The sequence below is a fragment of the Lampetra planeri genome, chromosome 5, assembly GCF_965212315.1.
Source record: "Lampetra planeri chromosome 5, kcLamPlan1.2.h2, whole genome shotgun sequence".
NCBI lineage: Eukaryota > Metazoa > Chordata > Hyperoartia > Petromyzontiformes > Petromyzontidae > Lampetra > Lampetra planeri.
In genome coordinates, this window is record NC_136111.1 from 5,686,051 (window position 1) to 5,830,229 (window position 144,179).

Sequence of the window (144,179 nt, forward strand, 5' to 3'; positions counted from 1 at the left end):
TCCATCCCAGCTTAAATAGACGCTCCAAGCCTGGGGTGTGTCATTCAGACTCTGTCTTCTCGACAGACCTGTTCTCCACCAGAGGACGGCTGCTTGCGTTGTGGCCGAAACGTCGTGAGAATTATTTTATTATGTTTTATTTTATTATTTCCATTCTACGTGACTTTACCGAAAGAACCAAGATGTTTACGTGACCAACCATTTCTCATATCCCGCCTATAGCGCGGCACTCTGCAAGTTTGATGTGCGATTGTGCGACACCACCGGGGTGTACAATGCATGACACCAACACACCACAGCATAGACAGTAAAGATAAACTGCAATTTATTCAAGATTAATGCAAGCAAAAACTATAAAACACTGGGTATTTTTGTTTTCATATTTACATTGATCGTGTTTTTTATGTTGTGTAAATGGCAGTGGGAGGGTATTAGGACCTTAAAAACTTTACGGGTAAAGCTTAAAGTTGTCCTATGATAGAAAAAAAACTGACGAAAATAAGACCGACTTAATATTATAGGATTTTGACTAGTGACGAGATATTTTGGACTTGGCCGAGGGTGTGTGCTGAAAATTGAGATTTGGAGTAAGGGTGTTTCAATCTCGTACGGGAACTATCGTACGTTTCGGGTGGACACGAGACTAGAATTAACTTGACATTAAGATTGCATAACTGCACAATTGAATCTTGATTTGAAGCTTTCGTGACTGCAGGAATCCATACTCTTTGGTTCTTTCGGTAAAGTCACGAAGATAGAAAAAATAATAGAACACGACGTTTCGATCGTAACGCAAGCAACCGTCATCAGGCGATCGAAACGTCGTCATCTATTATTTTTTCTACCTTCGTGACTTTACCGAAAGAACCAGAGTATACACAATAGAAGATTGGGCCCGAACAGGTGTGGGATTCAGTCTTAAATTGTGGTTCCTGTGTGCGTGACAGTTAGTGTTGGGATGTATCATACTTGGGATTTGAGGACATTTGACTTCCCTGTATTTTAAATCAAGCATTGGGGGACGCGTCTTATAATCTTGTAGGTACGCGCTCGCGTTTAACCAGATTTACATAACTTTATTGACACTAGAAATGAGTTTTAGATGCACTGTGAAGTCCCTTTCCAAAAAAACGGTTTTGTCATCAACTCAAATATTTGCACATATCATTCGTGAACGTTTCGTACATGTTACTTTCATGAATGGTATGCAGTGTGCAATGAATTAACACAGCTACATCTAACATATGACTAATGTCTTGGAACTCATCCCCATGAATGATCCTGAGTCAGTGGTTGCAATTCCACATTCCGATGGTGGAGACCGGCGAGTTCATTAAACACAAATGACCAAAAAGGTGGTGCGCACATTTTAAAGATCCGGCGTGGTGGCGATGATCTGGGTCAATGCTAGCAATAACCAAACAAGTAGTTTACTGTTCTAAATATTTACAGGTTATGAGCAAAGGGAGGAGTAATTTTCTTAAAATGTCAATGTCCCAATTGTGCTGCAATTCATGCGACGAAGCAAATAAACGATCCTTAAAGAACCCCCGTAGTCAGCAAAACCCACAATAGTGTTGGAAAACATGAGGTACACGATTTCAGACAAGCAGACTGCAGACCAAGGTAGCGTCATTCTAATACAACTCCTTGGTCAAAAACAAACGTCACTCGCCACTTGTTTGTGTGCAGCATTAATTCTTGCGACATGGGAGAAAAGACTGGCCTCTTGTGTTGGGAGAATAGTGTCCTGTGTTGTACTATGCCAATGAGCAAAAGGGCGTGTGTGTGGAGGTGAGCGCGCAGAGTAGATTCGCCAAGTGCTCAGAACCTGCCCCCCCTCTCAGCAGCCTTGGCTTGTGCCAGTGAGCGTACAGGCAAAGCCGTCTGATCATACAAGCAGGCCGCACGTCATATTTATAAAAGTGAAAACGTATATGATGGCTTGCTGGCTCTTTAAAGTTTTGCAACTAGTATATAGACCAGGGAGATGGTTAGTGGCTGCGCCGTGTCCTGAAGGGTAACTGGAAAACCCGTATCGCACTTTCAACGTTTCACCGTCATAAAGCACGGCTTAACGGTGGCAAGGTGTATTTTTCTCAGGCAGCAACTGGTAGCAGGCTATTTATTGGAAGAACGGGTAGGTTGGTTAACCATATTGGCAGATTGTGGAAAATATACAAACGAGGGGTTATTTAATTGCCAATGAAGTGAAATCAACTTTAGGATCGCAGGACTGATGATATCCATCAGGATTTTTTTTCACGCAGTCAACTAGACAAGTTTTGACTTTTTGTGTCTCATCAGCATGGAATGGCCTCTTAAATTGATAAAATTGCTCTTGTAAAAGGTAAAGGCAACTCAGCAACATTGGGGTATTCAGGGCAGTATAGCAAAACTGTACATTATATGCTAAGGTGGGTTGTATTTCAGTAACAAGTTAGCGTAAAATGTATACACCCATCACAACAAAATAACATCAGATCCATCATCCAAACATATTTCTGGATCCATCTGTTTCTGCAGCAGCTGCATCAATATCAACTGTGTGTCATTAGCAAATAAAAATCGACATTTGTAGTTATTTTTTTGCGAACAAGAGCTGCTGGGGAAACAGTGGCCCAAGAGGCCTTTGGAAGATGGTCATGAATTTTACTTTTTACAGTTTGGGCAGCTGGATATCAGGTAACAGGGTTGCTTGCTGAGAAATATAAGTCTTGGGTACGATGCAGCTTTATAACCGAATATCTGCCTGTTAAGATAAATGGGTCGCTGGATGTTTTGGTGATTGAAAAGCTGTTAAACTGGATAGTTGGATGTTTGAGCGACAGGATGAGACATTCGAGTAAGCGGAAAGCTGCGCGATTGATACAACTGATTGATTGGCTAAATTGGTGGCTGGAGTTTTGGATAAATGTAGACATGATTGGGTCGTGGTGTAGCTGGGCTTTTGATAAAACGAGGCAGAGCTGGGCAACAAACATTGTTAAGTTTGGGTTAACTAGACAGTTGGGCAGCAAGAGGCATAACTGAATATTTTATTATAAGTGGGTGCCCATGCAGATGGGCAGCCCCTCCTGAGCAGTTAAATAACAAAGAAACCACTTCCTCTGAAACAAGGGCCATGCTTCCTGTTGTCCAAATGTACAGATGAGCGAGGCGGGGGTGTGGCACAGTACAAGCACGACAGTGTTCATCGCCGTCTCGATAACAGGAATCATTCAGAAAAGGGAAGTGGTTGAAAGAGCATTACGTGTGTGTGGTGAGTGAAAGCAAATTGTCGACAACGGAACACAAGTTGGGGAAAGGGAAGGTAAAGAGAAACAATGCAGGGTAGCTGTGGGTAAAATTAACAAAGGAAAAACTATTTCAGGCAAAATAGGGTAAATCCTATGTCTTCGGGGGGGAGGGGGGGTCAATGAAGGGCTACTGATGTTTGGGACAGCATGTGCAGTGGAAGATGCCCGCTGCTCAGTGGATTCGCGTGAGCTCCTCCACAGTCTTGATCAGGTCGTCCACCGTCGCTTCCCTCTTCATGCCGCTCCCGTCGTCAATCTGACAACGCACGGAAAATGAAAATAGCTCGCCAACTCGCTCTCTCACACTCCCCCCCCCCCACCAACTACTAAGATTCCCGCATCTGAAACACAAACGCCGAAACATCGCGCACACCACTCGCGGTTCCTTACGCCAACTCGCTCACCAACCTAACACTTTTCTCTCACTTGTGCTTACGAATTAAAATATCATCATCGGTGGTCGCGGTATTTCTGGCTCTGGCCCAACACAGGCTCTAAATACATCTGCAGTGCCACCGGCCCTCTCCTCTCACCTGCAGCCCGGCCACCACTTCTTGCATCTTGGGGCGGCTAAGGTCCAGGAAACTCTCGATGAGGTCCCCATCCACGAAACCCGTCGCTGCTTCTGTCTTTCGCTCATTGTGGAACGATCTCCAGGTGCAGGGCCGGCATTAAGGACGAGAACAAATCCGAGGCAACCGGCATTCAGGCGTCTTCCCGAGCCTCGGAATGTTAGACTTCGCAGTGCCAATGACGCAACTCCCTCCCCCTTCTCTTGGTGCAGTGGTTCTTAACCTTTTTGGAGGTACTGAACCCCACCTGTTTCATATGCGCATTCACCGAACCCTTCTTAATTGGAAAAATTAAATATGATTTTTTCAAATTCAAAACATAGGTATATGTTTTACTGGTGCACAATCATGAGTCGGGTGTGTGTCTTATCCTCCGCCGAACCCCTGAGACTGACTCACCGAACCCCTGGGGTTCGATCGAACCCAGGTTAAGAACCACTGTATGTTGTTAATTGTACATTATTAAGTTGATAATAGCCATGACAGTTTCAAAATTAGTTGGTTGGCTTTTTTTGCCTAAGAATGTCATAATATAAAAAAATGTCTTGCAATGCATGCCTGACTTCTCATGGAGTTCTCCAGTATCTGTCAGCCGGCTTCTTTAAACACTTATGGTAACAATCCATGTCCACTACCTGACCAGGTCAATGTAATATTGATACAAGGAAAAAAAAAGATAAAAACTGAAAAGCCACATGGACTTTACATATTTGTAAAGTCCATGTGGCTCTGGTTTGCATCTACACGTTCTGGACAACCCTTTGATCAACTTAGTCAGTTTTCAATCGGGTAAGTCTACATTAGCAACAGAAAGTTATACCAAAGTTAAATTTATATTGGATCATCGTTACAAGAGTTATCTTGTGACCCCTCGCTACAGACAGCCAGACAGAGAGAGGTAATGCATTCAACCTTTTTTGGAAAGTGATAAAAAAAAAACTTCCAAGTTGTATAGTAAAGTGCACAGCGGCTGCGAATACGTCAACCTCTCAAGGATATAAGGAGTGCTCGATTTTGCCCACGCTCTTGATGACCTTGGTGAGGCGGCCCTGCATGTCCTGCAGCAACGTGAACAAGCCCTCCGACAGTGACGTCACCAGCCCTGTGCAAACAAGTGCAGGTTGGCAAACATTTCCACAACTTGCTACACACACAGCATTTAAACAAACAGCCACCAGCCACGCAGGCAGACATGCACACACACACACAAGCGTGCCTGTTCGCTCACTCGGGTGTTCCACATGACACTGCACTTGAAATTTAGAGTATGCCCAGACGTTTCTTATGGCAGAGGTTTTGAGCAGAGTTAGGAAATTCGTTTAAGGGCAACACCAATATACTGGAAAGTGCTTGGAAAAATGTAGGGATCAATACACATTTGAGAATTAGCAGAACTGCAAAATGCAGGGCTCTTTGGTAGGTCGGAGCAATGTAAACTTCCACCTTCGACTCCCGCTGATCGGGTAGCAAACAGTGCAACAGTCATCAATGCTGTATGTGGTTATAGAACACCTACACCAAGTAACTTTTTTTAATATGTAGGATTTACTGGTCAACTGCTTTTTAAAAGAGAAATATGAAGAGAAAAAAAGTTAAACTTTTCAGTAAAAATACCCTCGTTTGAATAACAATGACTTATTCACAGCTGATTCTGGTGTCACGTGACAGTTTAAATGATGGCGCAGCAGTTCGCACAGCGCGCTCTGAACCCGGTGAATGGGATCCAGCTCCCTCCGTTCACCAACCTGCACTGACCGGTGTAGTGAAGTATGGCCAAACAGCCACCAAGGCCAACATGGCGTCGGTTGGCCTTCATCTAGTAGTGCACTGACAAAGGGGCATTTGTGTTATGTTTTATGTAAAAAAAAAAAGGACTCAAGATCAGTACAAACAAGCCGCAGACCGTTGACGCTTAACTCGGTAAAGGTCACTTACATTACAAAGTTATCACACACTACCCTAGACTGTGATGAGAGGACGGGCGAGCGAGCGAGGGAGGGAAGAGGCGAAGGGGGCACCTCACCGACAGAGGTCGCAAACGGGTTTTGATTCCTTACCCGTACCCGGCCGCACCAGGGTCGCAAATGCGTACCCGTACCCGGCCCGGGTAAGGAAACCCGTTCCCTACCCGTACCCTACCCTACCCGAAATGAGTGACAAACGGTTACTCACCAGTGACTCACGGCCTACCCGTACCCGGCCGCACCAGGGTCGCAAACGGGTACCCGTACCCAGCCAGGTACGGGTAGCCGGGTATCGGGTAGGGTACGGGTATCGGGTACCCGATTGCGACCTCTGCTCACCGATCATGCCGTTGACGGTGCCGAAGAGCACGGAGCCCTGCGTTGGCGTGGAGCTCTCGCCGAGGTTCTGCATGACGAGCGAGCCGTGGCAAAACACGTTGACGAACTCGCCGAGGTGCAGCTGCCCAACCTCCTGCAGGTGCTGCCTCTCCTCGTCGGACGTGGCCGCACTGAACGCACGCACGCGCACAGGCGAAAACGCACAGGTATACGCGCGCACAGGAACGCGTGCACGCGCGCACAGGAGCACGTGCACGCGCGCATAGCAACGCGTGCACGCGCGCATAGCAACGCGTGCATGCGTAGAGGCACAAACAAATCCGCAGGCGTACGCAAAGCACACGTGCGCATAGGTAAATGCACGCACGCGACACATAAATGCACACGCGCACACCGAGATACGGATGTGAATGAATGGAAGCAAGCATTTGAATTCTAGTAACCACATTTATGTGATTACATGTAGTAACATCACGGTTAGTTTACAGCTGTCTTAGAGCCCATTGGGTAGTGAATTGTGAAGCGTGATCAAACACAACCCCCATTACTGACACAGCGTGTAGAGGCCTTCATTAAGCAGTGTATTGACAAGCAGCTCTAACTTACACATCAAAAAAGGATTACAAATCAGAACTTTGATGCTACGTAACACCAAATATTTCCAAGTCGACCATGACAGCCGGTGGTTACATTGCACACGTATTTAGTCCAATGCCCACACAAAACATTGTGCAGTTTCACTGATTATTGGATGTGAAATTCTGGCCTGGAAACTCTGTGATGAAAATATAAATATTGTGCTCAATCCTGTTGAATCAACCTCATTAGGTTCTCCCAGGAATAATGACATAAAAAAATCAGAGAGTTGGTAGAGGGCTTACCTGTCCTTCTGGCAAACGAACAGGTTGTAGGAATTCTCTGCGCCCAGGAAATTGTCATCGTCAAGCACCTCTATCGCACTCATCCAGTTGGGGTTGAAGTCGCGGGCAATCTGTGAAAAAGCAAAAGACAACATTTTCCCCCACAGTTTGACACGTTTTTGTAAACGACATTCTATGCACTGCACCTCTCCGATCAGCACTCATCCACTTGTCCATTCGTGTCAAAAAACTAAAGTATCAAGGGGGTCAAATCCCCTGCCTGCTTATATTAAACAATGGTTTGACTCGGGCTACAAAAGTTTATAAAGTTTCCTGTGAAAATACTGCTAAACAAAATACGTATTTAACTTTGGTATGTGTTCCAATCCGTATGTTCCTGTTTCACAGTGTAATTCCTAGAATGACATGATCTATTTAAAATCGAAAAAAAACCCAACACATTCGTCCTTAACACAGCATTAAAAGGAAAAATATTTTTGGCAATTTTTCTGGCAATGTCCCTTCTTCACAGCACATAACGAGAATTCAAGTAATCAGTGTACTCAAATAATAATGACACTGGTCTACAGCCAAAATGATTCTGAAATAAATGTAGTCCAACTTTACTTATTCTGGGTCACTGAGAATGAAAATGATGCTAAAAATGGTTAATTGGCTCTAGTCTTCAAGATATGCTACTGGGTCAGTAGATACGACCCTTTGCTTGGGAATGGCGGGGGGTAAGCGAGTTATAAAGGGAAGAGATCTCAATTTAAACCAGAAATCACTAAAATACATTTTTGACTGGATCTATAAAAAAATCTATGACTGGGTTTTTTTGAGCAAAACAATGAATGATGCAATCTGAACATGGTATTGCATCATACATGATATGAATTGCATCATGTTATTCCCAGAAGTCATGGATGATGCAATCATAATGAGGCTTATATCCCTCTACTGAACAAATTGCACAATATCAGCTCGAGAAATAATACAGTGTCGTGCTCACTTATTTGTCAGTGTTTGATTTTGCAAAGGGACATTTCTGTTTAGCCAAAGTGAGCAGAGATGCCTCGTATTTGTGTGAACAAAACAGATAACTTCTGCTATGTTTGTGGTGAAGTGACCTTTGCATCACACAAGTGCAGTATAACCACTATGGTTAAGAAAGCCTATCACAATTATTTTGGCTGCAAAATTAGAGATCAGGACAAGATGTGGGCCCCACACATATGCTGCAACACTTGTGCAACAAATCTTCACCACTGGTTGAACAGGAAAAGGAAATCTATGCCTTTTGCAGTGCCAATGATTTGGAGAGAGCCAACAGATCATATCAGCAATTGTTACTTCTGTGAAGCTAAGATAAAGGAAGGTGTCTTTGTTGGTCCTCAGATTCATGAACTTCTTCGAGATGATGCATTTGACACAGTTCACTTCGTGGCAAAGAAAAGACGGCATGGAAAGCCTTCCAAGTTAGTGGCAACACATTTTCTCAGAAACAACAAGGCAGACAACTACAGGGAGTTGGTGGTGGTGGAAAACCTCAAGGTATACAAAAGCCTTGGCTGCAATGTCACTAAAGATACATTTTTTGCACTCTCCTCGAGATTTTTTTCCCACCGAACTGAGCAGCAGTGAGTGAGAGAATGGCGAGTGATTTCACCAGGACATTGCGACAATGGAGAAACGCGATCCGGGCAAATGGAGCCCATCAATGCTTGCCGACTATTGCTGGACAGTGACGAGAGATGCTCCATTTAATGAATACAAGAGACAAGCCAAGAAGCGCTGAGTCGACACTGAATAAGGACTAAACTATGTACTTATATATACATAATAGTTGTTTGCCTTTTGTTTCATAATCAATTGAATATATATATAACCCTTTTGCTGATTTTGCAAGTGTTACATGAACAGGACAAGTGACAAGTTATCATGTAAAGCAACCATCAACAAATGAAAAGACCTAGGTTTACAATGTACATAGACGTAAAATGTAAAAAGTTAAACATCTTGGGAATAGTAGCCAATCAGTTGTTTTAAGTGTCATATTTGAATTCAGCACATCAAAATCCATAATAAACAGCACATTTCATCTCTGAAGCAGACGATGTCTAAAAAATTGTAGACCAGTGGTTATCAAGGTGATTCACGAATCGTGTTGTGGATGCGTGCGGAGGAGGGGAACCGGTAGGATGACGCACTTCCTCGAAGCTACCCTCCATGGGCTTGTAGGCAAGCAGCAGCATGGAGCGCATGAGGTCGCCCACGAGGATGAAGTCGCCCTTGGTCTTGAGGTACAGGGCCATGATGTTGTTGTAGTGGTTGCATTCGGTGCGCAGCTCCTTCTCCGCCGTCCACTCGTAAAGGCGCACCTGGGCAAGTGGCACACGAGAGCGAGGGCATGTCCATCGCACACCAACGTGAATCATCAGAATCTTTATTTAGACTGGAGGAGGAATCCGATTAAATATATGAAGCTCTTTTTCACAGATGTACATTTTGGGCGGATGTCAGCAAGTTCCAACAGCAAACAATAAAACAAACGAAAGGAGTGCAAAATAGAGAAAAAGGTAAGCAAGTCACTAAATACAAATACGTAATAAATTATTTCATTGCATAAGATCGATTTATGAAGCTTGGGCAAGGCCGGAAAAACAATAAAACAGTCCCAGACCACACCAAGATAAGACGCAAGTCCTTAATAAAATGACACCTTAACAGTGAATAAACGCGAGATGCAATCAAGCGCATGGGAAGCACGCACGCTCGAACACGCACACACGGGCACAGCGGCGAACGTGAGCATTGAGACGAAGGGCAAACCTGACCCCCTAGCTAGACACGTGTATCCATAACTACACACGTGTCAATCCCAACAACACAGGTTTAACAATCCCAACGAGTGCAACCATCACAACGCGTGTATAAACCTAACCCATATTTAGGCAAAAACCAAAGTAATCTGAAGAACAGTTTAATATAAACATGCTTCATGGCTACGACTCAACGAATAAGAGCTATGTCCTTGAAATCATCGTCAATACTCTTTGGATAATGTTTATGCATGGATGTGGCCTCACCGTGCTGTTGATGCTGGCCAAGAGTTTGCCGTTGAACTCAACCATTGAGTACACTGCACCCTTCACCTCCTTCTCTGCCACCGTCTGCAGTTTCCCTGCACAGCGACACAAAAGCAACGCATCAACATGCAGCAGGCACTCGTGGCGTGCTCAAGCATACGGTGGTGCCCCCCATAAACGCACCACAAGAAAAAGCACCGCACGCGACACAGGAAAAACACATGCCACACAACATGAGAAGAAAACGGCACGCAACATATCGACACAACACGGAAAATCTAATTGCACCTTGCAACATGTGAACACGTACGGCACATGAACACGCACGATTCGACCATTCAAATCACATACCACACAAAATGTAAATAAACATGAAACGTATTTGAAACATACAAAAGGCGGATGTGCGTCACACGCACGCCAGCATTGTACAACGTATGGTCACAAGGCAACACGTACTTTTGAAAATGAGTTTAACTTTTGCAGTAATTGCCGAGTGGACAGATGCTATGAATGCACTTTAGAAACTGGATTCATCTGGACGCGGTGGGACCCGATCGCTGCCCCTAGGTGAGTAGAACAGTCACCCCAGCCACCGCTTCGCTTTCTCCTGCCCCATGAGCACCTGGCATCAGGCTTGTTGCCCGCGGAACATCTGTACCCCCCCCCCCCCCCTTGCCACTCTGTTCCGGGCTCTCGTTTAAAAAAAAAAAAAATTCAACGGTGCCGGCACAAATCTTGCTCAAGACCATTGCGGGCAACTCAAGACCATTTTGAGCATGTGGAAACATTTTCAAGGTGACAACACTGAACATCTTCACACTTGTGCACAGCTGACAACGAGTGGCCGGGAGCGCTCACTCGCACGACCGCTCGCACGCTCACCGTCCGTGTAGTGGAATATGGCGATGCGGCCCTGCTTGGGTTCCGCCTCCTCGGGGTACACCATGGCCGTGCCCACCACGAAGTACGTCGTGGGGTCCTTCCCCAGACGGCACGACACGATGCTCAGAGCGTACTCGCTCGGGAGGAACTGGTGCGCATGCAGCACTGCACAAGCGCCAAGGGAAAATGCATTACAGGTGGGCAGCACCAACACTCAAGCAAGGTCAACATATAGCAGGGTGTAATTTTACCTATTGTTTTTGCAAACATGGTATATTTACGAAGTTAGTGAATGGTCAAATGCATTCGCAAAAATGAATGCCCCACCACTATCCGAGCATGGATGAAAAAGTGAGTCCGAGTGCATCCGACAGCATGACATTTTATGACCATTTCTCAAATATGTTGATATCGATCTGACTTATGGTTCTAATTTCTTACTGTACCCAATAAAAAAAACTCAACGATTATACTCACTCATTTATACATTAATGACTTAACCAATTAGGTGTTTAAAAAAAAAGCAGCCAAGTGGAAAATTAATCCCATTAAGAGTAATCCCAACTTAATTTGCCAAATAGGATAGCTATTTTTCTCAGAGGGGTTTCAAATAATAAGGATACACTCATGGCACCCCAATGCAAACAACAAGAGGGGTTTCAACGTATAGTGGGGCAGAGAAAGGAGGTGAGGATGGACCGAGAGGTAAACTTCAGGATACCTTCAAAGGTGTGTTAACATATAGTGGGACAGAGAAAGGAGGTGAGGATGGATCGAGAGGTAAACTTCAGGATACCTTCAAAGGTGTGTTAACATATAGTGGGACAGAGAAAGGAGGTGGGGATGGACCAAGAGGTAAACTTCAGGATACCTTCAAAGGTGTGTTAACAAAAAGTGGGACAGAGAAAGGAGGTGAGGATGGACCGAGGGGTAAACTTCAGGGTACCTTCAAAGGTGTGTTAACGTATAGTGGGACAGAAAAAGGAGGTGAGGATGGACGGAGAGGTAAACTTCAGGGTACCTTCAAAGGTGTGTTAACATATAGTGGGGCAGAGAAAGGAGGTGAGGATGGACCGAGAGGTAAACTTCAGGGTACCTTCAAAGGTGTGTTGGTCGATGACGAGCAGGCTGTGCACCTCCGTCTCTTCGCCGTACGAACTCTCGTGCTGCGCGCTGTTGCTTGAGAACAGCTTGCTGTTGCTTACGCTGTTGGACAACGCCTGGGGAAGATCGTATACATTACCGTTAAGAATCACCGTTGATTTATTCTAACTTGTTTTACATACTTAAAACACGGTCTCTCTGTTGACAGACAAAGTCAGGACTGAAAGAAAAATTGAAATTGTAAGAAAAAAAGGAACAGGTAATGGAACAAAATCTGAAAATAAAATTGCAATGAAAAGCTAAACTAAATCTTAGACATTTCAATAGTTTTCTTTGTTCTAGAATGTTTCCAAGGAACCATAAGTCTGCAATGTTGAATCCGGGTGGGAGAAAGAAGCATTTATGTATTTATATGTATGTTGAACTTCTTTCCCACCATACGTAGCCAACCGTGCTAACCATAGATGCAATACCATCAGCAATTGGCCTTGATGACCTCTTCATCTTGTATGCATGTCCAGCTTGTAGCGGCGAGTTCCGGACATTGGGGAAGGGAGCTAGGAGAGGCCCTCACCTGCGTGCTGGCACTCGGTCGCACGAGGCTGGTGCCCCCATTTTGGTCGAGTAACTCCACGCGGCTGCTGAGAATGCCAAAGCATTGCGATGACTCCTGATAGCAAATGCGCCTGTGTTCGAACAGAAGACAAGGTGCACAGTTTTCAGTTTCGACAGAGACCCATCGGTGCAAACACAGACAATGTATGCGTGCGCGCAATCCCATTGATGGAGGTGTGTTTGTAGACTCAGTGAGCTTTCAAGTTACAAGAGTTAATAGCCTGTGGTTACGGACTCACTTGGGAGATTCGTTGAGTGGTACTGTTCGGATGTGCAGTTTCTGAATCTCATCGATGGTGCCAATGGTAAGAGTGCTGTTGTTCGCCAGCGCCAAGCTGTCAGTGAAACACAACCGCATGTCACAAGTGTCAAACACACATGCACGCACAGCGCTACCTTTGATCCAACAAAATATGTCCGAGGAAGAAATATCTCGCCCCTCCCCGTATGAAGATGGCATTTGTATCAAGTCCAACTGTTCGCTTCCAAGCTATACAAGGTTTGTTTTTAAGTGTGCGCCCTTAAATCTGAAGCAGGTGGACAAATCATTCCAGGTGAAAAATATCAGCACAGCTAAGGATCTTTTTCTGATGTGCATTTCCAAGAAAGTGACCAGAAAATAATCTGTTATAATTGCTTAATACCTTATGAAACGTAAGCAATCGACCTAACAAAATTAATTTCCCAAATTAATAAATTGACCAGTATAACTTGTTAAAAACAAAACTCAACACATGCTGTCAATAACATTTTGTCATAGGTAAAGTAGTTACCAGAGAGGTAGGGTTTTTACCTTTCTGGCCTCTCTATGCACTGTGTTAAAGGGCCATTGCAAAAAACATAAACTATTATACACTTATTATTTGAAGGCAGTGTTATTGATGAATGAGTTGAGTTTATTTTTTGTGCTTGTACACCCCTGCCAAGGCAGCATCACTAAACAATTCTAACTTGCTCGGTGGTTCGTGATTAGTAAATAAATCAAACGGAAAACTCCCGCTGGTAAGGATGTACCTGTCAGGGTAGCCTTGTGAGTTGAGGGGGCACATGTAGTTGACCTCCTTAAGGTTCACGTTGGAGAAGACCAGCTTGTGGTTGCTACTGTAGATGACGGTGGGGCGGTCCGAGCAGGCAAACACGTTGGTTGTGGAAAGAGACTTAAACGTGCGCAGCACCGTCGGCTGTGTGCCCAGTGTCACCTTCTTCTTGTCGCTCAGGTAGCCTGGACGACACGGGGGAATGGGGGGCAGGGGTCAAAGGTCAAGTAGGAACAAGTCAGCAGGAATAAAGGCAAGGGTGCTGATTAGAAACGGTTTAGGAAGAAGAGAGATGAGAGAGTGGAAGGGCAAGATGGGAATTATAAGGGATACGGCACTAACCGCACCTCCAATTAGACGTGGTTGGCTACGTACTGTGCAAAAGAAGTTCAACATACATATGCGCCACAGTGGTTTGCTGTGAACCTGGCGACCTGGTCCATAAATAGCAAAGGGTGGCAAGAAGGGCAAAGACGTTTGGAGAGTGCTAACAAATGAGTAGGTAGGGAAGGGGGCAAAGGAATAGAAGAGCATCATAAGAATGCCAGTGAATAAAGGACATCAATGGAGAGGAAAGATAGCGAGTTAAAGGCCCCCTTTAATCTAACCGATCCAGAGCCGTCGACCTTCACTCACCGCTGTCCACACTGAGATTGAAGTAGAAGAGGGCTCCGTCTCCAAGTGCACACAACAGGTAATGGGCTCCCTCGAACGTTGTCATCAGGATCGAGCGAGGGATTATCTCTGATGGGATGGCACAACACAGTGAATTGAACGGCAAAACAAACCTCGCACAAATCAGTCACCCACAGCACGCCGACGCAACTCATGACACAAGGATGAAACCGCTTGCTTTGGCAGTGAATTAATCACGACGGGAAAACCCACATAGCAAGTGCGCATCGTTTAGAAAACACATTGCTTATCTTGGGGCCAGAGCGTCACTATATTCTGTTGACCTTAAGAGGCAGCAGCGTAAAAGAAACGTGAACCACAGGGGACTACAGCCAATTACATAACAAAACTGTGGCACAGTTTAAAGAATGATAATGGCATGTTTATAATTATCAACAATTGTGCAACACAGTAATTCAAGGTAGATGGTCGAGTAAACAAAACATGGCACAGTCCAGACAACTGTCCATGTTCAAAATCAGAATATTTATGGACACTGGAGGAATCTGATGAGCTGTAAAACTCTTGGTCACAGATGTCCAGCAGGGGGGGGTCAGAACATTAACACATTCCTGCGGAGGGAGCTGCTAGGAACGTTGGGTTGCTCGGTCAATGGCCAGGGTCAACGGCGGCGTGGTGTATTCCGCAAATATGCCCGACTGTGAGGGCGGGCACAAGCCGGCGTGAGTAGGTTAAACGTTGAGTTTTATAAGGGCACCACGGGGTGACCAGCCCCTCCCCACCCAGCACCACCCCTCCCAAGCCCCCACCCAGCCACAACCCAGCCCCACCCAGCCCCTCCCCACCCTGCCCCTCCCTCCCCACCCAGCCCCTCCCTCTCTATCCAGCCCCTCCCTGCACAACGAATACAATAATCCCCTGTGGGCTGGCGTAACCAGGAGGTTCCTACCAGTATAACAACAGTCTACAGAGGTCACTTCAAACAGTAAAGGTGCAGCTCTGTAATTTCTTATTTACACCACTGCTGGTGGAAGTGCCTCCACTAGGGGCAGCCCTAAAGAACCCCCTCTAGAAGATATACGGCCTACTGTTCCAACGCTGGCCTGACGCCTTGGAAGAGGTACCTGCACTTTAACCCACACACGATCTGTAATTGGCGGTGGTGTGCTTATCTATACTGCTGGGTGGACAGAGGTGGGAGGGAATTATGAAACTTGCCCGTTGTTTCAACTGCAGCACCGAAAGAGTTCAAAGTGGCGACCTCTGGATTGCAAGTGCACCGACAGCATAGGAGCATCCCGAAAACCAAGTCACTGTATTGCCGTACAAAGCTGCGGGTTGCATGTGCGACACCCACGCCTTTCAGGGATAGTCTGGTGTACACTCAAGAATACGTCCAACAACGAACGAGGGGGGGCCTAACTGTGCCCCACCTCCGCCCAGCATCTCCTTGTGCAGTGTGTCGAACGAGGGCAGACGCAGGATGCGCGCAGAGATATCCGTCCACAGGCCCACGGCACACAGGGTCGAGTTGCCGGCCCCATCGCCCAGCGGCGAGATGTCGAGACATGCCACCTCATGCTCCATCTCGGTGGAACTGTGGCGAGGGAAGAAAATACTCCATTAAATTTTGAAACAATCTATCAAACCTCTCCATTATTTCGAAGGAAGTTACCTCAAAGCTCGCTGGTGTGTCCACTTTTTGTTATCCTCATACATAAAGAACGTTGTCTCAAAGTTAATCCACTTGGAAAAAGGGTCTACCATGCTCATGGTGTGATCTCATATCGATGCCTGCATCATCCAAGCACCATCAAGGCTCAGCTGTGCTTAGCTTCCAAGAAATAATGAGATCGGGCACATTGTGGGTGATTTGGTCAAAGGCTAAGTGGCTAAATAGAAGCACGACGCAAAGGTGCCAACGTCATCACATTGTGAAATCCTTCACGTGGGCTTTAATGATCTGACATTAGCATTAGCAATTAGCATCCGGAGCGTCCTGTGCGGGGAGTCGGCAACAAAAATATTAAAGAGAGCCATTTTTTTGTTCGAATTCGGTAAAAAAAAAAAATCAACATTTCAAGAGCCACAATGCACGTGAATACGAGATGGCGGTACTGAATAAACGACGTCACGAAGGAGTCTTTAAAGAGCCGCATTCAACTCCGGAGCTGCAGGTTTGCCGGCGCCTGGTCCAGCGGGGCCGGTCAGGGGCCAGGGTGAATAGCGAAGTGAGAAAAGGGGAGCAAGGCCACTGCCGTTCAAGGTTTGTGATCACCTGACTTGCTTGAGTTGCCCTGCCGAGATGTCCAGGTAAAAGAGCATACGGCCCACGGCGCACACCACCTGCGCCGAGTTGCAGGAGGCCACACTGATGTTCTTGCCACTGGGCTCCTTCCACTCGCTCACCAGCGCCTTTGACTTGTGGTCCACCAGTCTCACGGATCCACAGGTTATCTAGCAAAGTGTAGGCGGGGAAAGCAAGCATGCACATGTCATCACTCATTATCTATTCATGGTTGAAGGTTTCACCAAGATGTCGATCCATCTAGCACATGTGATTATTTAATCACTGCACCTCCGCAGAATACATTACATCAGTAGTAAGACACCAGATTGATGGTTAAGAAACGCAAGCGGTCTTGGGCAGGGTACACTGCTTGAAAGGGCGATGGCCCTGGTCGAGACGGACAACAGTGACAGCCAAAGGAAGCAGCACACACGTACAATGGACAAAATGCTGGAACAAGATTCACCTCAACATTGAACAAATGTCAAGTGCACCAGTTCAAATCCTGTGATGACATCAGAAAGTGTGTTGGTAGATGTTTTATGTGAGTACGTGGATGGTGTGTGGGGTGTGTAGCTGGTATGGTATTGAACAGAAGTGTTTCATACTGTTCAAGCATTCAAATACATTTTCTCAAGTTCCCTTTCAAATCCTCCAGGAATAAATGAAAAAATCCGCAAGCGGTTAAGCATGAGGAAATGTATGGAAAGGTATTTTTTAATTTGGGAAAAATGTTTGCCAGTGTGTGGGTAATGGAAGTGTAGCAGAGTCGGTAAGGAGTGTGTGGGGGAACCTCAAACCTGGATGAGCTGTTCATTGGCCACGTTTCCGCAGTAGAAGGTCTGCTGCTCATCACAGAAACCGGGCAACTCGGTCTCCTCCACCTCCTCACCGTTCAACATGAGCACTCTGCAAACGCACGTCAAAACACACGTACCCAAGCAGAGTTCTTTAACTTGTATCAAAGCTGTTTTTGATTCGGTGTTCGCACTAGCTTCCATTAAATTAAATTACACACTAACTTATGTCAAACACAACGCATATCTCCAAAGGGTTGTTTTTTGTGATCATTTTTTCTTAATCTTTTTCCTTCAGATTCTGTTCCACATGTGCCATCTGCATCAAGTCATGACGTTATTATATAACTATTTAAGCTTTTACAGCGAGCAATTTGAGTCTTGTTCCATAATCCTTGATCGAGCCTTCGCTACTTTATGGGATGCGGATCAAGGTAACTAAATAAAGCGACTATAAAACAATGACCTTCGTTGCTTAAAATAATTGTCATACCGTGTCTGGCCGACAAAGGAGAGAACGAGCATGTCATCCAAGTCACGTGTGGGGTCCGAGCGGAGAGGCCACAAGCCTGCCATGGCCAAGGATTAGAGATGGAGAGAGAAAATAAAAGGACATCGTCATTTACTTCTCAGATCTGATCTTGTTATTACTCTCTGTATGTATGTTGATCTTCTTTTGCAACGTACATAGCCAACCGTGCTAATCGGATAACCGGCTACGGAGTTCTCCCCTTAAAATTCTTTAATCTCTGCTGAATAGGAGGTCGCTCTTTCACCAATGAGATGATGACATTGGCAACAACGACAATAGCTGATCCTGATCGGAATATGAACATTTACATTGAGATCACAGATGCTCTATCGAGTGGAGCAGCATCCTGAATTGGGACAAGTGTGCCAAGATGCGTGTCTGGTTAAGTGGAGTGTGAGCATGCCATGTACGAGTTTGTGGGTGTGGATCGGTACCCTTAATGCCCGGCAGGTCAATGCTGGCATGCTCGTGAATTCCAATGCCATTACGGATTATTCGCAATGAGCCCTCCTTGAAGGCACCTGAGCATGTCACCAACTGCTCCGCACACACGAAACACACACACGCACACGATCACACACACATGCAAACATACTATACTAAATAAAACAAATATTTTAGCAGGTAAGAAGCGACCTTGCCACAAATGATAGCTTAACGAAGTAGCTTATCAGGTGGAAATTTTACTGGTAGGCTGGATGGGGAAGGTGGGGAGGGGCTGGGTGGGGAGGGTGGGGCTGGGTGGGGGGTGGGAGGGATGGGGCTGGGTGGGGAGGGGCTGGTCACCCCGTGGTGCCCTTATAATACTCAACGTTGAACCTACTCACGCCGGCTTGTGCCCGCCCTCACAGTCGGCCATATTTGCGGAATACACCACGCCGCCGTTGACCCTGGCCATTGACCGAGCAACCCAACGTTCCTACCAGCTCCCTCCGCAGGAATGTGTTAGCAACCAAATACTCTAAAGACATGTTCTAAATGGGGAGGGAAATCCGGAGGATCCAGAGCAAAATCCACGAAACCACGGGCAGAACATGCAAACTCCCAATACACAGCAGGCGTCTGGGTTGGGATCAAACCCACAACCTCCCGTATATCAGGCGAGGTAGTTAACACCTGGCCACCGTGGCGCCAGAAAAAAAGATCCATGTGCAAATGCACATTGATTCACATTGACATGCATAGACATGCGGAGATATACCACATTCCTCTGGCATGTGGCCCCTACTAGGTAAGTGTTTAGAGATGCAGTGGCTCTGAGTATGAAATGTGCTCTTTGCTGTGAACTGCTTACTAACATTATTGAAGGTGTTTTGACCAAAAGATTTAGCCGAAATTGACAGAAAATGCAGCATGATGGTGATCATCATGCACACGTTTGTAAATGGGGTTGTACGGTCTATGTAGTGGGCAACAGATGGCGGTGCAGCAAAATCCAGAATTGTACTATACAATGTCTCACTCTACGCCTTCAACAACCACACTAACAAGCATGGCGACTCATGGTCAAATAACCACCACAACCAGCATGACATGGGGAGAGGCTCTCTTCCAGAAGAGCATTGACAAAGGGGCTGCAACATGTGCATGCCATATGCAAGAACACGAGCCATGGTTGAGCACTCACCTGGCCCTGCCCCTGCCGCTCCAGGTCCACAACGCACATGTCCACAATGGGGCCCAGGTTGGTGAAAGTCTCCATGGTTGTGACGTATGAGCCCTGCTCATTGCTGTCAACATTCAACTAAAACACACAGTAGCCAGACAACACAGTAAACATGTAACTAGGCATTCATTCGTTGATTGAAATTGATTCCTATGCTCATAATACTCACATTCAATCGTATGCAAATCATTGGAGAAGTGGTTTTCTCCTCCAACAAACCCTACAAGTTCAAATCCAGATTAGGGTCAGCTTAGCGTGTCATCCCTCTAGCTTTTGCAAAATTATTTCAGTAAAATGTTCGCACCACATTTTGGCATATCAAAAGTTGTTGCTGTGCAAAATATTCAAGTCACACCAATGGCTGCTCGGGACTTTCAATGTAGATCACTAGGGGATGTGTTCCCGATTTTCAGATTCGAAATTTTTTATGATCCCAAAGAGATTTGTTTCAGATTGATCGTAAAGTATGACGTCACAGAAAACGATGTCGCATAATCGGTAACTTCCGTGCTTTTCCCGCTAAAGTAGTGTCACGTGGCATCAGGTGACGCCACTTTAGTTAGTAGGAAGACAAATTATTATATAACCAGCCTATAGCCCGTCCCCGATGACGGGTGTATTGCAGTAAATCGGAAATAGCCTAGAGCCCATCCAAGGATGGGTGTACTGCAGTAAATATTAAATATTCAAACGAAAAAAATGTTCTGCTCATGATTTTTAATGAGAGGGGGGGGGGGGGAGTCCTCCATGTGGAGTGACGTCACCCACTGATGATTATTAATGATAGCGTTACAGAGTTAGCGTGACATCAGAGTTCTGGCTTTTTATATATTAAGAATGTAAAAACTCATCCCGAACATGCAAAATGCCCATTGCTAAACATAACATACTCTTTGGTTCTTTCGGTAAAGTCACGTAGGTATAGAATGAAATAAATCACGACGTTTCGGGCGCAACACAAGCGTCCGTCATCATGTTTACTTTAATATATCGTTATTCATTTTCTGAACAGTTAAATGTGTGGCTCAAGTTATGGTTGTAGTCAGGATTAGGATTAGTTATGCAATGGGTCAGGGGCTATGGAAAATTAGGGCAATGGTCACAAATAAACGACATAACTAGAGCTACATTTAAGATTAGGACATCCCTACAATCACATTCTCATGCTGCATAAGTATTAGCATCACATCACTCTTTCAAGCACTCAAACTTCTATCATTCTCCATTACTATGTGAATGTTTATCAATTACCTTAACCAGTTGGGAGTCTCCGAGCCTTGAACCGATGTAAACCACACCATTGTCCAAGTAAGTCAGGCATTCGGCAATAGATGTCTGTTGAGGGAGAAGACGCAATGATGCCAACCTTAACACAATTGTAACCATCAACTGTACTTTTATGTTTTTTGTGGTATTTTATTTGTCACGTTTACTTCTGAAGTAGTTCAGAGTTGAGAGTTCAAAACCCTGTCAAGGATAAACCCATCTACTCATCCTACTTCAAAGGGCGTGAACAATTAATGAGTGTTCCGTGGAAAGACTGGGCCCTGCCATAACAATGTGGAATTTTCACAACGACCTCAGGGGCTGCCAAAGGATGAACACTGTTTTTTTATGTAACCATTCCTTACATGAACATTCATTTACAATAATTTGTAAACGTAGCCTTTACCTACTCACTAACAATTATCCACCTTACCATACATGGGTCAGAGATTTTTTGAGAGGTCGAGTGTAGTATGGAGGAACTGGTATGCAGATAAAATAAAAGCAACACGATAACATTGCACATAGAAACATATTTTGTTAAGGCTATGCTCTCCTTTGTCCCGAATCGGGCTCCAGAATTCTTAAAACCAGCAGTACAAAGTTTTGACATGAGGTCTCCGGCTCACCTCCCCGAGCATCTCAACTCGCAGATCCCGCACGGTGGCCGTGCCGTCCATGAGCTCATCCCTCTCCAGCAGCAGCATGAACAGCCGCCCCTCCATGTCGCCCAGGAGGTAGCGGGAGCCGTTGGCGTCCACGCGATTTTGGCACACGATAGTGCTTTGCTGGTGGTGGAGTGAACCAGACAAGGCAATGGTGAGAAAAATTGGTGTGGAGATGGAAAAGCATAATTGCTTCTTAGGATAACACAAGCAGAAATACAGAACTACACCATGGGTGAGTAATGCAACAGATTATCAGGAGGGTGATAGTGATTTATTTTTGCTTATTTCCCTCGTTTTTATGAAATTAGGGGCAACAAAGTGGAGGTATTATCACATCAACAACCATTTCAGAAGACTTCAGAGAAGGAAGCCCCACTAACATTCCATCGAAGGTAGATTACTTTTTGTGAGATTATGGTTTGTGGAGCCCAGACCACCAGATGAAAACTCAAGACACATGACATATAAACTTTCAATCTCCACCAATCAAACAGCCTGCCAGAAACCCAGGTTGGAACCAGCACCAGCAGTCCATCACGGTAAACCAAAACCAATTCATCAAGGGGGTCGTGTAACCATGTTGCTGTATGGTGCTTATAGCAGCGCCGTTTATCCAAAATGTGCCATGGGCTCCATTGCTTTCAGGCTCATATGAAGGCTAAACATTGTCAGGTTGGAAGAAGGCCTCTGAATGTTTGAATGCATTTGTCAAATCGGGTCTTTCAACATCTTAAGTGTCTCAAACCAGGCTTGCCAGGTGTTGTAGCCAAGGGGTGGCAGTGCTGAGTGTCACCTCCTCATACACGTGGGTTTTCTCCCAATACTCCTGGTTTCCTCCAAAATTCCGAAAACTAATTAATGGCAATTCGTATTCTTGGTTCTTTCGGTAAAGTCATGTAGAAGGGAAACAATAAAATAATAAAAATATAAAACAATACCGAAAAAACCAAGAATATGAATGGCAATTCGTCAAACAGCCCAATGCAGGACCCTCCTGAGGAAGCCTTGAGACTAAGATAAGCTGATTATAACAATTCACATTTACCTTGATGGCAGGAGGAGCGATGGGTAGATACTGGTCACCATTGTGGTATGTGATAGCTTCCTGTCCAATAATGAGAGCTCCTCCCATTGGCTGGGGCACTGTCACATACAACACACTCTTGGTTAGTTGCATAACAAAAAAAAAGTGTGACGAATGTGCCTATAAGTATGTTTTACCCCAGTTAATGTATAATTAATAAGAAATTAACATCAGTGCAGAAAGTTGTAAAAAAATATTGCTGTACATGTCAGAAATTAAAAACCCAAAAAGTCGGCTTTCGTGAGCTCGTAATGGCTGTGACGGCGTAATGAGCCAATGAAGATGAGGTACTGGGTTTATATCCCAGTTTCAACCATTCATAATGAAAATGATGCCATGTTACATATGATGTCACTTTTGTTCATGCTCATAAATGATGCGATGAAGGGAACTCAAAGCTCACCTGCAATGACGATCCCAGCTTCAGCATCCACATTGTCCTGTTTCCAAGGCCCCTTATTAAACTCCTTATCTCGAAGAGACACCTCATAGGTCTTCACATGCCGACCTTGGGGGTCCTTTATCATGACACCACAACCACCACAATAATGATCATCACTAAAAACACGACACTCACTACCATCAACAAGAAAATATCATAAGCATGCCTAATCACCATCAATACTTGGAATTTTATGGATAAAACTGGGAGTTGGCTCCATGATCTGGCAATAACATGACCAAGTTGTTGGATCATAAACACTCACGGGTGTAATGTTAAAGTGAAATTACTTTAAGGAATTAAGGATTTTGATGATCGTTATTCACCTATCCCCTTCCCCCACCCCACTGGGACAGGGTCTGGCACAGGCAATGCCTGCTCACTCTTGGATGAAAGCCATTTGGCCTTGCAGCATTTGTGGTAGCCTATAACATGGCTCTACCCTAAAGGGACACTTGGGAATAATGGGACAATCATAACCATATGCTTAAACATAGTTTTATTATAAATGTATTATTCTCTGATCCTATATGACTGCTCCTCCCAGAACGCGCAATGACAGAATCATGTTTTAGTTTGTTAAACCGGGTAAAACTCTGTGAATGTGTCCAAACACAAATCCATTTTAAAACGTTTAAAGATGATCCGATTTTGTGCAGTTGCTGAGGTATTCTTGTGAGTTTGCAGAGACATCAGCATGATATCTGACTGTTGTACGATTCAAGTTACAAGGAAAAATTCCCTTACCACTTGGCCACCGGCAGTAATGTCCATTGCATGAAAGTTAAAATGAATACAAACTTGTACTTCATTCTCAGAGCTGGAATTAAGTCAAATTAAGCACAGAATCATGTTGATTTGTGACCGGGCTGAGCCCATTAACTCACATCACATGATAATATGGTTAATCACAGGCAGCTTGCCTCAAATTCTGCTGCTTCTTAACCACCTAGCCACCGCATAAAATAAAAAGTTGGTAGATCAGGGCTAAGAGGTGATCCCTGCTGCCCCACGTGCCTGGTAGACGAAGCAAATGGTTGGCACGGCACAGCCAAACAGGAACTTGACATCGATGACCATGAGCTCCTCCAAGCGAATGTTGAAGGCCTTTAGCTCCTTGTTGTCCCGGTCAAGCGGGATGACCTTGAATAGGCCATCATAGAGGCGCAGACCAATCATGCGGCTCTCAGGGTCTACAATGCCAATGATGCCCGTTTCTGATGGACGTCCAATACGGTCCTGCAGAGACAAACATTACCATTAACACCATCTTTGCCTTCACATCGTATTACGATCATCATTCTTGTCAATGTAATTGATGCCATCGCAAATCGTCACCATCGCCATGATCAATATCATTCCCATTACACATTCTGTATAAAATGTCATTGTAATTCGTAGATTCCGAATTGGCATCATACTTCACCGTAAAAATAAGCCATTTTGAAAGCTTTGACTGTTGCATGTATAAACTTAAGTAGATGCCTGTATATCCACAAGTGTTTAAAAAGTATATATTGGTGACATTGTGGTTTATCTGAACTAGTCTGTTCCATGGTGATTTCCCAAGCATTTATGTAATGGAGCGGTGCTATTACCTGCACATTACCATGTGCCCTCGTGATGATATCCACATTATCCCCATCCTGTTTGTACTCCAGGATGCATGCGTTGTACTTGGCAGTCAAGATGAAGAGAAGGTCTTTTTTTTCTCCCTGGAGACCACACAACATGCTTCATCGTTATGCAAAATTCCTTCATAACCAATAGCAACATCGCCCCCTACTGGGAGACAAATGCAGGCCAGTGCTGTGGTCACCTTGTGTAGCACAAGCCACCATTAGGCAGTCCTCTAGGCGAGAAAATTGAGGTCTGAGACGTTTCAGTAGATTATGGGTGCAATATGAACAAAAGTATTTTTTAATATTATGAAAGAAATTACACTCAAAAGGAACGTGTGGGTGAAAATTCTCCAAGGTCGAAGTTTCCCAAATTTACAGGGTGACCATGATACCATATACACTTTACCCTCATGATTTGAGGTTGATGCAAAATAAGGGGAAAGTGGTTTGTACATCTCAAAAAATAACAGCCAATAGCAATAATGCCGAAATGTAGCTTCACGAGTAATGCATCATAAGTGTGCATCAGTATGTTTTTTTTACATGTAGACAGTAGACATGCACCTAAAAGAAACATTCAACCACAGCACTGTCACTTCTTCAGGTACTCCCAAGCGTATAAAAATAAGAGCCAACTGCAATAATGCCGAAATGTAGCTTCACGAGTAATGCATCATAAGTGTGCATCAGTATGTTTTTTTTACATGTAGACAGTAGACATGCACCTAAAAGAAACATTCAACCACAGCACTGTCACTTCTTCAAGTACTCCCAAGCGTGAGCAACACGCTTTCGTCATTGTGACGCCAACATGAAAATAATATCATTGTACATATCTGGCTCAGCGCATTGAAAGAACCATAGCTCACATGCTTACGAGTAATGTCAGTTTTTTACAGTTCTTGATTGACTCCATCCGCTGTCTGGCAATGCACGAATTCAGGTGTCCCCATACAAATCGTGAAAAAAATCTTCCATAAATCCCTATAGTTTGAACATCTTTCACTAAAATTTTAATCGCAACTTTTCACCACAAGAACACATCTGCTTCATCTTATTTACAACGACTTTTCACCACAAGAACACATCTGCTTCATCTTATTTACAACGACTCTACCGCAGCTCCTCCATGCAACTATAATGGATATGATACGGCACTGTATCAGAACACATTCGTTGGCATAGCGATTGAACCTCATAACCCAGATGTCCAACCTATTATGCATCAAGGATTTCTCATATTCTTGGTTCTTTCGGTAAAGTCACGTATAAGGGAAACAATAAAATAAAAAATATATAAAACAATACAATTCTCACGACGTTTCGACTGCAACACAAGCAATCATCATCAGGTGTGAAATCCACAGCAAGACAATTTCACACCTGATGACGATTGCTTGTGTTGCAGTCGAAACGTCATGAGAATAGTATTTTTGATATTTTTATTCTTTTATTGTTTCCCTTCTACGTGAATTTACCGAAAGAACCAAGAAAATGAATCGCTGCAGTCACGAAAGCTTTAAATCAAAAGGATTTCTCACTTGTGGCCGGAAGAGCTCCATGACGGAAATCTTCCCGTACATGCCGACCTCCTTGACGGCCCGCAGGCCTTCGGGAGTCACCACGTAGATCTCTAACCGGGTGTTCTTGGCAATGAGGAGGTTCAGGTCCTCTGCGGAGGTGAAGTGACCTGCACACCGTGGCATCAGTTACAAATAACAACCCACGTTATGTCCGGGTAACCTCTTAATCGGGAACCCTGCTTTGGCAGAGATCCGCAGAAGAAAGTAATTCCCTACAGCGAAGATCAGGGAAAAGTGCACGATTCAAAAAGCATGTTTTTAGATTGAATTATGTGGTTCAATGCCAACTGATGGGGGTTGTTTTGGAGCAATGAGCCAGAGAGATGTTAATATTGTGAATTTACCTCGGTCGCCCTTGTAAACGATGCACAATATACCGTGTCGATTTCATCTCCTGGTTAAATAAAGGATACAAGTGCGGTGTTTTGTGTTTTATTTAAGTCCTGTACAGTTTGTGGTATGCTAGTGGCCTAATGGTTACTAATCTGCGATTGAGTAATGCCGTGCTTACCCCAGCACTCCACAACAATTGTAAATTGTCCCATTGGAACCCACGAAATGCCCATCTCAGTCTTTGGATATGCATGCTAGGACGACCAATGGCCTCACCACTCACTGCACGGTTATAAATGCCATTGGGGTCTCATGGAGGACAACATATCTCTGCGTGTTGTTCTGCATTTGGTATCCCCATTAAACCCCACATTTACACAGCCAATTTCGCCACCGCATATACAGAACACTTCCCAAAGCTGCTGGCTAACCTCCCACAGCAATGACAATACAGTTCAATTCAGGAGACAATCGTGGTTAATAAGACGGCGTAAAGCACAAATCCTACCGATCAATATACGATTTGAATGATTCCGAGAGGGCCTGTTTCATGAACTCGCTGAATATTTAACCACACACGATGCATTTCACAGGCCAAAGCAAACGGGTGCGTGGGCCCCATCCTCTATCCAGACACTTTGCTAGCAGCAAAGGGTGACCGTGATGTATTGCAATTGTAAACTTCGAGCATTGGAGGCAACAATCGAGATGTCTGGCTCACAATTTAGTTGCAATGGTCGATAAAACTGTACGGTGGGGAGGGTGGCAATGTCAATTAACGAACGTTGAGTTTGTCTGTTTGGAGAGCAACGTTGGAACACACACGAGGTGATGATGAATGCCACGAGGTGGATGGATGTCTCCGAGAGAAGCCATCTCCACCACCAGAGGCTTCATGCGGATTGACCACGTGCAGTTAAACAGCGGCCAGTGGCTCTTGTCGGGAGACGGAGGCAGACATTCACCAAGCAGCAGTCGATGACATCGATAACCACGACCCCCCCCCCCCCACGTGTCTAGATGGGGCCCCATCGCGGCCTTCGTAGATGAGGATGGAGGTGGTGGTGTTGGTGGTGGTGTTGGTGGTGGCCGCCTTCCCGCTTACCCGTGACGCACGCGTTCACAGCCGTCGGCTTGTGCGCCGTCACCACGTAATTGTACGACATTTTGTTTTCTGCTGCTGCTGCTTCTTCTTGTTGTTGTTGTTGTTATCCTGGACGATCGTTCGAAACAGTTTCAACGACGGCGCCCGCAATCCCACACCCCCCTCTCCCAACCCACGCTTCGGATGCCGACCGCAGCGATGTAACCACCACAACGACAACAACCGCGCGCTGCTGGGATGTCGCGTGCGTGGTGTGCACTGTGCGTGGTGTTCACTGAGCGTGTGGTGTCTGTGTTGTCTGCGTGTACTCGCTGGGCTTGCTTGGCTCGCTCGCACGCCACTTGCCGCCACCGCTGAGAGGCCAAGCCAGTCAGTGTGGAGGTGCCCGAGACGCCCAGTGCCATTGGCTGCAACGGGGCGAGGGTCACGCGTGTGTAAGGTAGACGGCCATTGGTGATGGGCTTGGTGATTGATGGCCGTAAGACCGCCCCCTCCCTCTCACCAACCCTCCCACCAACCTTCCCATCCTCCCACCAACCCCCCCCTCCAACCCTCCCACCAACCCTCCCACACTTCCACCAACCTTCCCACCCTCCCACCAACCCTCCCACCCTCCCACCCCTCCCACCCTCCCACCCCTCCCACCAACCCTCCCACCCTCCCACCCCTCCCACCAACCCTCCCACCAACCCTCCCACCAAGCCTCCCACCCTCCCACCCCTCCCACCAACCCTCCCACCCCTCCCACCAACCCTCCCACCCCTCCCACCAACCCTCCCACCAAGCCTCCCACCCTCCCACCCCTCCCACACTTCCACCAACCCTCCCACCCTCCCACCAACCCTCCCACCATCCCACCAACCCTCCCACCAACCTTCCCACCAACCCTCCTACCCCCCCTCCAACCCTCCCACCTCTCCCACCAACCCTCCCACCAACCCTCCCACCCCCCCTCCAACCCTCCCACCCCCCCTCCAACCCTCCCACCAACCCTCCCACCTCTCCCACCAACCCTCCCACCAACCCTCCCACCCCCCCTCCAACCCTCCCACCCCCCCCTCCAACCCTCCCACCCCCCCTCCAACCCTCCCACCAACCCTCCCACCAACCCTCCCACCATCCCACCAACCCTCCCACCAACCTTCCCACCAACCCTCCCACCAACCTTCCCACCAACCCTCCCACCCCTCCCACCAACCCCCCTCCAACCCTCCCACCTCTCCCACCAACCCTCCCACACTTCCACCCACTCCTCCCACCAACCCTCCCACCTCTCCCACCAACTCTCCCATTAACTTGGAATTGATCCCTCGTGGCTCTCGTGACAGGTCAGCTTCGGCGTCAGTTGTTAACAAAAACCGCTTGTTGGGCTATTATAGAACTGCTCAAACCGGTCCGCAATACCCTTGATGCATTGAAACACTTGTTTATATAATAACACTAATAGTTAAAATACTTTTCGAAAAAAATGTTTTATTGTATGTTACCATGCTGATAAACATTGCAAAACACGACTAACTAAATATAATGATTGTTTATTGAGTAAACTTTTTTTTATATTATAACGGCGGTTGGATTTGAACCTGCGATCCTCTTGACGATGCCTCCGCCACCTTATGGAAAGGGTTACAACGTTGACCCGACGTTCGTTATTTACTGGGGGGATTACCTCGTCCCAACAACACATTCCTGCGGAGGGAGCTGGTAGGAACGTTGGGTTGCTCGGTCAATGGCCAGGGTCAACGGCGGCGTGGTGTATTCCGCAAATATGCCCGACTGTGAGGGCGGGCACAAGCCGGCGTGAGTAGGTTAAACGTTGAGTTTTATAAGGGCACCACGGGGTGACCAGCCCCTCCCCACCCAGCCCCTCCCCACCCTCCCCTCTCCACCCAGCCCCACCCCTTCCATTTTTGGATGCACGACTGGGGGACGGACGGACACAATAATCCCCTGTGGGCTTGTGGAACCAGGTGGTTCCTACCAGTAAAAGGTGCTACAGGATTTGTGACTCTGTTCATTCCACCCCCGCTGTAGCGAGCAATGTCGTCAATACAGTACAGAATTATAATTATTAATTGATGAGTGCATACCTGTAAACCCCTTATCAGTGCCTACCTGATTACAGACCAAATGCAGACTCTCATTGATCACCCCGTGCCCTTACAAATCTCAACGTTCATCCCACAAAGTGCCATCACAAGGGAGAAACACAAACAAATAGACACACATTGGTCTGCCTATTGAAACGGCTGTACGCCGTATGGACCAGAAAACTCAATTTCCCTTGTACCGTATGGGTTGACACGGTGAGTGAGTTGCTTTAAATAGTCGTCGGGAGGGGGGGATGCTGCGGCGTTTCAAATCCTCATCAGCCACCCACCGCCAATTGGCGGCTACCATTGAGGAGGGGGCGTGTGGAGCAAGGGGGTGGGGTGGGGAGAGCAATAGGGGGGGAGCAGGTGGAGGAGCAAGGCGGGGACCAAAGGGGGGGGCATAGAGCAAGGAGGAGGTAGAGCAAGGGGGGGGGGGTAGAGCAAGGGGGGGGGGGTAGAGCAAGGGGGATATAGCAAGGGGGGGGGGGGGTAGAGCAAGGGGGGGGGGGTAGAGCAAGGGGGGGGGGGTAGAGCAAGGGGGGGGTAGAACAAGGGGGGGGTAGAGCAAGGGGGGGAGCAAGGGGGGGGGGGTAGAGCAAGGGGGGGTAGAGCAAGGAGGGGGGCAAGGGGGGGGGGCAAGGGGGGGAGAGAGTAGGGGGGGGAGAAAGGGGGGGAGAGAGTAGGGGGGGATAAAGGGGGGGGGGGGGAGAAAGGGGGGGGAGAGAAAGGGGGGGGGGGGGAGAAAGGGGGGGGGAGCAAGGGTGGAGGGGCGCAAGGGTGGGGGTTGGGGGGAGTGCCCGGCCCGGCCCAATGATCCCGCGTCACTCTGGCGCGGCTCTCCTCTCCGCCTTCTTATCCGCGCTGGGGATTGTATCGCCTCAATCTCGCCCTGTGCTCGTGCAGCCAAAGCCGTGCCGATGGTCGAGTGAGGTTGTTTTCTCTCTCTTCTACTAGTTATTCATCAACAAAACACATCGTGTGTGTGTGTTGCTACGTTTGGAGGCCAAACGATGTTGCAGCAGCAGCAGCAGCGGAGGCAGCATTTGCTGCTGCTGCTTTGAAGCAGGCGAGGCACATCGACAAGCCAAGCGTGTACCCACAGGTCTGTATGAGTGAGTGTGAGCGTGTGTTTATTGCTGTTTAATGACAAGTTACGCACACATGGACATCTGCAGCTAATGCTGCTCGCTGTTTTCTATGTTTTTCTGTACGCGTTGGTCAAAGCAAACATCAACGAGCTGTACGTGACGACGGGTGAGCTTGTGAACATTCTGTATGCAAAGATTCCGGTACTGTGAGTGCTGATTAACGAGGGAGGAGATTGCTTCACGGCAGAGGCCTGCCTCACTTGCATTGCAAACAGGCTGTGGGTGTGTGTGGTACGGGCTGTGTGTGTGGTACATGCTGTGTGTGTGGTACATGCTGTGTGTGTGGTACAGGCTGTGTGTGTGGTACAGGCTGTGTGTGTGGTACAGGCTGTGTGTGTGTGTGGTACATGCTGTGTGTGTGTGGTACAGGCTGTGTGTGTGTGTGGCACAGGCTGTGTGTGTGGTACAGGCTGTGTGTGTGGTACATGCTGTGTGTGTGGTACAGGCTGTGTGTGTGGTACAGGCTGTGTGTGTGTACAGGCTGTGTGTGTGTGTGGTACATGCTGTGTGTGTGTGGTACAGGCTGTGTGTGTGTGTGGCACAGGCTGTGTGTGTGTGGTACAGGCTGTGTGTGTGTGGCACAGGCTGTGTGTGTGTGTGGCACAGGCTGTTTGTGTGTGGTACAGGCTGTGTGTGTGTGTGGTACAGCCTGTGTGTGTGTGTGTGGTACAGCCTGTGTGTGTGTGTGGTACAGGCTGTGTGTGTGTGTGTGTGGTACAGGCTGTGTGTGTGCGTGTGGTACAGGCTGTGTGTGTGCGTGTGGTACAGGCTGTGTGTGTGCGTGTGGTACAGGCTGTGTGTGTGTGTGTGGTACAGGCTGTGTGTGTGTGTGGTACAGGCTGTGTGTGTGTGGTACAGGCTGTGTGGGTGTGTGTGGTACAGGCTGTGTGGGTGTGTGTGGTACAGGCTGTGTGGGTGTGTGTGGTACAGGCTGTGTGGGTGTGTGTGGTACAGGCTGTGTGGGTGTGTGTGGTACAGGCTGTGTGGGTGTGTGTGGTACAGGCTGTGTGGGTGTGTGTGGTACAGGCTGTGTGGGTGTGTGTGGTACAGGCTGTGTGGGTGTGTGTGGTACAGGCTGTGTGGGTGTGTGTGGTACAGGCTGTGTGGGTGTGTGTGGTACAGGCTGTGTGGGTGTGTGTGGTACAGGCTGTGTGGGTGTGTGTGGTACAGGCTGTGTGGGTGTGTGTGGTACAGGCTGTGTGGGTGTGTGTGGTACAGGCTGTGTGGGTGTGTGTGGTACAGGCTGTGTGGGTGTGTGTGGTACAGGCTGTGTGTGTGTGTGTGGTACAGGCTCTGTGTGTGTGTGGTACATGCTGTGTGTGTGTGTGTGGTACATGCTGTGTGTGTGTGTGGTACATGCTGTGTGTGTGTGTGGTACATGCTGTGTGTGTGTGTGTGGTACAGGCTGTGTGTGTGTGTGGTACATGCTGTCTGTGTGTGTGTGTGGTACAGGCTGTGTGTGTGTGTGTGGTACATGCTGTCTGTGTGTGTGTGGTACAGGCTGTGTGTGTGTGTGGGGAGCAGTAGTGTAGCGGTCCGCGCGCTACACCACGAACCCGGCGACCCGAGTTCGATTCCCGCTCACGGTGACCAACACCAGTGACGATTATCTGAACCGGTCATGGACATCCTCCCCTAGGTCGACTCAGCCTCAAACGAGCACCGGTTAAAGCTACGACTACTACAGCCTTCAGTTTGTGTGGACTTGTGTGTACACACAGCGTGTTAGTTAACTGCGTGTTGACGTGGAGCCTTCATCCAGTACAGTTCATAGGCCCAGGTGGCGATGTTTTTGTCACACGCAAACACGTGGCCGCCCGTGCGATATCGCGACTGTGTTGATTAAATTGCGCGTGTGTGATTGTGTGTGTTTTTAACCTTTAATCGACCAAGGGTACGTGTGACTGGCTACGTTAAAGTAACATTCCGGTAGTGCGGTTAAACGAGTGCGGCAGGGGCAGGCCTGACTCGCGTTGCGAGTGTATGCACACACGTGTTGTGTGTGTGTGGTACAATCGTTAACAGCACAGTTGTGGTTATATACAGGCGGATGTCTGTCGCCGTAACGTCAGAATTGACCTGGCTACCTTGATGTTAAAGGGTCGTGATTGTGAAGGTGTACGCGCTGTGTTTGTGTTTTAATAAGGCGGGGCGCTGCTCAGAGGGCCTGGTTGACGGTGATCACGCGTGGCCGCAATGATGTAAATTGACTCTCCATGTACCGGAGTGTGTAACATTTGTACGGCGCGTTTGCATGCTGTGTGGGTCGTGGTTGGTAGGAGGGTTATACTGGTAGGAACCTGGTTACACCAGCCCACAGGGGGTTATTGTGTCCGTCCGTCGTGCAGGTAGGGGCTGGGTGGGGAGGGGAGTGTAGGGAGGCGCTGGGTGGGGAGGGTGGAGGGTGGGGCTGGTCACCCCGTGGTGCCCTTATTAAACTCAACGTTTAACCTACTCACGCCTGCTTGTGCCCGCCCTCACAGTCGGGCATATTTGCGGAATACACCACGCCGCCGTTGACCCTGGCCATTGACCGAGCAACCCAACGTTCCTAGCAGCTCCCTCCGCAGGAATGTGTTTTAACATACTTCACTACGCTGGAGACGAAGCAGTATAGGGCAATTGGAGCACGGTACTGTACTGCAAAGTACAGCAATTGATTTTGCTTCACTGGCACCGTAGCAGCCAATAGCACCTACGATTAGTATGTTTGGCTAGGTATTGTGCGAAAGAAGTTCAACGTACATAAATACATGGTGGTCACTTGTACAAGCAATATCCAAACTCGAAACTGGCCATATGCATTGTCACTTATTCGGCTCGTAGAATACTATTCGTTTGCAAAGGAGTGAGTGTCTAGTATGTGTCTGGTTGGCTAAGTGATTAGATGAGGGTCTTGTAACCATGTCCGTAGAACGGACTGCCCTGTAGTGTGGCTATACAGACGGTGCATCGAAAACAAACGATAATTTAGCATAATATATTTTTTAACAATGCCTTATGCAAGGGATATTGGATTGCAACACGTGCACAGTGTGGAGTCTGTCTGAATGACGATATGATTGAAGGATGATGGCTGGGGGTTTGATGAATTGTTTACACAGCAATGCTTGAGTTTCAAGAGGAGTGTCAAGTGATTTCTGATGGAAATATCTGGCCAATTGCTTTTCGAGTGTGCCATGTTAAACTCCCTTGTGACTCGGTTGTGGGCAGCGGTGTGCAGTGCGGCAAAATCAGTTGATATACTACACCTTGCTCTCACATCTGTGGTCATGTACGGCGTGGGGAAGCCCTCGTCCAGCAGTATATGGACAAAACATGGATGTTGATGTGCTTGCATTACAGCAGTGCTACCCTGCTGAGGCCATTTTTATATAATTAATAATTAAAAGGACATTAATTTATAATATTATGGATTTACTTTTACACGTGCCTACCGAAATAAACAACCTCAAGATTCTGTTCCAAGGCAGTTGGGTTCTTGCTGCAAGTTCACTCTTTATTTTGAGGCTGCATTTGTTTGCTGGGGTCCCAATTTCCTATGCTGTGCACCACCCAGTCTGATCGGTTTGTGTGTCATGCATATTATACTCTTTAAGTTTTTTCGGTAAAGTCACGTAGGTAAAAAAAGAACAATAATAAAATAAAATAATAATAAATGAAAATAACTCAATTAAATCACGACGTTTCGGAGGCAACACAAGTCTCTGTCTTCAGGTGGGACCGTCACAGTAAAAATGTATTGTATCAATGTCATGCATATTTATGCTCTGCAGAGCCCATCTTCTGGTCTGCTGTGGCCACGTGTTCCGTGTCGCCTTTGCCATTGCTCTGCTATCTCGGCAATGAAGAAACATAACTAGGTACAACACAGCCCAGGTTTTTCATTGGGCGTGTCTGTGTCATTGCAGGGTGCCCGCGGCCATGCCCGGGAAATTGAAGGTTAAGATCTTGGCGGGGCGCCATCTGCCCGTCATGGACCGCGCCAGCGACCTAACAGATGCTTTTGTGGAGGTGTGCTTCCCATCATCAGTTGTCTCTGCGTGTGGCTGTGCTGTGCACGGAAGGAGTTCGATACGATACATATTTGAATTTGTGGTGCCTCTGAAAGTGAACCACATCTCAAGGTGCAGTCGAGAAATGGCCTCCTCATGTTGTAGCGGCAGTACACGACACCATACTGTTCAGTGCTGGATGGTGTAAATGGGAGTGTCCAGGACCGGCTCAGATAACTTGTGTTAGCTGTGCCCAGGATCAAATGCATGTGGTCCGGCCCATAACGTAGTACACGCCACATCACTGCTGCTTCTACCCTCCCCAGATAGATTTTACGAGGCAAAAAAAAACGTGCCTTTCTGGTTCCATCCAATCCTTACACCGAGGTGAAACTAAAGCCCTTGCTTATACAGCTGCCTCTGCCCATCAGGAGGCTCATTTCAGAGTTGACACTTGACAGCAGTTAATAGAGATCTTAAACCAAAAAATCCTTTCAAATAAACTTTACGGCTCTGCCACGAGCTCTATTTATAGAAATGCTGCAGTTGTATTGGAGCACACAACACGGAGCACAAATCAAAGAATCGCACCACATTCGTCATTACCGCTGTCATTAATACTTCCGCTGACAGCTTCCTTAACCTGCAGTGATAAACCATCGTGAGTCAACCCACTACTCCAACCCTTCACTGGTTCTCAAACCAGTCCTGGGAAATGACTGCAAAATGGATCTGACCCTTTCTGAGATCCCATATGAACTTGCTTCTGCTGAGTCTCCCCTCTAATAACGTTGTATGCTCCTTCATGGGCTCTTCCGTTCCAGTAACCAAGGCCTCTTTTTGACGCTCCTAGGCAACCTTCACTCGGTGGAAGGTCACGCATTCTACTGCTGCTCCCCTTATTCTGGAACTCCCTCCCCCTGTCAAATTGTACTTTTGTTGACTCCCTCTGTTCAATCTAATGCTTAAGATAGTCTATTCTTGTATGCCTATGGCTGGCCGTACTGCCTCTTTTCCTAAAAAAAATGTCTGTGCACATGTCCCGCTATTTTTACAGTGTCTTGAGAAATGTAAGCATTTAGTTAGGTACACCAAATTAATGAATTGCATTTTAACTTTAAGTAGATAACAGGTGGATGTTTTGGGAAATATCCCTTCTCAGCAGATTAGCTGACTTATAGTTAGAGATTGCACTTATCACTGTGGTGCCTTGGGAAAATTGATACATTTGAAGAAAGTTGACAAATTAAGTTTTGAATTGTCATGAATGGATTTTCTGTTAGCAGACATTGAGTAGTACACACACCATTTTAGGTCAAACTTATATATGCACACTGGTTAAAATTTAAGGGAAAGTGAGGACACATAACTGAAGAACTGCACACAGGATTATGAAATTACAAGTGCTGCATTAACTCCAACTGCAAGGAAAGGTTTTAGTTTACTGTCATCACAGGTGTCCTTTATAAGGCTGTGCATCAGCAAGTCTGTGCTGATCCCAGCAAATTCGTGCTCCGTTGTTTAGTTGGTAATCCGTTAATATTTTCGGCAATCTTGTGTGTAGTTGTTCACTTGCTTTTTTATGTATTTGTGTTGACTTTCTCACAGGTCAAATTTAGCAACATCACTTTTAAGACGGACGTATACCCCAAGTCCCTGAACCCGCAGTGGAACTCTGAGTGGTTCAAGTTTGAGGTGAGTTGTTTTGTTTTGGTTATGTCTTAGAAACAGATGTCTTTCAGACAGAACATGAAAAACACAACTTTGTTGAGGTACTGTATGTTTTTTCCATTAGTTGAGGAGCCACTGAAATACACAATTTATTTCCAAGACAGATCATGATATTTGTATTTCCATCAGCACTGCTATATTTGCTTTTTTATATTGTGCATTTGTGGGTGTGCTGTTTGAAGCAGCCACATCGTCGTTTGTGTGTCAAGTTATAATCCTGGGAACCCAAAAGTAAATCTTTAGCAATGCACATATCTTTGTCAGTATACTAACCACTGTGCCACCACTCCATCTATTTTCAGCTTGTCTAAAATTAATGGATATTTTTTTTGTATTATATTAGCCAAGCAGGTGCCTTTGCCCTAGACCCTTTTCCAGGTTTACTTTGGCCATGCTACCCAGATGATCGCAGGGCACAAGTTGCCCGGCCTTCCAAGCTGTACTTTAATTGCGTTTAATGGCCCAACAATGTGTTACTGTTTTCACCATAGGATGTTGCTCAACATTTCAGAAATGTAAGAAAGTTATGTGCAGGAAGGTCCACACCATCTAATTTCAGTTTAAGTTGTCCAGTCTCGTTTTTTCCAATCATACTAAACGTAACCTTTGCATATATTGTCTTGTAAATAATCGATTCTTCCACATACGATTTAATACGTATTTACTGCGTATATGTTTTTGTGTTTAAAGCACACAAGCAAAGTATGTTTACATAGTTGCTGTATGATGTGTTGGAAGTGTTGTATAATATGGGTTTATGTGCGTGGCATTTTTGTATATTTAATTTTCCAAACAGCAATAACTCAGCATATGTTTTACATGTTTATAGTTTCCCATTGTGTTTATTGACCCTGATAGTCTTGGACTGGGAAATGTATAGAATTTATTATTTCTATACTGGAGTGGTGGTACAGTGCTTCGTTCACCGCACTGTCAACCCGGGTTACCTGAGGTTGATTCCCAGCCACAGCTGCTCACATCAATGATATCGGGCCTAATCCCTCCTTACCAAACTGCACTGACCGGTCTGGTGAAGTTGCCCTTTCTCAATCCAGCAATGTATTGACAGCTGTAATATATATATAAAAGGGAAATTTGTTAATATGTGCGTCTGTTCGAAATGTTTAGCATACTTCCCGACATGCAACAAACTTGAAATTTGGCACGTGGGTAGCTTCCAGACTGTACACAATGCAAAAAGTATAAACATAGACTTCTGTATTTTGGGGGGCGGGGGGGGGAGCGCAATAATGGATATATTTTGCACGGCAAGTGAGCGGTGACGTCACATCTGTGATGTCACCCGCATGCGGCAGCGTCACGCAGTGTGCCTGCTGACGTCACGCATCCCCCCCCCCCCACCCTCCGCGAAGGCCGTGGATTAATCCAAGACAAGAATCCAAGTCCCGGGCGACGCCGGGTAGTGAAGCTAGTTATTAATAATATGCTGCTAAGTTGATTAATCACAACAGATCAAGGGCATGCCCATTAAGACACAACTAGTACTGCTACCCCACCAATAACTTTCTGAAATGGGCATGGTATACCACGGTGTGTTTTTACGTTATGTGCCACCAACAGATATTTCCAATTGTTTAGCAGACTTGTTATACGTGACTTTTTTTCTCCTATTTATCATGAGCCCAGCATTGCAGCATTCTTTATTCGATTTTTCCACCATTTATTGTAGTCTATTTCAACATAGTAAGTATACCTATGTTCTCAGTGTTCAGAGCATGTATATGTAGGTTAGCTTTTAAGGCAGACTGGGATCAAAGTGATCAAATAAAGAGGCAGCTAAGAGCAGATTCGATTGCTTTTGTAAAACTTAACTTAATTAAAATCATCACATCGACATGTCTTAAAAAGAACTTTTAATCATTGAATATATTACCTGGTACGACAATGTTCAGAAGCATGGACATTTATAAAGAAAATCGAGCAAAAACTGAAATAAGCATTCAGAGGTGTATACTTCAGATGTGCATTGAGAAACAAAATGAGCAACACGGATCGGTGAACAAATGCAAGTTAGACACATTGACTGTTTAGAGAAATTGGCTTGGACAGGACGCGCTACTAGGAGGAATGATGGCCGGTGGTTGGGACTCATGACGAAGTAGCAGCCAAAGGAGAGAAGATGCGCAAGAGTGTGTCCACCGCAGAGATGGAGCAATGAGATCAGCTCACTTACGGCAGCTAGATGGATTGCTGAATTGTGGGACTGGGGGTGGCTTGGAGACGCCTTCATCCAGCAGTGGATAGATTATGGATGAGAATGACGATGGTCATGACTGCCCTGAAGGGTGCGTATTTGTGTATATGCAGGTACACGTGTGTGTGCCCGAGGTAGTGTCGCGGTTAGCATGCTGCGCTTTGAACCCGACGTTCCAAGTTCGATTCCCACTCATGGGCAACACAGGTGACAATTATCTGAACCGTTCCTTGGTTGACTCAGGCTCAAATGAGTACCTGATGCGGTGTGTAAACATCACCACTCGGGAGAAAGGTGGCCGGGCGTGGTTGCTAGCCACCCACCCCCTCGTGTGCCATGCCGGCCTTCATAAGTGCCCGCTATCAGCAATACGGGGGATCCTTGTCTTTATTTTTGCGTATGTGCTTTCATGTCCGTGAGTGGATACGTGCTGTATATATATAGATGTATACAGATGCATACGTGCGTGTGAATTAGGTTGACGATGAGGAGCTGCAGGACGAGCCTCTGCAAATAACAGTACTCGACCACGACACGTACAGCGCCAACGATGCCATTGGAAAGGTTTACATCGACATTGACCCCCTCCTGTCCACCGAGGCTGCCTCCCTCATCTCGGGATGGTTCCCCATCTACGACACCATACACGGTCTGTATTATGATGATTTTTCTAAGGTTTCCAACAGAAAAGCGTAGCATTCTTTGAATTGCTTCGAGCGATAGTTGTACATTTTTCGGGTATGAAGAGAGGGAATGTATTAATACAGAAATGCACACTACACAAATCGTTACATGACAGATTGTTCATAGAAGGTGAGAGATGGTGGGGAGGAAGGCCATTTTTGGGTGATCTTTAGGTCAGATCTCACTTGCCATGGCCTGAAATAAATTTCAAGTCATCGGATTCATAGCACAGTGCAACAAACCACTGTGCCACCGTGCCGTTGCACCACCACTCATTTGTGATGTGTGATTTTATCACGGATTGATGGAGTAATTTTCACATGTTATAGGATGTAAACACTTCTTATCTGCAGGTTTGTCCTCTGGCTTTGTTTGGCAATGTGACATGATGGGTATGCTACTCAAGGGGCCTCGTGATGGTTTTTATACCTAGTTCGCTTACCTTAAGCATGACATTTTGCATTGTAGGTGAGGTTTTAAGGGGGATCAACGTTCCATATCCTGACGTAAAACGCACTTAGTGTTGTTTATGAATCGGTTATTTTTCTACATTTTCCATTACTATGCAAAACTATCCTTTTTCCCGTCCAAGGACGGGTGTATTGCAGTAAATCTGAAACTTGAAAGCGAAAAGCAGACCGCGACGTGATATGCATTGCCTCCATTCGTGTGCAATTTGTAAGGCGGTGACACAGACTTATTTCTGACGTCCTTTTTACTTCTTTGTCTCAACAGCGTTACGCAGATGGCGTGACGTGAGGGTTTTGCCTTTGTCGTGAGGATTATAAGTTTATGCTGAGGAGAGGGGAGGAGGCGCCTCGCCCCCCCCCATGTGGAGTGACGTCACCCGCTAATTATTGTTAATGGGGGGGGTATCCATTTGGAGGACTTCACCTGTTTATGATTATTAATGAGGGGGGCTGGTCGACGTGGAGTGACGTTCTTGGCTCGTTATAGTAGTAAATATGTTGTCCGTCAATGTTACAAGGTTCTGATTCCTGCTTTCAAGATTTATTTGCTTTGCTCCCTAAACCACTATTTCACTGTCACAAGTAAATTGCTTTCCTCGCTCATAATATTTCTTTACTCTGGAAACTTGTAGAATTCATTGGGAACCACGCCTGGCAATTATTTAGTGCGACCGACTGTATTTGTACTGTCACACTCGGAATGAATATTTGAAAAGTGGTTTTGCTGATTTGACTATGGGTGGTTGCAGAGACATCTTAACACATACATATCCACGAACCAAAACAATCAACTCACAAGTCAACGAGACTTGAACATAGCAGTAATCAAAGGTATCACAACAGTTTCTCAAGCCCTAAGTTTCCATAACGGCTATGGCTGGAAACTTTCAGTGTGTCACACAACTATAGTAGATATGTAACCACTCCCTGATCACAAGTGAACTAACTCTTTGCTTAACAGAGCAACCCTGCAGCACCATTACAGTGCGTGTGATGCAGCTGTTATTCCTGTTGTTTGTGCAAGGGTCACAGAATAGTTAATGCTATGCCGAAATGAGGGCTTAATGCCAGCCCTTGCATAAAGCTTGTGCTTAGTTCAGTAAATGGAACAAAGGGTACTTGAAAGTCATGCACATGAGTGATTAATGTGTTTTAATACTGTATCACAATCTGCCATTATTTACTTCTTGGTGAAAGACTCCCCAAGTTGTCGCTATCCCCCTCAGTCTCGTGATGCAACAGTTCAACTCACTCCTGCTCCATCTCCGTGGTGGTCATTATCTTGGGCATGTTCCCTCCTTTCGCCATCGGCCCTCTACCCTTGTTGCAACGTGTCCTGACTAAGACCACTTGCTTTGCTGAACGGTTAATATGATGTCTGTCACATGTATTTGTTCCTTTGTTTCTATGCGTTATTGTGATGCATTGATTCATCAATGAATGTTAATTCTTAAGCGTCATTTGTTTGTAAGAATTCGGTGTTTTTCATTCGGTAAGTTTGTCTTTACCAACCCACACTCACCAACAGTGAAGTAACATTACACATCACCCCCCCCCCCGCCAAATGTTAATAATGTCTAACGCTTACCAAACTTCGGTGCTTGTGTAATGCGGGCGTAAGCGACCTTCCGGAGGTGACGTCACGGGGGGTGGAGTCATGTGACGTGGGGGGAAGGTTCGGGGCTTTAAGCGGGTAAACCGGAAGGGGAAGGCAGTCGGGGTGTGAGCGGAAAAGAGTGAGGCCACGCGGGCAAGTGTGGAGAGGGGGGGGCGCCGACGGCCATCGGGAGCCAACCCCGAAGATAAGAGGAAGCTGCGGAGTGGTGTGCAGCTGGGGAGGAGACAGCCAGGAGGGCTGCGTGTTAGAGGCAGCGGTGTGGCTGCCAGGAGGAGCTGCGGAGAGAGAGAGAGAGAGCAAGAAGCTGTGAGAGCTGCGGAGGGAGAAGAGCAGCAGAGAGTACAGCCAAGGGGGCTGTGTGAGAGAAACAGCAGCGGAGCTGCTGTTGTGGATCGGGCCGACATTGGAGTCCGCACCGTGGAGAAGCTACAGAGTAAAGACAGCCGTGTGGGTGTATAGCACGAACCGAATAATAAAGGACACTGAGCCAGACATCGTGGTCCAGTCGTTTATTACACTGGTGTCGGAAGTGCAACGGCATGTCGAAACAAGTGAGGAAGAAAGTTAATCCGGCGCCTGCATCGGCTTCTTCGTCCGACGACGACGAACTCCCTCCAACCGCGGATCCTGTTGGGGTGGTGGAGGAGAGCCCGGCTGAGGAGACCACGGGAACGGGAGTGGAGGATGTTGGCGCGGTGGCGGGTCCGTCGACATCATCAGACGCGGATCAACGATGGCAAGCGATGGCGGTACAACTGGAGGCACTTAAGGACGTCCTGGCGCATCTATGCCATCTCGTCGCGCCAGGGACGATGGATGATGCAAGTGGTGCTCCGCGGGCCGCCACGTTGCCTGTCCTGCCGCCGCCATTGCCCACGCGGCAAGAGGCCGCCATTTTGCGCGCTCCGTGGCGCCAAACCGCCATCTTGGCCACGCCGCGGGCCGACGCCATTTTGAATTTGCCATCACAACCACCACCATTGGAAGACGGCGGGAAGAGGAGTCGGAGTCGCCACCTTACAACAGTTAAAGAATTTTCCGTCGGTGGGGACTGGAGCGCGTTCGCCTGCCGCTTCTTGGCGGCGGTACGCACAGCAAGATGGACCGATGCGGAGGCTTTGGAGGTGTTGCCGACTCTCCTGGACGACGAATCTGTCCGATTCTTCCGTTCCATAGCGACCGATAAGAAGGCAACTTTATGTGGTGTTTTTCAAGAAATGGCCGATGCTTATGAGCCACCAGATGATGCGCATCGGCGATTCGCTCAACGACAACGAGCACCAGAGGAGTCGCCCGTGGCGTTCAGGGGTGCGGTGCTGGAGCTGGCCATGGCAGCTTATCCTGAGACGCCACAGGACCTGCTTGAGCCTCTCATATTAGGGAAAATGTTGGAGCTGTCTCGGGATCTAGGGATCCCCATGCCTGTGTGTGGGCATGAGAAGCTAACTTCCCGGATGGCTGCTAAGTGTCTCGATGCGCAATTCAACCTCCGTCGCTGGAAACAAGTGACGGCGTGGACGGGGGGGCCCGTCAAAGAAGGGGAAGCGTTGGGGTGGAACCCTGCGCAGGCCGTCTATGTTCCGGATGACCGGGGCCCTCAACAACTGACGGCCGCCTCCGCTCCATGGACGGGACGCGGCGGGCCGAGACCGCGCGCGGTGCTACCAGAACGGGGCCGTCAGGAGGCGAGGCCTGCGCTTCGGCGCAACGAGGCCGAATGTTTCCGCTGCGGGCGTAGGGGCCACTACGCCAGAGACTGCTGGGCCCGCTTCCCGGCTCCGCCGCAGCAGGAGGCCTCGGCACCGGTCAAGTCGCCTAAAGATCCTCCGAAACAGGCATGTCGGCACGCACCAGACACTCGGCAAGGCTTTCCACCTCACCCACCACCTGTGTTGCGCGATCCTATTGTTGTTGTTAAAGAAAGGCCATCGACGGGGCCTTTTCATTCAGTTACGCAGTGGCGCAAATTGGCACGGAGAGTTGTCGCGGCCGCTACGGGTTCGTCCACTGTACCGGGGTCCATACAAGGTGTGGACGTGCGCATTTTGGTTGACTCGGGGGCGTCTGCGACTATTATATCGGATGTCATTTTCCATCTGTTGGGCATTCCGTCGGGGGCTGTGCGTCCGGTTTATGGGTCGTGCGTCGCTGCGAACGGGGGTAGCATGGGTATCGTGGGTCAGGTGGATGCTAAGATATCTATTGGGGATGTGTCGGCCTCGGGTGTTGTGTTGATATCGAGATCTTTGGCGGTTCCTTGTTTGTTAGGCACCGATTTTTTGGCTAAGATGCCCATTTTGATCAAAATCAATGAGAATTGTATTGAACTGCCGGGGGGCCGTCAAATCTCGTTCCTGCCGTCGCCCTGGGGGCGACCTGCTTCGGCCGTACAAGTGCAGGCGCTGTCCGTCGCATCTGTGGACATCCCACCTGGTACACAGATGCTTATACCCTTGCGGTATCGGAAGCCCCTGCCTGATCGGCTAGGAGCAGTAGGGGTCTTGTTGTCACCGTCCGCCACGATATCAACCGGGTTGGCGTTAGTGGGGGCACAGACCATCGTCCGGCCGGATCAATTACCGTTTTTACAGGTGCTTAATGCGGGGGGAGAAAACGTCCGTATCCCGGCCGGTACGGTTGTGGCACATGCCACTACGGCGTTTGCGACCCATGATTGTCCACATAGCCGGGGAGTTGTTGCTGGGGTTTCCGAGCCAAGGAGTTCGGATGATCGTTGGGTTGCTCATTTATGTGACGAAAATTCTTCCCTGTCCATGGAGCAACGTGGTGCGCTGCGTAAATTGTTGTTGACATATTCCGATGTGTTCAGCTCCGATGATTTGGATTTGGGCCGCACTTCCTTGCTTTACCATCACATTGAGACGGGCGATGCTGCCCCTATTCGATTAAATTCGCATCGGATGAGTCCTGCGGAGCGAGAACACGTGCGGGGGGCAGTGGAAGACATGTTGGCTGCGGACATTATATCGCCATCTAACAGCCCATGGGGCGCTCCAGTCATTTTGGTTAAGAAGAAGGATGGCAAATTGCGATTTTGTGTTGATTTCCGCAAATTGAATAAGATATCGGTGGCAGATGCGTACCCCCTGCCGCGTATGGATGACTCCCTCGACGCATTGTCGGGGGCTAAGTTCTTTTCCACACTGGACCTCTCTTCGGGATTTTGGCAGCTTCCCCTTGACGAGTCCTCACGGGAGAAAACCGCATTCCGTACGCCGCAGGGGTTATTTCAATTCAACTGTCTCCCGATGGGATTGAATGCGGCCCCTGCTACATTTCAAAGATTGATGGAGCTCGTTTTGACGGGGTTGCAGTGGGAGACATGTCTTATATATTTGGACGATATCATTGTCTTCAGCCGCACATTCGATGAACATTTGACGCGGCTGGAGACAGTGTTCACGAGGATGCGTTCTGCCAAATTGAAATTCAAACCAAAGAAATGTCACCTACTGCAACGGTCCGTCCGCTATTTGGGGCACATCGTGAGCGCTGAGGGAGTGTCCACGGATCCGGAAAAGACGGCGTGCGTCCGGGATTGGCCGACTCCGGCCACCGTGGGGGATGTTCGGCGGTTTTTGGGATTTGCCTCGTATTACCGAAGATTCGTGCCGGGTTTTGCGACGATTGCGAGGCCTTTGCATCTCCTTACGGGTAAAGGACGGAAGTTTGTTTGGGGACAGCCGGAGGAGGCGGCCTTTCGGAGTCTGCGTGATCTATTGGCCACGGCCCCAACATTGGATTATCCCGATTTCGATCACCCATTCATTCTTGATACGGACGCGAGTGACACAGGTATTGGGGCGGTGTTATCACAGTCTAAAGGGGGTGTAGAGCGTGTCGTGGCGTATGGTAGCCGAGTCTTGTCTCCTGCGGAAACCCGCTACTGTGTCACTCGCAGAGAACTATTGGCGGTTGTTTTTTTCCTACGGCAATTTCGACCATACCTCTACGGTCGTTCTTTTATTGTGCGTACGGATCATGCGGCCTTGCAATATGCCCTTAAAATTGACCAGCCATCCGGACAGTTGGCACGTTGGTTGGACACGCTACAGGAATTTTCCTTCCAAATTCAACATCGGAAGGGAGTGCGCCATGCGAACGCTGACGCACTTTCCAGATTACCGCGGCGCGCCCCTTGTAAATGTGAGTCGGGGACGCATAGGTGTTCGCCGATTCCAAACCCCCCTCAGCCGCTCACGTTGGCCGTCGAGAAGTCGGACACTCCGATGGAACCGGGACCGGCTGACGGGGTTTTGAATCTGCCGCGGTCTGTCTGGATCCGGGAACAGATGATGGATGAGTCATTGGTGTCCTTGCGGAAGCGGTCTGCTAAGGACAATGGGTGTCCGAGTACGGCTGTGGGGCCGCAAACCGCTCTCCGAGATGGTCTGCTTATGTGGCGGGAGGGGTTCCAGGAACGTTGGCGCCTGGTGGTACCAACGTCCTTGCGGTTCGAGTTGATTAGAACCCTCCATTGTGACACTCTCTTACATTTAGGGGTGCAGAAGACCTTGTTGACGTTGCAACGTCATTATTTTTGGCACGGCATGGCGACAGATGTCGTAGGGCACGTGCGCGCGTGCCCTGCGTGTGCACAACGTAAGCCGCCGAAACATCCTTACGTGCCGCCTCTCCAGTCGATTCAGGTGTCTCGAGTCAATGAATTGGTGGCGCTGGACATATTGGGACCTTTTCCACCATCGGCGAGGGGTAATAAATATTTGCTGGTAGGGGTTGAGTACCTCTCCCGTTGGCCGATGGCCTGGCCGTTGCCCGATCAGTCGGCCGCGGCCATTACCGACGCCTTTTTGTTTGGGTATATTATGGATAAGGGGGCGCCTGAGAGACTCCTCACGGACCAGGGCAGGAATTTCTCTTCTAAATTATTGGCGGAAGTGTGCGCGGGCCTTGGTACTAAGAAAGTACGGACATCCCCATACCATCCGCAGATGGATGGTATGGTTGAACGGCTGAACAGGACGTTGTCTGCCATGCTTTGCCATACCGTGAGTGAACAACAATCAGATTGGGATCTGCACATCCCCGGGGTGCTTTCGGCATACAGGATGACGCCTCATGCGGCTACAGGATATTCGCCGTTTTACCTTATGTATGGTCGGGAAAACGTGCCGCCGGTGGATGTGCAATTGGGAACTGGGGTGAAGGGACCTCGTAAACCACTTCCTGAATACATTCAGGACACGGTTCGCCGAGTCACGGAGGCGCGGGAGAATGCCCGCGTGGCTACGGCCAAAGCCCAGGCCCGGAACGAGCGATATGCGCGACGGTCTGAGGGGGAGTGCCCTTGGAAGGTTGGGGACCTAGCCTGGCTTCATTGTCCACAGGTACGTCCGGGGACCTCGCCGAAATTGCACAAACCCTGGCATGGTCCCGTACGCCTCATTGCGGTTCCCAACCCACAGTCAGCACGCGTCCAGATTGGGTCTCGTCGCTGGGTTGTGCATACGTCGCGCTTGAAACCATATGTTGCTCCCTTACATGATGCGTCATCCCCCAATGTTGCCTTGCCGGGGTCTGTTGCTGCTGACTCTCCCCTGCCTGCGTCCATTGATCTCGCTAGAGCGCCTGTCGTACCTGTTCCAGACAGGCCGGCCGTGACATTGCGGGGGACGAGGGGCCCTGCTCGGAGGACGCCTGCCAGGTCTGCGGGACCTTCGAGCCCTGCAGCTCTTCCGACCCAGCTGCGGGCACGGTCACAGGACAAGCCCAAGACTAACTCTTTAGGGACACGGGACGTCGGTGGACTTCCGGCTACGACAGGGGGATTACCCCCTGTCATTCCTCGACTTTCATCGCGTTCCCGTTCTGCGAGTGGGCCGCCGACCGTCCGGGACGGGCCGGCGACCCGCACACGTTCCAAATCGCTTACGTTTCGTTGATTGTTGCTGTCTTGTTATTTTTTCTTACAGTTGTATTTATTGCATGCTTTTGTACGTTCGTGGATGTTAATTGCGTTGTTGTTGTTCTTGTTGTTACATTATATGCTTAGTGTCCTTTAGGGGGGGAAGCTCGGTTCGCCGCATTACGATTTGCTATTAGTCAGCCGAGGTCGGCTGGGATTTTTCTACGGGGGAGGGTGGTGTAATGCGGGCGTAAGCGACCTTCCGGAGGTGACGTCACGGGGGGTGGAGTCATGTGACGTGGGGGGAAGGTTCGGGGCTTTAAGCGGGTAAACCGGAAGTGGAAGGCAGTCGGGGTGTGAGCGGAAAAGAGTGAGGCCACGCGGGCAAGTGTGGAGAGGGGGGGGCGCCGACGGCCATCGGGAGCCAACCCCGAAGATAAGAGGAAGCTGCGGAGTGGTGTGCAGCTGGGGAGGAGACAGCCAGGAGGGCTGCGTGTTAGAGGCAGCGGTGTGGCTGCCAGGAGGAGCTGCGGAGAGAGAGAGAGAGAGCAAGAAGCTGTGAGAGCTGCGGAGGGAGAAGAGCAGCAGAGAGTACAGCCAAGGGGGCTGTGTGAGAGAAACAGCAGCGGAGCTGCTGTTGTGGATCGGGCCGACATTGGAGTCCGCACCGTGGAGAAGCTACAGAGTAAAGACAGCCGTGTGGGTGTATAGCACGAACCGAATAATAAAGGACACTGAGCCAGACATCGTGGTCCAGTCGTTTATTACACTTGTGATCCACTATTGTCGAGGTTTACATATTCACGTGTAGTACGATGAATGCAATTTGGGACAACATAATCTGACGCAGAAGAATTCAGAATGTGCATTTGTACATTTAGGTACAACCAAGTCAGAGCAAGTAAAATATATTAATAAAGTATACATCGACTGAGATGTTATATTTTACTTTATCAGTCAAACGATGTAAATATGTGCAAACGCATGCAGAGGCTGTACATTTGCATTATCAACGATTTGTGTATTCGACTGTTAAGAATTGTTTAACAATCGGATATGCAGAGTAGTCTACAGTATGTAATGTGACTCATCCAAAATAAATACAAAGTAACCTGCAATTTGCATGTAACATTGTTTTTTTAAGTTACCATTTGCTTGTCTGTAAGATAAAATGCTCATTCTTTAGTTGACTGAACTCATGATTACATGTGTAGAGGAGTAGAGTGGCTGGGAACATTAATACTCACCATAATACATTTGGGAAACCACCTTATTTAACAACTAAGCCCTTTTACCTCCAGCAAGGAGATGGTAATGATCGTCATCACGAATAAATGCGTGTATCAATCAGTGTTAATCAAGCATTATGTGCCTAGTTATATATGAAGTCGGATATTGAAGGGCGTGGACACTTGACAAGGTTACTCCTCATTGGAGTCAAGGAGATGTCTTTTTACTTTATAGGTCAGAGAGCTGAACTTGGGGGACAGCTGGCAAAATCGATTCTGCCCCTATTTGATGCTGTCATTACTAGAACATTTTGTAATTGATGTTTTTGTTCTTGTTTTTCAGGAATCCGTGGCGAAATCAATGTCACCATCAAGGTGGATCTTTTTAACGACATAAATCGCTTCCGCCAGTCATCGTGCGGAGTCAAGTTTTTCAGCTGTGAGTGTTGGCTTGTGATTTTTTTCATGACTTTAATATTTATCGCTTTAGTTTCCCACTTTAACTGGATGCATAATATTTTTGCTATGTGCATTAAACGCGTAGTTTTGGTGATGTCACTTGACATACAGGGCATGATGGGAAGACCGATGCAGTGATCACATTTGCGCTTTTTTTGTCGATAAGTCACTTTTTCCTTGTACTGTTACGTACTATGCATTTGGGTGCGCGTGTCAATTTAATGATTCTGTGCGCATGTGCGTGCTCGCTCATAGCAACGTGCATACCACGGTGCTACCGTGCGCTGGCCGTGCACGGCTTTGTGGAGGAGCTGGTGGTGAACGAGGACCCCGAGTACCAGTGGATCGACCGCATCAGAACCCCCCGCGCCTCCAACGAGGCTCGCCAGCGCCTCATCTCGCAAATGTCTGGTGTGTAGAATCTCGCAGTTGACGCCTTAGTAGTGCAAAAAAACCATTATTATTCTAGAGAAAGAAAGTCCGCTGCTCGCTTTTACTTTTCAGAGAACATTGGCAGCAGTGACTCATTATGATTGACCCCAGATCTGCTCTGGACTTCTGCCCTGCACTGGCATCTCCATAACCCTTCTAATTTCATCTTTTCTCAACACACGCAGCCATAGGCAGTGCCACTCAGTTGCACCTGTAAAGCCGTTGGAAAAGACCAGTGCTGTTCTGTGTGCGTGCTTCCGTGTGTGGGTGAGCAGGTGAGCTTCAGCGTAAGATTGGCTTGAAGGTGCTGGAGATGTTTGGCAATGCTGTTGTGGGCTACCTGCAATGCTTCGATTTGGAGGGCGAGTCTGGCCTGGTGGTCCGAGCCATCGGCACAGCCTGCACCCTTGAGAAGTTGGCAATCGCCACAACCACCGCCGCTCCTGGACAGCCCAGCCCGCCTGTCCTTGCTCTGCTCGGCCAACGACGGGTCAGCCAACTTCAAACGCCATTTCCGCCCCTGTCAGCTGGCACCACCAACAACAGCAACGCTCCTGGCACCGGCGTCCAGTTTCTGGTTGGTGAATCCAGCCCTGGGCCGCAGCAGCACCAGCACCACCAGCAGCAGCAGCAGCAGAGCCAGCCGACCCCCATTCCTCGCGACACAAAGGAGTGAGTAGCTCGCGTGCACAGAGGACCACTAATAATCAAAGGACAAATCAAAATATTGAAGTAGTTTGATGAGATAATGATGAGTGCCAAGGTGTGTTGGAATAGTGACTTGCCTGTGATTTGTGTTCCTAATTTAACCACACGATGTGAGATCCTTTCAGACTTACAGACTTAACCTTTAAGACACTTTCTCTAGTCTGGAATTGTGATTCCAAATGGGAATATAGTATTGTGGAATTGCTAGAATTGTATATGTTCATTAAGTTCCACGAATTCATATTGAAATGAATGGGAATGCATAGGCTGTCGGAGAATCCCATTTTCTTAAATGGAGTGATGGGGAATATCCATTTAAAACTAATGGTTATCTTTGAGAGCCTATGAATTTTCCAATGGAATGCTGTTCATGTAAATGACGGTTTTGGAGTGTTCATTGAAATGAATGGGGATTCTGTGAATGATGAAGCTGCAAGAATCCACATTTAATTGAATGGGATTGACAGCATAGGAAACGTCCATATAATATTTGTGCATTATCATGAAAGTCCTTGGATCTTCATTCTAGTGACAATTACATGGATCGTCACTAAATTTCAGGCTTTGGTAGTTTCAGAAGATACTGGTGATTTCAATGATGACATTGAGTCATCAATAGATCAGAATAATGTTTTTCCTGGAGAAATCCGATGAGTTATGAGGCTCTTTTTCACACATGTCCAAGTGAATGGAGATTGAAATTTTGGAATCTCCCATGGGAGAATCACGATACCTGCAGGAATCGCCCACAGTAAAATGGTGAAAATTGTATTCAATTCCAACACAGAATCTTCCACTCCTAGTCATGGAAACAAAAGCGAACATATGGTTTTACTTTTAACGAGGAAAGTCACACTGAATGTTTAAAATATACATTTCTGGAGGGGTTGTGTGCATGGTATTTTTGGTCAATTGTTGCCCAGCAAGTGTTGTATCCCAGGCACATTGCAACGCTTTCTCTCTGATTGCGACCCCCCCCGCCTGTCTTCGTGACCTGCCCTTCCCCATCCTGAACATGTTTCACCCATCAGACCCTCCTTTTCCTGATTATAATGCTTTCATGCCGTGTTCTATTCTGAGCTTGCAAAGTTACCGACCCCGTCCCATTATAAAATTCCTCGTGCACTCCACAAGCAGCTGTATTTATAGATTGAATGTTTTTTTTATATATAGTTTTTTTTTTCCTGGCCCACACTGTTCTACACAGTAACATGCATTACTCCTGCTTAAAACACCAGTCCCTTTAACACCATATTGGACCACTCTACCCTTTCAAAGTGATTGTATAACCCATAAACAACTTTTTCTGACATTGCAAACTGTCTCTTAGCCGCCTTTTGACAGTTGTTTATTTTGTACAAATTATTTCTGAAATACATAGTTATCTATTGCCTCCCTATGAGAATAGAGTTTCCCCTTTTTTCTGGCAACAAAACAGGTGTTAAGATGTTAAAACACCAAACTGAAACCTTTTACAAGGAACAATGTCTATATTAACTACACTACTTGTGGTCAGAATGCAAACAAAAAACATACTGGCTCCAAAGAAAGCTGTCTCTGGTGTGGACCAATCCGTTTCAAAGACAATGCATATATTATCAGAGAATGTTTTTTGTTTGCATTCTGACCACAAGTATTGTGGTTACCATCATTATGGTGACCAAATCATCCAGAATGTGCTCGATCTCATCAGATATTGTTACTATATCTTTACAAGGGCTTCAGAAATCTGTTCATTATAGAGAATAGTGTTTTGCTGCCCTCTGTTTTATTAACATCTTTCATAACCTACACCCACTTTTACCAATACTCTGTCCTCTGCTGAACCAGTCTGAAATTTCTTACCTTTGTTTTGACAACTTCACCTGGGTCCTCTTTTTTTCAGTTTTCATTTCATTTTCTACTGCACTCTCTGAGTAGATACCACCATCACGTTGTCGGGTATTACATTTTCAATAATGTGGAGTCAAAGTGATTTCTTGCTCAAGTTCTAATCTCCTATTTACAGTCCTGAGACTGATTGAAATTCCACATTCATATCCATAGAACAACCAATATTGACTTGCCTACAAAGTGGTATTTATATTATCAACCCCCGGATGGATGATGGACTGTGTCAACCCCGGCCTGTATTTGAACTTAAAACTTTTCCAATGAGAGCCACTGGCCTTCAATGTTAATTACAAGCATTCCACAGCAAGACTTTAAACACATTAACTGCTGGATTATTTATTTAATAAGGAAGGAATGTTAAGGACCTCATGGTTATTAGAAGCCACAAGCTCAGGTTTGTGATTATGCTTGCTCACAACTCCTTTTCCTAAGCCTCCTCTTCTCTCTTGTTATGGCAACCATACATTGAAGGTAGCTGCGGGTACAAATTGAGAAGTCATGTTCCACTCAATAACACCTTTTTACATCAGATCTTGAGTTTTGAATCTTGGCATCCCATTTGCCTTGGAGTCAGTCGTGGTTTGTGTGTACCTGTAAACATGTTTATGTATTCACGTGCACGTTCACATGTACATCTCCATTGCCAGACACTGCTGGATGAGAGCCTCCCCACGGTGTGTGGGTAATGGGGATTATTTCACCATACTTCACCATGCTGGTCAGTGTAGGTTGGTGGAGGCAGCGAGCATAGACGTTGGAACAGGACTGTAAAACGATCGATTTTTGCCTTACTGCCCTCTGCTGGCAGCATAGGCTGTGCATCGTGTATCATGTGGTAAATCCATCCCATTACCCGTGGCAATGTATGATGAGGGTGAGGACAACAATGCTATACAGATGAAGGGGATGGATTGTGATGATGAAGCCGATGGTCACGATATGTGGGTTTTAACAATTTCGAAGAGAACATTGTTCATTTCTGTGGCATCCAATCACCTCTGCAGCCCGCAGATGCAGCACACTCCAGTACATTACACAAGAGTCTACATGACATACATTCATCTTTGTTATCCATAGCTATCCCAGATAAAAGCCGAGTGCTCTACATACCCTTATCTACGATTATCTGCGATCTTCATCAAATGCATTGGGACGCACAAAAAGCGGTATTCACGAATCACATTGGAACATAGAGATCCGATTAGTGACTTTAGTAGTCCATTGGCCGACGAAGTAACAACAACAACCGCCATTCGCCACTAAGTGGTGGTGACGTCACCACGACGCTTGTGCCAGGCCATGTGCACCTTGAGGCCACGTGAAGTGTCGAACGCCCGCTGGCAGGAGGTCACGGGGCAGACCCAGGTGCCACCGGTCGACTGACTGAAAATGACCGAAGTAAAACCACTTGTGACATGAGCCACAGTTATCTTGGAGCCTTGATCGTAGTAAATTGAATTTCACAGGCTCCTGTTCTGAAACTATTAAAGGTTGATTGTCTTGTTCAGACTTCTTGCTGTGTGATGATGGCATACAGTGAGATAACGTTCTATAGACCAAGCAAGGGAGTCTCGAATGTTACCGAATATGAAAATGCTAAGATTGTTATGTAACTTGACCACATCCGCTCAGAAGAAAAATCCAATATACAGGGCGATCCTTTATAGATACACCATTAATTTCTAGTGACTATCTTCTCAATAGGTGAATTAATTTTGTGAAAGCGATGGCTCCATACCTTACAGAGGAGAGCGTGTTGAAATTCTATAAGTTAATTGAGATTTGTGGTAGGCTTTGAATTAAAATGTGTTTTTTCTATATTATCCCTCATTATTTTAGTGGGATAGCTATAAATGGATCGCACTATACAGGTAGTCCTCTGCTTACGATGGAGATGTGTTACGACGACCCCATCGTAAGTCAAAAATATCATAAGTCGAAGATGGCCTCGCCTACCCAGGAGTCTTAAAGAATGGTGATAATTTAGCAAAACAGAGCAATTTACAGTACCGTACTGTATAAACTATATACTGTATGTATTTATTCATTACAATACTGTATTGCACAGTAAAATGTAAAGTAAAAAAACAAGGTATATTCTATAGCTTACCTATATGAACTGCAATTTAATAGAAAGTTGTTTCAGGAAACAATCCTATCTGCATCACACAAGGCGAGAGATGCGTACATCGAAATATCGCAAGTCGGACCATCGTAACTCGGGGACTATCTGTATATTAAATAAATTCCCAGGCGTTAGATGAACTGAAGTGCCCTTCTTGTGAAGTCGTGTGTTTTGGTCTAGGCCTACTAACTTCTTTTTCCAGTTTCTTCTCCTTGCGTTGGCTGTGGAGAGTATTGCAGCTCATCAGCGTGTCCTACTTTGCGATCCTCCAACAGGGTCCCCACCGTCCTCCCCTTACCGTCCAGTGTTTTTCATGTCCCCTTTAACGTTTCACTTCGTCCGCTCCCCCCTTTCTCCTCCGTAGGTTTCTGCCTAAGCGCACGCTGATGCAGAAAGGTTTCCACTCCACCCTGAGCAGCCCTGTGCAAACTGCTCGCAGCGCTGCCCTGGGACATTCTCTCTCTCTTTCTGTTCCCACCCTCCTGTCTTTCGGTACGGCAAGCACCCGATCCTAATGCCCTCTTAACGTTTCCCCTCCTATAACCCCCCCCCCCCCTTCGTTCGAGCCACCACTGCCAACCACCTCCCACACACAAGCCTCCCCGTTGGCGAGGGAGCGGTTTCTCTAAATGGCAGTCGTTGCGGTGACTCTGTGGCTCGTGGGGGTTATGCATGTGTCGGAGCACTGAGCTGACACCACTGATATATCCCGGGTGTCAAACCTCAGATCCAGCCGTCAGTTATGAAACGGTTCTTCAATGTAGTGAGTGTTACGGTTTCAGCCCGGTCACCAATGAGTGCACAAATGAACAGCTTCTTTGCCTAGCTTTCCATAATCAAACTTAAATCAGCTCTGAAGGCATGAATTGGTTGATGGTCGCATGCCAATAACTCCCTTGGAAAACAGCACAAAAAGAGCACGGTCTGGTGGCTGGGTTAGAGAAATTGAGGGAGACAGCAGATGTCATTGCACATTGCCATGATAACTGCGTTGTCTCGTCTATCATATTGGCATGTTTAAGTGCAGAGAATAAAGAGTATTTTTTATCCTTTCCAGATCTTCTCAATAGACAGTAAGAATGTGTCATCTCTTGGAATGATTATTGTCGCTATACCTGTCAAAGGCCTGTGATGCTCGACCCGGCTAGACTGCGCTCTTTTCAGCCATGCGGAATAAAGAGGATTGTTCTTTGCACTTCTTCCAGAGAAAGGTGTAAAACAGCGGACCTGGCCTGAATAGAAGCCTTGCTGGGCCGCTAGTGCAATCATCATCAGCCCTGTAAACTGACCCTCGTTTTGTAAAAATGTTTAGGGAAAATTTTTTATCAAATATGCGGCGACATGCTGTTCTTTTCGGCTTGTGTTTGGTATCAAGCATAGCTTTTTATAGATTAAAAATAACAGTTTAAGTGCCACATTTCACGTGAATATCTCTTTAATAGGGATTATGAAATACGTAATACCATTTTCATTATTATTATGGATAGATTGGTCCTTGCTTGCATATCTCTGAAACGGGAGTTTATTACTATCACATTTTAATGTCCTCTTTCTGTCTGTGTAACAAAGGCATTTAGAAATCAGCTGTGTGTAGCCAAATGAAAATGTGTTGCGTATGCGCGTTTGAATATCAAAAATCAACTTCTGTTGCCATTCTGGACCTTGCTATGTATCGGCCAGAATTGTGTGAGATTTATCAGAGGTGGCACTCTAATGCAAAGTAACAGCACAATGAGAAGTCCTGACATGCTAAACCAATTATTGTATCTGTAGATAAGGTCAAAGTCAATGATTGATTGGCTGGTGTAAATGTTATATTGGTGATTAGTTTGTGGTCAAGACTTTTCCCTTGTGAATGGGTTGCTCTCTCCCTTTTGCTTTTTTTCTAGAGGCCACCGGTTTGTGAAAGCCCACCCTTTGGTACAGCTTGCCGTTGCCTTTGCAGGACTTTTGTTTTACTGTGCTGTTAAATTGCTTTAAAGAAGCTGATCTGGTATTTGGCCAGCACTCGACTCATACAGTGGAACCACACCGCTCGCTGCATGTTGCGTGTGTATGGCACCGCGTGGAGCAAAACCCCCGACACGAATTTGTTTGCATGCGAGCCTGTGTCCTTAACCACGACTAATTCGTAAAGAATTACATCTCTGTTTGCCATACGAAGTTTCTCAAGTGTACCTTGCGTGGTGGTTTTCAGTTGGTGCTCACCTGCTCCATGACAAAAAACTGTTGACCCAGAGGTCACGTTAATTACCAAAAAAAGGTGCTAACACTAGCACATGGTAAATCGACTGCTCGGTGCATTTTTTTTTGGTAACGATTGACTTTGTGAGCATGTGCCCACTGTTGATCGACTGACTAGCTGGCCTTCAGTATTTTATCTCGATTGTTTTTCTTTTTTATAACCTTAGACGGAAAAAGTGTCTGCTCGTTTAACACCAACTGACCCCTGAACTGCTGGATGCTGTGATGACAAGTTATTTTTAAAAGATTGTTTTTTTTTAAGTTTAATCCCATTCCCTAGCATGCACGGATGCAGCCCCTGCATGTGTCTGCAGGGCAGACAGACAAAAGGTCACCCCTTTACGAAGCTTGATGTTTGACAAGGAGGGTCACAATGTTAGCAAAGGCAGACACTGACCTTGACGCTAAAATTCCTGCCCACAACTGGTCACATGAAATTTAAATGTACACCTTGTGTCACCCAATTATTGGCGTGTGAAAAGATGGTTGTGTGTTTTTTTTAAATGAAACCTAAAAGAACATTTGTTATTTAGCTAAGTTTATATTGAAGTTACATTACAACCATAATTGTTTAACCCCAATAGCTAACTGAGGGACAGTTCTTGAGATATATTTTTATTTAAACTTGTTTCTTTAGATATGGGTGGGGGGGGGAGTGGGGTTGAAGATTTTCCTATAAGCCCAAAATCTCTGTGCTGCCTCTGCTAACAGGGCCCCATTTCTGGATGAGGCAGCGCTCCTGAGTCAGTCACCGCCATTATCGAGTCCTCAAAAAGCACAAACCACCAACTCGTTTTCTCCTATCAAGTCCTTCAGCCGACAGTCCTCCTCCTCCGACACTGAGCTGAGTCTGACCCCCAAGATGGGTAAGACCCCGTTCACTGCCAATGGCATGTCTTGTCCAGCCCTTTTTGTCACCATACCACTAATCTTGCGTGTGACTCGCTCCCCTTGTCTGTCTTATCATTTTAGTTGTGTTACCCTGCCCTATTTGTCTCCCCATGTTCTACATTGTGATAACGGTGGCTATGTATTTAGTAGGGGTGTCACGATTCGTCCCTACTGTATACGTAGCCACCAACAATGAATTGTGACGATTAATGGTTGCGAATCAAGAATCGATTATTTTTGTAACACTGTCGTGAACGTAGTGGCTTTTAGTGTGTAAAACGGTTGTGTAAACCCACGACATACAACGTATGTGAATTGAAAAAAACATTGATTCTTACACACCCAGTAAATGTGCATATTTTAAGCTCGAAGAATTAGTATCAATGAATCAGTGCATTCGTACACTCCTCATGTATAGCAAAGTGATAATTATGCCTGACAGTCAAAGTTGTGCAGATTCAGCAGTTTTATTTCTCCTGCATCCACCTCACCATGCATTTCGATGGAGCATTAGTTTTGTGATTGGATAAGTCCTCTTTTGTTCTAAGATTAACAGTTTATTATCGGCCACAATTTTAATTGAAAATAATGACTCTGGCTTCAGTCTTAAATTAATATCTATTCCTATAGAACTATGGTTGCAGATATACATTTTGCAAATGATCAAACATGTATGGTCTTAAATAATTAAAGAGCATTTTTACAGATTTTTATTTTACCAGGTAAGGCCCACTGAGCTATTTAACTCTTTTTCAGAAGCAACCTGGCCACAAATGATGGCTCAACGAAGTGGCTTATCGTGGAATTTAAATCATCCAAATACTTTTAAACACATGTCGCTAAATGTGGAGGGGAAAGCCGGACCACCTGGAGATCGGTTAGACAGGGTCAGGACTAATCTATCCAGAGGCTTCGTGTAAATTAGAGACCAACAAATGTAAACACTCTCCGATGTGTATTTTTTTAAGGTTATACTGCCGTCTTGTTCGGCATTGTTTCCAAAATTTCGTGCCACGTACTGGGAGTGCCATTTCATCACAGGCTTTGTGCTCGATGGAGAAAGTGTGCTGCTCAATTCGGTTCCTGAAGAAGCTCTCAGAATGTGAAGTGAAACGTCAGACATCGTGCTGAACAACGCGCAGTACAACCTGAAAATGCACCAGAGATCGATATTGCACAACTTCTATCGTTTCTTATTAAATTCACCTATTTGAATTATCCAGATGATAATGCACCGGTTTTTTGGTCAATTTATGGTGAACTTAACTGTTCTTCCTCTTCTCGTTTCTTTGCAATTAGGGAGTGTTATGCATTAATTGGTGATTTATTGATATTGTAAAACTTGCTATACATGAGAAGTTTTCTTTTGCCTCGATTGGTGTCCCAGGTCTTAAGCCCATTATTTATATGAAGTGCTGGCTCTGAGCTCGTCATAATATGAAACTTAACTACCTACCCGGCCACCTCACGATATACTGTAAATAAAACATGAAGCCTTCGTCTGAGGCCCAGTAGTAGGAATGTTTCCATGAACAGAAGTTACGACCACCATAATCACAATTAGTTGAAGTTGACATTAAAACTTAGGTGACACATCCTTGTGGTTGAGAATGCAGTTTAAAGTGAGGAAGAGTTAAAAGGATAAATATCAGTTGCACCAAATTTGGCTTCAGCCATCAATTTGTTACAGAACTGTCTTGCTGTTACACCAGCTGCGCTTTTAGACAATAAAGTACGAGTTAAACTATTTTTTAAAGTTAAATTCGATTTACTTTCTGTTGCTCAGGCTGGGTAATTATAATCTCGGCTCGTATTTGCCTGAGGAAATCGTTGCACTTTGTTACCATGGTTTTCAGGCAAATAACGGTCCAAACTGAGATGAAACACCAGTTGCTGCTGTCTTAATTGAGAATAATTTCCAGGGTAGGGTAGTTGTTAAATGGTGAAATTAATATCTAATAAATTACTAAATTATTTATTAAAATAATATTATGCTGGGTAGCAACTTGGCAATAGCATTGAATTGTCAATTGTAAGGTTTGAAGTGCATTTTCAGGATGGGGGGTTTGACTCAACCCGTTATCCGTCCATGGTCAATACGGATGTTGTTTTGTTGGAAAAATCAGTAAAAGAGAACGGCTTACAAATATAACGATTCCGGCGAGACAATCTAAACGCTGAACCATGCAACTGCATGTGAAGCGAAACCGGAACTGCTCATCAGCCCTTTTGTCAATCCACCGCTGGATGAGGGCATCCCGAGACTGTGCGAGTCATGGGGGTTATTTAGCGATACTTTACCACGCTGGTCAGTGCGGGTTAGTGAAGGTGGCGGGCATAGACGTGGGTGGCATAGCACGGTGCAAGCTGCACTGCCCTCTGCCACCCACAACGTAGCACGCCTGCTCTTTCCCGTCCGCCAGTGCCTCCGCGTACCCCTTGTCCCCATCTCCCCCCCTCCACCCAGCGGGTGTCGGCAGTGGCAGCGGTGGCCGGGATGGAAACTCCATGAAGATGCTGAGTCGGCAGCACACGACCGCTACCATGGACCAACTGGTGAGAGAGCACCATCCTTCTTCCCTGCTGGCTCCTTTCTGAGAGAGACACCACTATGGTGCCCTGATTTTGTCGATGTCCCAATCACCAAAAATGTGCCTGATCGTGTCAGACCTCGGAAGCCTGGTATTGTACAGTAGTTGAGTGGCTGTGAGGTGGCCAGAATACGGCAATGCGGAGTGTTACCCGTGTGTGTGTGTGGGGGGTTTTTCCTGCGTTCTCCGTTTTCCTCCCAAATGAGCATTTTTTCATCCTGTGCGCGTGATTACTATGCGCGTTGAAATTGTGAAATTATAATCCACGCAGCCAGGTCCGGAACATTTTTCCTGTACTGCCGTTGCTTGTCCGCCTCGCAACGCCTCAGGTTGGAGGTCTATGCAAGTGATAAGTTACCCATGATTTCTCAACCCTGCCTCCAAAGCACTGGATTATTGGCATGCGCTGCCACTCTTGATTTGTTCATGTCTTAAGATCCTTGCGCGCTTAGACTGCTCACTCTCTCTTTCCAAGCTCTCTTCCCTCCTACCATGATCATCTCTTCTCTCCCAAAAACTGTCTCCTTTCAATTCTAATCTTCTCACTTTACATACTCTCCTTAATCTTATTTTCTAACATTCTCTAGTCACCTTGACACTTTAAGTTATCCCTCGCCACCAATCATATTTTTCTACTCACCCCCCCCCCCCTCCTCCCCATGTCCCGTCTAGGAGTTCCCCTTCTTCACCCTGACCTCCTTCCCACCCGGGTTCCTCATCCACGTTGCCGGCGTAGTGAGCGCCCGCTCAGTCAAACTGCTCGACCGAATTCACAACCCTGGTGAGTGCTGTGGATTCCATCCAAACATTTCTGCACTCACACCCACCTCTCCTGCCTAAATCATTGCCACTGCAGTGGAAGTGCTCTGCATGGCTCTGTCTCATAGTTGTGTAAAATTGTGTTCACTCCAGTTTTCAGTTTTACACCCGGGCTGAAAATATGTGTATTTGTTTTTGTGCAGACATTTTCAAAATGTCTTTTTAGATAAATATATATTTTTAAAGCTGGCTGAGGGTCTACCCTGGGGTTGTAATGGCAATGTCAGAATATTGAGCCAGGGTTTTATTTTGGGCGCCAATCCATCCACGTTTAAACCAGTTCCTCATGCATAGTCTCAGCCTCATGGCTTATGACTGTAAAAAAATGTTTGCAAGAAATGTGTTGTTCACTTAGTTTGGTTTATATATCTATGAAACTTAAACACTTCAGATATGTTGGATAGATCACATCCAGCGAACCACTCTTTACTGGGCATCAAGGACAACCTTCCGTTTTTTTGGGGTCAGAAAAGACGATTTTAAATCTTTCTAATGGTGTTCCCGTGGCGTAACCTTTTACGGCTCTTCGGAAACATGATGCGATCATCTTCTGACTGACGAAATTCCAGAATAACTTGTGTTTGACTGATGACTCCACTTGCGCAATTGGAGTAAAATTTTCTTATTGTTTCGATCAAAATATATTGGGTACATGCATCGAATAATATGCAGGAGAAAGTATTATTTACACACAATTTGTTCAAATTGTGTGTTCTAGTTCTCTGATGCTGCAAACACAACTTTGCAAATGACATACAAAACCAATACAAATGAGACTATATAAATAAATAAAAAGTATTTATTAAATGGAATCACAATACTTCCATCTGTAGCACTGAAAATCTGTACCATTTGATAAATACCCAATGTCTGATGAAGTCATTGGCAATTAAATCCATCATGAATTGGTAAGTATCAGTGAGTTTTTTGGCAGTAAAACTCTTCATCATGTTTTTTTATCGAATGCAAAAATCTTCAACAATTGGCACAAGCCTTGATGTGGTTGTTGTCAATGGGTCAATCTGTGGATAACGTTATAGGTGCTGTGAGAACTGGAGTTGAAAATGTGTGTTGTGAACTAATTATATCATTCTCCATTACCTCAATCCAAACTAGGCTTGAATATGAATGAAAATGTCGTAGACTTTGAAGTGGTTCTTTGGCTCAAGCAATTAGCTGCTGAGATCTTGGCTTTAATTATTGTACTCCCACCCAAGATTATTAGAGATGTCAACCTGTAGCAACCCTGATGGTCTCAGCCCAGTCACCTGTGATTGCACAAAAAAACCCATCTGATTTTGCAAATTAATTGATATATTCCAGCCTTTAAACCTACATCTCTAATCATTGAGGCAGCTGCGGGTGCAAACTGCTCACTTGTTTTCCAGATGATAAAAGCAGGCTACACGGGTAAGATGGACCCTTGGTGAATGCAATGGGAGACCTATGAATCTATTGTTGGGTCCTTAAACAGTTTTATGGGTGGAGCAATGGCACAGTGGTAAGCTTACTGCATTGACCTGAATTTAATTGCCGGCAACAGCTGACATCAGTGGCGGGTGATATCTGAACTGGTCCTGGTTCCTCCTTCACTAACCCGCACTGAACCAGCATGATGAAGAATGGTTAAACAGCCCTTCCAACAGAGAGAGTATGGGGAGGCCTTCATCCAGCAGTGCATTGGAAGAGGGCTGTAGCATATAATTACTGTCACCCGGCTTGAGAGTGTATACTTATCAGGGATGTATTTAAAATATCTTGCCGTGCACCGAGATGCTTTTCACGCACATTTTTTTTGTTGTTACACATGCAAATCTAAACGTGTGGGTGGTGGCATATCCATGCGTGTCCTATTGCGATGAGAAGTCTCATGTATAGTGTCTAGGCGGCCTTGGCAGACTCTGAAAGTGGCATTATATGACAGACAGTATGCACGTGGTCTCCTAAAGGTCAAAATCAGAGCTCGTGAAATACAAAATAATCAATAATTAACATCCCTTTGGCAATACGCACCGCTGGATGCAGGCCCCCCCGCACACTTTCAGCCCTAGGGGTCGTTTGATCATGCTTCACAATGACGGTCAGTGTGGGTTAGTGAAGGGGGAATGGTGTAGCCAGGGCCGGGTCAGGTATTACTCGTCACTGATGCTCGTTGTGGCTTGGACTCAACCACCATGGCTGACAGAGCGTGGTAAGATCTTCATCCAGCTGTGGATTTTCAAAGGGTTTCAATATATATAATACGATCTTTGGTTTTAAAATTATGAGTGCCTGTTATAATTTTGTATGTATGCATGCATGAGATATATGTGTGTGTGTGTTTAGCAGAGGTGGGACAAAGTCATTGTTATGCAAGTCCAAGTCGAGTCGCAAGTCATCAAATTCATGACTCGAGTCTGACTCGAGTCCAAGTCACATGACTCGAGTCCACATCTCATAGGTGGGACAAAGTCATTGTTATGCAAGTCCAAGTCGAGTCGCAAGTCATCAAATTCATGACTCGAGTCTGACTCGAGTCCAAGTCACATGACTCGAGTCCACATCTCATAGGTGGGACAAAGTCATTGTTATGCAAGTCCAAGTCGAGTCGCAAGTCATCAAATTCATGACTCGAGTCTGACTCGAGTCCAAGTCACATGACTCGAGTCCACATCTCATAGGTGGGACAAAGTCATTGTTATGCAAGTCCAAGTCGAGTCGCAAGTCATCAAATTCATGACTCGAGTCTGACTCGAGTCCAAGTCACATGACTCGAGTCCACATCTCATAGGTGGGACAAAGTCATTGTTATGCAAGTCCAAGTCGAGTCGCAAGTCATCAAATTCATGACTCGAGTCTGACTCGAGTCCAAGTCACATGACTCGAGTCCACACCTCTGGTGTTTAGTGCATGCTTGTGAGACTGCATACTCAATGCTTATTTGTAATAGTGTGTCTGTGCACACATGAGCAATGGAATATAATATTTGAAACAAAAATTGGTACCGGAATTTTAAGTCTAAAACTAAACAAATAGTATCGTAGATATAGCCCTCACTAAGTTTAGTTTCTCACTGAGCAAATGCCATTCAAATAATGAAAATCCAGTTGATGCTTTGGGAGTCATATGGCTCTGTTTTTAGTACCCAAACTCCTCAAGTGTAGCCAGTCAAATGGTTTGAGCTTGGTTGATAAATAATGTACAGAAAAAAAACTATCGTATAGATTGTTTGCTTTGTCACGTAAGGTGGCCAATCACAACTATTTCAGAGAGAGAGAGAGCGTAGGCACATTGGACTATTCACATGTGGTGAGCCTCTATTTGTGGAGCAGTAAGGAGTCTTGTGAGATTAGTTTGTAGAAGCCGCCTGTGACTTCAGAAGAATTGGTCATCCTCCTGGGCTCTTAAAATAATGATGCCATGATATGCTGTAATAATGTCCCTCTATATAACCATAAAAGTCTCACCGAATCTGGATACAGCTTTTTCAAGAGTGTCCTGCATTGGGGATGGTTGGGCAATTCCATTGGCATGTGGGAGGAAACCAAATAACATGGTAGAATCCATAGATACAAGGGGATTAAGTCTCTGCATAGATATATTTAACATTGTATAAAGCTTTATTGCCATCACATGGTCATTGTACAGCCCAAGCTTATAATACCTGGGATTCCCAGGCAGTGTCTTAATCCAAGTACTAAGCAGACTTAATCTGTTTAGCTTCTCACATCTAAGATTGGGCATACTGAGGGTGATTTGGTGGAAATTCCACGTTATTGTGGTAAGGTCCAGTCTCCCAAGTACAGCCACTGTTAAAGTCTCGCAAGTTAGTGCTCTTTTAGTGAACTCTGAGGGCCATGAGGTGTTGACCTCTGACAAAGATTGTGAGTCGAGTGATCTACCACCTGACTAAAGATCATTGTTATTGCTGAATTTTTAAAAAGCCCAAGAAAACGTAACACTGAAACCAAGACTGTACATTAATTTCATTTGTTGGGCTTTCACGTGTGCATGCATGTGTTTAATGCGTGTGTGTATGTGTTTGTGTATGCGTGTTCTCGCTCTTACACGTTGATGGTTTCTAACGCCTTTGCTGGTTGCTCTTCCAAACTCAGCCTTTGTCGGGATTATGGGTAACACCCGCTCTCACAAACTGCTTGACTGGAATAGTTTCGCGTCAGGTATCGTGTTGGCTATCAAAACCTCACCCTTCACATCCATAAATGCCTCTTGTACATCTGTCTGCCATTATACCCGGCTGCTTGCTCGCTTGCCCGCTCACCTGTCTGCCATTCCCCTGCATGGATGTGTCGCCTTATCACCTTCCCGTTCATGGCACTCCAGTGATAGACGGCATTATCATCATTGTTATCCATATCCTTATGATCATCGCCCACTTTGGCTATTTCGAGTCAATAGTCCCGTAACTGTCTCGTGTTTTAACTGCCAATATGTAACACCGATGAAAGTGGTTATTACAGTTTGAAATTTTTACCCAGAAAAACTCCACTGTGAACACAGGACACATTTTAGGAGAAGCCACAATTTTTATATTTGGCAAATTCCTTTTAGACGTATTTTTCTTTGGAATTGACAAATCATGGATAAGTAGAGATACTTTACATGTGTAATGACGACTTGACACACTTCTCTTGAGAGATGGCACTTCATTGAAGACACGTTCACTTGACATCAGGCGGAAATCCCACGTCAACAGCCCAGAGTCTCCCGTGCATCTCCCTTATTTCTCAACACGAGGCCACGCCCCCTTTCTCGATCATTATCGCTGACTCTGGACGCTCGCTCCACCAGCACACTCCGCCGTCACCTGACCACGCCCCCCTTCTCGAACATTCTCGCTGACTCTGGACACTCGCTCCATCAGCAGGCTCCGCCGTCCTCTTCCGTCACCTGACCACGCCCCCCTCCTCGATCATTCTCGCTGACTCTGGACGCTCGCTCCACCAGCACACTCCGCCGTCACCTGACCACGCCCCCCTTCTCGATCATTCTCGCTGACTCTGGACGCTCGCTCCACCAGCACACTCCGCCGTCACCTGACCACGCCCCCCTTCTCGAACATTCTCGCTGACTCTGGACGCTCGCTCCATCAGCAGGCTCCGCCGTCCTCTTCCGTCACCTGACCACGCCCCCCTCCTCGATCATTCTCGCTGACTCTGGACGCTCGCTCCACCAGCACACTCCGCCGTCACCTGACCACGCCCCCCTTCTCGAACATTCTCGCTGACTCTAGACGCTCGTTCCACCAGCAGACTCCGCCGTCCTCTTCCGTCACCTGACCACGCCCCCCTCCTCGATCATTCTCGCTGACTCTGGACGCTCGCTCCACCAGCACACTCCGCCGTCACCTGACCACGCCCCCCTTCTCGAACATTCTCGCTGACTCTGGATGCTCGTTCCACCAGCAGACTCCGCCGTCCTCTTCCGTCACCTGACCACGCCCCCCTTCTCGAACATTCCCGTGGCCACTAGTCCCTTTGCACTCACAACTGATACCCCTGCTGTCATTACCTCCCGTGGCAACTGGTGCATTCGTGCTGTAGGTTGACCTCTCTGTCAATACCTCCCGTGGCCACTAGTCCCCTCACACCTCATGCAGGCTCTATTGTCATTACGCATGTAAGAGAACATCAATCAAATACTGCCATACGTCAGGCAGAAACTTCCAGTTATGTTGAACACCTCTCTCAGGAGATGGGCTTTGAGCATATCATGGCTCTCATCCTTATGTAATCCACAAACCCCACCTCCAAGTAGTTATTAGTGCTGTAGTTGGTATACAGAACCAAAGCCATCATAAACCTCATTTGTGTAAGATTATGGAATTAGCGGAGGGGGGGGGGGTGTAATGAAGGAAGGATTGTATAGCCCGGATGGTTATGGAATGGGTTTGGTAACCGTCTTCACTTTTTTATAAAAACTAAAAATATCAAAGTACCTGAGACACTGAACACATTTTCCTGATGAAATTTAGTGAAGTTTATTGACCTGGTGATTATGGGCTGAAGTTCCTGTCAAAGCACTTTGCCCAACATTGTTAACATTCTAGTTTGAGCCTCATGACTGGCTGTATAACGCAAGTGAAGCCACATTTTTCTATAGTTTGTCATTTAAGTCAAAATGAACATATTCCAATTAAGGTTTTTATTTTTTACATATACAACCAGCTACTCCTGATTTAAATGCAATAAGTTCGTAGAGTTTGATTATCTCAGCCCAGTCATCAATGAAATGTAGTTTTCCCTCAGTTTGACATCGCCTATTATTTCAGGGTACATTTGTGTATATGTAGTGGTGATACGCGCTGGCAGGAGGGATCGTGAGGCAGCGCGTGGTGATTGGTTACATCGAGTGGGTGCTCACATCGCGGTCCGCATAGGCTCCGCCCCCTCGGGAGCGGAGGGCTATGTAAGGCGATGCGCGCGGGCACTCGGGGAGTTGGTAACCGGTGAAGACAGAAGACGGAGAAAGAGATAGGCCCTGGGACCCCTAGCCCCGCTGCCCTTGTAAGGGCCGGGGTTCTGAGAGGCTCAGAGGCGAGGCCTTGGGATTCACGGTCCGACGCCCTCGTAAGGGCTCGGGCTGTGTAGCCCAGTGGTCGAGACCCGTAGTCTGACAAGAGGGGTCTGATAGCTCCCCGTAGGGAGAGCGTAGCCGGAGAGCCTGAGTCAAGGCAGAGATAGGTGCGCGTACCCCACGGGGAAGACGGAGTACGTGGCCGAGTCAGGCACGTGTGATATAGGTGTTATCTCGGTTGGGACTGGTTCGTGTGCAACCGTTGTGAATAAAGAGTGCTGCCCCGTCAACTCGTCTCCCGCCATTATTGAAGATATTACATATACACAGCATAAAGATAGACTGCTGGGGAAAGTGCTGTTAGCGAGCACCTCATGAAGGCTGGCACGACACCCGAGGGGGTAGGTGGCCAACACCACGCCCGGCCACCTTTGTCTCCCCAGCGGTGATGTTTACGCACCACACCAGGTACTCATTTTTAGGCTGAGTGGACCTAGGGGAGGCCCAGGACCAGTTCAGATAATCGGCACTGTACGCACCTATATATACACTCACACACAGATATGTACTGTGGTGAGTGTTTCGGGGTGGAGAGTTGGCGCAATGCTGTGTGCACTATGAACTAAATTTTATTCCCAACCACGGTTGACATTGCTTAGAAGTAATATTTGAAGCGGTTCCTGTTCCACTCTTTTCACCAACCTGCAGTGACCACTGTGATGAAGCATGGTCGTACAACCCCCATCTCCGACGTGGTGTGTGGAGGGTGGCCTTCATAGCTCATCGGAAAAATATTCTGACAAGAAGGGATGTTAATTCTTCTTCTTTATTACCTGAAATAGTTGATGATTGACATGCGCTGACACATAATTAAACAATAGAAAAATTATGAAAGGCATTGTCTTGTGGCTGCTGTAAGATGCCTTTTGAAGAGATGTGAAATAATGTCGTTCTGGGCAGTCCCTCGATTCGTTCATCAATATGATGAAGCTGTTCCTCTAGGTGATTTAACTGCTTTATGCTTTGATGGTGGGGGGGTACCTATGTTGTGATGGTTGCTCATTTACTTGCCTGCAAGTAGGTATATAATGCAGGCAACCCCCTCTGTGCAATGCATCAGCCACACTTCCATAGCTACGAATTATAGGCACACATACCCTCCACACCTGACATTAACACATTCCTGCGGAGGGAGCTGGTAGGAACGTTGGGTTGCTCGGTCAATGGCCAGGGTCAACGGCGGCGTGGTGTATTCCGCAAATATGCCCGACTGTGAGGGCGGGCACAAGCCGGCGTGAGTAGGTTAAACGTTGAGTTTTATAAGGGCACCACGGGGTGACCAGCCCCTCCCCACCCACCCCTCCCCACCCTCCTCTCCCAGCCCCTCCTTGCACGACGGGCGGACACAATAATCCCCTGTGGGCTGGTGGAACCAGTGGGTTCCTACCAGTATAATTAATTAATCACTCCTTGTAAATGCCAAAGTTACATTAGGGCACGTGTTCATTTTCACCACGGACAGCCTCTCACCACAATTCTTACAAACACAACCATCTCCCCAACCGACTAGTGTCTCACCATCTCCACAACAGGTGGTTCACTTTCCATTTTTTAGCTGAATAAGCCATCACAGATTGCCAAGGCTTGAAGAAGTACAAAACAAAACGTATTTCTTGACCGGGCTGAAGCCATCAAACTCACCGATTGAGATCTCAATTTTTTCTTGGGTGGCTGGAAACTAGATTTGAACTCAGGGTCTTAGCATTTCTGGCAGGATTCTTTTTTACGACAGGCAGTAGCATCAACCCTTCTGAGACACTAGGACAACTTATAATATAAACTTGTGAACATGCTAATTGGGAAGTAGCTGGTCGTTCAACCGTGCAGACATTTACTCTTAGCCATAGGATCATTCCATGTCTATTCCATGCCTGTTGCCCCTTGACCTTTGAACCGCAAGATTGTCTTTGTAAGCCAGTGCATGCACTTCACCTCTTTGAGGTTCTATACACACGTTGCTGCCTCAACACGACAGTTAAATTGCATAGGGCAGCAACAACCGCAATAGAAGGTTGAGTAATTGTGTTCATTGCACTGAAACTGCATTGAAACGACTTGAGAGGAGGTGGGCTGTTACATTCCTGTACAAGTGATGGGTGGAGCAGTGGCACAGTGGTTGGTGCACCACGTTGTTAACCTGACAACCAGAGTAAAATTTCTGGACATGGCTAACCTTACTTGTGAACAATATCTGAACTGAACAATATGGTGAAGTATGGTCAAACACCCCCCATGGCCGATAGAGCTTGGGGAAGCCTACATCCAGCAGTGGATTGATAAAAAGTGTAGATGTTTTTTGTTATTGGATGTAGCTATCCATGTAAATGTATCATCAGTATGTTTCAAAATAACAATTGATCAGGTTAGTTAATGGTCATAGTGTGACCTACAGGTCTATGGACGGAAATTGTATGGTGTTCAGATTAAAGTCTTTGTGTTTTAAGCTGGATGGCAGCAAGCACAATACACACTTTAAACGATGGTTTAACATTTGGGCTTCGCCCACAGTGTTGGCAAGCAATTCAAAGACAAGTTAGAAACCCTTGAATAGAAGTCCATTATTTCATCCATAAACAAACACTTCTGGGTATGGTGGTTAAGTCAGTTTTGGCATGAACTTAACTAAATTCTTTTCAAATATTAACCTAAAATGAGTACAGTATATGTGTATATATATGAATAGGTTGTTGTTGCTCGAATTACATTGTGTGCGTGTGTGATACGAAAAGCAGACAACCCAATCAACTTGCCCATCCAACTCGCCCACACAAGTTCGTCACACTCATCTCCACCCCAAGCCTCATCCCATATACACCACACCTCCCATAAACACCACACACCACCCACGAACACGACAGACCTCTCAACACCCGAACGCCTCCACGTATAAGCGCATCACGTTTTGGCCCTCTCGTAGTTTATTTGTATTATCTATTTTGCATGCGATTAGGCCAACCTTCCCTAGAGACTCTGCCTCTCACCCCTATCTAAATGCATGCTGTACTGGCTGAATGCTTTGTTTAATACTTTTTTATTGCAATGTATTTTGTCTTCTTTGGTATTTTTGGAAATATTTATCGATGCTGACAACCGTTAATACCTTGGCCTCCGCAGCAGAAACGCATTGTGTCTGCATTGTTGCGACCTTGGAGTCGTGACACTTTCGATGGTCCAGTTGCGTGCGCATTCACCACGTCCGTTATGCTCGTTTGCTTTCTGTTCTTAAATTTAACCCCAGGCGGACGGAGTGGCTCACCTTACTGACGCTGATATGCGAATGCCAAAACTCACAGCACTGAGCTGCCACCACTGAGATCTCATGACTTAGAATCCCAGACTCGCATTCATCCCTGATAAAATCACGTTCCCAATGTTTATGATCGTAGACCAATCATTAGCTTTTGTTGCGTTTTGATGAGATACAGCCCAGCTCTGAGGGGTTACTTGACAAACGTGTGCTGAGTGAACCGGGAACTCGTTGACATATCTCGAGAGAAGTATGCCTCCGAAGGGCAGACCTTTCAGAGATATCTGTCAAAGACCTTCAACATATTAGATAGCAAAATCGTGCTCAGCTGTATTTCAATGGTGGAGGGTGGGGGGGGGTGGTGGCTAAAATGAAAATAAAAAGATCTTCAAATATTTAGCAGTAATACTTTCTGATTTTGTAATAGGTGAAATTGAACAGGTGTTGATGTGTGCAGGACACAGTTTGTCACACTAAATCATGTGCCACAATTGTCTAAAAACTGATTTGCATATTTCTTTAAATGTGTCGGTTGTTTACAATCTATGGATTTTCACATTTTCGAAATTGCACAATTTTCAAGCTAGTTCATATACGTTTATACATTTAACAAACAACAAATTTTGTTAGAATTCACACATTAGTAATAACCACATTAATGGACATTTCCCACAAACATGTTAGGTCAGTTATGGCAGAAACACTTGCTGCACATACTGTTATCTTGTCAAAGTATTTGTGTTTTTTATGTTCAACAAAGCTGTATCGACTCAATCGTAATTGTTTTATCTATATAATGAAATGAAGCTATGTGTACCGTCACTTTGCTGTAACTGACATAACATGTTTGTGGAATTGCCATAAACGTCAAATCTAACTTATCAAGCTTTATATTCATAATGCATTCCAGTAAGCTCCTTGATATAACAATTTGGGCTACATTCACTAGTAAGGATATCAAGCAGATGAAACCTTTTGCAGGCAATTTTATACTTTTTCTGCACTTCGTGCACTTGAAAACACAAAGTGTGCTATCTACGGTAACTTTTGCTCTTCTCAAAACTAGATCATTATTGTATGCTAGGATGTCACAGTACGATGCAACGTTTGGTATAGCAATTGCACTTAAATTGATGGTACATTAAACGTTCTTACGTACCTGTAGTTAACAGGGCCTCTCATGCAAAAGTAGTTTCAAATTTAATGGGACTGTCAACTACTTAACGGGCACTGATTTGACTTCACACTGTGAGCATTTGAATTTAGCCCAATGCGATGTATGTGATCATAGGCCTGCGCCCACTTGTTTTTTTCACACCTGCATACGCCAGCTATTGTTGTACGTGCTTGTCCATGCATATGTGTGGCACGCTCATGCACACATACTGCCTCTGTGCTTTTGTGAGTTGATGCATTCGTAAATTATTGCACATCTGTTTACCTCTGCGCGTGTTTGTCCGATGTGCTGCATCTTCACATCTGCTCGTGTGCATACACTTGTGTGTGTGTGCGCGTGCTTGGTTGTGTGTGTGCGTATAAGTGTGGATGCATGTTTGGATGCACGTGTGCCCTTGTATGTGTATGTGTGTGCACGCTCATGTGGAAGCGCATGCTTCTTCACAGTTTGCATTGTGCTCATGTGTTTCTGTGCTCGTGTATGCGCACTTGATTGTTTATACGCTTGTTTTTAGGCGCGTACTGTTGCTTACATTAATGTGTGTGTGTGTACCTGCTCGCCCACCCACCCACCCGGTAGAGGAACCTGAGACACGGGACGCCTGGTGGGCCGAGATCCGGCAAGAGATTAAGTCTCACGCCAAGGCCCTAGGCTGTCACGCTGTAGTGGGGTACAGCGAATGTACCAGCATATGGTGAGTGTTTATGAGCTGATTGTCACCAACCATGACAGACAAACTTGTGCCCAAATATGCTGTGTGTGCTTCTGTGTTCGTGTCTCTTCGATGGTGGATTAGAACCAGCAACATTCGGAAAATATAGGTTTCAAACAGTTGAGCTTTGTATTGTAGAAAATGTCAAACCAGGTTCTGGCAAGTCGTGGAGTTGATGGTTTAAGAAAGGTCACTAGTTTGTCATAATATGCATTTGGTTTTTTAAAGGTCATCAGAGTCAATAAATATTGTTTATGCCACCAAATGTCAATATTGTTGTATTCATTATGGTGGATCTTGCAACACCCTACCTCCAGGGTCTGCTAGAACTTATTGAGTAATGGACATAATGAATGAATTCATTCATTACTTTTCGCAGAAATGTTGTCAATCCGCTACAGTGTCGGTCGTTGGGATTTGCTGATAATACTTTACCATTGTTAGTTGCTGAAATCGTGGGCAACTGAGACCGCTTTCGATATCACTCGCCACTCGTGTGATATCGAAAGCGGTCTCAGGTCGATGGGTTCATAGCGCAGTGGTTCCCGCAGCGCGCGAACCACTGGGCCACCGCTCCGCTCCCAGCGGAATCCCAGTGCCGTTATAATACAGTATTGAGAGGAAACCCACTTAACGGATTAACTAACCCAACTAAATACCTGCGTAACCATGGTCTGTTGTAAATGAGGCAAAGCGGAATCCCAGTGCCGTTATATTACAGAGAGGAAACTCACTTGACGGATTTACTAACCCAACTAAATACCTGCGTAACCATGGTCTGTTGTAAATGAGGCAATGTGTCACAGCAGCAGTCTTCCACGTAACACTGCGTGTGTGTGTGTGTGCGTGCGCGTTCCCGTGCAGCGAGGAGGTGTGCATCCTGTCAGCGTGCGGCACTGCAGCCGTACTCAGCCCCCGGCTGGTACAGGACAACGGGGGCCGCGCGCCGCCGGCACTGGGGGCCGCCACCGCCGTGCCCCCCGCAGAGGCGGCGCGCCTCTCGTGGCAGGCTGGCATGGGCGCCAACGAGGGGCGGAGGGAGGTGGAGCACCACTCTCGGCAAACCAGCCGCGATGGCGCCGCCACCCTGCATGGGTAATGGAGAATCTTAGCTGCTACACGGGTAGTGGGCGGGTTCGGCAGAGGAGTAGGTCGGGCCAAAGTGAAATACCCAACTGGTTGGTGCAGTGGTTGGAGTGAATGGACTTGTATTCAGTATTGTTGCGTTTTGGGTCGACTCAACACTCCGTTAGTAAATTGAGTAGCACTTTATCGGATGTCAGCAGTGGTCGACATCAGCATTCAAGCGCCAGTGCCTATTTTGCCTATGCACGTACATGCGTGCATGTTTACTTGTCCGAGCCGCGCCATTGTACGGATGGTTTTACATTGGCAATTGCCGAGCCAAGTCGAAAGTAGACCATTCAACTCTGGCCCTCATGAGACATGAAGGCAGGGCCGGGAGCGAGTTTAAGCGACTCATTCAGTGCGGCACGGGGTCTGCTTCTGCAGTGGAAAAACAACCTTCGTTTGAGTATTTTTTGTGATTTCATGTCTGCACGTGCGACCGTGTGTGTATGCCGTGGGGAGCGGTAGTGTAGCGTTACGCGTGCTGCGCTACGAACCTGGCAACCCGGGTGTGATTCCTGCTCACGGCCAACACCGGTGACGATTATCTGAACCGGTCCTGGGCCTCCCCTAGATCGACACCCCCTCAAATGAGTACCTGGTGTGATGTGTGAGCATCGCCACTAGGGAGACAATTGCGGCCGGGCTTGGTGTTGGCCACCCACCCCCTGGTGTGTTGTGCCGTCCTTTATAGGTGCTCGCTAACAGCACTTTCCCCAACAGTTTGTTAAGGCTACACGGGGGATCTTATTTGTATGCCGTGTCCTCCTTTCGCAGCCCGGACGAGTCGAGCTGCAGCTTCTGCCACGTGCCGTACGACGAGCTGAACCTGCCGTTCCCAACGCAGCTGGGGCCGTGTGGCTGCTGCAAGCGCCACAAAGTGCCCGACTTCCTCTTCACCACTGTGGACCCCCCCTCTGAGCTGCCCATAATTGGCAAGGGCTGTCTTGTGCAGGCCAGGTGAGCACTGACCGCGACTGCCGGTAGTGGAGGTGTGAAGGTGGAGTTCTACAATTACTTGCTGCACTGCTGGTGGAAGAGCCTCCACTAAAGGAAACTCTAGAGAAGCCCCCCGACAGGGTTTTTGGCCAACTTTTCCACACTGGCCTACCGATCGACTATCTGCGGTGTGCCTATTTTTACTGCCAGATGGACACAGTCTGGGGGAATTATAAATGTTGTTCCATTGCTTCCACTGCGGCTTCAAACAGGACCATTGGTGAGGGCTTGTATTGTTATTGATGGTTATTTTATATCTTGACTAGCTTTACTTACCCGGCTTCGCCCGAGACTTGGATTCTTGTCTTGGATTAATACACGGCCTACGCGGAGGGTGGTGGGGGGATGCGTGACGTCAGCAGGCACACTGCGTGACGCTTCCGCATGTGGGTGACATCGCAGATGTGACGTCACCGCTCACTTGCCGTGCAAAATATATCCATTATTGCGCCCCCCCCCCCCCCCCAAAATACAAGCGTCTATTTTTATAATTTTTGCATTGTGTACAGTCTGGAAGCTACCCATATGCCAAATATCAAGTTTGTTGCATGTTGGGAAGTATGCTAAACATTTCGAACAGACACACATATTTACAAATTTCCCTTTTATATATCTTGATGATAATGATTAGATGCATTTACTGTTGCTAGAAGAAATCGTGAGTTTGATATTGATAATAGTTACGATGGTCATGATTCTTTTGATGATCAACACGTATGACGATTCTCAGAGCAATTTGACCCGCTTTCTTTATTTCATTATTTAATTCATATTCTGCAACATGGGTAGAAAACAATGATGAGTTGTGGACATTTTTACTGTTCAGAAAGTAAGTGCGCTTGGGCAGGACACATCGCTAAGAAGGTATGATGGTCGAAGATCAAGAATAACGGAAAAACACAACCGAGAGTATATTCACCTTGGAGATGGAGCGATTAATTAATCTTGTCTGCAGGTGCTGGATAGATTGCGACATCGCAGGACTGTGAGAGTTTGCGGCAACTCAGGGAGGCCTCCATCCAGCTGTTATTTGATCGCGACTGCTCGTGGTGATGATGATGATGATGATGGAAATTCTGGTAAAGCTACCGATGATGACAGTGATGTTGATGGTGTTACCCGGCCAGGCTGTGCCGTCAGAAAAAGAAGGCGCAAGGCGAGGTGAATGCAACGAGCATCAGCAACCTGCTGCCCTTCATGGAGTACGAGCTGCACACGCAGCTCATGAACAAGCTGAAGCTGCGCGGCATGAACGCTCTGTTCGGCCTGTGTGTGAGCGTCTCCATCGGGGAGACCATGCTGGTCGGCATTGCCGTAAGTCGATTACCCCTCAATCCTCTTGAATGAACAGTTGTCGTTTTAAATGGGTATTTTACCTTCATCAAATTGATTGGCAGTGGAGCAGGTTCTCAGTGGCTAGCACGCTGCTTTATGAACCCGACGATCCGAGTTCCAGTCCCGGCTAACATCAGCGGTGAGCTATATCTGAACCTGTCCTGCCTTCACTCTTTACCAACCCACACTGACCGAGGTGGTGAAGTTTGATTTTTAAAAAAACATCATGACGGATGCCATGGAGAGGCCTTCATCCAGCATTTCATTGACAAAGGCCTGTAAATTAGAATTTTTTTCGGTACCTTTTTAAAGCACTTCAGCATATATATGGTGTTTACAAAAGCCACGATAAGTTGTTATGTGAAAGCTTTACTGTATGGTTGTCGAGTTTTCGCCATGTGCCCATCCGACTCGCTGTGTGTGTGCGCGCGCGCGCGTGCAGTCGGCCACGGCTGTGTTTGTGGCAGCGCTGCCGCCCCCTGGTGGCCTCCATGTGGCAGGGAAGAGCCCAGAGCCCGGGCTCGACGGCTACGTGAGTGGCGTGCAGAAAAGGATCAACGAGGTCATCGCCCGAAACAAGGAGCTCTACGAGATCAAAACACCTGTGAGAGTGACTCCCCGTGCACGTCCCCTCCCACCCGCCGCGCCTGTATGAGAAGTGACGATTGCGTCTATGCATCAGCCTCGTGATTGTCATTTAGCTATTTGTTGTGTCTTATTCCCAAACTTACATAATGATTGTGCTATCGGTGAAGCATCGTCATGGTCTGGCTCTCTCTGGTCATAGGTGGAGATGGAGGATCCCCCTGACTGGCCGATGCTGGAGGTTCGAAGGTATCGCGTCTTCCGCTCGCAGTCGGAGAGCTCGGATGAAACGTTGGACCTCGACCTGTCCCATGGCAAGAAGGATGCCTTCGTGCTCGAGGTGATAGCGCCATCCTCACGGCAAACGCCACCAACGCGGTGTTGGCGGACATCCTCTCTGGCTTGCTCGCTCCATTTGCTGCTAGCACTAACATTGGTATCATCCGTCGGCACTCATCTCTGCAAGTGACGTGGTCTGCCTACTTATCTCGACAGTCAAAATGATGTCTTTAACCTGCGTATATGCCATGTATTCAATATGTTTCTCTTTTCGTTTCTCAATGTAATTCCAAGCATACATCACTCCATGCTTCTTTGCACACCGATCGTTTTTTGTTCCATTCTTCAATGCCCATGTTTTTATTCCATGCGTCATAGCAGGCAATATGCAGAGTAACCCTGATATCAAAAACCAAGACACCCGTGTCATTCATGTCAGTAGCACAGTATTCCCTGGCGTGCCAAATAGCTTGCAATTAGCTTTGTCTCATGCCAGCAGGTTTATCTCACGAGCCTCACATTCTTGTGTGTCCCCACGTCCATGTGCCGCAGATCGACGACGCAGATGCGGAAGAGGACATACAGGCACTGCTCACCGACACCCCCACGCCGCCTGGTACAGCTTGCTGGGCGGTGGGAGCATGGCATCTTAAATTGGCAGGGGTGACAATAACATTGAGATTTTGGGACACGTGTGCATGTTTGAGGTAGAAGAGGTCACCAAGACGGGCTTTTGAGTGACACCAGGAGGTTTGTGACCAAGGCAAAGGCCTAAAGTCAGATCATAGGAACACCAAAAGGGCAGACCATGGATATCGGATATCCACTCTGAAATTGTTACGGGATCTGGTTGCATAAATTAAATTTACCTTCATGGCTTGTCAGCCTTTAATCCTGAAATAATCCTGAAAATTGTACAGCTATTATCATGGCTCATTGTTTTGTATAATATCAAAATGTTTCCAGTGTTCTATATGATGAATATTTTATCAACTGCCTGTGCTTCAGGTTTTTACATCTGTAATACGGAGACCGTTCCAGGTGTTATTTCTCTCACATCTGACCTGCAGGTGAGTGGTACAGGGATCACGTTGCAAATTAATTTCCATTCATATGTGTGTGTAATTTTGCGTGCCCGTGTGACGTGCAAATGCGTGCTCTCGTTTTTTCACATTCCTTTTTATAACAATAAATAAGCATTCATATTTGTTTGTCAGTGCCATCGTCCAGAGGGACATAAACTGGAGCAGACATCGCCCGAGTGTAGAGGCTCTGCTACCAAGTTAGGCAACGAAAGCAGCCTTTTAACAGCTACATCGATACGTGCCTGTGTGCTTGTTTGCATACCTCTTCATGTGAGCATGAAAATTCATGATAATTCACAGCTCTTTGTCAGTCCAATGCTGCTTGATGAAGGCCTCCTCCACTCTGTGTCAGTCATGGGAGTTGTTTGACTATACTTCACCATGCAGGCCCATGCTTGTTGGGGTGCTCAGGATCGGTACAGATATCCCTTGCCACTGATGGTAGCCGTGGCCAAGAATTTAACTCGATTCTCTGGGTTCATAGCACACCACTGTGCTACCCCAATGCACCACGACTCCACCTCTTTGTGGGAATGTGGCTGTAGGTAACTATGCATACCTGGATTAGTGCCGGCGTATATGCATGCGGTGTGTCTACCGGTACTTGCGTACGTGTGTGCCTGCACACATGAATAATTCTTCTCTTGTGCACAGATGTTTTCGGCGGTGCGAGTCTACCGCATGCAGGAGGGTGCCATGACCTCTCAGCACCGCAACAAAGCCTTCAACGACATGTGTGAGAGCATGCTCAAGGTGCGCTTGCCACAATCGTCGAATCTAATTCTTAGTCGTGGGTCAACTTAGGCTTGGATCCAACACGGCTCGGTTAAGGTTTGAGCCACTCAGTTTTCAAAGTTGTATGAGTGGCTCAGCCAAGGCTTGGGTCAGGCTCAGCTCAACCAAAATCTTGAGCAAGGCTGAGACCCTGGTCACAGCCGGCTCTAGTTAGTCATGGTTTTGATCCAGCTCACTTGAGCCAGAGTCTGGCCTTAGCCAAACCCAGGGTACAGTGGGCTTTACTGCTCTTAGTTCTTGGTGAGCACACCATCCACTTGTGCTCGTAATATGACTTGTCAGTGTAATTTATTGTTTTAATTCCTGACTTGGCTATTTTGAGTTTCCTGTCATTTGTGGAAGTGCTTTATGTGAATGATGGCATTGCAGGGTCATTGATGTACACTATTACAGCAAATTGTGCACTTTATTAGTAGTAATAATAATGATCCACAGAAATATGTTTTGCTATAATAATACAAATAATAATAATAATTGACATTTGTAAGGTACATATCATCCGCAGATCCCAATGCACCCAATCAACCGCAAAAACGTACATTTTTACTGTTTAAATCAAAGGATTCAGTGATTTTGGATAAGTCGTCCTTTTCTCACGTTGTGGCCCCCTACAGAGCCTTTACTTCAAGCTCAGATCCATGATGCCATGCTGCCTATGCCACGTCAACTTCTCCGTGTCTCTGCCTGAGGACGAGCTCATACAGGTGGGTGACTTGTGCAGGTAGAAAGCTCACTTGGGTGTCTTCGTACAGGTGTGACTACGTTTTGCAAGGGCAGCCGGTTACCGTGCGTTTTGACATCTTGCTGGCGCTTTTTTTTCTGCGCGCCCTTCCTCAGGTTACGGTGACGGCACTTGCGGTCTCCTTCCTGCCCGACACACCCAGGCCACTGGAGAGGATGCTTCAGAGAGGTCGGTGCATTCGAGGGTTGGTGGCGCGAGAAGGCCAGAGTGAAGCTTGCGGCGTATATATGAAACTGTTACCAACTGCGCAGCGAGCATGGAATAGTTACGAACTGCGTGGTGTTATTTTCATCCAAAAATACCAAGACACGTTCAGCCAACCGGCTACGTTTTACAGGAAAATGTCACGATTATGAGATACATTTCTGTTTAAAAAACAACATAACATAAATGCCCATTTCAAATGCTGACATTGAGAAACCCCCTTCATTTCAACCGCCACCGCTTTTTCAACACAGCAGCGTGTGCCGGAGTGGCGTCCAGCGTGCGTCATTACGCCAGCGCGCGACACAGGCTGCCTGTGTCGTGTTAGCTGCACAATGGGCTTGTATATTTTAACCACGTGACCTCGCTACCTTGCTTACTTTCCTGCACACCCGGTCCTCTCGGCTCCCGTTGCCCCCTTGCAGGTGCAGGTTTACTCGGGGTGCTCCCGGTACCTCCCACAGGGTTAAAATCTCATTCATTAGTTGGCTGAAAACGTCTTGATACAAATGCATCTCTCGTGTTTTGCGGATTGAGGCAGCGTTGTGAGATGCAGTTTGCATGAATGACGCTATATCACGATGCTCGTTATGTGGGACTTGGTGATCGTTGTTGTGCTGTTCCCAGTTAAACACGGTGTAGTTTTAACAAAGGAGGAATGCGATCCGCAGGCTCTTTGGATGCGGACGAACAGCTGCAGTTCTCTATGGATCTCAGCTCGGACGTGCAGCGCCTCGTCACCCCATCCAACCCCACAGGTACAACAAACAATACACTATGCTAACAATCGTTGAGGATTTGTAAAGCTTTCGTTCACTCGGAGAGACTTTTGAGTCAGAGACGTGGGAAACCACAGACAAGATGGGAATGTGGCCTCAACCAGCGCCAGCAATTGTCCAAGCTCTGTGGTTCTATATTGGGATGGTCACCATCAATTCGTGTTTATATCTACGTGGGAGAAAACCTGAGGACCCGGATGAAACGCACGCATGCGGGGAAGTCACACTCAATCCCCGCACACATGGAAATGAATCCACTTGCTTTGCTGCTATACCCCGGCAAGCCAGGAGATGGCGGCTTTGACACCCACGGACAGCGAGTTTCATGACTTTGAGCCACCAACCCTTGCCTCCAAAGTGCTGGTTTACAGCTGTGCATATTCACCAGCTTCCAGTGATGGATTTTGATCTATCTATGGATTTATCTTTCTTTCTTTCTCCCATCTTGCCCCACTGGTTTCATGAACTTCCAGCAGCAGTCCTCCATCTTTGGCGAGAATTCTCATCTTCCATCTGTTGCCGATGTTTCCATGTGTTTCCTCTCCATTCTCGTGCCTCCTCCTCTACACTATCGGTCCATCCTTTTTTTTTGTTGCATCATCCTCTCCCTCTTGCCTCCTACTGGTGTCCCTCTTGCTTTTTCTGGATTCCCGTTTGGTTGCATTCTTCTGGCATTGCGATACTATAGCAGTCTGTTTCACATTTAAATATGAAGGATACCTATTTCATTTCACGGATTTACAGAGAAAGCGAGTGGGCATCTTTCGTTCGTAACCGGTGTCAGTCCTGATCCATTGGTGAAAATTGCACGTTCTGGCAGGTGCACGGATCTCTATAAGGGGTAACCTTTGTTTGATTCTCTTGAACTGACTGCAAGTTTTTGGATTGTTAGCAACCTTGTTCTGAGCTCCCTTGGCTTTTATTTATTTGTTGTAACTAACAGGCAATGGAGAGGAGCGCTGCAATCATCCCACATCTCCCGACAGAGGTGAGGGCAACCTCCCTCCTGTTTCACGCATCACTCTGGCTCCTCACCTCCTAATCTTACGACCTTAACCTTCGCTGCTACCCCCTTGCAACACCACTCATACCACCACCTTTCCTTTCCCTCCTCTCTCTCCTCTCCTAACCATCCAGACTCGAACCTGACCCTGACCAGTGTCCCCAAATGAGAGAGGTCAGCATGATTATGTCCTTTGTACTCTACTGCAAGACCCGTATGAGTTGAGTAATGCCGTATGATGCATCTTCCATCCCATACCGTGCTTACAGGGCCGTCGGAGTGTGTGATGGCACCAGCAAAAGCTATGTTACAGTAATCATTGCAATGCAATATATGAAGTGAACTGCTGTGGTGGACTGGTGAGCGATGTGCTGGATTGATTGGAGAGGCTGCAGGGAAGTGGTGGGGTATTGTTGTTCACGAGATGGTGAGTTTACCGTTGAACCTATAGTTAGATTCACGTCAATAAATGAAGTCAATTGTCAGTTCGATTGAGTTTATACTTTTCAATGCCATTATATAGTAAAACCTCTCGCAATCAGAGTTGAGTAAGCCGAGCTTTTCCATACGAACGGTTAACCAGTCCACTTGATGAGACGCGTGTGCGTCTGCCCGTGTGGTTTCATGGATGTGTACAATAAAGATGTGTGGAGGGGAACTGGTATCCCCCACGTTTCCCCTTCTCTTTATACCCTGGTCGAACGCGACCACGGGTCTGTGTATGGAGGAGGTGGTTGGTGGGGATCGAATCGCACTCCCAAGGAAATTGCGCTTTAATCTTCAGTTGCTATTTTGGATCTAAATGACAAAAAAACAAGGATTTTTTTTCTTTTTGTTTTGAGAAAAAGAAAATCCGTAATTATGTAAATTTATTTTTCTTTCTGGTATTTTGTTTTATCATTCATATTTAAGTTTCACGAGTGAATGGATTTGCAGTACTTTCTCGTTAACAGCAAGACGCATCTCACTGTCAAGTTTAATAGGAACAAATCTGCCCGCAAACCATTTAAAAATAACGGATGTTCACGTCTCAATTTCACACGGATTAAACCGTTTTCATTCCTGCATTTTTCACAAGTCATTTTGAAGAGCTAACCAATTTTGATAATTGTTTTTTTACCCTTTTATCTGGCAACAAAACTGACACCTTTTTTACAAGGAGTCATGTTTGCATTCCGACCACAATACCTGCGGTCAGAATGCAAACAAATAACACAACTCTGATAATGTATGCACTGTCCTTGAAATTGATTGGTCCACACCCGAGAGACAGCTTTTCTTAGAGCCCAGTCTCACATGGTGTTGGACCAAATGACACCAAAAGGCGCACAAAAAAAAAGGTGTCAGTTTTGTTGCCAGATAAAAGGGTAAAACAACAATTATCATATTTTGCTACTGGCAAAGGAGGTTCCAATGGTCTAACCGATTTTGTTTTAGCGCCTGGATAATACTGCTGGCAATGCTCTTATACCTATTGGCGTTTGAATAATTGGTAAGGTTACTGCCATCATTAGTATCACTCATTTTTTCTGCTTTATTTTCCTTGCCCTCCCCCCCATCTCTCTGTCTCTTGTCTCCATCCCAGTGGCCTCGCTCGATTACAGTTCCTTTGCAGACCGCTGCAGCAGCTGGATTGAGCTCCTGAAGAGCAAGGCTCAGACTGCTCGCCGTGGATCCATGAGGACAAGTATGCACCGCTTTGCGTGTTGGCGTCCGTGTCTCCCCCTGGCCGGGGCAGTGGATGTTGCTGCCAGCCTAGCTCTCGATAACCCCTTGCCTCTGAAAACTCACCGTCTTCGGTGAATGTTGCATCCCCTGCTCAGTTCCTGGTGATGGAGCCCACCTGCGCACGTCCACCGTCTTCACCCTCCCTCTTATTGGTTCTCCTTGGGTTTTTTTCCTTTCCGCTTGTTCGACTTTGTTTTTATTGCATGTGGTTGGACTTCTGATATATATAGAAAAAAACAATCTTTACGTCGTAAGATAGAGAGACATGTCCCCTCCCCAAATCTCGTATGAACAAATAGCTCTAGAAATGTCTTCTGGGGTCACTTCAACAGGCCTTTCTTACGCGCGAGACCAATGGTTCCCAACATTTCTTCACCTTTAGACAATTGTCAACCCTCCGCATTTTGGCGGACCAGCATACAATCGGGCAGTCGTAGTTACAACATTTATGCGGAGCGCTCTTCACGGTCTTGTGGGATACCAATGGTCCGCACGCCCCAGGTTGGCAACCACTGCTCTGGAGAGACACTGCTCCTTCATGGTCTGCAAATAGTACACATGTCAGTCAAATGATATAGTGGATTATTGATCATATTTAGGCCGAATTAAGTGGAGGGTGGGTATAATTATTTACTTTCTTTTCTCGGCAGTAGTTTATATCGCTTGGGCATGAAGTGTACTCTGTTTATCTCATGTGCATGTCTACGTGAGATATGAGGTGACGTGTCTCCACGGTGATTCTCCTTAGTAGTTCCTTAGATTCTGTTCTGGCATTGCAGGAATCGTTTTACCAACAACGCGTCCATTTAATGAAAATTTACATTTGCATGTAAAAATATCGGTTTTTAGTTTTTAGCCATTTTTCTCATAATAAAAGAAAACAATTTTTTATTAATAAGTTCATGCCGGGCGTGGTGGTACGTTACTTTAATCCAGCGCGTTTGGAGGCAAGGCTTGGTGGATTATCCAAATTTGTGAAACTTCTAAACCCCCCCCCCCCCCCGGCTTTGAGATGATATGAAGGTGGCAGTAACATGGAATGAGTGTAAAATAATCTCTGTGAACTTGTTTATATTTATCCATTCTATACATCCCCTCATACACGTTCGTTTTCTCCAGGTACTCTGGTTTGCACAATCCAAGACCATTTGGAAATATAACTGTTTATAGAAACATCCCTGAACAAACAATTTACATAAATACGAATTGTTCATTACCCTGCAGTACCAATTTGAACAGTCTGACTGTCTTGATGAACACGTGGTTTAACAGCTAAACACCTTTGTGGTGAAACATCCGTGGTAAGCTGCCATGATTTTCAAGTGAGACTTGGAACCTTCACACTATTTTGTGTGCCTGAAACCATCCCCTACTCATCCCTCCTCCCACGCAGACAGAAACCTTCCATCTCGCTGCCCAACAGTATATCACCAAACAATCTCATCCTTCGTCCTCGCATCTCCCTCTGCGTTTTACTCCTCTCCCTGCATACAAAATCTCAAAACGTGTGGTGTTAATGCTACTTTATATACAGTGCACGTGCACAATGCTCTTTTCTCCAACCCAGCCTTAATTCTCGGGGAGCAGTCGCCTTCAAAAGCCCAAACATTGTTTTTTTGTTTTCTTTATTTTTTTTCTCTCCCACAGGGCTCGGTGCACACACTGTGGAGTCTGCATGTGCGTGGTGCTTTTGGCATCTTCACACTTACATGTGTGCGTGCGTTTGCGAGCGTGTATTTTTGTTACGTATCTATGTGTACATATGAAAATGTGCCTGCATACGTGTTTGTAAATGTTCTAGTTCATTTTTTTATTTAATCACGTGAGAACTCGATATCAAGACAATCTCATTTGCAACAGTGGCCTGGGCCAACGAATCTGCAAACAGATGACAGTAATTGATATTTGTGGGTAATTTTTTAATTTTGCAAATGTGGACCCATCCACCAAAAACACATAATGTCCTACTCTTGGAACTAACATCAGAGAATCTTTAACGTCCACGTGCGTGCATGAATGTGTGCGCGAGTTTGTGTGCGTTGTCTGTTAAAGAGTGGTTGCAAGTGTGTTTCTGTGCGCACGTGTTTGAATATATGGGCAGGATGCGATTGCACACATGCATCTTTTTCCCTCCCTTCTCCGCTCGGTTGTCCTTGCCTTGGCTGCCACCCTGTGCACGTGTGCTCTCTTTAAGGTTGACCTCTACAGCTGTCAACTCCAACACTCGTTCACTCACCTTTTCCTACACTCACCAAGCAGGGTGGCCATTTGTTCCATTACCATTCCACCACCGTAGGCTGGGGCATTACCCATGCTCTGTGGGGTTTTTTCTCTCCATGTTGCTTTTATATACGCTTATATTTTGTTTCATTGTTTCATTATTTGAGTAAGAGAGGCTGCACTTAATTGGGGGCAAGCATTTTGGGGTTTCTTTGCGAGCGGTTGTCTGCACGGTAGGGTGAGCGTTTGTGCTGTTGAACATTTCAGGAGAGCTGTGAACACACCGTTAGACACCAATGGTGGTAGGGTAGTTCTATGTTGGCCCTTTAAACTAGCAGCTGTGAGTGAAATGTGTGAGGATCGTCGCCGAGTGCGTGTTAATTCACAGCTCTGGAGCTGTTTTAACCTTACAAGTGGCTACTTGTTACCCCCATCGGCTGCAATTGATCTTCACTTTAGAGATTGGTATGTTGTGGTTTCGACAGAAAAGTGAGTCGTCATCTTCATCATCTTGCCCGCTTGTGAGGTCGCGAGCTCCCTTCTACCCAGCCCTCCCATGCTGTTGACTCCCCTGCTCCTGTCCTCTGTTATCTACTGACTCCCTCTCTACAACAAATAGATACGCCCACTATTTCTTTGCAGCGCCTTCAGATGCGGCCACATTGTATTGTGTTAAGCAGGTGAGAGCCCATTATGGTTCACTGTTTTAGGAACAAAATCTTTACTCACAATTTAGTTACTGGTCATTGATAACATTGGAGATTTGGCCGATCAATCTGGCATATGGTAGCGCTCGTCTTTTTGTAAATAATGTCTCAAGATCGTAACTATACACTTTAGAGTAGACCGCACACTTTCACAATATTAATGCCTCAAAAAATAAATTCTGGGTTGACTTGATCGGGATTATCTCACCAAGCATATTTAAACTTTGTCAGCAGCAAGTGTGCCGAGTGCTCGTCTTTACGGAGCCACCTAATTGAATGCAAATAGATGCGTAGTCCATGTGCTCACCGAGATCTATTTAGTAAGAATGTTCTTCAATACACCAATGCTAATGAGAAATCCTTAACCCAAGGCAAAAGCCCACGAACTGATGGCGTTTATTGTTAATGGACACAGGAAAAGCATGCACCACACAGTGCTGATTATCCTAAATGAGGATGAAACTGGTACAACAAAGCAACCGGGGGAAACATCAAGCTCTGTGGACACGTGTATCAATATATTTCAGATGGGAACAGAATCCTAATAATTCCACATTTGAGTGTTGCATTCAATTTGAATACCACTACTCCCATATCCACCAACCAAACCCCCTCAACGATCCAGTTCTTCTGTAAGCCTGCTCCCCTGCACTGTGCCACACCACCTTTGGCCTTGTATTTCCCTTTCATTCCGTTCTCAGTCTTTTCATTTCTCAATTCACGCAACTATATTCCCGACATGCACTCTTCTCCGCAACTGCTATCTCCTCCCCCCGACACACCAAATCCTCAATTTGACCCCCCCCCCCCCCCCCCCCACTGCTTCCACTTCTTTCTGATTAACCCTAAAATCCTTTCACTCACTGTATCCTCCTGGACACCTGCGCTGCCCACTGCCCCCCCCCCCCCCCCCCAACTTCTCGGTGCTCGTTGTCCAACAGCGGCAGGTGGCGAGAGGGTGAGTCCGTACGGCGAGGGGCCGTCGCGCCATCGCTTGGGGTCGCGTGCCCTGGCCCACCCGCTGGTGGAGATGACGCCACTCTCCTTCCTGCCCGGCTGCCGCATCACCAAGTACCTGGGCATCATCAACGTGTTCTTCATCCGCGAGACGACATCGCTTCGCGAGGTTGGCAGGGGATTTCTAAACCCTGACCCTTTGACTCCTGCTGTTTACCTCACTCGCTGTAGGCCCTTGCTCGAGATTTGAAACTCGATAAAAAAATTATCTTCTTTAGCTATCTGATAAATGGCATGTCTTCGGCTCAAACTTCCACCGTTATATCCGATGTTAATCCTTCTTCTTAATGTTACTTTATGGCCCCATTCCTACAAATTGTTAAGCAGCATTTTTCCTTTTTCTGCCTCTGAAGGCCTCTTTTCCAACAACTTTCCTTCCAAAACATCCTTTTTGAATACCTCACCTCCAAAAATGTGCCAATCCACATCTTTTGCCTTTTCCATGATTGGTTCTACTTAGACTTTTTATTTCTATTCATAAAAAAGCGCAAAAATTACTCATTATAATTCAAGCTGCAATTAAGTATGAAACCAAGTTCATAATGAGTTGGTCAAGTCGTAAGGTTAGATAGGCTTAAGGGTTTAAGGAATACCACATCTCATGGAATTACGTATTTTGACATTTTTGACAGAGGTCTAAATGTCCCATTTGGTGCTGCGTTCAGTAAGGACACGCCACCCCAGGTGTTCCTGAGATGGAAAGCTGCGGCGGCATGGAATTTGAACCCTGCTATGTCAGGCTACACAATGGCTGTTTAAGTAGCCTCTATGCCTTGAGCATCCAGTGTCGTGTATACACATGTGACTGTCTTATCAATAATTAAAAAATAATAATAAGTTTTGCAGCCTTTTGTCAATCCGCTGCTGGATTACGACCTCCCCTTCGTCTTTTTGGTCAGGGGGGTTTTTGACCGTGGTGAAGGGAGGGGGAGGGGTCAAGGACTGGGTCAGATATCGCGCTCGGATGTCACTGAAGTGAGCCGCGGCTGGGCATCGAAATCGGTTCGCTGGGTTCATAGCGCAGTGCGCTAACCACTCCGCCACCGCTCCTGTCGAGATTTACTTGCTCACTTGGGACACGTCCCCTTGTCACTCTCCGATGTGTAACTGTCACGGTTACGCAAACGTCTGTCACTGTGTCTGATGATAACCACCGGTCAGCACTTGCGTCGGTCTCCTTTGTCCGTCTCTCTTGGACACGCCGGATAACCCCGGACGGTCCCGACGCAGGAGGGAGGGGCGAGCGGCTTCCTGCACACGTTCATCGCCGAGGTGTTCGCCATGGTGCGCGCGCACGTGGCCTCGCTGGGCGGCAACGCCGTGGTCTCGTATCGCATGCGCGAGTGCGTCTTCTCGGAGAACCCCAACAAGAACCAGGTGCGTGCAGGCGGGGCGACCCCCTCCACCTGCCCACTGTTTGTTCCACCTGGCAGGCTCGTAGAATAAAGTGCACCTATACGAGAGGACAATTCTTGCGGAATGGTGGGCAGGTGGTCGGGGGGGGGCGGGTTGGTTGGTTGGTTGTTAATAAAATAGAGATAAACCTCTACTTATACACACCAGCCAGTTGTTAGTCTGAATAAAGGCTTCTATGGAGGTTTTTCACAGTCGTGCTGGATGTATGCATGTGTAGAACTTATTTCGCACCGTACGTAGCTAACCGTGCTAATTGGAGGTGTGGGGGAAGGGCAACAAACTAAACGCAATAAGCAGCTCTTAAAGAAATGAGTTTTTAAAAGTACATAGCTCCAGTGGCTTCCTAATATTGGAAGGAAGAGCGTTCCAGACGGCCGCAGAAGCCTATCTGAAAGCACACGATGCTCTGTAGCTGTCTTACGGACGGATTGTATTGTGGTACGCCCTGAAAAGCAATCGATCAATATTTATTTGTTACACAGAATGTCCTGTTTAGACGGTGTTACCCAGATAGCTTCCAAGGGAGATGGGGGTGGCGCATCGGCACAGAACAAGAACAGCTCCATCAGAGTGATTAGTACGGAGGAACAGGCAGCGATGTAACAACGTGTCAGAGGTGCAGGGCAAAATAAGTGCTTAAAGAACAAACATCAACATTTTGTTAACAAAAGAGCACGAATGAGGTAATTTTAGGAGAGATGCGGGCCAGACAAAGCAAACACGATCGAGCAAATAAAACAAAACAACATTATACAGCAGAGAGTGGTCGTTTGGCTTCATGTTTTGTTTCGGCGTACAAAAAGTTTTTTGTTGTCATCCTCAACAATTGCTCCGAGAAATACCTTTTACATGAAGTGCGTGCGAGTGTCATGTGTCTCCGTGCCACCTGCCTCGTGAGCGGAACATGCCTGAGTGGCGTGAGGCTGTCAGCTTGCCGCCCGTCTCCTCCTCATCCTCATCCTCCTCATCCTCCTCATCCTCGCAGGCCCAGTGTCTGATTAACGTGAGCGGCGACGCCGTGCACGTGATTCGGGATACGGAAGCGGTGCCCGAGCCCGTGACGCCGTGGCTGTTCAGCCAGTCGGAGGCCTCCCAACAGCAGCAGCAGCAACAAGCTGGTGACACGGAGACCTAACACGGACGAGCACACCCACACATTTTGTCTAAGGTGCCCTGTTGAGCCCAATCGACTGGTTGGGACAAGTGATATCAGCAAGCACCTATGTAATCCAGATTAGCACATGTTTGTGGTGGGATGGTGTGACCAAAACCATGATCGTGTGGCTATTTGTGACATACACGGATGTCGGTCATGAATGCACATGCAATCAGATGTGCGTACATGTACGTCGGGACGAAGGCTTTTAAATTAGAACATTAAGGACTGTACGGCACATGAGATGGTGGGGTAAATCCCATGCACACCTGGGGATTTGTCTCAAACACAGTACTTAATGTTCATGGTAGTAATTTCTTTCAATCTGAATTGACATAGGGGAGACCCATGCATTAACAGGAATCAAGCCGGCTTTACTGGATTTGTAACGGACAGTGCTAACCGTAACATATTCACTCACGGCTAAGAGGTGATTGTTAACATTTGTGCACACGCACAAAGCGTACACAGATACTAGGTTATCAGGCATAGCCACTATTACTATACTGCAGACACACAGCGAGATATTCCAATTAATAGATGTGCATAAAAGAAATGCAACCAACAGCTAATCGAGCATTCCGCTCAAGCTCGGTTGTAGTTGTAAATAATTGATTACTGGATAATCGTGAGATATACAAGAATACAATATTCAGCGGGTGTTATTTTTATGGTTTATAGCAATTTTTTATTATTATTTGGAATCATTGTACACTCACTTTGCTTGCACGTCAAGGTGGCTTCCTCATGAGATGAATCTGTATTGGATGAGTTGGGTTCAACATTAATCCCGCGGCACGTACTCACACACCCATTATCAATTAAAAAAATCGCGACGCAGGACAGCTTCGTTCAGTTTTAAAGTGTCACCACTTATGTATGCCATCATCATGTGCGAATATACCAACTTTTAACCTGGATAAATAGCTAAGGCAAGTGATGTCGGTGCGCATCAATTTGCAGTGGTTGACATCAGCCGGTGGTGGAGCCGTGCAGCCAGCTCCCTGCATGCCCAGCCTCATGCATGCCCAGCCTCCTCTTGTCTCCCCAGTGCCTGTGTTGACCCTGACGCAAGTAATCATTATGCGTTTGGGGACTTTTCCAAGGCAGAAAAGGAAAACGGCAGAAGCATGCGTCTCTCCATTGCCTCGCTCGCCACAGCCACAAAAACAGCTGCACCTTCATGTTGTTGCCGCCGAGTGTGGATTTTTCATTCGTTTGATAGTCAATATATGCAAAGTGTCTTGAAATAAATGTAACGCAAACAGCCGATTGTTTTTGTTGCTGGGACCGTCAATCTTGACCGCTCACCAATGTGTTTTTTGGGGGGTTTTTTTCCCGTGTGTTGTGCGGCGTGATGTCCGACGTTTTTTCTCCACATGCTGGGAGCGTCTTCAGAAACGGAAATGCAGAACTTGGCTGAACAACACGTGGCACGGCCCGAAAGCACACTGGAGAGTTCAACGGCACAGCCGTGAAAACCCACGCAGTGGCATCAGACATTTGTGTGATCCTGTTTAAAGACAAGTGACAGGAGGAGAGGGTGTTGAAACCATCATGTCAATGGTACTTGATTTCTTCTTCTTTTGCTCCAAGGGAATTATGAGCCCACCAAACTACTTGGATGCCTTATTTTGTCAGCTGTGTGGTGGTGATGGCACACCAGTGTGTAATTACAGTCACTTGAATTAGGGATGGGTGGATCGTGTCCGTATGTACAGTAAAACCTTGGATTGCGAGTAACTTGGTCTGCGAGTGTTTTGCAAGACGAGCAAAAATTTAAAATAAATATTAATTTGATAAACGAGCGAGGTCTTGCAATATGAGTAGTACGTGTATACGCTTTGTCTGCCGAGCGTCACGTGATCACAACTGATATACGAGTGCTTTGATATACGAGTGCTTTGGATTGCAAACACGTTTCCGGAACGAATTATGCTCGCAAGCCAAGGCTTTACTGTACGTTGAACTTCTTTAGCACCGTACATGGCCAACCGTGTTAATCGGAGGTGCGGATCATGCCACCCACCTGCGGGACAATGTGGTGGAGCCCGTAGAATACCACAAAACAATTCGTTATCCTGTCTGTGCAGTAGAATTTGAGTGCGGCACTTACGTGTGGGGGTTTCCCCTGGTCACCCCAGCTTACTCCCGTCCGCCAAAAAAATACGCAAAAAGCTATTGACTTGACATTCCAGAGTTGAGTCCTCCAACAACCTCATCGGCCACGTTTCTGTCCAAGTAATAGCACATGACATTGCATCAAGGCACTTGTTGCTATCCAAAGAGTGGTGCATTGATGTTATTTGCAGTAAAATTTGATTAAATTTAATTGATGTAAAATCGTGAGTTTTTTTCAGTCCCCTTTTACCGAAACGTCATGAGGACTGGATTTACTCGGAAATGTTCCAAATGCAACCTCCCATTCTGCTCTGTAATTTCCAAATCAAACGGTCTTTCTACCCAAACAAGCATTGGGGTAGCACTCATCTATCAGCATGGGTGGCCATGAGCCATTTATACAAATTCCATATTCCTATGGCTAAATAACCTATACCTATAGGACAACCACCTTATCAATCCTGGAGGGATGATGATATGAGTTGACCCCATACTGCCTGTTTGGCTGATTTAATTTCCCATCATTGCTTATGCCCATGTCAATAAGCCACATGATGACAGATTTATAAATGTATCAAAATCAATGACATTACCCGTAGTTGCTGGGCCTGCCCGAGACCACAAAGACTGCAGGGAAAATAAAATCAATCAACTTGGGCATAGGTTAGATTATAAAAAAAAAAACAGTCGGAAACGCACCAGTGTGATCTACTCCATTTCCGTCAAACCTTTCTTTGCCGGTGCACATCATTCATGAGCCACCTCTTCAGAAAAAACAGATTGAGATCCTGATTTGCATTGATTTGGAAATACTTAGAGCACAGCTGGTTTTACCTAATGTAACATGTAGGTGTAAACGGAGTTATTGAGGCTCCCAAACAAAAATAAAGACGTTATATTTCGTTTACCATATCCATGCTTTTTTAATTTAATTTATACCCATTTTTATGTTCTGTTATACAGTCATGTGTGTATTGATCAGAGATTAATTACACGCTGAATATTTTCTGAAGTCGGCGTGAGCCACGGTGACTAGTAGCAACAGCCATATTGAGAGGTATACTTGGATGTGGAGTGCCGGGTGTGGAAATATTTTCTGGGTCACAGACCTGGACAGACCCGGCTGACATTAATCCACAGTATTTATACTCATTTTCTGTCGGGTGAACTCTATATTTTTGGGTGCAAAGTCAAATTTCTCAATTCCTGATGTAAGTGGGTTTAGCTGGAATGTCTCTGCATCCCACAGAACACAGGTACTTTGTTGTAAATAGCACAAACAAATAAAAATGCAGTTCTACGAAGCAATGCAAAAACAGACTTGAGCTGCAGGCAAATGCATTTATTTTATTTTTTTGGCAGAGGTTTTTATGATTTAGCACTCCACGTTGCTTTTGAGTTGTGTTTCATGTCCAATATGCAATCTATGCATGTGTAGTGAAATAAATGTAACCCAAACGACTCATGTATTTTTTTCGGTAGTATAGTCAATAGCTGAGACCACCATACTCGGTATGTTTTCAGGTTGTATTGTGTTTTGTTCGGCATGATGTCCAATGTTTTGCTCCACGTGCTGGGAGCTTCCTCCGTTCCTGAAGTTCATCAAGAGGCTTCCTATCACGTGGGTGAAACATCGAACCTCATGCCGAACAACACGCGATAAACCCGATACAGCACACCCTCAAAAACTTACACTGTACTGTGTATAGAGTAATTTGTTATGGGCTGAATTTTGTTTTATTATCTTGCATATGCTTCCAGTGGTGGGCGGCCTGGTGGTGAGCACACTCATCAATGTGTTGTTAGTTTGCATAGAGCAAATGTGCAGACTACTCGTGCTATAGGGAGCTGGTGCATCACGAATGTCCATGACGCACTTAGCTGCGATTGTCACTGAAATTAATGGTTCTGTTATGAACAAGTGATCTCGCAGTGAAGATTCCAACGATGACCCCCCATGTTATGCGGTAAAGACCAACACTGACACATGGAATATTTTTAAGTTAGGCCTATCCGTCTACAGTCTGCACATTAACTCTTGACAAACCATGATCTTAGTGTCAATCCTAATCTGTGCCACAACCTGAACTAACATTTTCCTTCATCCAAAACCATTAAATATCCCTAACCCTGAACCCAATTGCTAATAAGAGACTTAATTCTAGTTCTTGTTCAAACACTAATTCGAGACCAACCCCTGATTCTAGTACGAACCACGATCCATACTTTAACCCTAGGTTCTACCCCAATCTAATTTTTGTTTTATCCCTACAAGATGATCCTTTTGCTGTGTTAACCTGATTTATTGGCAACAATCCCTCGTGTGAATCCGTGCCCATGTTAAGAAGTGGACAATTGTTGAATGTTTTGTTCCCGTCACTTTTCAAACTGAATCACACCGTTGTTCACCATCGTATATTTTTGTTTCCAATCGGTACGAAACTGCACAATTTCCAACTTGCGTTTTGTTAAGTAAATGTATTTTTGATATTAAAAAAATATTAATTCGTAGTTGGTACTTGTGAGACGGGGGTAGCGTCGTATCGGTAACCACCATCGTGACTGCTGTGTATATTAGTATTGTAAGGAATTTAAAAGGAAAAGAAATCAGCATTTCACACTCATTTCAACTCCTGGCATGAATGAATGAGATTCTCTGGCGCTTTTGAACCCAACGACAATGTATTCGTCTATTGTGCGATGCACCAAATACATCAATGTAGCACAGGTTCTGCTAGAAGTTGCACGTTAAGTAAATCTGTCGTAAAATTTCAACATGAGCGTGGGTACCTATTGCAGCTGCAAGGATGTCCTCTAGGTTAGAAAGGTGCGGTAATATTGTTTATGGATCTTATGAGTATCGTTTTTTTTACGAGAATTTTTTCCTTCACATTTTAAGCGACGTTACGAGCTTGAGATGGCAATTTTCGCAAACTTTTGGGATTCCATGCTTTTAAAGTGCAATTTTGAACGTGGCAACCTTCAAAACCTTGTTCAACGACCCATAATATGCAATATTTTTACGTCTCAACACAACGTTTCCTGACTGCCTTTTGGTTGTATTTTGAATGTATACCCAAAATGTGTTGTTCACCATTAACGTCTCGTTGTCAAATGACACACTGGTGTAAATAAATAAATAAGCCTATCAGACATCATAGGAAAAGCTCATGAAACCAGGTGGCACTTACATTGCCTTGCATATGCACAGCAGCCAAATGTATTACGTTGCCAGCCTCGGTATGGCTTGCGACACAAAAGATTAAAAGTAACGTTTATAAAGGCTGGAAGTTGAAGCATCTCATTGCCCTGAATTGTGTGAAGTGTCGATGTTTGTACGGATTTATTGTCGTGCTGTGTTTTTTTAAATCTGTGATCTGTCTGCTGACATGGCCGTCTTCTCTGGACTTCAATGTTGGTATTAATGCCGTTTTAATGTTAATACAATGCATGTCTGAAACAAACAAACAAACAAAATCTGTTCAACAACAAGTTACTTAAGCAAATGTAAACTCAGTGTCACCATCTCCCTTGACCATCCATGTCCATTTGTGGTTCTCAGCCAGTGGATACAATTCCAAGTACAAAATGGAACCGATTAACTTCTTAACCAGTGGTTACTTCCTGGCATCAAGTGGCATGTACTTGCCAGGTCAAGTTGACCTCTTTAACCCTCGGGAGATTAGACGTGTAATGATAATTTCAACAGTTCAAAACCAGTTGGCCTTGCTCAAGAACTAAATAGTTTCAAGCAGAGATATCAAAACTATAACACTGGTCACAAGGAAATGCTAGATGCAAAACCAAAACGGACTTGAGGTCACAAAGGACCACGTGTAAAGTAATTCCAAAGCAAATCACGGAAATCTTGCAAAGGAGCAAGTCTCCATTGTTGACTTAAGAATATGATCTCCATTGTTGGTTGTTTATCCCTGGCTATGTTATTTTATATTTATAGAGCGCCTTGGTTCACTGTTGTCAACGGTAAAACTAAAATGTTGCATTGAGTGGAAAATTGTACGTACATGGCTTCGTCTGTTTTGCATTGACCGCTGAGTGTATCCACATTTGGCCAGGCATGGTAAACTGGGCTGGTGGGTATTGGTGGTAGAGTGAAGTGTGGAGTTGTGAACGTATTGCCAGGGCTGATAGTCAAGTGTTATATTGTCGTGGGGGGGGGGGGGGTTCTGTTTTCTAAATAGCTTTGCTGCATTCGCCACTTGAGTCCCGAATACGCCATGCGATAGTGCTCGCAAAAAAAAGCTTCCATCTGTCAGCACATCATTGCACATTTGTCTTTTGGCGCAGAGAGCAGCGCGTCACACTCTTCCGCTCATCGGTGTTGGTGATCCTGCTTGTGGCTGTTAAAATAATATCTGTGGCGGCATTTCTGTTAATCAGAGTGCAATGTCTGCTGTAACGTGGACACTAAACGTATATGTGAAACTCAATAGGCAATTGCTTCTTTGTATGACAATGTTGGCCATCATGTATCACCCGAAGCGTCAATATTCAACGTAGCAGAGTAATGGAAATTGATTATTGATTGCGTAATTATGGTACAAATTTCAGATGATTGTGGTCTCCACCTACAGCAGAAGTGCAACACAATTGCTTGGCGTTTGCAGTCTAGCTGGGTTACCAGATACAGAGATTTTTAAAAATAGACATCTGGACCTTTGTGAGATATATGGGTTGGGAAATGCATACAAATTTAATGGCATTGTTTAATGAAATAATAACCTCCAAAACTAGAGTTTCTTGAAACATTGCTAAAATATAGCTGAATACAATCTGTACATTTAAATGTAAAACGTCATGTTTGACATAATTGCACAATGCCTTGCATGAAAGGCAGCGGCGGTCAAAATGTTTTGTGAACTAGATATTGAAAGTATTTCCATATGCATCTTTACGTACGTACATTTACAATTCGCAGTGATTGTAATAGAGATGCAATGAATGTGTAATATAATAAATAACATTTGTAGCCATTTAGTGAATTGCCAATTTGCCACTAACATTGGTGTGTCCATTCTCAAGAGTGATCAAGTTTGAAGAGCTTGCATCGAATTAGATGACGTACATCATGCATACGTCAAAGCTTGTGTAAAAAAAATGTATTTCTAAGTTGAACGCAGTTTTCATCGTAAACTTTATATTGTCAACTCTAGAAATAAGCAGAGCTGTCGGACTGATTTTTTTGTATTCTGTAAATATGTTTCAATGTATGTGTGTATATATGCGCTAAGAAAAGAACAACCATTAGGGTCTTCCGAATTCAATTGGGGCTTTACAAATGTTTGACCATCTCTCCTTAGTGTTGATTAATAACCTTGATTTTCTTCACGTTTTTCACATTTTGATGCAAAGCTACAGATCGTAAATAAAAAAAAACATTTTAAAAAGTGGTACACGCTCACATTTGTATTTGTTATTTTTGTATTTGTATCCCCAATGTTATCCCGATGGTGCGATGGGAATCATGGAATGAGATGAAGAAACCGTTCGGATTAGGGTTGTAGAGCCGTTGGAGAACTTTCCACAGACGGCGGATGTGACAGCATGGCTTCTTGAGATCTCTTCACGCCACCTCGTTCACACTAGGGGAAGCACTTCCCCATGCGTCCTGCTACTTAGACACGTGTTAGTGGCACGCATCAACATAACGTTTCGATTTCTCAAAACCTAGAATGTATACAAATAAAGTGCAGTCAACGGTGACCCAGTGGAGACCATCCACTCATTACACTTGAGAACCCAATTTCATTACGAGCTGTTTATCAGTTTTCGGCCCAGGATCTCATACAAAGGGGCAATTACTGAAAGCGAACCATAATAAAAACAAGTCTGCTGTAAAGTGTTTTGAGAGTAGGTTTGAGTCCTCTGGGAGAACTGAAGTTTCAAATAATAAATCAACAAAACAACAGATAAGAAAGTTAAACTCTTGTGTTACGTATATGGCAAGAAGAGTCACCAACCGCCCTAAAAGTGCCCTCAAAACAGGCAAGCAACACAGGGCACCTGTTGTGATGCCTACTCTGTTCGCATCCATTGGCTGCTTGGGCCTCCAATAGTAACGTGTCTTGCACCTGCAGTCAGTTCCAACACTACGCTCAAGCAATTTCATACTGGATGTTTCGTGCTCAACCAAGGTTATTATTATTGTTTTGTTAATCCAATGTATTCAAATACTTCGTTTGAGGTTCAGTGATAGTTCGAGGTCTACCATGCTATGGACACCTACATACTGTACTCGAGTTCTGTGCTGGAGAACTCTGACCATTTAAGACTGCTCGCATATGTATTTGTCACAAGTAATCGCTCATGTTATCTCAGCTGCGAGAATCATTCTTCACAACGTTCCGTTGGCATATACATACGTTGGCCCTGGGTTCGATCCCGACCCCTCGACTGCCCCTGCTGTACATTTGGAGTTTGCGGTGTTTCTCTTTCTCTCTCTTCCCGTGGTCGCGTGGATTTTTCTCCGGGTCCTTCGGTTGTTACCTCGACATTTTAGAATCGGCAACAACACGCGTTTCGAGTATTTTTGTCTGCTTATGAATTTGCACGTGATAATGATGATGATGAGCCCACTTTCGTTGAGCAATCATTTGTGGCAAGGGTTGCTTCTGACAAAGAGCTTATAGCTCAGTGGGCCTTACCTGGTAAAATAAAAAAATAATTTAGAAATGTGTCCACCACAATATTAAAACGTGTTGATTTTGAATGAACAACATAAAACAACGTGATGTCAACGCGTGCCTGTAAACGCACCAAACGTCTGATCAGCGAGATGGCTAGGAGAGTAGAACCCCTCTTGACGACTAATCGCTTAACGACCGGGACTCCATAGAGCCCAAAGTGTTCGCTTACCGACCATTCCCTTGTTAACAAAGGGTTGTTGTGGGTACAGTAAATGTTAATGAATGCATTGATTAACCATGTTTCTTTAAACATGTCTTTACAATGTTGTTAGTATCTTTATGTATTTATATCTATTGTAAAAAAAAATTTTAAGTACGTTTTTTTGGGTGAAAAAGGGTAAGTTTCGATGCTATCAGAACGCATTAAGACTTTAACATTTATTATACCCACTTAATGACCAAATCACTAAACGATCGGTTTCGTTTGAAGCAATTAACATTGTTGAGCGGGGTTCTACTGTCCAGGAGACTCAATTATCCGCGTACTGTTTATCTGATTGGCGGATTAACCACGCGCCTGAGATTTTGACATCAATTAATAACTCGTGAATTTTCCCATACGCCCAAATTAATCATCTAAAAAAAGTTATAGCATTGTTGATCTTGGGAATGTTCATGATAAATCACGTGCATAAACCAAACAAATATGTTGCTCCGGTAAATCCCAAATCCACGTGATCGCCTCAACAGTACAGGAGTTGCATATCTTCACTTAAGTGGACGGAGTTTGATTTTTATTGGGAGTGGCCTTGCGATCCACTTAGGACTCTTCACTTAAACGTGATTTATACCCATATTAGTGTTTTTGTCACAGAGATCCGAGAGTAAATTTATGTTTTCAGATTATCCACGATTTTGAATGATCTGCGGCCGTCCTCCCCGTCATGAGCTCGGATAATCGAGAGTCTTGCTGTAGATTTGGGATACCGTGACAGATATTCTGAAACTGGGACTTGTCCCTGGCCAAACCATAATTTTTGGAAGCCTTAATTATCCATATAGATTTTTTTAATGAAACAATTTTGAACGTCCACTCTTGCCGCAGTATTAAAATAAATCCATTGTCTATATATTGTGTGATCATTTCCCACGCACTATTTTCAATAAGTCAACATCCGACCACAATTCGTGACAATACTACTTATTTATTTAATTGTACATCACGCATTGCTTTACACAAATCATTACAAAATGTACAAAAAAAAAACAGCAACTTTGCAGTAGGAAAAATATTTCGGTCGAAAGGAAGATGTTGATATTTAAACATTCGCAAGGTTCTTCCCGGCGACCTCCGTGTTGTTTACGGGGTGAGAACCACCAGTGAGTTCTCTTGCACGCACAAATTCGCTGCGCAGTTGGGTCACCGCGTAGACTCGTGGGTGGGGTCCATTGGGGAATCATCGATGCGCTCCGCTGGTACCCTCATGTTCATCATTACGCAGGGCTTCATTGTAAATGTAAGCCAAGTACTCAGGTGGTGCTCGGTGCTTGCCTTGTGCACATTATGAGAGTAGTATAAATGTAACAACACAGCACACTTGTGCCATGGGATTTTTTTTTCTTCTTAAATATATATACAATCTGACATTTGTTTTCTTTTCATTGAAAATAAACTCGTAAATAGGTTACCTTTTAATATGATGTACACCATATACTCGGTTGTTCATTGAGTTTGTGCAAGGCACACACTCTGACAAGCACATTATCCCACGACAGCACATTAAAGTACAGTACAATGATTCCGTGTGCATAATATTGGTCCTAATCCAATATCTTATTGCTGTAAAAACCTCATAGATGTAATAATTACATTTGATGTGTCCTCAGTCAGATATCTAACCCCAATATTTTATGTACACACGTGCCTACCTAGACTCCTCGTGCAAGACTTGTCCCAAACTCTATATGAAATATTAAACATTCACCCACCTATTAACGATACAATATTTACATCAACAATACTGCAACTGTTAGCGTTCGGGCTTTGCTAAGTGTAATAGCTATGAGAGGGATGTTATTAACCTTGTTAGGATAGGCTTGCATGTAAAGCTGTGGTTATAGGTCCCAAGAGAATACAGTAATGTAAGAGCTATAATTAAGGTTACAGAAAGAGTTATGGATATTGTTGAGGTAAGAAATGGGGTTAAAGTCCAGTGTGGTAAGTGTGAGTGTTGTAAGTAGTGCAGTGCTGGCAATAGGATTCGATCATTCAGTGTTTGAGCGATGTTAGTGTTCAAGTTGGTTAAGTTCGTGTTAGTTTGGTGAAAGAGCTTAGAGGCAAAACAAGTGACTGGCTTCCAAGGCAATTATTCCACAATTTTTTTGAATTAAAAAACGTATTTCCTGAGAATCCAGCTGTGATGTAAAGGGAAAAAAATACTATTTCATCCCCATAATCTCTAACGAGAAATTTTCGAGGGTTTAGATGAATGTCACTTTTTTATTTGCTGCGAAAATCTCTCAGCTTCTCATGCTGTAAAAGTATCGCTCTGTCATTCCCCACCCCTTCGATGAATTGGGATGATGAACCGGGTCATCTAAGAGTAAAACTTGATACCCCTCCAACACCTGAGTTCAATTTTCACGTTCGTATGAATGCTGAACTTATTTCGCACCGTACGTAGCCAACCGTGCTAATCCGGAGGGTGCGGGGGTAGTGCAGCAAACTAAAACGCAAAAAAAACTGTTCTAAAGAAATGAGTTTGCTATTTTTAAAAGTTGTGGAATGCCTTCATCCAGCCGTGGATAGAATCACGACCTGATGATGACGATTTAAATGAGCTTGGAAGTCCGTTCATATTTAAGAAGGTGACATCGTGTGGGAACGATTTAGAAGTTGTGTTGGGCGGGGGCGGTAGTAACATATGGAAGCTTATAGGGGGGCGGTGGGGTCATGCGACCATGTGGAGGAGTCAATAGGCGAGTGTGAAAACGTCTTAGAATGTCGTTGCAAACCGATGTGGAAGTGCACGGAGGTGAGCTGTATTTAGTCACGAATGATCAATAACGAATCCAAACACAGCCACATCATGCTGCATTCCGTAAACCTAATTTAGTACGCAACCCTAACCTAACTAGAACCAACCTATACCTAATTCCCGCTACTCCTTTGCATAGCTCCTGGTACTACAATAGTCAAGCACAAATCCTTACATGCTTACCTCCTAAGCCTTGCCATAACACGATAACCAAATACAGTATTCTTTTCCAAAACTCCAACCATTTGCCTAAATTAATCGGAGTCCCAACACATAACCCTATAACTCTACTGTAACCCACGATCCTAACTGACTGCGATCCCGTTATTAATCTTAACTCATTAAAAATTGACGCTCGCCATTTACTTTTCTGGCGTCGTTTAAAATACGACCGTACTTTGTGACCGCGCACCTGTTTAGTTGTGTTCACGTGCGTGCATTCACACGCCCAGTGACGCCAGCATTGACGCCGCCAATACGAGAGCAAATAAAGGAATCCTTCAGGTCTCTCTTTGTCAAAGTGTGTCCTGCTCACACGAGCATCGGACGGAACCCGTTACCGCTGACGATGTCCTCGAGCCAACGGAGGATGATCCACGCCCCTCTTCGTTGCGCAGAGGCACGCCGGTGGTGGAGGGTAACGATTCGGTATTTGAAAGCAAGTCGCGATCTCACGGCTTGGGCAGTGTGGGAACAAAGCCAGTGAACCCACATAAAGCACCTTGGGGCATACATGGCAGCAGCAGGCAACGATGGTGGAAATACTGTGCTAGTAATGCTGAAAACCGGCCACACGTGTTGCCTTGTCGGCTCTGTGGAGCTGGTGACGACCGCGGGCTGTGTGCAGCACGCACGCACGAACCGGTCCCCGTCGTCGTGAAACGCAAAACATGCCGGAGAGCATCCATTCACATTTTTTGCTGTTGAAGGAAGACGTTTCTGTGACTTGCATCCCACTGGGATTTTTAGCACGCAGCAGCATTGATATACGGTGCTTTTTCTGGAAGATTTTGCTGTTTTTCCCCCTGCATTTTTCTGTTTGCGCGTAGTCACTTTAAGATGTTTCTTGTTCATGTTTTTTGTTTGTTGCGGTCTCACCCGATTCAAGAGCCGCACGGCTCACAGGGCTACACCTAATAAATGCATCTGAAAACTGTGCACCGTGCACGAGTGCGCATACCTCATCCGCACGAAGGCAACACCGTTTTGGGAGGGGGGGGGGGGTGGTGGGGGGTTGGTGGGGGGTTGAGCGTGTGAGTGTTCCGCGTGTACGTCTCACGCGCCTCCGTAGCGCCGCGTGAGCGTGCACACGCACGCCGTGTCCAGCCGGATCCACCGCCACGCCAGGCGACCACGCGCGTCCTCGGTGAGCGCGCGCACGAACGACTGCGTCGTCTTGCACTGCGACCTCCAGCGGAGCTCGTCGGCTCCCCGGCACGCGGAGCCGGTCCCCGTTCCGGAGGCGAACCTGGAGGGCGCCTCTCGGCTCCGAATCCCGGTGCCCGCCGCCGCCGCCGCCGCCGGCTTGCAGCGCGTCTCGTAGAAATACTGCTTGACCGACGTCGAAGACGGTTGGGATGACGACGACGACGATGATGATGATGATGCAGAAGAAGAACTTAAGGACAGCTCTCCCAGTACACGGACTCGCATCCCGGTGATGTCGAAGGCCGTGTCGCGATCGGACACCCAGCGGCTCTCGCTGTCACAGGCAGGGTACTCTCCTCGGTGGGGACGCCGTGAGGGCTGCTGCTGCTTCTGCTGCTTCTGCTGCTGCTGCTTCTGCTGCTGCTGCTTCTGCTGCTGCTGCGGTGCGGCGCTGCGACTTCTCCTCCTGGCCTTGCCCTTGCTCCTGCCGCTCGCTCGTCGGTGACTCGGCGCGCTCAAAAGGCCTTCGCGTTCAAATGGCCCCACCACTTTCTCGGTCTCCAGCTCACCGCTGTTCTTCGCAGGTTCCTCGTGATCGGCCGCAGCGTCGGGTCTGTCCGCAGCCTCCTTGCCGCTCGCCCCGTGGTGGTGCGTTTCCCCGCCTGCTCCCGGGGCCACTGCCGCCTCCTCGCCGCCCTTGTCAAACATCACGTCCTCCTGCTCCACCAGCGCATCGGTGTCAACCACCTTGTCAGCCTCTTCCTGGTCCACCTTCTTGGTCACCGCCTTCTTGTCCACCGCTGGCTCGTCTACCAAATCCGTTATGGTTGTCTTCTGGCCGTCCACCTCATCCAGCACTGCCACCGGCTCCTCCTCCTCCATCGCCTTATTCTGTACCTCCTTGACCTCGTCGTAACCGTCCTCGGTGTCATCTTCTCGATCATCATCCTCTTCATCGTTGCCCTTCTCAATCAGGCCCCGCATCTCCACGTCTTCATCCCCTCCTGTCTCCTCCTCCGGCCGGTGTTTTTCTTCCTCCCCGTTGTCATATCCCTCCTCGTGCTCCTCCAGCGAGGACTGCGGCCGCAAGTCCCGTGGGGTCCGAGTGGACAGAACGACTCTGCGAGGTCTGGGCGAGACTCCTCGATCGCTGCTCCTAAGAGGCTGTGGCAGCTGCCACTGCTGCCGCTTCAGCTGTCGCTCCCCCCGTTGCTTTAATTGTTGCTGCTGCTGCTGCCGCTTCAGCTGTCGCTCCCCCCGTTGCTTTAATTGTTGCTGCTGCTGCTGCTGCTGCTTCAGCTGGTGCTCTCGCTGCCCGTTAACCGGCGCTTGTTGCTGATGTCGCTTCACTGATTGCTGTGGCATCGGCAGCTGCTGCTGATGATGCTGATGCTGCTGCTGCTGCTGATCGAATTGTTGACTCAAACATTTCTGATACTTGTGTCTTTGGTCCAATACGAGCGCCAAGCCGGGCTTCTCTGTCTGCACCGATGATCTCCTGGAGTCTCCGAATGGGATCACCCGGCCTCCGGAGAGTTGAAGTTCAATGTTGTCACTTTCCTTGGATGAGGAGGAGGAGGAAGAGGAGCCAACGGGGAGAACGAGGAGAGCGAGGAGAAAGAGCCGGGTTCGCATCTCGTCACGTCGACGACTTGCTGCTGGTGCAGGTCGAACGGAGCCGATCATCACAGCGCCGCAGTTGGGAGAACATCTGTTTAATTAATGAATCAAAAAAAGAGAGTAAGCAATCCCATATTAGTTACATTGCGGGGGGGGGGGGGGGGGAAGAAAAAAAAAGTCGCTGCGCGGCGAAAATGTTGAAAATGCGGCTCGTCGTTGTCACGTTGGAATTCACTCGGCTCGCGAATATAGCCGCCCGAAAATATAATTAAAAATAAAACACCCATCCCCGCCGAGTATAGTCAGCAAGGTGAGCCTTAAGTGCGCGCAGGTAGGGCGCGCGTGCGCGTGCAAGCGCGTGCACGCGCGCGCACGCGCATTGTAGAGACCTAACTGCGAAAAGCCCCGCGCGCGCGATTCCCCCGGCGGCAATCGTCATCCGTCGTGATCGTCGCGGCGAAAAAGAGCCACAACGGGAACGCTTTTATAAAGACCCTTTCGCCGGAGTCTCCGGTGGAACGAGGAATAAAGTAGCCACGGCAGGGCTCGCACGTGGCCCCCATGCTCCCCATCAAGCTAATTGACTGCGCCGATGATCCCCCCCCTCCACGCGCCCCCCCCCCCCCCCCCACCAGCCACGCTCCCCCCGCTATCGCTCTTGAATGAGCTATTGCATAATTGATACGGGTGGGGGACATTGTATCCATGTCGAAAGGTAGGGAGAGGGGCACTTTTTTTGTGGTGTTGGTTTTTTTGTGGGGTGGGTTTTTATTGTCAACGTGTAATAGAAAGTTATTCGCATGATGCGCTGTAGCTCGTGTTTAAAAACACGTGTCAAGCGATCAAACTGAATATTTCATAATACCCCAAGTTTGACGTCGCCTGTTGTAGCCACTGAGCATGTCGGAGCCAATGAGCCGCTAACGCTGAAATTCTGGGTTTGAATTCTGGCCTCCTAGCCACCTTGTACGGTGAACGAGATTCCAAATGTGTCGTTAGTTTTGGCGGTCTCAGTCTGGACTAAGACATTCTTAGCTGGGATCCTGGCCTCAAGCCACGAGGCTGTGTACTCGAGTCTGTGTTGGTACATTGTACTCGAACTTGTCATGCTTAATTAAACCAGCCGTCTTACCAAAGATAATACCGCAAATACGTACATATTGGCTCTTTTGGTTAGTTCAGTTTCTATTGCGGTTCGATTCGATGATGGACATGGATGTGTAGGAAATATTTTACTTGTGGGGACACTGTTCCAATGAATTAGGCCGTGTGATTGTGTGTGGGATTGGATGCCAAAATTCTAGCCTCTTGCATTGAGGTCAATATTCTACAACATCCAGGCAATGGTTTTCGATATTATTTTTTCTCTTTCAGAATCTAATTACGACTATGTATGTTTTTTGGTGATAGAGCAACTTTTACGAAACCCAGCTCGCTTGTATTTTTGGTTGGCCTCAAATTATCTATTCATCTGTTTCCAATGGTATTTGCGAAAGGGAACTTCAGAGACGAATGGTTCTAATAATCCAAGTCCGTTTCACCTCCCTCTTTTAATAGAAACATGATCGAGGCATATTCCCGTTACGTAAACGTTCAGTAAATGTCTCGTAATTTTGTTCTGGTCCTGCCGCCTTGGTGACAACCACAGTTGTTACTTTCAGTCCAGGAGTTTTCCCTTTTTTAACACTGTGAAGGGCATTTTTCAAATGTGATATTTGGAAATTCTTAATTTAAAAAGTGGTTTTGTTCCTGGGATATGCAATTATATTTTATAGAGTTCTGCGTTAAATTCCTCCACTGACATAAAAATGATTACTTTAGCGTGTGTTATGGTTACATCTTTCTCCCTGAGAGCTACCATTTGTAAGTTACCAATGATACTTTATGCTGCTTTCATGCTCCTATTTCTATGATGTCCTCATTTATATTTCGTGTTGTGTTCTACGACGAACTTCCTCACCATTTCCCTCGTCAATTTACAGCGCTCTGTGTTTTCATTCTAACTTGCATATTTGTTTACTTTGATATCTCCTCTACGTTGTCGTGGGTTTTTGTGGTTGATTCGGTGGCTACTGATGGAGTCATCCAAACTCACAAACCAAGGGCTATAAAATAAATGTTTTAGAAACTATTATATTTTTTACAACAATGGAAGAGCTTCACGGAACAAAACATACATAGCAGGACTCGGTAAAGGGGGTGGAAAAATGAGCAAATTTCGAATATGGACTGTAGAAATAAAGGCATGAACATTAACTAGAGAAAATATATACAGCATCTCAGATTTTCTGATGAATGTGATAGTAACGAAATTGTTTAATCAGAGGAAATTGTGTTACAATTGTGATAAAGAAAGCTGTAAAGTTTGCAGGTAATTTCGACCAAAATAAAGTGACGTGCAACAGGTTTAATAAATAAATGACAACGTCTGTTGGAGGGGCACAACTGTAAACAAAACCCACCTTAGAGTATGTACCGTATACCCATGGCACTTACTGAAGGCGGACAAGGATGAAAACTGTTAACTGAAAAGACGGGTAAGAGAAAGTTGGAGTGATTTCATATTACTGAACTGGCGATGAAAAACCCAACTTACCACTGGCTAAGGAAGAACGTATTTAATCAGTGGACATGACCGACCACAACATTGATCTTACACAGTGGTGCTTAACCTTTACTGCAGCCTTGCACCCCTTTGGTTCTCAATCGTAAAAAAAAATATGATCATGTTAATAGGTTTGATGACACAAAGTAGTTGTACTTAGGTGCCCGTGCTTAATTTGTGTTTCGATGATTTACCTTCTAAAAAAATCCGACCACGTCTCGCACCCCCAGAAAGGGCATCCCTCACCCCTAGGGGATGCGTACACCCCAGGTTAAGAAGAACCACTGCTCTACTACATAGACATCTGCAATAAGCGCGCAAAGAAGCGTGGAGAGATGCGTGGCTGGAAATACGCTGAGACACGGCGAGGAACACATGCACCAGAGAACATACAAACTTGGAGACATCGTGTTCATAATCAACGATTTTTGGGTTTAGATCGCGTTATTTATAAATGTGTCGTAACCCTCCACCACCCGACACGGCCAATCAGTAAAAAAAAAGTGTCACGTTGACAAAAGACAAATAGTTCACTGCTTTAGCCCACCGGTGTGTTGAAGCGTGAAACCACAACATTTACAATTTGAGTACGACGTTTCGCTGGTAATTGCATCCAGCATCATCGGGCAATTCGCCAGAATGGTTTTTAAATCTCCCAAGTACTGATGGCGAATTGCCCGATGATGCTGGATGCAATTACCAGCGAAACGTCGTACTCAAATTGTAAATGTTGTGGTTTCACGCTTCAACACACCGGTGGGCTAAAGCAGTGAACTATTTGTCTTTTGTCAACGTGACACTTTTTTTTTTACTGATTGGCCGTGTCGGGTGGTGGAGGGTTACGACACATTTATAAATAACGCGATCTAAACCCAAAAATCGTTGATTATGAACAATATTGGTCGCGAAAGCCTACGTGTTAAACTTGGAGACATCGTATTGAGAGTCAAGTCAAGTAAGAGGTCATAGGTAGGAACATCGCTAGTGGGGATTATGATGATGGGTGGTCGAGACTAATAAAGACATGGCAGCCAATGGAGGCATGAAGGTCGAAAGGATTCCCACCGTGAAGATGAAGCAATGACATCGGCTAATTGGATTGTCGCTTCCTTTAAAAGATGAGCGATGGTAATGACTTGGGTAGGTTTTCATCCAGCAGTGGATACCGCATGGCTGAGATGTATTGACGTTGGGGCTGCAGTCTGTCTGATTAATGAACCCATAGTTTAATTGTAATTCTTATCCGTAGATTTTTTTTTTGGACATTCACCGCATCCCTTTTTTGAGGTTAGATTCCAGCTCAAATCACAGATAAATACTGCAGGATGTTATATTTGTATCAATTCTATTAAATTTTAGTTCACAATTTGGAAAGCTTGGACTGTAGTCTTTGCCGGAAAACGCATATGACCTTGAGAATAATGTTGGCACGGTGTTCCAAATCCAGCTCACAAACAGGAACAATAATGAAGAGTTATTACTTTTGTGAACATAACTATTCTACCTGCTGTATATCTTCATTGCATTACGAGCCAATCATCGGACATGCAATAGACACTGAAATGACCATACAAATGAGTGTGTTGCCTAATGCGGTTACAGGCGTGCGTTTTACGTGTACAAATGTACGTGTGAACCGGTGCTGGGCATCGCCTAGGTAGACTCGGCCTTAAACGAGTACCTGGTGCGGTGTGTAAACATCAGTACTTGGGAGATTTAAAAACAAACAGTGGCCAGGTGTGGCGCTGGCCACACCAGCCCGAACGTGCAGCCTTCACGAGTTGCTACACTATCAGCGCTCGCCCCAACTGTCTACATGGTGATTTATGGCAGATATTGATACGTTTGTGTACGATACGTGATGTGTGTTAGCAAAGCAGACATTAAAGACCCTGTGTGGCATCGTTCACAAGAGCTCACCAAACCATTACACAAAAATATCAATAAATAAAAAAAATGCCCGTCACCGTTACCAAAAAAAAAAATACCATACGTGTAATAAATCCGAATAAAAGTGTGTGGGGGGGCGGGCGGGGGGGGGGGTCTCACCTGGTTAAATAAAGGCGCGGCTCACGCAGGCAGGGCGGTGATGATGTGCTTACACGTCGCGCTGGCAGCATCCGTCAGTCGAGCAGCGATCGCGCGGCGAGGGTTTGGTGACCCGCGCGCACGCGGCCTGCAGCTGGCTCAGGTGCAGCGATGAGCGAGCGGCTACCTACGTAACCTCCCCCCCCCCACACACACAGTTCGTACCCCCCCACACCTCTCTCTCCCTCCGCCGACCCCACGCTACATTCTGACGGTAGACCATTTACGCACGGGACAAAAAGCCCCGTTTATTTAAACGCCCAGGACCCCACAAGTTGCGTCTCGCAGAAACAGAAAATATTTATTTGTTATTGTTTTACCCCGTTGTCGGTAAACGTGAACGCATGCGCGTGTCGTCGGTCACGGGATGACATTTTATATTGGGTAACACGTGTTCGCGTCCACTGGGGGCATGACACAGTGCGATCTGTGTTTGTTCGATTTGAAGTGGAGTGTTTTTTAAAATTGTTGTCGTCAGCCCCACTCCGATCTTCTTTCCTTCCATTTTTTTTATCCGGCAGTTTGCCTCCAAACTCTTATACCAGCCACTCATGGTTTTCTTTTTTAAAGCAAAACTATTGTGCAGTGTTCAACGTTCAAATGCGCCGCAACGCTCACAAGGGCAAACCCGCAGAAAGACCGCAAGCAAATATTAAAAACAAATACATAATCGTGTTGTTGGTGTAAATGTAAGGTAGGAACGGAGATGGCGAGTGTATAAGTCGGTGGATTTTGGACATGCCACCGCACGCCAAAACATGTTTTGTTCGACCAGATAGAGGAGGAGAAACGGGCTCGGTTAGAGAAGAGACGGAATGATATGGTACGAGAGGATATGGAGCTGAGTGGATTTGCCGATGAGCGGTACCATCGGTGTCAAGCTTGGCCTCTGGAGGACGAAACAGCAACGGTGGTGGGCCAAGGAGCTATGCTCACAACAACTAGCGGAGCGCCAGGCGGCTAAACACAGCAAATTGGCACAGTATGGGAGCACAGGTGGTTCATCTTCAGGTCATTTCAGTCATTCGACCCACGGTACCTGGGTCTGTTCCGTGACCTGCCAGTGAGCGTTCGACACCAAAGTGCACCTAGCCTGGCACAAGCGCCGTGGTGACGTCGCCGCCGCTTAGTGGCGAATGGCGGCTATTGTTGTTGGTATTGGCGTGGTGAGGAGAACAGGGCCATTGTAGGAATTGTCTACTTGTATTAAAAGGTATTCATTAAATGAGGCGAGTTGATCGAATAACATCATCTTAAAATGTATCGATATCACCCGTCTTACCATGTATTACCTCTTATTACATTTAAGTGTTCTACCTATTCTTACCTAAGTGGGTAAAGGGAAGGCGGGGTGGGGAGGAATGGGATTATGCGTGGTTGAGGAACGTGCGAGCAAACTATACGGGGAAGTTAATCTGCGATCCAGGTAGGAGGGGATCTTGGGCAAGGCTGCCCACACTTGGACAAAAATGTCAAAATCCTTCCCTCTAAATTTCGATTTAAAGCTTTCGTGACTGCAGGGATTCATCTTCTTGGTTCTTTCGGTAAAAGTCACGTAGAATGGAAATAATAAAATAATGAAAATAAAACATAATAAAATAATTCTCACGACGTTTCGGCCACAACGCAAGCAGCCGTCCTCAGGTGAAGAACAGGTCTGTCTTCAGGTCTGTCTTCTCGACAGACCTGTTCTTCACCTGAGGACGGCTGCTTGCGTTGTGGCCGAAACGTCGTGAGAATTATTTTATTATGTTTTATTTTTATTATTTTATTATTTCCATTCTACGTGACTTTACCGAAAGAACCAAGAAAATCCTTCACTCTAAGTTTAGCGCGGCGATGCGCCCAGGAGGCCTGCTTGGCCAGCCGATTGGATGACAGCTTTCTTGGCTGCTGCATTAAATATTTGACATTTTAAATATGTGCATATTTGGGTTGTTCAGGGGGTTATGAGTCCGAATAAAGAAACAGCAGGGTTAGGAATCAGTTTGGAGCCTTGTGTATGGTTAAAATAGCAGGTTTTGGTAGAAAAGTTGAATGTCTGGACAATCCCAGAATGCGTGTTTGTGCGTTTGCGATGTGTCGGGAGGACATCTGGGACTGATGTTGGATACAAATCGAATGTATCCCGTGCGCTGTTCGTTAAGATACTATCCATGAAGAATTGGTTATGGTTCTCCCTCAACAGAGCTGCATGAAGGTCATTCTTCTCTCTTTTCATCTGCTGGATAATGCTTAAGAAAGCAGAACCATGTGTTGTATGTCTTCTTCCGAGGGGTAACGTTCAATCCCTATAGGTGTTGTCTATTTGTATGTTGAACTTCTTTCAGACCCGTCGTAGCCAACCGTTCTAATCGGAGGTGCGGGGAAAGGACAACAAACTAAACACAAAAACAAGTTTTGTTGATAACTATCAGTTGATTTGTTATGTAAGGATGGGCAGAGTAGCTCCTGAATAATAGTGTGAGGATGAGGGTCGATAGCAAAGCTGTTTTTGGTCAGGATGGCTTCAAGTCGAAAATTGGGAGGTAGGAAAGCCCAAATTTGAGTTTGGAGTTCACGTGAGGACAACAGGCATCCATCGTGGTCACTGATTATGTGACTATTATTATCACTTTTTCCTTCTGCCAATGTGGCCAGGCAAGTGGTTTCCTGTGTAGCTGAATTGAGGGATTACCACATAATGGAGAAGATAACCAGAACGTCGGACATCAGCGTGCGAGCCAGCCACTCTTTTTTTGAGTGACACAATTATCACCGTCGCAATTCCATTTTCGATCCACTGCTGGTTGAAGGCCTCCCACACCCCGTAGCCATCCCTCGTTGCCCTGTGATGCCGCAATCCACACCGCGCACGCGAACTCATCCTTACTGTTCTTTGGTTCTTTCGGTAAAGTCACGTATAAAGATAAAATAATAAATTAGTAGTATGCGGTTATTTAATTTATTATTATTTTATCTTTATACGTGACTTTACCGAAAGAACCAAAGAATAATTCCTGCAGTCACGAAAGCTCCAAATTAAGATTCATCCTTACTGCTCCATTCGCACGGCAGTCTTCTAAAGCCCTGAACGTTAACTGTTTTTGCCTGCAGTGTGGCGGTTGTCGTTTTTTTTGGGTGTCCTGATTGTCTTGGAGCTGGTTATTGTGAAGATCAAGGTGCTGACCGGCACGCGACTTTCTCCCGTGTTCCGCGTGCATCTTGTGCACGAGGCGAGCGTCAGTGGAACGCGTGGAGGGGTGGAGAGGCGTCGTGGTGGTGGCGGTCGCAGTGTTGCGAGCGTGCAAGTGTGCGGAGGTTGTTTGTTTATTTTTTGACGGCAAACATTCGATAGGTGGAGGGCGAATTTCGGGAGAAGAGAAATCTTCCCGGCAACAGCAGCAGCTGCAGCTGCTGCTGGGCCTCCGTTGGAATCTCTCTGGGCTCGTTTGCGTTGCCACGATTCTTCCGAGTTCGATCCTGGATCTGGAAAGGTGCCGACGATTTGAGTTACTTCACCCCCCCCCCCCAAATATAATTCATGATATAATTGTAATTATTATTGTTTATGACTTTTTATGTCACTTAAATGCCATAATTTCACAACGTAGATATGTTATATTACTACATTGTATACAATATATTGCGTGTGTTGTTTTATAATTAAAAAAAAAATGTGCCACTCTATTAATTCTTATCCCGGCAATCTGCACCGAATCAAGCTCGCTAAAAAGTCGTCACATCGTCTCCATCCCCGACCCCGTCGGCCAAGAGTCCGAGATAATAATCCCTCGCGCGTTCGTCTCCGCGACTTCGAGGTCACGGTACCGTCGCGGGCAGCTCGCACGATTGCCCGGCGTCACGGTCTCAAGCGGCGATGCTTGAAGTCAAGTGTCTGTAACCGGTAGATGTATATACAGTGCAGGGAATCTGTCCCTGCGACTGAAATCCGTTTAGAAAACAAGTGGCATCTTTCACTTGGCTATAAATAATGGAAGCCAAGAAACGATAGCACCACCACCATCCTTAATTGCCCGCTCGCCAGGTAATGTATATGAGAATGCCCCCCCCGCCCCCCCCCCAGTTGTGTGGGTGCAGCTCAGTCATTAGACAGTCACTGGTCTTATTATGGCGAAAGAGGTTAGCAAGTTCCAATTTCTGGTCATTATCAATTTAGTTCGATAGGTCGACATCAATCAAACGTTCTTATCATCTCCATCATTGTCGCCGTCGTCGTCGTTTTTGATATATTATAATCGATACTATAGCCCAGGTTAAATGATGATTTTTATTTTTTATCAAGAATGAACCAGCTCGAGCAGATGTAAGCAAAGTTTAGGTGCGATGCCATCCATTGGCATTGGCCACGATGACCGCTTGATGTTCATGAAGTTTTTTTACCATCATCAATGCATCATTGCAGGGCTGCCGAATTAGTCTAGTTATTTAGTGTTTTTTCTCTGACACGGATATACAACGAGTGTAAGCACATCAAAGCGATATCTAAGGTTCTTAAAGACAATGCGGATGATTGATATTGCCAAACCAAAGCATATTGTGTAAAATAAACAAAATTAAGTGCTGTGTCATATTTTTAAGAATTCAAATAAAACAAACTTACATTTTTATTTAAAGCTTCCGTCCCTTCTACGTGACTTTACCGAAAGAACCAAGAATATGAAACTTACATTTGTTTTGCTAAATTATATATTTATGTACATATATAAAACATTGTAGTCCGTCAGCCCTATTGACCTTCCAGACTTTGCATTTATTTAAAGTGCTTACTTTTCACCGAGCGCATTTTTTTACGAGAAGGTGTCTTTTCCCACCGACATGAAAACTTTAACCTTGCACCGCGCAACGCGTCAGTGTGTCACTTGACGCAATTTCCTACAAACGCTTGCAGCAGCAGTAGCAGCAGCAGCAGTAGAAGTTGGGATGAAAACGCGTGGGGAGAGTGGGAGAGTGATCGGTGGAGATGACGTGGGGCAGGAGAGATGGCAAAAGCGAAGAGGTGGGGGGGGGAGAGCTAAGGATTGGTGGGCACCGCAGTTTTGCCGATTCATCTTTCGTTTACAAATAATTAGTCAGGCTGTGTGCATGGCCAATGTGTGTGAGCCGATTCGAAGTGTTGTATTTTGGCGTGTGATTTATTTGTCACGCCTGTGACCAAATCACCGGAAATGCGCACCCCGATCTCGGCAGATCTCAGAAGCCTGGCAGGGGCGAGCCTGGATAGGCCTCGGGCAGGTGATCCCCATGCATAAATCAACAGATGCTATAGGCAGCTGAGGGGCTGTGTCACGTGGGGGTCGGCAGAGGGCAGTGCAACAAAACGCATTGTTGTACTGTAGTTCTACGCTCCCACATCCATGCTCCAAAAAGCAGATATGAATAAATGAGTTTTCAATCTACATGTATAAGTGGATAGCTCCAATGGCTTCCTAATATCTGAAGGATGGGGCGTTCCAGACGTCCGCAGAAGTGCATCTGAAAGCGCGCGATACATGTGATGGTGCGGCCACAGTTGATCGCCATCACGTGTTTTCTGCTACAATATCCATCAACTGTTGCACAGTTGACATCAAGATACAGTTTGTAAATACTGCACTGCAATCCATCACCTGGATTGAGGTCTCTCTCCGTGGATCGCAAACCTCTGTGTGCCACTCCATGCAATGCCGGGTCTGGGTAACCTGCTCTCCTCCATCTGCCACACGTGTCCCACTCGTGGATCGTAACCTCATCTACCTGATGGCATTCTATAGCTGCTGTCTGTGTGATTATCGAGATCTCAGGATAGTTTGAGGTATTTCTAGGGTTTTTTTTGGCAGTTAACTCATCTTCATTCGGTGTTTGTGCTCACTTAATCGAGGAGGTCATTGTACGTATTGCGTTAGCACGGCAGGTTTCTATGAGTGTGATTTAGATATCAGTGAACCGGACAATGTATCGATGTGATTATATAATGAAACAAATAAATGTTTAATTTCCCAACGGAATATTTATTTCAGAAAAGTGAATTTCCTTCAACAACAAAACATATGAACATGCATTTTGATCCATGCAGGTTAAAGACTTGATTTTTTTTTTCACTTTAAGAAGAAGCGAGTGGCTTTGCGCAGGAAATCTCACTTGAAGGGTGGTATGATGACCATGGCGATGGCCCGATGGGAAAGATTAACTCCTTAAGTAGCAGCTAATGAAGGGGAAATAAATTGTCTTTAAGACAGTGGCCTCTTAACCTGGGAGTGCACGCACCCCCTGGGAGTGCGAGATGCCCTCTCTGACGGTTGCGAGATATGCCAGTGTTCTTGTTTAGAAGGTAATTAACCGAAAACACAAATTAAACACGGGCAAATTTCGATTTGAAGCTTTCGTGACTGCAGGGATTAATATTTTTGGTTCTTTCGGTAAAGTCACGTAGAAGGGAAATTTTTAAAAGAAATGTTTTATAATTTTTTTTTATTATTTCCCTTCTACGTGACTTTACCGAAAGGACCAATAATATAAACACGGGCACCCAAGTACAAATACTTTGTTTCATCAAACATACGTATTAACATTACTCAATTTTGTTAACGATTAACAACCAAAGGTGGTGTGTGCTACGGGCTGCAACAAAGGTCAAGATCCACTGGTCTAAGACGACGTCCACTGCCCATGTGGAGCGATGCGATCAGCTGACGTGCAAGGTGCTGCTGGGTCGGTAGTTGCATCGCGTGGCTGCGAAGGACGTCGGCGACTTGGGGAAGTCTTCAACCAGCGGTGGACTGAACATGGCTGGTGGTGATGGCGGTGACCATGATGATGCTGCTGCTGGTGGCGTTGAATGATCCACTGAGCCACGATGACAAAAATGGCTTTTTCTTTTTGCACTGCAGCAACACAATGTCTTTACTCTACCACCCCTCAGCACCACCACCCTTACTCCTGTCCCCGGCCTGTCAACAGCCGGGGAACTTTAATGAACTAAGTACAATGAGTTGTCGGGTTTCTGAGCAGCCATGCACCGAGACTCCCCTCGACCCCCTCCACCCACGGCTCCCTCCCTCCACTCCCCTGCTCCCCACCCCACATCATCTCCCTCCTCCATGCATTATTCACTCGCTTTGCTGTCATGAGAAGGGTTGGTGGGGAGGGGCTCACGAGGATGAAGCGGAGTGGTGTCTTCTCAACTCGTCTCCCTCCTGAAAAAAAATGATGAAATTAAACATTAAGTCGGATCTGCCAACGGCTATATATTGCACGAGTGCCCTTTGCTTGACCATGCATACGTGAGTGTGTCTGTCACTTAAGTCTAAGCATAAATTAGGCATGCGTGGGGCAATTTAGTCTCAACACCGCCAAGCGCTTGTGATTAAATTGAGGGACACGATGAAAACGGGGTTTTTCAATGGCCAGGTCACCGATTGCATTTGACCTTCATTTATCGCCGATCTAAAGAAAGCCCTTAGGCCCGGAGCTGCCCTCGTGCAATACACAGTATTCTTCATATTTCGTGTTTCTAAAAATATATGAATTGCACCTTAAGCGCAATGAAGTCTGTTTAATCGGAGGTTTGCTACTAAATTGTCTATAAACTTTGATTCACCAAAGCCTCACTGTGATGAGTCCCAATCGTGCCACGTGGAAAGTGCACATGCAAGGCCTGTATGTTGTGAGCCATGTTTGGTGATAATCCCTCGCTTGGAAATCGCACGTGTGGCACCTGTAAACACCGCGTGTTCTCATCTACGTACCTTCGCAGACACGGGGTCGTCGAGTATATGCTCACGTGTGCGTACACATTCGTTGCATCCTGTCTGGACGATCGCATAGCCACAATTGTAGATCTGGGGGTATCTCCCGAAAGCTCAATCCCTGCACAAATTGCAAACCGATTGGTACCACACAGCCGCTCGGAAAATGAGCCGAGGGAGAAATTTTGAGGGCGTCACGGTGGCAGTGACATACTTTTATTGATTCTAGATTTGAAGCTTTCGTGACTGCAAGGATTCATATGCTTAGGTTTTTTTCGGTAAAGTCACGTAGGTAAAACATTAAAATTAATAAAAGTAAAATAAAATATTATTTTACTTTTATTAATTTTTTACCGAAAAAACCTAAGAATATGAATACTTTTATTGACTTCCACTGAAAAAAAAAAACAGGCGTCAACGATGAAGAAAACCTCGTGCCACCCTGTGGTGTTTAAGGCAACCTGTTGGCATGGCATGCGCATCTCATTGAACTCGTTAACCCGCACGGGTCCTCTCGCAGGCAGGACGATCAGTGAACTATCATCGCCCGCTGGGGGTCAGTCCTCTTCTAACTCGTCTGGCTGGTGTCTGTGTCAGAGCCTTTATCGTGAAAGCGCCAAACAACATGGAACTATTCTCCATCGCAGAGGCGGATATAGAAACTCATTAGACTTTTTGAGACTGCTGGAGAACTAAATATAGTCATGATGATGACCGCCTTCATTACACTGGTCAAAAAAAAAAACATTTTTTTTGGCCTGGACTTTTGCAGCTGTTTTAGACTAATTTCAGGGTGCTGATTCCAAATCTGATCTCAGATTTGCTCTATCACATCTCATTTTTATGCTATCGGCATACCCCATTTTCATTGATTTTACCCGAAATTAACTCTGTCACTTATGATTGCAAGTTGTTGCGAGTCAGTGACTGCTTTAGTGTGGAAATATGGTGCTGTATTTTTAGAATAGTGTGTTTATAATATAATTTTATGTAGATATCCACATTTATTTAATATTTTTCTTCTGCAGTTTTTATTGAAAATGCAATATTTGATATCTCAAAAACCTGATGTGATAGACAAAAACTGATGCCAGATTTGGAATCAGCACCCCAAACTTACCTTATAACCGTTGGAATACCTTATGCCAGAAAAAGTGTGTTGACCAGTGTTATGAGTCTTTTAACTATTGAACGGAACTTCCAAAGCTGGCTGGAAGTACAGCTCCACCAGTTATTCTGCTCTACATAATAAAATACAGATACGGTAGGATATGTAAATAAGCACGGCATTTATAAGCACAGTTCCAATATAAGCAACACGTTGTACTGCTGGGGTGGTGGAGGGAGGCAAAGGGCTACTTGTGGTGCAAGCGCACTTCGCATATAAGCACACCTGGTCTTGCACCAAAGCGGTGTGCTTATTGTAATCAGCTTCTGGTCTTCCGAAGTAGCTCCACCTTGTCCGTGAATTATAGCGGCATAATGTGAAGTGGCCTGCAGATCAGAATATTTAAACTGGAGGAATCCGATGAGCTATAAAGCTCTTTTTTCACAGATGTCCAGTCGGGCGGGTAAAAACGTTACAACAACAATCAGTACAAAACAAACATGATAGTACTGCAATGTACAAGAAAGGTAAACAAATCACCCAAACATAAATAAAACATCTCTTCCGACCAGGAAAAGTCCACTGAGGCATTTCCTTATTTTTCAGAAGCGACCTGGTCACAAATGGAAAGCTTGCAAAGTGGCCCATCATTTGAACATTGATAGCAACGAAATAATCTAAATTATTATAATCGGAAGAGCCATGGATTGACCTGGGCCTGTGGACAAGAGACGTTACAGAGATAAGAGCACAGATCCACTGTGCTGCAATAGCATTAGTTACGTTACAATTCAACGTTTTTTTATTGGGGCGCACACTTTACTGTACTGTGATTTGCGATGTTTTCTGACATCTTATTCACAGCGGGCTCGTGCACTTTCCCAGTAAACGCGGAACCTTTGGACCACCTTTGGTCCGACGGTTCCAATCACATGCCAACGTCGGCTCAGCGTTACCTGTTGACTGGATAGGTGGTATTAAAATATAATGACGCGGCAGACATCGCGAGGAAGTTGTTTCCCTGGCTTAAACTGCGGTCTCAAATGCATGCGAACTAAGGATCGGAGTAGCTGAGCGAGCCGCTGGCAAGTTGACGAGTTGACGACACAAAACAACAGCAATAATATCACAATACACGTTCATTGATTTATTTTCCTGTTGGAAATTTCAATCGGAACAACTATTGTGGAAGAAAAGAGAGAGAGAGAGAGAGCCGTTGTCAATAAAGCCATTGGGGGCACCTGACGCTACGGAAGGGTTTTGTGGCGTTTGTGTGTGTGTCTCTTTCATAGAGGGCATTGCGTGTCACGGGCCCAGCCCTTAGTGCACACACGCACGCGTTTGCCTTAAAGGTCACGTGGTGTGCGGTCTAAGCTCAGAGCACACACACACACACAGAGACAAATATCATCCGCTCAGCTGTGCGTCCTGTTTGGACATGCGTTGTTGTGCCCATGCACAGTCTGTTCTCCTGTAACGCGGTAGTGGTTGCGTTCCTGAAGAACACCGCGTTATGGAAAAATCGCGTTATTAAAAAAAACATAATATAGGGCTAAAACGCAGTCCACGATAACACGTGGGATGCGCATGCAGGCTGAACATAAACTTGAGGCGCGTGGGTAGCATCCAGAAGTATCCAGCAGCATCCCGCCTTGTGCGATGCTACGCCGAGGCAGACTACTCGCGCGACGTACTTCTGTTCACTCAATCGCGTTTTCACCAAAAGGCGTTCCCCAAGACATTCGTCGCGTTATATACAATCCGCGTTATGAAAACAACACGCAGCGTTCTCGAAGAACCGACTGTACGACCCCTTCACCAATCCGTGCGGATCGTAGGGGGTTGTTTCACCGTACTTCACCACGCTGGTCAATGCGTGTTGGGTGAAGATATAGGGAACATCTTCGCCAGCACGCGCTGACCAGTAACAACGGGCAGAAGTGGGACTGTTCTCTGCTCCCCCATCGCATAGCCCCCCCCCCAACCCCATCTCTCTGACCACCCGGTTGTCCATAGCGGTCACCCATCCAATCCTCATCCAGGCTCAGCCTGCTTAGCTTTGGAGATCTGACGCGTATGATGATGGGTGCCTTCCACCAACATTTCAACGACGCAGTTCAAACTTGCGTCGACTCATAATGATTTCAAGACGGATGATACATTTGTGGACACCGTGTATGTGTAAAAAGAAAAACTCGTTACGGCTGTACCCACTCGAAGCGGGTAAGGCAACAGCGGCTGTTGTTGAGATGCTACTTCTGGTCGTGAGAATGTGGAATTGTGACTCGATATACCTACCAAAAGCGAAGTTAAATATACTGGCACTTTTGAGGACTTAACGACTTGGCAATTTTTAAGTATAGGCTGAACCACCTTTAAACTTTGGTATTTTATAGCCAGTACGATTATCCATATTTGTCCTATGGGTTAAGCCACGTGGTTGTAGTTTCATGCCAAAATAATAATAATAATTAACAACACCACCACGTGACTAGATTTTCACGTTAACAAAACAAGTCTTGTAACTTGTTTATATGTGGCCAATATATTGGTCAAATTCTGACCAATAGAGCGACAAGAATATTGGCATAAAACTACCACGTGGCCAAATCCAATTATATATATTTAAAAAAACCTAATGGCTCATTTGACTGCACTATTTGTGAACCCCCTGAATGCAGGGCTGGGCGATAATTAATTATCAGTGTCACAGCACAGGACGAGCAGCTTCTACGAGAGGTGCGGCTGTCAACCACTAGGGGCGCTAACCGTGGGTTGCCATACGATACAGCACCGGATCGTGCTGAGGCCGCCCCTGGCTGTGGAGTCAACGCCGGGGGGGGGGGACGATTGAGTCCGAACTCTAGCCCATGATATCATTAGAAACGACCGCACCGTGTCCTGGCGGGCGAAAATGGCAGCCGCAAGCCACATCCTGGTCTTTCTGAAGGCGGGAAACCCCCGTCCATAAATGCCAAGCCGAGCGTGTCCAGAAGGTGATACTTTGTTGGGTAATCGAGCCAATAGTCAGGAGGCTGATCGGTTACTTGAGATATTCAGATTTCTCACTTCCACAGCAGAGCTGTAGTGAAAAGAAACCCCCTATTTGGTGGCACGGTGGATATTCCACATTCTCATGACGGGGTGCAAGTCTCTTCGTCTCAGAGTGTTCAAGGCGACAATCCCACCCCCCCCCCCCCCCCCCAAAAAAAAAAAGAAAAACACATTCAAAACCTTCTATCGAAGACAATTTGTATTCAACAACGTGGCTTAAATATGCACACCTGACCCTGGCAGTGTTACCTTTACAGATGTATGTTCTCAGACCCATGTGTCGCACTTGCTGTATCCCAGTGCAATTCTAAGCACGCGTGTCTCCATTCTTCTTTGTGCACTCTTAAGCTTTTGTTCCACGTTCTTTGTCAATGTCCATGTTTCTGTTGTGACTGTCTAATTATAACTCTTTAATAATGGATGATACCTCTATGGACACCCTGTATATGCAGCACACACATGTTATGGACCGTATGTGCTCCGCGCTATGTGTAGTGTGTTAGTGGATCTTGCTGGCCCCGGGCGGTGGGGTAGAGTGTGGGTGCTCACACCGCTACCGACTCGTCTGGTCAGCGTGGGTGGGAAGGCCAAAATGCCCTCTAGTGGAGGTCACTCCACCAGCAGTGGCATGGGCAAGACATCGCCGGACTGTACCTTTACTTTTGTGCTGTTTTGTATTTGTTCAGTGCTGCTGTCGGTTTCGTGGTGCCAGCGCAATGATTCCAACCACATGCCAACGTTGAGTCAACGTTGGCATGTTTACGGGGCGGGGGGGAGCACAAGGCTGAGTGAATGCCCGACCCTTGATCTACTACCCAGGCACACGTTTCCCTGAAGGCAATGCATGACCCGCATGCTCCAGTGGGTCACAACAATGTCAGGAGGTGTATTACATGGTTCTACTCTTCTCGACAGTCGCGTGAGTATAGTTCGAGCTCTAAGCTGGGGGCTTCACAAAATTTAAGATTAAAAACAAACACACGAATTGTGAGTTAGTGCAGTCATTGATGGTCTCGCCGAAGGCCACACACCCTTTGTTACGCCCGAATAACGAACTGGTTTTAGCCAACCACTGACTGAATTCCAGAATTGTGACCCCAGGACGCAGCAGCGTCATCTCTCAAAGCACGTGGCTACGGCCAGAGGGCAGCAATCATTCGGAGCCACCAGGCCCCCTTGAAGGGACATCACCGCCCCCTGCTGCTGCCCATTGAAAGGTGACGAATCAGCACGGCAAAATCAAATAAACATTCGGTGTTCTTGTCGGAGGATATAAATAACTAAACAGATAAGCGGGCAATACGTCTCCTTCATATCTAAATCTGTTTCTTTGCGGAAAAATGCAAGTTTTTTTTTTTTACAAAACAACGACCTCACGGCCTTGCGGGAAGTGCATACTTTGCGCAAGCATTGATTCAATAGAAGTTAGATAAAGCTTTATAACTGAAAGTAATGTAACCTGCTTTGGTTGGAATTTTTTAGCGCCCTGAAAATAAATACGTCAGAAAAACTAATCAAATAAAAAAGATAATTCAGAAACCGTATTGACAGTGGTACAACATCGTATACATCTTTTAAAACTAACTTCACAACATCAACCACGGGGGTTATACGAGAAGAAAAATATTATCGACTGAAGAAGTTTCGCAAAAATTGCTTTTCTTGGAAGTAGAGAGATTGGTGTGCATTTAAATATCGCACTTTACGCTGCTGCCGCGAGGAAAACAGGACGTGTCAAGCAAGGTGACAATCGGCGTACACACTTTTGTATCATTACGACCTTAAACTGGATGAGGCAGACATATACGGTACGTATCACGATTCTATCGTCTGCGACAATGGTAAATATTCCCACGAACTTCATTCATTGATTCTTCAACCCGTGCCGAGGAATCTGTTTGCCATTGCAGGTAATAGCAACACTGCAGACAATACTAGCATTCATAATGATCATGATGTATGCTTTATATCGAGCACTGCGCCTCGTTAATTTAAATTCAGATAGGGTGTAATCTGCCGATTATGCCATGTATGGTTCCAATTACGGCCCATTCTCGCGAGTGACGTCAGGGGCATCTTTGACGTCCACTTTGAAGCCGACGGGCGCGGATGTTTGCGGGCCAAAAACACTTCCCCTCTCTGCTTCTTAACGCGCCCATCGCTCGACACCCACCCGCCTGGGATTCTTAACGCCAATCCACCACGCCACGTACGAAGCAGCTTCTCCTTATCATCACCATCATCACCATCCTCATCCCAGCCAGCAGAGGTCTACCGCACAGCGCGCAACTTTTGAGTGCGGCAAAAAAAACGAATTGATCCAATCATCACCAGCGCAGTTGTAAAACACACACACACACGGTCGCTTATGGAATCTAAGCAAGGCTGCTCAACAAAGAATCACACCGACTTTGCGGAGACATTTTTTTAAAATTTGGTTTGTAAAGCAAACTCTCTCTGACACGATTGATATAATTGTTCAATAGCGTGCCGGCTGTACCACGACAATTTGTAAAGAAAGCATCTTGAAAATGCTCCCGTGTCTGTTGACCCTGTAGAGCAGACGGGTTGGGACTATTCTGACAATGAGTCTGGAAAAATAATACACAACAGGTAGAAAAAAATATCATCGTCACATATATTCGGTGCATTTGAAAAATCATAGGAGGTAGGTCGCCTTTTTCAACGCTTTTCCAAAAAAGTTATACATCGTATTACTGATTTCTACATCCCAGTAAAACATGCCATCGGTGGCCAAAACATTCCATGTTTAGTGGGATATTGCCCCCCTGCCTATAAGCAAATCTTCTTGCATGCATGCACTCGATGTCGTCAGCACACCTCACATGCCAAGCAGGCTCGAGCCTGGAGAGTTCCTGGGCGAGCGAACACCATGCGTGGCAGGTGTTATAGGCTGCTGCGGGGCTGCTGGGTGAGCAGCAGAGGGCACGGACCAGTGTGGTGAAGTATGGTCAACCCCCAAAACCTGCGTGGGGAGAGGGAGGGTTTTTTCTCTCTCCAGGTGCTCTGGTTTCCTTCCACGTGTATAATGAACGTTCGTCGTGAATTGGCTGACAAGGTCTTTAAATAAAAACCCGAATGTAACAGGACCCTCCTGAGAAAGAGTCATACGACTCAGTATGGCTCTCTTTGATAGTTAAATAAATGATTCTTATTATACTTCATCCATTAGCACATCGACAAGGGCTGAACGTGTCCAAAGTTCTATTGATATGTGCGACAAGTTTTAAATATAAACCTAGAAGATAGGTAAAAAAAAATCGTCACGTCATTTTGAAGTTGGTCGTACATCGAATCACCGACTGCTGCACGCGTAAGTTTTACGCGGATTCCATCTCTGTACGATCCACCAACCCCCCCCCCCATCTCCATGTGACGAGCAATTATCGGGAAGTCAGGGCAACAACAACTCAATTTACCTTCCGTGGCAGGCAGCAGCGCTGATGATTTTTTTATGGAGAAGCCGAATCAGACGAGCAACTTTGCTTTTGTGCAAGCACGCTTGCTCGGTCACGTGACGCGGCGTTATGAGCCCCCCCCCCCTGAGACAGACACCAGGCCACCTTTGGGGGAGGGTCCGTCACAATGATGTGCCGTCAACCCCGGGGGGTGTCGCAGAGGGGGGGGGGGGGCGGGGGGGGGAGGGTCACACGGTGGAGTGAGGCACCCAAGCCGTTTCTCATTGTAATTTTCTCAGGGCCTGATCAAGACCGCTTGTGTTGCGATCGAAACGTCGTGGGTTATTTTATTTTGTTATTTTAAAAAAAATCGTATTTTTGTATGGCCACGCGAACCCACGGCAGTTCACAGTTTTGCAGAAGTTGAACCCCCTCACCACCACATCTCGTCACACCGGGTTACTCTACACAGCAGCCGTGTACCAGTTTTAACCATTTTTTTAAAATCGTCAATTCGGTGAGATTGTTATGATTATTACGCACGATCTTGATTACGGCAAAGCTATCCCTGTTTGCTTTAGTTATCCACCGGTGGGTAGTGTATAGCCAGAGAAAGGGGGCATTTTTCTCTGATCTCAATGTTTTAGGGATACTCATTCATGGTCCCTGTGCCGTGATTTTATGGCCGAGTGTCTTTTTTTAGAAACAAAATCTGCTTATTTTCCCTAATCCCTTGTGCCGTGAAACAAGGCAACTTAAGCCTAAAAACAGGCGTCACGTGGTGCACGTGTTCCGCCCGTGATAGCTGTTCAGCAATTCTATTGCCATGGGAATTGCTTTCGATATGATTCCAGATATTGGTGACAAAATAGGAGGGCATGTACAAACATTACTGTAAGGTTATGGCCACGTGGCTGTGGTTAGGCATAATGTTGTGGTTATGGCTCGGTCTTGCTTTTAACACTTTCCACCTGGGATTAGGTTATCGTCAGGACTAAAATGGAACAATGTTTCGGTTCGTGGCCTAACGATGCCACGAACCCAAACAATCTTAGCTACACATACGGTGTAGGACCAGCTTTCGGGGTTAAAGTTATCACTATACCGTTGTCGGAGTTCTGAACGGCGTTATTTGTCGAGTAGGTTAATGTGCGCTCTCGACTGGGATTGTGGTTAGATTCAGGGTTAAGTCTCTAACCGCGGTTAGAACTGGCGTCGACAGTTTGTTGAAGTGTGGGCTTCACCGTTCCGGTCAGTTGCTATGGCCAGGGGGCAAGGATCAATGCAGGGGGGAGTGCGCCCGGCGTAACGGGAACGAGGTTCGCACGCTCACCGCGACGCTGGAAAATATCCCCGCTCCGTTTTATCCGCATTAAAATCCCGCGCCACGAGCTCAACAACCCAAAGCCCTTCGCCTCCGCACATCGGACGAAAAAAACCAACAACATTACAAATAGATTGAAGGTCAGGGTACTGGGCTCGCACAAGGCCACGCGAACACGCCATCACCCTTTTTGGCATGGGTAGCCTCGGCTGTTCGGCGGGTGTTGTTAGCGAGCACCTATTAAGGCCGGCCACAGCACGTGTAACAGGTTCGGCGGTACAACCAGAATCGCAGTTGTGCGCTTCTCATACTGTCGGGGCGAGCACCTATGAAGGCCGGCACGGCACATGAGAGGGTCCGTGGCCAACAACACGCCCGGCCGCCTTTGTCTCCCTACTGACGGTGTTTAGACATCGCCCCAGGTACTCATTTGAGGCTGAGTCGACCTAAGGGAGCCCCCTGGACCGGTTCAGACAATCGTCACTGATGTTGGCCGTGAGCTGGAATTGAAGTAGGGGCGCCAGGTTCGTAGCGCAGCGCGCTAACCGCTGCACCACCGCTCCCGTTAGGCGGTACAACCAGGACCACACACACACACGCACGCACACACACACACGCGCACACACACACACACGCACACACACACGCAACACCCCAACCAACCGTGTCTCAGCCCCAGTGCCGACGCTATTCTTCACACCGTGCTCAACGTTTCGTCGTGCGTGCGTAGTAACGCGATATTGTGTATAAATACATTTGGGCAATGTTGCGTTACGTGCATCGGATCGCGCTAACATTGTACGTGGGATAATGCACATCCGGTACGTCGATTGGAAGCTTTTGCCATCCCTCGCGGTCCTCCGATAAATGAATTGCAATGCCATGATCTCTACTTGCACTTCGCGCCTCCGATTAACGGTTGGTTGCGTACGGTGCGCGAAAGAAGTTCAGCACGCGTGCGCACGTGCGCGCTCCTCTACTCCCGGGGCACGTTCCCCCACCCTTTAGGCCGCCGCTCCACCGTCGGTCTCGGCTACTTCGAGCAACGCCTCCTACCCAACACGACGTCTCCCGAGCTGCGATTCCGTTCCCTGGTCCGCGTCCGTCGTGTCCCCGTGTCTCTGTGTAGTTCTGAGGGTGCCCCCCCTCGCCCGTGCTTCGTCGCACGCCCCTTTCGGCCCTCTATCCTGACCCTGTCCCGGGGGTGCAGCATATCCACGTGCGTTTCAAAGGATAAATGGGGGGGGGGGGGGGGTGCAACAAAACAATAATTGGGTGCGCGGGTGCATTAGCCCGTTGCACGGCACTCGTGCCCTTTAGGTAAGACATTGGGCGTGCGTACAGTACTGAACGTACGTGGTAAGCAAGCTCACCCCCAACCCCGCCGTGGGGTTCTGCGGGAGGGTGACCTCGCCAAAATTCCATTCCAGTGAGGCAGCTTCGTATTTTACCAAAGACCAACCCCTCCATATCCCCCCACCCCCAGGTCGCTCCCTTTCTCCCTGCGTGCAGCTAGGACACCGACCCAGGCCATATCCTGCGCGTGTACATTGCACGGGGGCATTTGTCAGTGCACTGCTGGATGAGGGTTTCCCTCCCCCCCCCGACTCCGATACCATGGCGGTCAGTGCTGGGCGCTGACGATGCATAGGACATCGCCTACCGTGGAACCCGCTTGCACTCACCCCTCTGCGGCTCACAGCATTAGGCTGCGGCAGTCTGCAGCCCCTGCTATGATGAAACAATAAGAATAGGTTTCACCCTTTCTGGCAATGGAACAGCGGGTGTTAGGATGTTCAGATGCCAAATAGATGCCTTGTGCAAGGCATCGAGTCTGCACCTAGTCTACACAACAAAGGCTCTTTCCTAACAGCGTGCTTCAGCCGCACCGAACCTCACAATAATAATATTCAGGACCTGCCTTGGCTCCTCCCACCCTCAACCAGTATATATACAAGGACTGTTTTCTTAGAATTTCTCTTACTTGATACAGCTGTCGTGCTGTGACGGTTCCACCTGAAGATGGAAGCTTGTGTTGCCTCCGAAACGTTGTGATTTTTATTTTATTTTACTTTTATTATTTTTTATTTTTATTTTTTACCTACGTGACTTTACCGAATATTAACCACACGTGACTGTGGCCAAACGTGCAAACAAACGTGCTCTGATAATGATGGATGCGTTGTCTTTGGAACTGCTTGGCCTGCGCTAGAGACAGCAGCCTTCTATGTGGCCTTGCCTCGCCAGTGTCAGACCCGAGAACGCCAAAAGGCGAACAGCACAAAGCCGATGCAAGAATCGGAACACTCGTAGCGATGATGCCTTCGGGACCTTTTTGCCAGTATCCCAAATCATGAAAAATAAGAATATGTGTTACCCTTTCTGGCAATAAAACAGGTAAGATTTGAAGCTTTCGTGACTGCAAGGATTCATACTCTAAGGTTTTTTTCGGTAAAGTCACGTAGGTAAAAAATAAAATAAAAATTAATAAAAGTAATAATATAAATAAAACAAAATAAAAATCCGTCATCAGGTGGGACCGTCACAGCTAGATTTACTGTATCAAGTGAGGGGAATAAATAAATAAAAATATATTTTTTTACTTGATACAGTAAATCTAGCTGTGACGGTCCCACCTGATGACGGAGACTTGTGTTGCCTCCGAAACGTCGTGATTTATTATTTTATTTTATTTCTATTATTACTTTTATTAATTTTAATTTTCTTTTTTACCTATGTGACTTTACCGAAAAAGAGTAATAAAACAGGTGTTTAGATCTTGATTTGAAGCTTCCGTGACTGCAGAGTATAGGTGTTCAGATGTTCAAACACTCAAGGACTGTGCAGGCCCCTGATTTGGGCTTTTGAGGTGTCAAGCGATCTCGTGCACGATCTGGGCGATTAGTCAGCCATCGGTTGCGAATGTCACGTCGTGCGCCGGTTCCAAATGAACAGACGTCGCACACGCGGCAAAAAGTGTGCCCCGTGTCTGCGCGGACCAGACCCGTGCAAGAGACGGGAGACGTAACGTGAGTGAGACTCCAAACCGGGCGAGGGGACAAAAAAGCGAGGTGCCCAGTTACACCGAGAGCTAATGATTTCTCGCCTGTCTGCGCGAGATCTATTGAACCCCTCGTGTGGATGGGCTTGCTTCACGCACTTCAGCTCAGCTTGCTCCCTGTGTCCCGCACTTCAATGTAAGTCGCGGAATGGCTCAAATATAGTTGATGAAGGGTCCCCCCACCACCCTGTCCAAGATCATCGGAACTCGGTGAGGCCCTTTTTCCCATGGAAATGATGGTCATTATATACTCTGAGCCACACCGACCACGCAATATTTGTGTAATCATCATCATCATCATGATCGTGAGCCATGATCTGTCCACTGCTGGATGAACGCCTACCAAAGTCATCTTCATCTCTCACAGTCCATCAATGCAACAATCCATCCGCCACTTGCACACGACCTCATTTCGTAGTTCCATCTCCAAGGTGGCCGGCCTCTCTCTCTCTCTCGTCCTTTGGCTGCTACTTTGTCGTTAGTCTCGGCCACCGGCTATCATCCCTGAGTTGTATTGAACCCGAATGTATCCGCCGGGAAGTGGCAGTGGCGTTTATACGTTGTTGCCTGTAACGAAAGCACATTGGAGGTGGAGTTGGTGGTCCAAGGCTGGAGCCGCCACAGTAAATGATGTGCAAGCGATGCGAAACTTAGGAAGCCAATGGAGCTATGCGCTTTAAAAAATAAAATTTTAAAAACTCATTTGTTTAAAACAAGCGTGTTGTGTTTAGTTTGTTGTTTTTTTCCCTCCAGCACCTCCGAGTGGCACGGTTGGCTACGTACGGAGCTAAAGAAGTTCATACGTACACACACGTACACTCGCAATTATTTACCGAACATTCGAACGTCACGAGCAAGACCATCCAGAAAAATGACTTTCCTCTAGAACTGCTTTTAGTGTTTTAGTTCATTGTTCTCTCCCCTCCGACACCTCCGATAGGCACGGTTGGCTACGTACGGGTGCGAAAGGAGTTCGGCGTACACATGCACGTACCAAAAATCGTCTTTAAACCCGATGGCAACGAGGCATTCCTGGAGAAGCAAGAGTGATTGTAATTATTGCAATTTGTTAATGTCGTGCCGCGGCTAGGGAAGTTAACTCGAGTTATCTCAGACGAATGGGGCATTGTTGTCGCGCTGCTAGATGAGGCACAGACCGATATTTCACTTTGTCAGGGAGGGGTGTCGGTTACATTTCCATGACGTGGCGCGTAATGAATAATTCGCTGTTGAGTTGCGACCGCTTGCTCGTCGTCGGTTCATACTGGGCTACGTAACGCGATACGGTGATGCCCCTGAAACCCCCCCCCCCCGCTTCTCGCCCCCCAACCCCCCCCCCCCTCCCATGTGACCACCTATATCCATTTGGCCTCGCTTTTACAACAGGCAGGCCCAGTGTACGTTGAACTTCTTTCGCGCCGTACGTAAGCCAACCGCGCTAATCGGAGGTGCGGGGGAAGGACAATAAACTGAGCGAAAAACAAGTAGTTCGAAAGAAATGAGCTTTCAATCTTGATGATTTTTTTAAATAAAGTGCATAGCTCCAGTTGCCCCTTTATATCGGAAGGAAGAAGCGTTCCGGACGGCCGCAGGAGCGCATCTGAGAGCGCGCGACGCAGTGATCGTCTTTTGTCAGTGATGAATGCGCGTTGGTAAATCGTTGCCAAATTCTGAGATGGGAGGTGACCCGGGGAGCCACCGCAGCCATCGGGCTACGCGATAGGCAGCACAGGTCGGGGCAACAATTAAAATTGTTCTTCTGTACTTCTACGCTGCTGCATCCACGCTCCCCGTCTTCACCGAGCCCACGTTTTCCATCGAGACTTACTATTATATCGTTAAGCCGCACTGACCGGTGTGGTGCGATACGGTCAAATAAGCCCCACAGACCCGCACAGCACTGGACTGACATCAGTGGAGTGGCAGAAGTGCTGTGCGTGTACAAGAAGCGATGGGATAGTGGTGGGTGCCCTTGGGGAGGCAGGGTGGATGGCGTTGTGTGATGGTGTGCGATGGTGCGCAGGTTGAGTGGGGACCGGATCGCGGAGGTATCGCGGTTAGCGCACTGCGCTTCGAACCCGGTGACCCGAGTTTGATTCTCGCTCATGGCCAACATCAGTGACGATTATCTGAACCCAATTCTGGGCCTCTCCGAGGTTGACTCAGCCCCAAATGAGTTCCTGCTGTGTCGTGTAAACATTGGCACAGGAGACACAAAGGCGGCCTGGGCGTGGTCCTGGCCACCCAAACCCTCGCGTGCCGTGCCGGCCTTCAAAGGTGCTCGCCAACAGCACTTGCCCCAAGAGTCTATTCAGGCTTTAGGGGGGATCTTTGTCTTTGGTTGGGTTGGGTGGGCATGGTTCGTTGGCGTCGTTGGTTCTTGGGTAAGAGCCCCTTCGACCTTGGGCCCTGGTGGGGAGATGTGAAAAGCAGTCTCAATTGTGGGATTCGAACACGTTTTATTATTTGTTGCGATGTGTTCCAGTTAATTTTGTATTCCCCTCCAACTAGAAAGACGCATGGCAAAGGGGAACTGGGGACTGGTGAAGTGTCCCTGGTAAAAAAAAAAACAATTTGAATGAAAAAATTTACACCCGGTATTCCAGAATAGACCTTGGCAGATGGTGCAACGATTTCAAATGGTGCGCACGATTTATTTTATTTTTCTCTCTCTCTCTCTGGGGAGACACTTAAGCCCAACACGCACTCCATCATTGCCTGTTACACTACGGATAAAGCAGTCGGATTTTGCAGAATTGGCATTTTTTTCATGGTGTTTTGTCTTCGGGTGTAGGCACCAGGATTCATCAGTGTCTCGCTCCCTCTTGGACTCCTAATAATGATTGAAAATAATATACCCTGCAGCATTTGTCAATCCACTGCTGGATGAAGGCCCGCCCACGTCTTGTTTGTGATGGGAGGAGGGGTTTGTTCGTCCATACTTTACCACGCTGGTCAGTTCCGAGTTGGTGAATTTAAGTGGGGGGGGGGGGGGGGGAGGTTAACATCACCGCTGGTGTTAGCCCGTGGCCGAGAATCAAACTCGGGTTGATGAGTTCACAGCGCATTTCGCCGTTCATTTGCGCCACTGATCCCCCGCCCACCAACCCCCCAGTAGGTAACACGTGTCGAGTCAAATCTCTCATTCTGCGGCGCTACGTATCCGTAGGTTTGTGGTTGGCTTAGAGCTCGCCAGTAATCCGGCGACCCGGCGCGAAACGGTGACTGGATGATTGACGCAGAGAGGGCAGCGACGATCGTAATGAACGCGAGACGTGCACGCGTAGGGCGATGTTGTGCTGCCTGCACGAGGCGGTACTGCAAGCAGGTTGGAATCTTACGCTTCTTTTTATTCTCAGGATTTTCTGTCGCTACTTTGGTTTCCTCTTCATGGCACGTGTACTCCATCGAAATTGGACAAACTTCCAAAATTCATGGCCTTCTTGAAAATCGGTCTTCAATCCTGAGTGAGGCTTCTTTAGCAAAAAAAAAATCAATTTATTGTAATACATTTATCTCGTTTTATTCCACGAGCTGCTATCTCGCCATTCAAGTGTATACTACATTTATCGTTTATGTTGACCTCGGTCTCGTCACCAACATCTCTCACTGCGTCAACTGCTTCATGTTTCCCTTTCTTCTTCTACGTTCCTCCCATTTTGCGGCACCTCTTTGATTAACATCTCGCCACGGTGCCTAGGAGATGTTAACTACCTCGCCTGCTATACATGAGGTTGTGGATTCGATCCCTGACACCTGTATATTTGGAGTTTGCGGTGTGTCTCTCTCCCCGTGTTTGCGTGGACTTTTCCCCAGGTCCACCAGCTTTTCCCTCCACATTTAGAATCAACATGCGAGTATTTTGCTGCGAAAAATGTCCACGTGATGACAAGCCACTTCGTTTAGCTATCATTTGTAACCAAGTCGCTTCTGAAAAAGAGCTACATAGCTCAGTGGGCCTTCCCTGGTAAAAAAAAATGCTTTAATTAGTTTTAGTTTGAGCTCGATGACGTTTATCTTCTCATCTCCACATTGGAACGGTAGCACGGTGGTCAACGCACTGCACTACGAGCCCAACTACCTGAGTTTGATTCCTGGCCGGGATTGCATTTCGCTGCACTCCCTTCTGCCCGTCACAGCGTAGCCTCGCAGCAGCCCCTGGCAACCTGCTGTGCATGGCGGTCACCCATCCAAGCGCTGTCCAGCCTCTACTCAGCTTCGCTTCCGAGATCTGTCCGAGATCGGGCTTGTTCCGGGTGATTTGGTCACTCGCGCTACTGCACTTCGCACCTCCGATTATCACGGTTGGCTGCGTACGGTGCGAAAGAAGTTCCACATACTGCACTCCGCAGTGACCGTCAAATAACGTCCCCATACATTGAACGTATCCCCCTACGTGGCACTATACATAGGCTGCATGGGTATTTCCCCGTCACTCGAAGCCAGCGGGATGGGTACACCCCCGCATCCCTCCCCAGGATGTGGCTCAGACAGCCTTCACATCCAAACATAGCAATGGAGCCTGACATGTAAGCCCCGCGTGTGTGTGTGTGTTTACGTGTGTGCGAGTGAGCGTGTGTGTTGCTTGGCAAGTGGTAGCCTAGCGGTTAGCGCGCTGCGCTACGAACCCGGCGACACGAGTTCGATTCCTGCTCGTTGGCCAACACCAGGTGACGATTATCTAAACCGGTCCTGGGCCTCCCCAAGATGGACTCAGCCTCAAATGAGTACGCAGTGTGTAAGCATCGCCACCAGAGAGACAAACGCGGCCGGGCGTGGTTTTGGCCACCCTTCACATGTGTTCGCGAGCAGCACTTGTCCCAACAGTCCGGGAAGGCTACACGGGGGGGGGGGGATCTTTGTCTTTGTGTTGCCTGTGCAACACACACACTCACACACCACCGCGTGTGTGAGCGCAGGGGGCGGTGTGGGTGCTGAAGCCCAGCACGTCCGAATGCCTTTGTCTCTCAAGGGTTAATGTTTACCACGGCGCAGCAGGTACTAATTTTAAGCTCGGGTCGGATGGCGATTTTGTCGCTGGAGAACATTTTGCACAGCCGAGAGTCGAATCCCGGGACTTGTCGGCATCCATGTTGCCACCTGCCTCACCACAGATCCTCGTGCGAATTAACAAGTACAACAGATTTCTATATTTCAAGCTTTCGTGACTGCAGGGATTCATCTTCTTGGTTCTTTCAGTAAAGTCACGTGGAAGGGAAATAATAAAATAATAAAAATAAAACATTTAAAAAATACAATTCTCACGACGTTACGGCCACAACGCAAGCAGCCGTCCTCATGTGAAGAACAGGTCTGTTGGAAAGACAGCGTCTGAACGAACACCACCAAGCTTGGCAGCGTATATTTAAGCTGGGTTAGAGGAGGAGAGCGCCTTGACAAATGAATTTGCATATCAACAGATGAATTTAGCATATTTATTGAAAATGCAGATATGGGATTAGTCACTACTTGTGGAATGCGTAGGAGGTGGGGGGGCGGGTCTCAAAGTCATATTATGCCCGCGCATTATGTAGGATTAGCAGCAACAAAGGGAGGAAGTAGGGTTAGCAGTAATAAAGGGAAGGAATTTTAATAGTAAGGAGCTGCAGCAGCCTTCTACGTGACTTTACCTAAAGAACCAATAAGAAGAAGTACAACAGATCTTTCGTAAGTCCGCCGCTGGCCGGATGAGGGCCGCCCCATGCCTTGCGTGGGTCACGTGAATTCTTCGATGTCCCATGATTCACCGCGCAGGTCAGCGCTGGGGGTGGTGAAATGCAGGCAGCCTGCATTGTTGGAGTCTTTAGTTGCGTGCCACGATCGATGTTGCTGCTCCTGCCCCTCCGTTGACGTGGTGGCCCCGCAAGAGCCGATATCACAACACCTTGTTTATGCATTGGTGGCCACCCATCCAAGCGCTTAACCGGGCTCGATTTCTGCTTAGCTACTTCCGAGACCGAGCGAAACTGGACACGCATCTCGGGTGATCTGATCTTATTGCCCGTCTCACTAACAGACGGCAAAAGCTCGCGGGGAAACCCTCTGTGTGTGCTTTTGGCCACTGATGGCCGGATATTTGAGTACCGCACGGATTCCCCGGTTGCGGAGTCACGGGGTAAAGGATCGTTCAAGTTTCGTGGAACAAACATAGCCACGGGTCAAAGAGGCATGCACCGTGGGGCGAGGAGTGTCACGCATAATGCCGTGGGTGATTTGTACGCCGCGTTCCCTTCGTAAGGCCCTCGTAGTCCGGGGCTGCGTCGCACTGCACGGCCATTCCGAAGATCCCTCGCTCCCCCACCTCCCCCACCTCCACCCACCCCGGACCGATTCCTTGGCGATGCTCTACATCTCTGCGATGCACCGGCGTCGTCAAACGTTGGTTGCAGGTAGGCGTTGAAAGTGGTCGGGCACGTGAAGCGCTAAGTTCGTCGCGTTACCAAGGTGGTACAAGTATCCGTAATGATAGATCCTGTTTTTTCTTCTGGGTTCTTTCGGTAAAGTCACGTAGAAGGGAGATAATAAAATAATAAAAATAAAACATAATAAAATAAATTTATTATTATTAGAATAATTTTATTATTTTATTATCTCCCTTCTACGTGACTTTACCGAAAGAACAAAGAAGACGAATCCCTGCAGTCACGAAAGCTTTAAATCGAGATCCTGTTTTCTCTATTCTCTCGGTAGGTATTGGCCTCCGAGCCCGCACTCGCCAGCATTGGGGAAGTGCGTTTAAAATAACACGCGCGGCATGGAGAGGTCCGCACCTTCGATAAACACGGTTGGCTACGCACGTTGGGAAAAAAAAAGTCGAACGTGCATACATACGTCAACACAGGGATTGCCTTACCCTGTGTATGAGTTGAGCATATTTTGTCTGTTAGCGCCTCTTCAGCACTTCATAATAATCATGATGCTCTTAACGTCTCCACATAAATCCCGGGGTGGATTGCGACTGGAATTGAACCGTTCACTTCAAGATGGATGAGCACCGGGCGCGGCGACAGGAGCTTGTGGGCGACGTGCCGTCAAGTCACAACGGTGACCCCATCTGACCCCTGTTGTGATAATCCCTGGCAAAACCCGGGAGGTTAGGGTCATGTCAAAGTTCAGGGCCAAAAAAAAAAATGCGCACTTCCAATGATTCTCGGAATTTTTGTGTTAAACGACGCCTCCGATTAGCACGGTTGTTTACGTACGGTGCGAAAGAAGTTCGGCATACGTACGTTCAATGCGTGCAGCGGTGTACAATTGCTGAGCATCTCCGAGGGGACGGTGAAGTTGGAGCAACGAGCGAAACACCACAAAGTTGATGCGATGGATTCTACGGCGAGGGTTAAATCCGTGGCTGCGGGGTTAAATATGTCGAGGGTTAACCCCATCGTGCACTGGCTGGGCTCATAAGTTTGAGTTCTGGTGAGGGTTCTGCTTTGTTTGTAATGGATTGCTGGAATGTTTTATAACCGGTTTATTTTCTTCCAGAAAATCCGAATTCACTCTTGAGACTCTCTTGTGAACGAATTGCTACGAGTGAAATATCATCATCATCATCATTGGACCTCCTTTGCCAGTACCAAAATATAATAACAGGGGTTTCCCCCTTTTTCCTGGCAACAAAACTGAAACCTTTTTTACGAGGATTCACATCTGCATTAACCACAATACCTGCAGTCAAATGCAAACAAAAACACACACGATGATAATATATGCATTGTCCTTGAAACTGATTGGTCCACACCAAGGGACGGCTTTCTTTTGAGCCTCGACCCAATTGGTGCTCGACCAAAGGACGCCAAAAGGCGTACAGCTCAAAGACAATGCACTATCAAAGTAATGAGGGCTCGGGGTGAGCATCTACATCATTGGACCTCCTTGACCAGTACCAAAATATAATAATAGGGGTTTTCAGTTTTGTTGCCAGGAAAAAGGGTAAAACCCCTATTATTATCATCATCATCATCATCAGCCATGATTATCCCAAGACCTCTCACAAGCCATCGCCATTTCTCACGGTCCATAAGGTGGGATGCGAGTTGGGTGAATGCCGGTCATTTGTGAAGTGTTTGCGAGCCCCGGTGAGCATTGGCAAGTGTTTTTTGCAATAGTTGCCCGTCGTTTGGTTGAGTGCGTTCAACGGTTCCGACTCGCGCGCGCATCCGTTGCGCGCGACAGCGGCCCCAGACAGCAGGCCGGTGTCGTTCCTCGTAAGTGACCCGCTCAATAAGTGCTTGGCACGTGTTCTCTAGAGTTACGTATTCACATGACGATGAGCGTTGATCGCTGTGAGCAAGTTGCGCACCATGTCATGTCAAGATTGCGCCCCGTAATTTGCGTGAGAAAAAAAAGATCCCACTTTTTATTTACCCAGAGTATCTTCCAAATAAATGCAATATTCAAAGGTGTAAATTTGTAGGACGACTTGAGTTCTCACATTACACATGCCGTGTTTAGGTTTTAACATTCGTGTTCGCAATGACAGTGGCAACTGGAGACGAATACACGACTGACCCCGATGCGGGCGTTGAATTCGACAGGGCGGCTGCGTGACGATCAGATACGCCACGTTGTACGATAATGCACTGAGCGCTCATCCTGCCATACTGCGCTGCTCTTATTATCCGCAACATCCTGGATTATATAATCCCAGAGCCACATCTGTACATTTAACGTTTGCGTGCACAATTTATTTCCGTGACGACGACTCTTATTCGTTGGTTCTTTCGGTAAAGTCACGTAGATACATTCTCACGACGCGCAGATTTCATCCCCAATGTTCTGCGGCCTCTCCATCATCGACGTTCGCCTCCGTGGCTTTCTGCGTCTAGGAAACGTGGAACATCCCGCCAGCGTCCGCGTCTCGCTCTCTCGTCCCGTGCGACGTTTATCTACAAAGGTGTCGTCGGGGTGGTAAACACCGCGACACCGCCGCCGCTTTGGCACAAGAATAGGAATGGCGCAATCGGCATTCCTATTCTTGCGCGCCGTGCCGTTTGTGCCCGACCCACGTGGCGGGGGTTGGTGGGGGCGGCCGTGTCACGGCGGCCTCCGTTCGGCTGCCGCGAGTCAAACTTGTCGCACCTCGTCGGCCTCGAACGGGTTCGACCCCAGGGCCGTGGAGGTCCCTGGGTGATTTGTGAACCTTTGCGCCGGGGATGTCCCCCGGTCGTGGCGGTCGTGGTGGTCGTGGTGGCGGTGTAGCCAGTATCGTGACGGCTGTGGGAAACGAAGGGGGTTGGGCGAAGGTGGTGCTGGCCATCTAATACCCTCGAGTGCCATTCCAAACTTAACAGGTGCTCGCTAAAGTACGTCATACGCCTCCACTAAACGCTCCAACGTGGCGTCTGTCTATGGTGCGCACGTGTACGCATAGCATGCGCATGACCACACGTGTGTGCACGGACGCATTTCGATAGCTCGTGTGTAGGAAACTCAGGGAGTGGTGGCGGGAGTGGTCAGCGCGCTGCACCGTGAACCCGTGACCTGCATTCGATTCCCAGCCACGCGAACGCCAGTGGCGAGCAATATGCCTCTCTGTATTGGTCCTGTGCCCCCCTTCACGAACCGGCATTGTGAGGATTGGGAAAACAATTCCCGTGACTCGTATGGCATGGGCAGGCCTTCATCCGGCAGTGAATTAACAAAGGGATGTAAGCAAACACTCACCTTCACCCATCTCCATTGTGCGGTGTATATTCCACATTCCTGTGATGGTGGTCAAATTTCCATGGAATGACCACTGTTGACTTTCAACAATGTGATACTTATTTTATCCATCACGGAGGGGTGACGATAGTGGCTTACTGTGTCCTTGGCAGTGACATTATCTTTTGGCATGAATTAAAAAAACTACTGGAAAAATCACTACGTTATTTAACACCACCGGACAACACGGTGCCCGTTATGCCGTGATGTTTGTTAGTTCGTTGTACTTACCCCGCACCTCCGATGAGCACGGCTGGCTACGTGCGGTGCAAAATGAGTTCAACATGCACACACACCGCACTTTGCTCGCACAAAAAAACTAAAAATATACGGTGGACACCAAACACATCTACAGCACGTTATACAATCACAAGCATGAGTGTGCGATCACGTTTAGTTGAATCAGATAATTAATTTGTAGCTGGGAACGCGGCAGGGCTGTTGGCCCATCCCGAGGAAGGGGCCAATGCACGTGACGGTGTGAATACAACGGGAGCCAGTGGACGAGCGAGTGGTCGAGACTAACGACGGAGCAAGTGCGTCGACCGCGAGGGTGGGAGCGATGATATCCGCTCGTGTGCAGGAGCTCGACCCGATTGAGAGATGCCGCCGGCTTGGTTGAAAATTGAGACTGGAGGAATCCGATGAGCCATGAAGCTCGTTTTCACAGGTGTCCAGTCGGGGGCCCTTCATCCGGCAGGCGAGTGATGGCGAAGAATCGACGAGACACGATTCAAACTCTCGAACTAACCCGTGCCTTTCCGCACCCGCGCTGTTAAAAAAAACCCGAGGCTGCCTGCACGTTGTCCAGTTCACGTTCCTTGCCCTCTGACGGCCCTTCGCGTGAGACGGGGGCCATCGGTGCGAAAGGCGAAGTGGCAAACCAACATCGTCGACATTTGCGGCGCGACGACGCGACGCCTGTCCCGGCGTTCGTTGGCGGCGTTGTTATTCGGAGCTCCGTCTATTTTGAGCGCACGAATAACGTTGCCGCTACAAACTGGAACACTCCTTGCCGTATTCGAGTCACAGAAATTGTTCAAGCCACCGCTTTCGGTGGCTTTATTAGTCATAATTTCATTGATACATTGGCCGCGCGATAAATAATATCCGTGACAACATTGTCGAGTGGTGGAGGGTTAATGCCAAGGATTTTGGCATAAAACTGCTGCAGTGGCCTAATCCATGGAAATATAATATGGATTGTGTTTAAGAATAATGATTCACAGCCCCTTGTCAATCCACTACAGGAGAAAGGACTTATTGTGCCATGCCGTTGGTGGGAGTCTGTAAGCGGAGACGTTGGCGAATAGCAATGGATTTGTACTGCACTGTCCACCGCATCGCCCCACAACAGCCCCTAGCAACCTGTTTTATACACGATGGTCACCCATCCAAGCACAATCTGGGGCCTCAACCCCCGCTTATCTGCCAAGATCCGATCGGGCACATTCTGTGTGATGTGGTGATCGGGGTTAAAATTGACGTGGCATGAGGACCATACTGCACCACGCTGATGAGTGCCAGTTTGTGAACGGGAAAGCGTTAGTCATCACTCACCACTGATGTTGGTATCCGTGGCCAGGACTTGAACTCGCAGGCTACGATAATGTTGAGTCCATGGCATTGCGCCACTAATTGCCCCAATGTGTCTACGAACAGGCTCATGAATCCATACGAGTATACAACTGCATACAGCATTCATGATGTAGACTATACAGCTCCGTACGTGCGTACGTGCGACCGCACTTGCATGTACCCGTCCGCGCAGTGCGTCGCCGCGTGTGTGCGCGCATACGCGGCACGCGCGTAATCGCCACTTGCGCGCGTGCACGCGCGTCCCCGCGTGTGCGCGTGCATTCTATTCCCCGTCGGGTTCAATTTCTGATGGATGCTCCGTTCGCCTGAACTTCAGCCGCATAGCACAGCAGGGCACAGTGGGCAGGTGCGCGCGGGGTGGCGCGGTCGTGGCGATTGTGGTTGCTGTGCTGGCGGCGGCGGCCGTGTTGGCGATGGCCGTGTTGGCGATGGCCCACGTGGCGGGGCGGAGTGGCCGGGGGCCTGGCGGTGCGTGGCGTGCGAGACAACAAACCGCGGTCGCGGTAACGCTGTGGCTGAGTGACGGCAGCAAGCGGCCGCCCCCCCTCCCCCCCCTGCCAGTGCTCTCTTGGCCGTGCCCGGGATCAATTTTCCACGCCGTGCAAACAACAAAAAAAATCTGACCTTTGCGAATTAACGCAAAGGTGGCGTGGGCACGGCGTTTGATGTAAAAAAAAACAATTGTTTCTCATGCGCGGGGCACGCCGCGGGTCCTCCAGAGCGAACGGGCGGGCCACGTCGTACGGGCGCCGCGTAATGAGCGCGGCCGGGCAGCTCAAAGCCTCATTGATAGCGAGCGAGTCGCGTGCACTCGCCCACTGAGCCGCTTTCGTCGGTTCAATTCCCGCTGCAGCCGGTTGCTAATTTTGTTCGGAAGTCGTTGCAATTATGAGACCCAACATGCGAAAATGTCACGGTTGAACCATCCACAACTCTCCCAACCACCACACGTAGAGCAGGAACAAAACGTTATTCTGGTTCTGCTTCTTTGCTGGCGCTGCTCAACGATGGAATTCCCTCCCATCGTCTCTGTTCCCATATTCTTACAATTACCTGGCTCATTTTGAGAAACATATTCGATCTTATCTATCAAACCTTCAGCGGTGCTGTTCATCACTGGCTGCTTTGGCACGTCGGGAATTTGTGCCAGTGCTTGGCAACCTTGATAAAAAAAAAACACTTCAGCTGTGGTTTTTCCAGCACCTAATCTACTCATCGTCCGACATAAGTTCCACTCACACCCGCTAACACCCTCTCTCCACGCATCACCAACGCCACCTCCACTTATCCCACAACGCCACCTCCACTCGGTTCTATCGCAACGTCCGCTGGCTCCCCAATACTCATCCCCAAACGTCACGTCCACTCATGTTCCCAAACCACCTCCCCCCCCCCCATACTTCACTCATCTCCAATCTGTTGTTGTTCAATTGGTAAACGTTGCTGGTGACAGCAACTAAATCACTGTCGTGCTCGATTCTGCATGCAATTGAACGGTCGGAGAAATAACCTGTACAAATGTTTCAATGTGTCACAGGTGCAATATGCGTATGTCGTTGTGCAGAGGCAGTGGGTTCACAGTGAGACGAACATCACGAAGCAGCTCATCGGGGAACTTTCAGCATACGGTAGGTTTTCAGGAGCTTCCAGTGATCATCCTTTTAAGCGTGCTCCTTGTCACGGTAATGTGGACATTCCTCCCCCCCCCTCCCCACTGACTCTGGGCTGGACGGCCAGAGATGAGCACCGCACCAGTGCGTTCTTTGCGCTGGGAGACACAACGCAGTGCCCCAATACAGCGATAAACTCGTCGTCTGTGAACAGATATTCATGTGAAGGGGGGCAATAAACACACCAACAACGATTCGCACACATTTTGCCGATCCCCTCCTGGGGAGTTTTATTTGACCGTACTTCGCCACGCTGGTCAGTGCGGGTTGGTGGAGGTGGGGAACGTACACGCTGGATCATAGTAGAGTACAACGGTGGATGTTTCTGCACCTGCTGAGTATCTCCGCAGCAGCTGCGTTTTCCGCACCTGCTGGGCGAAAGGTGGCCGCCCATCCAATTGCTATCCAGGCTCAAACCCGCTCAGCTTCAGATGTATTGACAAGATTAATGAGATGTTCCGGGTGATTAGGCCATCGGAATATTAGTGGTGAGAAGACTGAAATAGAGCGAGAGAGAGAGATGTAAAGAACAGCTGGAAGACACAGATGTGACTGGCAGGCGAAACATTTCCACAGACCTCGCGATCGGACAGCCGGGCGAGCGGGAGAGCGACGACGAGAGACCGCTGCAAGTGAAGAGAGATTGGGGGGGGGGGTGAGACGGACTGGGGGGCGTGGAAGTAAGTAAGGGAGATGCCCTGCCTCTCCACATCTCCAACTCATTATCCTTGGGAGACCTTAATAGGTTGGGATTAACGCATCGCACGTTTTCACATCCAGTATTTTTTACGGCACATCGGGGAAATATCCAACGCGACTACAGCGGCCGCAAGTCCTCCTTTTCACCTTTCCTCTCCCACAATTGTTTAGATGTTGACAATGGACCACTAAAACAACAATTGTCTGTCATTCTCGCAGTACGCCAACCAAAAACCGCCGTCGGATGAAAGTTGGGTGCCCATTCCTCCTCTGCATTGTCCGTAATGATGGTTGCGGGGCAAAGATGCAGGAACCTGCCTTTGTAACTGGGGAAGGCGAGATGTTAACTACCTCGCCTGCTACACAGGTGGTCGTGGGTTCGATCCCAACCCTGACGCTTGCTGTATATTTGGAGCGTGCATGTTCTCCCAGTACCCGTGTGGATTTGTCTCCGGGTACTCCGGTTATTCCCTCCACATTTAGAAGCAACAACGTGAGTTCGGAGTATTTTGGCTGCGATAAATGTCCACGCGATAAGCCACTTCGTTGAGCTATCAGTTGTGGCCGGGTCGCTTCTGAAAAAGAGCTGTATAGCTCAGTGGGCCTTACCTGGTAAAATAAAATTAACAATTTAAAAAAGAGTAGTAGTTAGTTTAATATACGAAGAGTGGGCAGGCGTCAGAGCTCGGTCAATTGTGCATATATAGGTACAAGCATCGCAGTCACATTGACATCGTTGGAGCGAATCTTCCTCATCCTTGGAGCGAACCATCCTCATCCTTTGAGCGAACCATCCTCATAATTGGAGCGAAACTTCCTCATCCTTTGAGCGAACCATCCTCATAATTGGAGCGAACCATCCTCATAATTGGAGCGAACCATCCTCATAATTGGAGCGAACCATCCTCATAATTGGAGCGAACCATCCTCATAATTGGAGCGAAACTTCCTCATCCTTTGAGCGAACCGTCCTCGCCGCTTCTCCTCCTCCGTCGCGCCTCCGCCCTGACGCTCGTTGGCACACCGCCGCTGCTGCCTGTGAGAGTAACGTCAACCGACCAAGGCGTGCAATGACTCGCTGCGTTCGCTCCGATGTGCTTTAAAGCGCTGCCGATTACTGCCCTAAGAAGGCCTTTATGAACGTGTCTCCATATTGTGTTCAGGTTCACCCGTGTAGAATATTTTCCGTGCGGAGTAAGACACTGTCGGGGCAAAACAAATGTTTGGAAACACGTTTAATTAAATGCGCTTTAAACATGTTTACTTAAATGCGCGGGGGACCTGCGTGGAATATAAATCGTTATCATATTTTTAGAATGTACACACGGGTGTCAAATTCATGCAGTGTGTCTGTTCCTGTTCTTCCTACGTGCGGCGTCTGTGCTTGTCAGATATGCATGTACACACACTCGCATA

General features: G+C 46.9%; 3 protein-coding genes across 7 annotated transcripts; 1 reads left to right on the plus strand and 2 right to left on the minus strand.

The window, feature by feature from the left end:
* Positions 1–303: 303 nt before the first annotated feature.
* DDB1 (damage specific DNA binding protein 1) lies at positions 304–28,238 on the minus strand. Of its 3 annotated transcripts, XM_078594209.1 has the most exons (29): positions 28,097–28,227; positions 27,789–27,896; positions 26,309–26,457; positions 24,744–24,860; positions 24,163–24,384; positions 23,107–23,221; positions 22,665–22,762; positions 21,581–21,739; positions 20,937–21,020; positions 19,855–19,905; positions 19,647–19,763; positions 18,454–18,556; positions 17,981–18,056; positions 17,491–17,599; positions 16,679–16,857; positions 15,834–15,997; positions 14,401–14,508; positions 13,742–13,949; positions 12,967–13,062; positions 12,687–12,798; positions 12,105–12,228; positions 11,009–11,173; positions 10,124–10,218; positions 9,245–9,415; positions 7,056–7,165; positions 6,175–6,344; positions 4,871–4,973; positions 3,833–3,956; positions 304–3,555 (listed from the first exon to the last, which is right to left on the minus strand). In XM_078594209.1, the coding sequence occupies exons 2-29, from the start codon at positions 27,847–27,849 to the stop codon at positions 3,472–3,474; spliced, it is 3,474 nt and encodes a 1,157-aa protein (XP_078450335.1). In that variant the 5' UTR covers positions 27,850–27,896; positions 28,097–28,227; the 3' UTR covers positions 304–3,471. The 3 variants fall into 3 exon arrangements, with proteins under 3 accessions (XP_078450335.1, XP_078450334.1, XP_078450336.1); XM_078594208.1 differs by having other exon boundaries at positions 27,789–28,238; XM_078594210.1 differs by lacking the exon at positions 19,855–19,905 and having other exon boundaries at positions 27,789–28,238.
* Positions 28,239–30,715: 2,477 nt separating this feature from the next.
* C2CD5 (C2 calcium dependent domain containing 5) lies at positions 30,716–97,442 on the plus strand. 3 transcript variants are annotated; one of them, XM_078594211.1, is made up of 28 exons: positions 30,716–30,983; positions 34,941–35,043; positions 36,633–36,719; positions 39,448–39,619; positions 49,202–49,297; positions 49,573–49,728; positions 50,025–50,421; positions 57,431–57,585; positions 60,078–60,166; positions 60,874–60,982; positions 72,600–72,714; positions 73,597–73,827; positions 74,638–74,820; positions 75,987–76,173; positions 76,637–76,798; positions 76,982–77,119; positions 77,611–77,674; positions 78,067–78,128; positions 78,798–78,896; positions 79,553–79,642; positions 79,776–79,848; positions 80,556–80,642; positions 81,607–81,651; positions 83,252–83,353; positions 87,263–87,447; positions 88,569–88,715; positions 89,740–89,872; positions 91,309–97,442. In XM_078594211.1, exons 2-28 carry the CDS (start codon positions 34,954–34,956, stop codon positions 91,386–91,388), a joined length of 3,534 nt encoding a protein of 1,177 aa, XP_078450337.1. In that variant the 5' UTR covers positions 30,716–30,983; positions 34,941–34,953; the 3' UTR covers positions 91,389–97,442. The 3 variants fall into 3 exon arrangements, with proteins under 3 accessions (XP_078450337.1, XP_078450339.1, XP_078450338.1); XM_078594212.1 differs by lacking the exon at positions 81,607–81,651 and having other exon boundaries at positions 30,717–30,983; XM_078594213.1 differs by lacking the exons at positions 81,607–81,651; positions 83,252–83,353.
* A 5,549-nt stretch (positions 97,443–102,991) lies between these two features.
* On the minus strand, positions 102,992–104,261 carry LOC144719198 (uncharacterized). Its single transcript, XM_078595092.1, has one exon. The coding sequence runs from the start codon at positions 104,066–104,068 to the stop codon at positions 102,992–102,994; it is 1,077 nt and encodes a 358-aa protein (XP_078451218.1). The 5' UTR covers positions 104,069–104,261.
* Positions 104,262–144,179: the final 39,918 nt, after the last annotated feature.

Excerpts from the sequence above, each read along its gene's own strand:
- DDB1 (XM_078594208.1), bottom strand. The coding sequence starts at position 27,849 with ATGTCGTACAATTACGTGGTGACGGCGCACAAGCCGACGGCTGTGAAC. Across the intron at positions 22,763-23,106 it reads AGCTGGGATCGTCATTGCAG|TGCCCCAGCCAATGGGAGGA; the intron begins GTGAGCTTTGAG and ends TGTATGTGACAG. Across the intron at positions 16,858-17,490 it reads CCAATGAACAGCTCATCCAG|ATAACCTGTGGATCCGTGAG; the intron begins GTTTGAGGTTCC and ends ACACTTTGCTAG.
- C2CD5 (XM_078594211.1), top strand. The coding sequence starts at position 34,954 with ATGCCCGGGAAATTGAAGGTTAAGATCTTGGCGGGGCGCCATCTGCCC. Across the intron at positions 76,799-76,981 it reads TCTACGAGATCAAAACACCT|GTGGAGATGGAGGATCCCCC; the intron begins GTGAGAGTGACT and ends CTCTGGTCATAG. Across the intron at positions 83,354-87,262 it reads CCGTGGATCCATGAGGACAA|CGGCAGGTGGCGAGAGGGTG; the intron begins GTATGCACCGCT and ends GTTGTCCAACAG.
- LOC144719198 (XM_078595092.1), bottom strand. The coding sequence starts at position 104,068 with ATGCGGGGCCTGATTGAGAAGGGCAACGATGAAGAGGATGATGATCGA.